Source organism: Mchenga conophoros, linkage group LG5, assembly GCF_057382185.1.
Source record: "Mchenga conophoros isolate Kocher_MC1m ecotype Shallow Benthic linkage group LG5, M_conophoros_male_GT1.1, whole genome shotgun sequence".
NCBI classification, from domain to species: domain Eukaryota; kingdom Metazoa; phylum Chordata; class Actinopteri; order Cichliformes; family Cichlidae; genus Mchenga; species Mchenga conophoros.
Genome location: NC_140530.1, coordinates 8,865,585 through 9,009,763, shown reverse-complemented (window position 1 = coordinate 9,009,763; position 144,179 = coordinate 8,865,585). Strand labels below are relative to the sequence as shown.

At 42.7% G+C, this 144,179-nt stretch overlaps 3 protein-coding genes across 8 annotated transcripts; 1 reads left to right on the top strand and 2 right to left on the bottom strand.

Moving 5' to 3' along the window:
• Window positions 1-31,128: 31,128 nt before the first annotated feature.
• Window positions 31,129-50,056, bottom strand: rybpb (RING1 and YY1 binding protein b). Its single transcript, XM_085273051.1, has 5 exons — window positions 49,879-50,056; window positions 49,142-49,267; window positions 34,975-35,280; window positions 34,788-34,886; window positions 31,129-34,455 (listed from the first exon to the last, which is right to left on the bottom strand). The coding sequence occupies exons 1-5, from the start codon at window positions 49,902-49,904 to the stop codon at window positions 34,206-34,208; spliced, it is 807 nt and encodes a 268-aa protein (XP_085129177.1). The 5' UTR covers window positions 49,905-50,056; the 3' UTR covers window positions 31,129-34,205.
• A 28,007-nt stretch (window positions 50,057-78,063) lies between these two features.
• shq1 (SHQ1, H/ACA ribonucleoprotein assembly factor) lies at window positions 78,064-126,759 on the bottom strand. Of its 6 annotated transcripts, none has more exons than XM_085273046.1 (13): window positions 126,616-126,734; window positions 124,347-124,513; window positions 124,148-124,212; window positions 118,040-118,168; window positions 117,763-117,923; window positions 117,576-117,688; window positions 117,390-117,487; window positions 110,924-111,081; window positions 110,744-110,830; window positions 110,372-110,425; window positions 97,332-97,455; window positions 89,226-89,346; window positions 78,064-79,277 (listed from the first exon to the last, which is right to left on the bottom strand). In XM_085273046.1, the coding sequence occupies exons 2-13, from the start codon at window positions 124,487-124,489 to the stop codon at window positions 78,638-78,640; spliced, it is 1,893 nt and encodes a 630-aa protein (XP_085129172.1). In that variant the 5' UTR covers window positions 124,490-124,513; window positions 126,616-126,734; the 3' UTR covers window positions 78,064-78,637. The 6 variants fall into 6 exon arrangements, with proteins under 6 accessions (XP_085129172.1, XP_085129171.1, XP_085129173.1 ...); XM_085273045.1 differs by lacking the exon at window positions 126,616-126,734 and adding an exon at window positions 125,415-125,483; XM_085273047.1 differs by lacking the exon at window positions 126,616-126,734 and adding an exon at window positions 125,415-125,463 and having other exon boundaries at window positions 124,347-124,508.
• gxylt2 (glucoside xylosyltransferase 2) lies at window positions 126,401-143,450 on the top strand. Its single transcript, XM_085273050.1, has 7 exons — window positions 126,401-126,847; window positions 134,697-134,895; window positions 135,877-136,008; window positions 138,904-139,155; window positions 139,484-139,607; window positions 140,426-140,598; window positions 142,257-143,450. Exons 1-7 carry the CDS (start codon window positions 126,561-126,563, stop codon window positions 142,431-142,433), a joined length of 1,344 nt encoding a protein of 447 aa, XP_085129176.1. The 5' UTR covers window positions 126,401-126,560; the 3' UTR covers window positions 142,434-143,450.
• Window positions 143,451-144,179: the final 729 nt, after the last annotated feature.

Here is a 144,179-nt window from a genome sequence, read left to right as displayed (position 1 = left end):
GGAATTCAGTTCTGATTTAATCCGTCCTGTCCTCCCTGAATCACTCAAACGTGAAAGAAGTGGACATATAAGGATATTACAAAACAGTTTTTTTTCTAGTGAAAGAGATTAGCATTAATTTAACAGCTTCCACATTAATGTCAAATGTTGTGTTTTTCTTTGGATATTCCTGCATGATTTTCTTTGCATTGGCTCACCCTGCTGCCCCTGCTTTAGCATTCCATAATATTGTTCTTGGCTGATTCCCACCTCCTGGAAAGCAAAGCGGTGTTGATACTGAGAGAAATGACCAGAAGGCGGAACTAAGATCCCTCGCGCAGTTTGGTGCCGTGCCAGAAACCGGCGCACTGTGATATCCAACATCAAGGCCAGACATTTCACTGCGAGAGAGAGATGGGGGGGTAGGAGTGGTGGTGGGGGTGATGTGGAGCAGAGATTCCCTGCATCCTCTGGAGGCTTGAGTGTGTGTGTGGTGAGTACAGCACAAGATAAAGGAAAAGCTCGCTGTGAGACCTGATGTCCATCAGTAGTCAGCCTTTCCGTGCTGAAGACTTTATCAAAAGAAATGATTTTCCAAGTTTTTTTCCTCTTTTTTTTTTACTGCAGAGAATGTCTGTTTATGTAGCATAGTTGCTGCTAACAGACAAATGTATCTGGACTACCATTCCCAATGCTTAAACATAAGCTGTCTCCAGTATTGCCATCTTCCTTTTATACAGATTTATCGCACTGACAGAGAAAAAACAAAGAACTGACAGCCCTGCTCAATAATGTACATTTAAACCCTTAAAATGCTGGTAAGGAATTGTCTTTCAATCTTTTTTGTTTTTGTTTTTGTTTTGTGTGTACTGGGATCAACCGCCTGTTTCCCTCAGCTCTGACTTGATTGGAAATATTCCTCAGAGGTTTTGGTCTAAACTGTCATGACAGCATCACACAGTTGGTGCAGATGTGTCGGCTGCACATCCATGATGGGAATCTCATCACAAAAGTGCTTTATTGGAGGGAACTCGTTGTCATGTTCAAAACCCCAGTTTAAAAGGATCTGAGTTTTGTGACACACTATTCTGCTGGACGCAGCTGTCAGAGGATGGGTGCACTGGGGTTCATAAAGGGATGGTCACCAACAACACTCATGTAGACTGTGGTGTTTCCTCCTCACCATTGCTCTTCAATCAGCCTGAACCACTGACACAAAGCAGGATGGAGCCATGTTTTCATCTTATTTATACCACATTTTGATCACCCATACCTTCCAAACTAAGAAACTCAAGACTCATCAGACCAGGCGAGGTTTCTCCAATCTTCTGTTGTCCAATTTTGATGAGTCTGTGCAAACTGCAGCCAGTTTCCTGTGTGTATCTGACCGCACTGACACCGAGTCTTCTGCTGCTGTAGCCCTTCAAGGTGTTGCATGTGTGTGTGCAACACACAATTGCTCTTTCCGTACCTTGGTAGAACATCAGCTTGAAGCACAACTACCGCACAGTTGATATTTTCTCTGTGAATCCCAGAGATGAATATGCAAAATCCCAGTAAATCAGCATTTTCTGAAAATGCTGCCATGTCTACTGAGCAGATGAACACATCTATCTCATAAATTGGTCAGTAAGTGGATCTGAATACATATTCAATAGAATACCTTTGAAATACTCTCTAACCCAGCTGACTCTGAACAAAGGGACATGTTTGCAAAGCCTTTGTGTTGTTAGCTAGCACAGTGAACAGTGTGTTGAGATTTCTCAAGGACTCCTATTATCTGGCAGAGCTGTCAAATAAGAGGGCATCACTCTTTCCTCATACTCCATCTTGCACCTCGAGCACACCTCTGCGTGGGCAATGGACTACAGCTGTGAGTCACTCGAAATAGTTCTCTGGCTTCCCAGGATCCTGTGCCGCTTCATCTTTCCTGCCTCCAAGATATCTTCAGAGAGGCGTTGGCGTCAGCACGGCTAATTGAGCCAGGGATGTATCGTTAGAGAGTGCTAATGCTGCCCATAAATGGACTCTGTCCCGCCTCCAGGGGCAACAGAGGAAAAGAAAATTTAGAAGTTTGAGTAGTTCAACTATAGAAAGAAATGCTTTAAAAGAATTGGTTTCTAAGGTGGTTCTCTGAAGGGAAAATGTGAATCAAGCAGATGAGCTTAGCTGGCCTTGCACTAGCTGCAATAAAAGCACATATATTTGTCTTTAATGTTTATTTTGTGCAAGTATGAGCTTCCTAGGAGGCTGTCCTAATCCAGAAAAACACCCCATAGATCTTTGGTGCATTTTTTCTACTGGAATTTTTACAAAAAAGTCACAGGGAGCCAAATATAGTCAAGTGGGGAGTGTGGTGAGCTAAAGGCCATAGCAGTTGTTAGACAACATGTGCTATAGAGACTAACAGAAGAGCGGGCAGCGAAAAGCTCGAAAGAGTGTGTTTGAAAATTGTTCATGGCTCTGAAAGTTGTGCTCAAACTTAGGTGAATAACCATGTCACTGTTTCTGAATGAAACTGTATTTTTCTTCCAATTTGATCTTTCAAGTTGACACGAATACTTAAATTTAAAACCCTTGTGTGTTCTCCTCTTTCTAAGACATCATTTGTGGCAAAGTGACTGAGGTAAAGTCAGCATTGATCTATTAATGTACATATATTTTTATGTTAAAAATGGCCTCACACTGACATTAGCAACACTTTTATTGATTTTAAAGGCATTTTATTAAAATGAAATGTAATTTTGAGATAGCCCAGATTGATCCATGCATCAACTCTACTTTGAACATCTGCCCAGTGTCTGACTTCCTAACTCTTTTCTCAACGGCTGAGCCCCTCCACCGTGTTGAGGAAACCTATTTTGCTTGGTTAGTTCATTGCAATTGCATCTCATTCATTCTACCACTGCTTGGATCGCTAATTTGTAAATCAATACCATTGCTTTTGGGATTTGGGGAGTAAAAAGTCTAATTCTCTGTGTTTTCAGTGTGTGATCGCTACTTTTAGCTGATTCCTCAGGTTTATTTTTGCTTGCTTTCATGATGTCATCGTGGCATTCCTGGGGACGAGAGGGAGAAGTCTCTCTTCAGCCTGCCGCACACACCTGCATCCCATACGTCCACCCCGAGACATGATGGGAAGACAGAAAACTGAAGAGCCTTTTAAACATTTATGACAAAGTGACATGCCAGCACTCAGCTTCTTTGTGAAATTTCATCTGACATTACTCTCCAACTGATCCTTAAGCAACCTCTGTTGCACTGGCCTTTACTAGAGAGTGTAGTTCCCCCACCTGGCGCCAGCACTGCCACCGCAGATTAAACATTTGATTCGTTTCCACGCAGAAAAAAAGGAAAAAAGAACTTGAAACTCACAAAACTGCAAGGCACTTTGTTTAAATCATCTGCCAAATGGCAGCATGCAACCTTATAAGAGCAACCAGTGCACTGCATATTTACTTCCTAAAATATTTAATGTTTCCTTAATTGATTTGGTTTCACAGCTTGCCTCACAGCTCCAGTTCCAGATTGCCATTGCCTCCATATGCTGAGTTTGGGCATCTTGGCAACTGCAAGAGTTAACATGCATGAGATGAGTATATATGTGCGGCTGCTGCTTATAGTTTCTATGCATGCACGTGTGCATGTATATGCGTGTCCGTTTAAAATGCTGGTAGTGGTGGGTGCTCGGGCCGAGGAGCTGATTTCACCTCGGAGGCAGCTCAGCCAGTCAGAGAGGCAGAGAACAGGGACGAGCAGAAGGAGGGAGGTAGGGAGGAAGGCAGTGAGAGTGAAAAAAAGGAGTTTGACTCCAGGCAACAGATGCCCAATTAGCATATCCCCATAATTAGGATGATGTGGAAGGATGAAGATAAAGATGTAAGGGCACAGCTGTTGTTGTCCGTCTCAGGCAGCGTGGAGCCGTCTGAATATTCATGTGACATTTTTATGATTTTTCAATTTCTTGCTGCATATGATGAAAGTGCTCTGTTGTGTACCAATTACACAACCTTGGTGCTTATGTTCATTAAAAATGAAGGGGTGAGGAAGGTCTTATTAGCACAAAACTGAAAGTTGCCACCAGTCTTGTGTAGCGCTGTTCAAATTTTGGTATCAAGCCAATACCAAATAAATATTACTGATACCAGTGCTTTCAAATCCTAAAGGCAGCCTATGTAGGGGAGAGTAGCGTTTCATGATTTATGAGATGAATTATCACCAGTTTCCAAATTCTGAACGCATTTTAACGACCACTAAATCACTGCGATTTTTACTTTCCACAATAATCAGCTAACAGACCAAAACACACCTTTTCATGTATTTTAAAACTGTGTTTTTTAGAGACCTGAAGTATAAACGTGTCCGCCTCTAAAGCACGTTGGGTCAGCGTCTGTTGTTTAAATGTAATAGGCCTAATAGGATGTTGTTGTTGTCCTCTGAGTTCAGTATGTATTCCACTGATTGTGTTAAATTAATTCTTTAGTTTTTGGAAAAAAACAACATTTATAGCCTGTAGGCCTACTCTAGTATGAATTCAATACCAATACCAGCATTGGTTTCGATATTATTGATATTTAGATTGATTCGCCCACCTCTAGTGTTAAGTTGCTGTAACAGTGGTGTGCAGTAATCAAACACCAGAGACTCTGTTACCATAAAACAAGAAGACGATTCGCTTTTGTATCGTCGCACACAGCATACTGTACCCGCTCTACAGTTGCATGTTTGCATTTTCTACAGTGTGAATTCCCCCTGCATCAGTTTAATATGTGCAAATGTATGCAAATTTATACTGATGTGGCAGAGTTCAAAACATTTGTTATAATGCAGTTAAATGAAATTAGGCTCCAGAACAGCGAGCGGCTTCCTTTAGCAAACACAGAGGAGCAGAATGAAGAGTGAAAGGCGCCAACCACCAGCTCCAAATAGATGTCAGCTCAAGAGCAAAGAGTGGAGCGGTGCAGCTCTCCCTCGTCCGTCTTTGTCAGAAACTTCTGCTTCACTAACTCCATCCGGAGCCACTATTGGGCTTTTTTTCTGTGCCCTCGTGACGCAGTTTCGGAGGCCTGCTCCTTCAAACTCAAGATGAATTATTCAGATGGCTATCCTATAAATATCAGTCTGTTAAAAGGGGGAGATACCCATCAGAGGGTCTTAAGAGCGCCGCACGGACCGAAGAGACCCACTGTTTCATGTTGGAGGAAAGAAATTACAGTCTTTAATCTGTTGCAAGAGCTAATGTTTTTTTGAGAGCCTGCATTTAAAATTCAGTGCATTTAAGTTAGGAAATCTAAGGCTAAAACAGTAGAGGCTTTCCTCTGTTATTTTTAGAAAGGCCATAGTGTATTAATTCAGTGAATTTTAAAAGAGGACCGATGCAATGAAAAGCGTTACAAAGCTACAAAAAGCAGGCAACTTTTACACCACTCTATAAATACACCAGCGAATGTTAGCCCAAAGCTAACGATGGCATGTTGGCACGCTCAGTCTGATGCGTCTAACTTCATGAAGTTAAGCAGCTATGGTTTATGTTTGCCATGCTGGTTAGCTCAGCTCAGCGTGTTAGCATGCCGACACAATCCATGCTGAAGGGACCATGTGTGTACTAAATGTCATGCCTGCAGCCAGTTACTGAGGCAATACTCTACAGACCTCAAGAAGAACAATGAAAAGACTTTTTAACATTATTAATTTTAATAAACCTCATTTTTATGGCATCTATTAGTCCTGCAACATATTGACGACCTGTCCAGGATATACCCTGCTTCTCATCTTTTGAGAGTGACCCTGAATTGGATAAGTGAAAGATGGATGGATGGAAGTTATTATTAAACTTAATTTATCCCAACTGCAAACCTGAATAGGATAAGAAGATGGATGGATGGATGGGTTTATAGCACTATTAACAACAAGTTTACAATATGATTTGTAAGACAGTGAAAAGCAGATTACTTAGGGGGGTGGACTAAACACAGAGCAGAACATGAATGTCACACAGAACAGATCAAAAAGTGCCAAAAATATCACGACACATAGTGAAAGACAAAAGCAAGCAGCACTATACAATAAACAAGACAACTGAAAGATGGCAGCAGTGACATGTGAAAGACGTCACGTTTGATGAACTCACATAAAAAGCAAAGGAACTCGTTGATATTGTGAGGCACGAGATCAGTTTTAAACACAGGCTGCTTTGGTTCTATTAAAATAAAAGCTTTGCCATTTTGTCAGCTTTAAGGAATCCTCCTTGATATCACAAACTTTGGAATCTCTAGGAACTTTAAAATAAAGTGGACAGGGTTTGAACTGTGCTAATGTTCACTGGTGATAACGGCGAGGTGTTAGATTGTCCTCTCCTCCACCATCATCAAGTGATTAAATAAATGAATATCATGTGGGCGAACAAAGCTCCACGCAGCAAAATGAGAAGCTCTGCATATGTAAACGAAGGCAGGGTGGAAAGATTGAGACTGGGAACGTTTCTAAAGCAGGGAGGGTCCTGCTATGCTTGTTTGCTGCAAGCCCATTTCACAGAAGCCCCAAAGAGCGAGAAGGTGAAATGACACTTCCTCTACTGGTGGAAGAAAGGAAAGACAGGAGCCTGAAGGGCCTGCCACCAACACGCCTGCTCTGCATCCCTGCCCTGCAGAGTGGAGTGAATATTCAGGTCAGCTGGTGCCAAAGCAGAGACATGACTCCTAACGCGCTGCTCCATGACAGCCAGACAGACCCCTAGTTCCCCTCTGGAGACTCTTGAATATTCGCCCCCTGTTTGATATGATATTTTGATGATGAGTTATGGATCTAATCAGTGAGTTTAGGCAGCCTCAGAAATTGGTGCTGGAAAAGCTCACATGCCATCTGACGGCAGCTCCGGTTTAAAGCCAGAGTTCTGTCGACAGACTCATAAGTGGCGCATGATGATAATTAACACACCAATTAGACATCTGCTGTGTTTCCAAGGCTGTCTTGAGAATAATGTGTTTACAATGAAGAGGAGAGATCAAATGAGCTAAGAGGCGCGCATCACCCCCTCCTTAACGGCCAGCGTTGAACGAGAGGACGGTCTCGGGTGAGAAGGGTAGCCTGTGATCGTTGCGTAAGTGGAGACCCGGGGAGCTTGTCATATCTGATTAAGTGGAGGGAGACGCAGGGGCCAAGTGAGCTGGATGGAGCATCAAGCACCAGGAGCGACACATTACCACATGGTGTCACCGCTGATCACATCATATCATCGCTCCCCCTCCGCCCCTGACAACTCAATCAATGGCCTAATTGACTGGGACCAGGGCTGCTGTCACAACAGGTTCCAGCGCTCAGGGAATAGTCGGCCGCTGATTTATTCTTAGAGTCAGAAATGGTTTAAAGCCCCAGAACTCTTTTTTCTTTTGGTTTGTTTTGGGGAGTTTCTTAAAGGAAAAAACCCAATGTCAACCACAAGATGGCACAGTCGGACTACTCAAAAAAATACCAGGCTGCTCACTCTTTTCTTCAGAGGTGTTTCATAACCTTTGTTTTATCTCAGAGCGTAAAGTTCTTCATACATGAATCTCTGCAGAGTGAAGAGATGACACTTTAAAACCCGTAGATGTTTATAGGATCAGCAGATCTACACTGCAATCAGCAGTACAGGTCAGATCCATGCATCAGCTCAGTCTCAGAGCTTAGAAAAAACAATACCTGCAATCATTTTGTTAATATATCTAAATGTGTTGTTTACTGATGCTTAGACAGTCTGGCTCTGATTGCAGACTACGCCTAAGTGTGTGTTTTCCAGATCTCCTGCTGAGCAGTGCAGAAAGAGCCTGGATTTCCACTAGCTGGCAGTGGAACAGACACAAGGTATCTAATCGACTGAGCCCTTTCTTCGCATCCTCGCTTCCTCCTTAGAAGCTTGATGGGAAGAGACCTGCCAATGAAGTCGTGTTCAAGGAAAACCATCTGCCAGGTATTGTATTTGGGTGTGCAGACGTTCATCTCTTTAATAATGGCCAAATCGCAGACACAAAGGCGCTTACAGGCACCAGTGAATCACTGAACTGAAACCAGTTTTCCCAGTTTATATTTAAGCCTGATATAAATACAAGAATAATGGAAGCTTTTTTTCTACTTATGCTAAAAGATTATTACACATAAAAATCAGGACGAACATTTTCAGAACATTTCTTTGCCTTAATGACGGCACTTTTTGTACTCCTTGAAGCCTCCTTGAAAAACATTACAAAGTGCTGATAGAGAAAATCCAAGCTTCAGATTTTATCTGAAAGTTAGAGGAAAGAAAATAATTTTTGATGATATAAGGAACCATGAAATCGACTCATTTCTGTTCTGTTGTGTTGTTGTGCTTTCTGGGATCAAACCAATTATTATATAATTTTTATATAAGTTACAGTATGACAAGTTGGGACTGTGCAGGTTAGGTAAGAGATTGGGGGATAGTTACTGTAAAATGGCTTGTTAGGCATTAATAATTGATACTGTAGGGTACCTTTGACCTAGTTTTTGCCTTAACATACTGAATGTTCACAAGCTTTTGGTATTGACAAAACAGTGATTGGTTGTTGGTGTCGCATTCAGAGGCATAACATTAGACCTATGTGGGCGCTTATGTGGACTGGCCACTGGATAGCTATACTGGCTGCTGAGTTCTGGCACCTCAGAGGTCACCCTTTGAAGTTATTGCTTCAAGACCTGCCAGGAGAGGAAAATCCCAATAGAAATGTTGACTCTCCCAGCTGGGTTATGACCAGGTTGCCTCTTTAAACTTCATCCTAGCACTTACTATAGGATTTAGTTCAATTCAGTTTTATTCATATGGCACCAAATCACAGTCACCTCAAAGTGCTTTATTATAAGGTAAAGACCCTACAATTAACACAGAGAAAACTCCAACAATCAGATGACCCCCTATGAGCAAGCGCTTAGCAACAGTGGGAAGGAAAAACTCCCTTTTAACAGGAAGAAACCTCCGGCAAAACCAGTCTCGGGGAGGGGCGTCCATCTGCCGCCACCTGTTGAGGGGAGGCTGAGGGCAGGGAAACAAGACAAAAGACACATTGTGGAAAGTGTGGAAAAGCTGAAGAACGCATTTCTATGAGAATTTAGGTACGGCTATTGAGATAATAGTAACATATAAATATAGTAAGTATAATAAGTAATGACATGACTACATCGTCATTAGCACTATTATATCAACCCCTCCTGAGTATAAATCTATGGGAAAATCCCAACACAGAAATAAAGCAGCTGTGTGACACTGACATCCTTCCCCTTCCTTTTACTAAAAACGAATCTGTCTCATAATGTCTAAACCTGGAAGCATATCAGTGTCATTGTCTTGTTGCTCTGATGCAAGAGCGCACTTGAGGCTCAAAACACTTTAACGTGTGTGGCGGCAGGAAGGAGCAGGTGCAGGAGGACCTCAAAGAGATGCTGCTTTGATTGTGATTCTGTGCATGCAGTTTTAATGAGGTTATGTCTTCATGACTAGCAGTCATTGCAATGATCGATGATTAATGACTTTACAATGAAGTGAAAGTATAATACTGCAGAAACCACTGGATCGTCATTGCCTGTGATCATCAAGTGCTTTCTGCACGTTCCTGCAGATGAACATGGTTGTTTGAATTAATGCATTGAGGCAGTATCTGTGATTCAGATCCTTCATGCTGCCTGCTATCATAACATGTGCAGCTAGACTTGTCTGTCAGTGGTTATTAACTCACCAATAATCAATGAATCCTGGTTTGTTGCCTTCAGCGGTTTGTGGTCCTTCCTCAGAGTTACTGAATCTGTAGCATAACAGCAGCATGATCACTATGACGACTGGCAAAACCAGAGCATTAACTTCATTTCTTTAATGTTAACTGGTAATTATTTCCTACGCAGAGAGAGGATTCATCAAAACCTGACGTTAAATCAAAATCTGCCGCCGCTCAGCTGTAACACACAATGTCACAGCTCTAGAGCGGCCGTCGTCGGGTTGATTCTCAACTACGTCTAATCTTGAGCGGCTGGAGTTCACCCAGGAGAGAGCGTCCCACTTTGTCCTGATAAGAAAATGATGCTGGTACCTGTTGATAAGTAAACATTTAGCCAGTGTCTAACACAAAGAGCCCTGGGCTTTGATAAACAGCGTCTGTGGAGCATGGAGACGAGGAAAAAACTCACTACACAGACTTCACGTCTCTATTGAACGCTCATTGTATAGGAGCACCCGTAAATGTAAACAACATAAAGCATTATTGAGTGACTCTGGATTCACTAAGACAATACGGAGCGCATTAATGATTTTTGGTTAGGGTCTATTTGCTGTGGCTGGCTGGCTACCTCCCTGTTTCCACGGCAGCACATGAAGCAGCAGAGGTGCATAACGGCACAGCAGCCTGCTTTCACATTCATAGAAATCCTCGCCATTAATTCCTAAGAATGGAGGTGAGTTCCAATGCTGATGAAATATATGAGAGGAGCAGAGGCAATTTCTATCTTAAAGCCAACAGACACCTCCTTCACTTCATTCTGCCTTGGCTGGTTGGGGTGGTGTGGTGAGGTTTAGCGAGGTGATGTGGAGAGAGTGGGTTGATTTTTCCTTTTTTTTTTCTGCCTGTAGTCCCCCTGCATCTCAATCAGACTGTGAAAACATCAGTCTGACTGAGGCTGCGAGGGAACAGCGAGACGGGTGTAAACAACCAATGCGATTCATGACTGCTGCAAACAAAGCTGAGCCACAGCTTTTCCTCTCTCCTGTTATATTTGTTTTACACCTAAATTCCCTTTACAGTACATCCTCCCCCCTCCCCCCAAAAAGTGTGTCATACAAGCGTTGGCAAGTTGAAGCGAGAACATAAATGATTCACTGGCTCGCTGACTCCGAGGGGCCCACGATGCTCTGTGGGCGCTGCAGGAGAGACGCTCAATATGCAGCGCTGGTCGTGCCAGTTGGCAACGGGGAGCCGTCGGCTGGCACCGCTCGCAGCCCTTGTAGGTACTGACATCTTCAACAGGATTGTAGCATCCCATATGCCCCCCCTCCCCCCCTCATTCTTCCACCCCGTTCCTGAATCCAGACGACATCCTCACCGGAGCCTGAAATAAGACTGGGGCTCATACATATTGTGCTCTATCTCCTCTCAACATCTCATTATGCTCTCTGCTGCAGAGAAGAGGGCTTTTCACAGCTACACATAAGCCTCGGAAAATAATCAGGCAGCAGCTAAGGCACTTTTCAATCACCCCGGAACACGACAACCTCTCACTTGTGAATTAAATGTCTCAGCAGAAGCCCCTTTATTTTGCCCCCCCCCCCCCCCCCCCCGAGATTTCTAATCCCCCTCCTCCAACTCTTCTCATTCCTCTCCTTCTTCTTCTTCTCCTGCATCTTCTTCATTATCAGTCGGCGCAGCTGCAGCAGCGCAGGCAGCAGCTGTGGCGCTTGCTGCTGCCACCTCTGCTGCGTTCGCCGTCGCGACGATCAGAAGATCACAAGTCTCCGAAATCACTACCTAGAACTCAGATAAACATCAGAGTTTCGCAAGCAACTTTGCAGGCGCTGACAGGTGAAATCCCTGTAAACCCCACCAGCCAAAGCTGCAGATTACGTTATCTGTGAGGTGATAAGGGTGCTCTTCTTTTCAGCACATCAGGTGGTGTTTTTTCTTTTTTTTTTGAAGTGGTCTCTTCATGTGTCAGTCTGTGATAGCTGCTCCTGTAAACAATCTCAGCTTTCCGCACATTAAGCGTACAATCTTCTGCACTGTTAGCTTGTTCTTATTGTGACTGGGGAAATCTGGGATACTACTGTAAAGGAGGAAGACTTTAGGTGTTTGTAAGCATTTAATTTGACAGGTGTAAGAGCAGTAGCAGCAAAGACGTAGTTGCAAATGTAGACTGTCAGCAAAGGGTTCCCCCAGTTGGAGGAGGATTTGAGAGTTGAGCGCTTCATTATTCCATCTCTACCTCAAACACAAATGGCAAAGCTGTCAAACTGTGTTCTTCGGGGCTAAGCAATCCTGTGATGTGAATGCATTTTGGGGGAACTAGTTTGACCTCAGAGTGAATTTCTTTTCCTCTGCTGTGATGTTTGAATTCCAGCAGGAAAAAAAAGCAAAAAGACCTACCAAAGCCCAGGGACGCCCCGAGTGAATGAGTTCATGTTAGCCTAACTCTAGTTCCCTGGATCGCTCATTAGGAGCTTGGCTGAGCACTCAAGGTTTTGTTTGGATGGCTCCCAAATGGAAACACAAGTTTGGAGTCATGCCAAACTGTCAGCCCGGTGCATGAGCAGCAGCGTGAATGATGGTCGGCTGCTTGGGTAGAGCGGCCCTGAGGGGGCTGTCTGTGGAACAAAGTTTGTGTTCAAATGAGGAAAGCACTAATCACTCAGAGCAGCCCGATCGCACACAAACACTCATTCAAATGTGTCACAAACGCACAATAGGAGAACATAAGTGAGTTTGCAGATATTTTTGTTAAATGCCTGCCTCACACTTAAAGCATTCTCCTGACAGGTGCATAATAGATGATGCAGGTGTGTTTCAGCCAGGCAGTTGAAACTGAACTGCGGCAGATTTAAAAGGACAGTTCTGGTTTATTTCATGCAGTTATTGTGGTTCTATGCAAAGTTCCCTCTAAGCTGCGCGCGTGCACAATTGTGCACTGCTGGCACGGTGTCTGCGCACAGAAAATCTGTGTTGCGCACAAAAAAAAACCTAACCTGAATTGAAATTAAAATAAATACGTTAAATACATTACACTGTTTTGCAGTGTTAGTCAGTAAGTGACTGGCTGCTCCAGTATGGGATTGGAACGATGCCACCTTATCCCGTAGTCCAGCCAGTAATGCGATTCACATTCGTATATACGCAGCTGATCGACGTCGTTGACAGGCTATGACAGCGTCCTTATGTGTCGACACTGGTGTTTTAGCGAGCAAAGCGGCGTGGCTGATGTGGAGTGAAGCCACGTTAATGACAACGTGTCCAACCATTGGAGATGTGAGCAGGACAGACGGAACAATTGACGGAAAAAGTGTGGACTTTATACCACAATTTAAAAACTATAACAGTTTTTATACAGTTTTTATTGTATAAAAAAAAGTATACAATTTTCTACATAAAAAATACAATTTTAATTCAGTTTTATACAATTTAGTTTTTAAATTGTGTTGATAGGCCATGTAAAACCAGACTTATGATAAAAAATATCTGCAATGTTTTTTTTTTTCCTGAATACTATCGTTGTTTATATTTACTGCGGGAGAAACGGTAAAAACGGCGTTTTGTAAGGAAAACGCTCGAAAGTGCTCTCCGCTGAGCAAACCTCTGCCCCCCAGCCTTTCCTGTTGGTGGAAAAATGTACTATGTGGAGCAATCAAAAAATGACATGGCAACATGGCATTTAGTTGTTTAGGAAGAGGGAAGTTTTAGGAGTGACTGCGGTGTTTTGAGATGTGAGAGATTTGCGACATTTAGCACAAATCTTGTGTAGTTAGTGTAGTCAATAGTTTTGTTGTGTGTGTCAGAACAATGAGGCAACTGCTGAATGTTACAGGTGTTACAGGAGTGATGCATCTCCTGTTGTCAGGCCTGCAGGTATCAGGCTGTGTTCTCCTTTATCTCATCGTGGACAGAAATTATTTTTGGAGTGGCACAAATAATCTGTGCAGAACAGCTGATTGTTCTGTAAATAGTTTGAAATGTTTATTTAAAAAAACACCTTGGCTGCATTTTTAGGTAAACAGCTGCAAAAAACTTTGTTGTTTGCGAAACTCAGTTACTTTTTTGAAGAAGTAACTATATGATTACTTGCCCAACATTGGTCATTATTTACTGTATTTTGCAGACAGAGAGTTACAGACTCTCTCACAGACCACAGACTCATAATACAAGTCAGAGCAATAAATAAATAAATAAAGTTGTGTTTTCAAAATTGGAGTTCAAGTTATTTTTTACTTCCAATAGTGTTAACATGCTACACAGGTCATGAACAAGATTTTTTTTTAATTTTCATTGTAAGTGGGCTAAAGCGGTTAATTAAAAGTAGTCTAACATAAATGCTGTAATTTGATTACTTTAATAAACCATGTAACTTGGATGGATTCGATGCTGGCGTGACCACAGTGCACACGTCTGCTGTTGCTCACAGTGGTCCAAGGGACCGCTCAGGGAGTTGGTGTGTTCGCTCAGACACATGAAAAATTAGAGGGAACATTGGTTCTATGGATCATGCTAACTTTGCTCTGAGCTTCTCCAATCCAGAAAATAAGGAGTTGCACAAAGCAGCAAATATTGAGGCAACTGGTGTGAGCTCCAGCAGGTTTTCACAGATGTGTAAAAGCTTCTTTGTTTTCTAGCATGCTTTGGGTGTGCTGAGCATACCAGTTACATGTGGTGATACTTGTGTCTGGGTTAATTTGCAAAAACCGAACATGTATCTTATCGTCCAATCATGCAATCCAGACATTTACAGACACAAATCTTCACTCGTGCGCATCACTATGCAGAAAGGAAGCCGCAGTCTTAACTCACATATGAAAACAAACCACCAAACACAAGTGAAACCTCAGTGTGCAGTGATGTGTCAAAAAGTGATTTCCTGATATTAACACATCTATCTGTGGGAACCAATTGAAGATATATTTTCCCTTTAAAAAGAAAATTGGAGAGAATTCTAATGGTTTTGAGGCACAGCGAGTGGGTAACCAATGAAAACAGATCTGTGAAACTAAAGCTGCAGATAAGTTTGGGCAAGGAACCAGTCTTTGGGTACCAGAAACTTTCATATTCCTGTTTTTAGTCCACTTGTACTCCAAGTCCACTTGTAGCAGGCTCTGGCTACGTGCAGAAAAAAACTGTGTGGAGAACAAAAAAGGGGAAACAAAACCATCACAGCTGTCATGGTCTGCGGCTCGGTGTCTGAGGAGCGGTTGGGATGCCCACGCCTTCGGTGTGGCTGTCGTCTTCACACCTGCATCCCATCCCAGGCGATCATCAGGGGGACTATTGAAAATACTGAAAATAGTTGTGGATGATTACTAGACCTTTCTAATGTGACGTTGTTGTCCCTGGCTCTCTTTCTCTGTCTCTCCCTCCCGCTCTGTTCCTGTGCTACTGAGTGTAACTACCGCCCCTTTCCCCTCATCCCAGCGTAAAGCACAAGGCTCTCATGCAGAGTGAAGCGGAAAAAGGTGCGAGAGAGAGAGGGTGAGAGAAAGAAAACAAAACAAACCCACAGCTTGCAATGAGGAGTCGGCTCGCGTCGTTCACGTCAAAGACCCGGCTCTAAGAGCCGATTCGCTCGCGACGGACACATCACTACCGCCTGGAGTTCAGAGAAACCACCCGTCATCATCCTCTCCGTCTCCCTGGAATCCTCTCCCGCAGACACTCACCCCTCCCTCCTGTTCCCACGATCCGGTGTTCTGGGAATCCATCCTACCTGGAAAAACATCCTACCCAATGTTTCTGCGCAGATGCGGCGCATGTGCACAACACCAACGCCAAATTAACTACTTTTTCTCTCACCCATCCGGAATACTTCTTAACCTCTTAAGCCCCAACTCCCCCTGATACGGGGGCAAAAGGCAGGAGATCAGTTAGGCTTGGGGCTTAAGAGGTTAAGGTTATGGTTAGGGTTATGGTTAGGGGTAAGGTTGGGGGTAGGGTTAGGTTTAGTCGCAAGTCACCGTCAAATTATAATACGGGTAGGATGTTTTGTCAGAGTAGGATGGTTTCTCAGAATAGCTCTACCCCCGTTGTATGCTGTTATCTCCCTGCTCCCCGGTAATTCTCTCCCTTTTCTGCTGCAGCCTCCCACGGTCCTGATCACAGCGTCCCCGAATCCTTTATCTCCCGGTCTCTTCTTGTAACACTAAAATAGCGTGTTTTCTTTGGTTATTCCAGGTTACCTTTAGTTAAAAAATAAAGTTTATTTTGCGTGCATTCCTGCGTATTGTGTTTTGCTTCTGGGTCCAGCTTGCGTGTTAGAACTACGGTTCTTGACAACAATGGGTTCATAACATTGCCTTGAATCACATGAAAGTGTTGTCTCATTAGTCTGTAAACCACAAACACTTTTGGGTGGCGATGTTAAAGTTTAACAAGGACAAACCTTTGTTATTTCTATGGGCATGCTTATATGTGTCTACAGATTATGACCCATCCAGATAAAAGCAGTTGTATAAACTGGTAATTAATCTTGTACAGGAATCTGGCAGAAGTCCAGCACATCCGACAGATGCTCAATTGGATTGAGATCTGGGAAATTTGGAGGCAAAGTCAACACCTCGTTGCTGTGCTCCTGAAACCATTCCTGAACCATTTTTGCTTTGCGGCAGGGAGCATTATCCTGCTCAAAGAGGCCAAAGCCATCAGGGAATACTGTTTCCATGTAAGAGTCTTGTGGTCTGCAACAGTGCTTAGGTAGGTGCTATACGTCAAAGTAAGATCCACATGGATGACAGGATCTAAGGGTTCACAGCAGAACATTACCCAAAGCCTTCCACTGTCCCCCTCTGAGTTGCCTTCTCCCCATAGTGCATCCTAAAGCCAGGTGATCCCAAGGTAAGTGACGGACACACACACAGAGTACATGATGCAAAGAAAACACAATTCATTAAACCAGGCCACCTTCTTCCATTGCTCCATGTTTAAGTTTGGATGATGTGCCCATTGGAGGACACCAGTCATGGGCGCCCTGGCTGGTCTGCAGCCATGCAGTCCAAAACAAACTGTGATGCACTGACACCTTTCTATCAGAACCAGCATGAACTTTTTTGGCATGGGTCGGACCACGCAGGCCAGCCTTCACTCCCCATGTGCATCAGTGAGTCTTGTCAATATTAAATAACTTCTTTTTCTTACAGAGTCTGTTGAGAAAGAGTGGCCCGTTAAGGATTTCTGACATGAACTTCATTGTGCTCAATTTGATTGCAGCAACTATATATGTTAAAACCTAATAGAAGCTAACAATGTAAAGTGCTACTATTTAAATCACAGTGGAAACGTGCGTGTGCATAAGCAGCAGCTGGCTGTGGCTCCCAGGGTGCTGCTGCTACAAACTCTCAACAACTGCTCATTTAATGCGTGAAATCAAAATGGCACATTCACAGCAACGTGCTGTTTCTGTGAGTCCCTAATACTTACAGAGAGGTATTTTTACTATATTCAAAACACATAAAAATCCAAAAATAGAACATACAGTTTTGTTTGCAAGATCATGAAAAATCCCAGAGAAAAAAATGTTTATCCCACAAAATGTTCAGAATTCCTATGAAAGCGTAAGTCCAGGGCCCAGGCAGCTGTTCCACATTTATGAGATCTACAGGGAAATACTCATCAATATTTTGATGTTTATATATTATTTTTTATTTGAATGTTGGAATTGTTTCCAACAAACATCATAGCTGATATGAGTTTGGCTGATCTCAAGTTCAAGGTCATATTCTTGTTCGCCTCTGGTGTGTTTTCAGCATCACTGCTATTTTTAGGTCCCTCTGTATCATTCCATTTATGTCCCTTCGGACTCGTGCCTCTGCTGTATGAGGCAAAACACTTATCCTTCAACTTGAATTTCATTTTCAAGAAGTGGAAGAAGTGGCAGGGAGGCAAATCAGGCATGTGGTCCAGGTGGTGAGCAAAGAATTTTCAAAAGCCCCTGAGCTGGCACCTGAAAGGACTTTGCTGCGCACCACAGTTCACCCTGTTTTGGCTCAATGTTCTCTCCAGACTCCTCAGGACTCCCCAGAAGTCCACGAAATCAGTCTCACCCCGGGGGGAATAATTCTCTGTGAACAGCTAAATGAAGCCTGGAAAAATCAGACACTGGCTGCTCCTTAGCTGATGTGCTGCCTTTTGGGCTCGGAACCAGTGGCTTCTTTAAAACAACTGGAGGCCCAGCTCTCCAGCTTGAAACAGAAACACCCTTGTGACGCAGAAACAGTGAGCATGCTGGACTTTGCCTGGATATGCCTGAGAAGATTACCTTGAATTGGAGATGAGAAATTTGAAACTGTGTTTTTCGAGATGTGCTCCCAGAACTTTCTGATCAGACCTCAATTAAGCATCACTTTTAGCATACATTTGATTCAGATAATATTCCCAGTTTAAAGCAACTCCTTCTGGCCACATTCCTAATTTCCTGCAGATAAATTCTGCACTCTTAAGCTAACATGTAGTTTTCATTTTTGTGATACTGAACATTTTCCACATGGCCGTCCCCACTCTTCGTGTATATGGCAACAAACTTGTGGGGGTGAACTCCCTATAAGCTCTCCTGGAGCACTCTGGTGTTTGGAAACCTGTCCGCATGTGACCTTTTACTGCAGGTAGGAATAAAAATGTCCCTTTATTTGTGGAAAACCTAGATGCTCCACCAGAAATGAGTTTCTTTTTCCATACTGTTTTGCATTGGCCCGTGTGTTTCTGTCTATCATATTTCATTACAGAAGCCTGCTTGGATCAGCTCTCCGTCATCCTGGCTCCAATTCACCCCCCCCCCTCTCTCCCATGAATTCACTGGGCTGTGCAACTGCAGTTATTAGGAGCACAGATTAAATGGATGGCGCATCCCACGCTGTTTGATCCTATTAATAATTAAGCAGGGCGAATATTATACAGTTCGCATACTTAAAACATAGAGTTCAGTGAGTAGGTCAAGAATGATTACACACTGCAGGCTGACAGGCAGCGAGAAACCATTTGTTCAGCACTAATTAGCCTAAATGATAAAGTAATATAGCCCCATTAAGGGAGAGAAGATCGAGCATCCAGGAGAAGGGGAAAAAAGCACAGGAACCCACAACAGCCCGTGCAGCTTAAGGGTTTATTTGCTTAAATCTGAGCGTACTCCACTCAGATGCATACATAGTTTGTCATGTGATCTTAGGAAGAAAAACAAACCCTACAGTCAAATCCAAATAAAACTCACAGCGGTCATGTTTAATGTATTTCCCGCCTCAGTATCATGTCTAAACGGTGTCAGAGAGCAGCGAGCAGGCCCTGAGGGCGAGCTGTGACATATCAGAAGCTGAATTTCTGACCTCCAGGTGAAGCGTCTCTACCAGCCTCCCAAAGCTCCGGGGTTCATCAATAATTTACTGCACCGCCGGTCATGTTAACACTATCCTTAAGCGTGCTCATTATGTGCTCTCCCTCTCTCTCTCTCTCCCTCTCTCTCGCTCTCTCTCTCTCTCACACACACACACACACACACACACACACACACACACACACACACACACACACACACACACTTTCAATATGTGCGCGCAGACGCTTATGGATACGCACATATAAATATCGGTCTGAGGTTATAAAATGATCCTCATTATCTTGTATCATCTTGACAAACCGCAGATAATAACAAACAGGCCGATCGCTCTTGTGAGCGTTTACAGTGAAGCTTGCGGGGTGTGTGTCCCTGTGCGTGTGTGTGGTGGTGGTATATTGAATACTCCCTCATGTGCACAGTTGCCTGCAATGAGCATTTCTGTTTAGCTCTTGGCATTAAACAGCAAGAAAATATGTAGCAGCTGTAAAAAAAAGGGGGGGGGGGATGTCCACCCGTGGACAGGCTGAAGGGGAAAACACAAGAGGGAAAGTTCTTCAGCGGAGATTTACTGTCCCACTTTATGAGCATCGGGCTGCCGCTCAATAAATCCTTTATCGTCCACTTTTTATTGTGAGATTTGATCTCAGCAGACAAAAAAAGTCTGACTTTGTTCTCTTTGTTCTGCTACTGCGTCGTTCGCGCCCGTACTGGCGCACGATCGTACATGGCAGCCCACTCTGATCGTGTCGGTGTGGTTAACACTCACGGCTGAGCGATGCTCACTCATGCGGTGAGCAATCACGGCTGAAGCTGGAGCTTCCCCGTGGACCCCCGTGAGCGCACGACTTAACGCCTGGACTCCGGTGCGCGGCACGGTGTGTCACTGATTGAGACATGTTCACGGGCTTTGTCATAACAACGTCAATAGAATTACACCACGGAGCTCTTTAGTCAGACGTCTGCCCATAAATAGACATCTCGGGGATGAGCTATCATCACTGCTCAGCCACAATTGCACAGCGCTGTTTGCAATGAGAGATCCGTTCCCTCAGAATGAAGGTCGATGTCACGTTGATTGATGAACGCCAAATAAGTGTTTCCCTCTATTGTTTACAGCTGTAAAGGTTAAACAGGGACAGCTGAGGTTTATGTCTCACAATGCACTTTTTTATATCAGCTGGTTCGTGTGAGCCTGGTAACAATGGCAGTGATTATATGTGTGATCTTTACAGCTTATCTTTATTGGGAATCTGCTTATCACAACATTGATCCTCAATGACAGAAAGAAGGGCTGATTTCAATGGTTTAAACACACTGATGTGACCTTTAAGTACCATATAAAGCTTGTCTAACAAGCTGCTGGTCACAATAGCCACCTCACATGAAGAATCCACTGCTCCTCCACCTTTTATTATTATTATTTTTATCATAAAACATTAAAAGATTGGCAGTGGGAGAGGGGAAAGTAGTACATGTTTTAGCTTGTTTTGGTCTGGCCCTCTTATGGAGGTGGGTGGGTTGGCTGTGGGCAGGCTTTAATGTGTACAAAGTGTTGAGTTTTTCATAGGTTTAGACCTAGACTGGTACCCGAGTGTCTGCTAAATGAGTGCACGTTATCAAATAAAAATGGGTTTCACGTCACAAGTGAGTTCCTCGCTTTCAGTATATACTTACACCTGCCAGATGCTGCGAGGGTAGAGGAAAATATGGTCACATCCCAGCTGCTAATAAGTAATATCCTGTTTAATAAAAGTCTGCTGTAGTATGAACAAACTCAGTAGTGGGTTTATGAATAACTAATCTGGGAACCCATCTGCAAGTCTGCTGATGCTCCTCTGGGCACAATGGCTGATATTGGTGCTTCTGGAGTAGCCAGCTGATATCAACACTTTCAAACCATCATTGTTATGAATTTAGGTACTTTTTGAAAAGCCATTTTATATAGCCATTATATATAACCTGTGATTATGGATGTGATCTCCAAGTGTCATCCTTTTTTGCTCTTTACCTGCATCAGAGTCCATCTGCAAGTAAGCCACCCTTTAGTGCCTTTGGGTGCCTATTTGAATCATCATCTATGCTCACGTTAATTGCAAAAGATTCCCAACACATGAATACATTCACCTTGCTAGTACTTCCACAGCATTTGGGTCCTCTTCATTGCACAAATCTAACATGGAGCTGTAAACATTCCCCCGAGAATTTGGTCTATATTAACACGACAGCATCAGACAGTGCGGCAGATTTGTTAGCTTCATCCAGATTGTGAATCTCCCGTTCCACCACATCCACTGAGGAGTGAAGGCAAAAAAAAAAACTATTATTAACCGATGATTTGAGCTTTGTGACAGAGCAGGTTATCCTACAGCCACCATTAGAAGATGGTGCATGGTGGGCATAAAGGGATGGAGATGTAACAACATTCAGATAGTTTGTAACAATTAAATCCCCCATACCACCAGGAGCAGCCTGGACTGTTGATACAAGGCTGGATGTGTTGTTTTGTCCACTTCTGCCTTTTCAGTCTTTTATCATCTAATTCTGGTTAGTCTGTGTGAACTGCAGCCTCAGTTTCCTTGCCTTAGCTGACAGCACTGGCACCAGGTGAGGTCTTCCGCTGCTGCAGCACATCTGCTTCAATGTTCTGTGTGTTGTGTGCTCAGAGATGCTCTTCTGCATACTCTGCTTGTAAAAAGCGGTTATTTGAGTTACTGTTGCCTTCCTGTAAGCTTGAAGCAGTATGGCTATTATCCTGTTGATCTCTGACATCAACAAGGCACTTTCACTCAGAGAACTGCTGCTCACAGGAAATTTTCACTTCTTTGAACCATTCTCCGGATACTGTAGAGATGATTGTATGGGGAAAATCTCAGTAGATCAGTAGTTTCTGAAATACTCAGACCAACCTGACTGGCACCAACAACCATGGCACATTCCTTAAACTTTAAGTTTAGTTTATGTGAAATAGAACAAAAATCCAACTTTTAATGTGGCTTTTTAAAATACTAGTTTATTTCCCATCCCTGCTTTATTTAGAAACTACTACACTTATTGCACTTAAAGAGGAGAGAAGTGCCAGGCTGGCTGGTGCTACCTGCTGAAATATCCCCCCAAAAAAGGAAAGAAAAATCAATTTCAACAACAGAAGGAACACAACAGAAGTCTGCAAATGTTTTTGTTACCTAACAGTATTCCTGGGGTGTTTGTATTTCATAACTGTGAGCAAGCATACAGCTAAGATGCTTCAGTATCAGGCACAACAGCGGTTACTTGACAAACACGCTGTGGCAACACCCAAAGCATCCACTCAGAAGTTAGCGTCGCCCTCAGAGGCAGGGCAGCGGTGTCCACTTCACGATATCTTTACACAAATTTTACCGGGAGATTTGAAACTTTTGAAGACTCCACTGTGTCAGCAGTGAATCATTCGTTTCTTCATCACTAACATAGATCTCTTTTGTTTGACTGTAAGTGGTGGATCTGCTGTGGCACTTCTGGACAGCTGGACCTCGCTGATAAGGAAGGCGCGGACGGCGTAAATGATAGGGAACCTTTCCTTTCAGCATTGGAAAAAAGCCTAAAAACAGCAAGGTGAGCTGCTTTATCATTTTTATTTATTTCTTTTTTGGTTTAGTTTTGCTTTGACAAAAAGGGGTCAGTGCTGCCCTTTCACAAGGGTACACCCTGCAGTGTTGAAAACGCACACGCTGACTGGTTATCCACGTGCATGCAAATTTGCATGAACAGGGCTCTGCCCACAGAGCGACCATCATTTTTACCACCACTTGTTGCCAAGGTTTCCGTAGCCTCCGTCAATAAATGTCACATCTTGCCAATCTGCCAGCAAACCCAGACTGGACCTGCGCGAGGACTGTTTAACGTTTTCTAAAGTACTGGGAGAAGTGAACAAGTGGAGCTGAGATTAGAACCAGTAGTAAAGCTCAACTTTCAAAGTGTCACAAATGAGAAGTCCCTGAAGTGTTCAAAACAGTTGGTTCAGCTGGAAACAATGAACCACAGGTGAAAGAGTGAGGGCGGGATAGAAAGTCTAAGAGTAAAACCAAAACAATACATAGAAAAACACTAATGTTCGATTTAAATCAGCAAGAAATAACAGACACGAGTAGACTAACACTGAATATGATGACAGAGGCAGGTGAACGCAGAATACAGTGGAAGAAAAAGAACACAGACTAAGAACAAGGAGGTGCGGCACATTTTATAGGAACTTAGCTAAAGCTCTCATTTGACTCTGCATTGCTGCGTTAGCCATCCGGATACATCTGAAAATGTCTAAAAATGCTCTGTCGTTTTCAATTGTTTTCATCCACGCTGAAAACTCTACGTTCCTGTACTGCGCATGCATGAAACGTAAGACCATTCGACCTGCGTCATTTCCAGCTGCCGTTTATTTACTTTCCGGCTCTTTGAAACGTCGCGGCAAAATGTTAAGGAAAAGCGCCGAGTTTATTTGGAGCTATCTGGAGCATTTACAAATGGATATTAATCTTTAATAGCGCCATCAAAATTGAGAGTAAACAAAACAGCTGCTGTACAATGCCGTAAATCCCCACTTCCACTTCAGCTATGAAAATAACGCATTTAGAGTCTGGTTTATCTTTAGGGTCTTTGTAGCTAATTATCCATTTGTAACACATGTAGCGAGGACATTTTGGACGTGCATCCACAGGCAGCTGTAGCTGATCGCTGTCTGCTAGGCTACAGTGTTATTACTTGAAAAATAACACAAGTTTCTGTGCAGTACAGACCATCCAAGGCGTCTCTGCTCCAGTTTCGGTGAGTGAAATTCAAGTACTGTATTAGCTTGTAAGTTTTTACTAAAAACAGGCATCCATACAGTTTATATATGCAGCGTGTTTACTAATCTTGTTGGCCTAAATGTGATAACCGTACATCTAGTGTGACTTCTGGTTTAAGAAATGCCAACATGTCACTGTCGATGCTTTAAATTGTGGAGTCCTGAATCTAGTAGCTCATGCCAGAGTGATTATGTCCATCTTTTATATACAGTTTATGGGTGCTTTGTCAGCTGTTCCTCAGATGATTTTGTTCAACACAGGAAATATTGATTTGTTCGTTCAGCTTGGTTGAAAGATGAAAGTGCAGCAAAGATCAGAACTGCGCGTTTTTCTCTTTCTTAGTGTTGCCTGACAAAAATGCACCAGCACAAGCTTTGACAGCTGTTGGTGCTGGTTACCATCTTCCTGGAAATATTGTAGTTTGAATTTTCCCGTGTAATGCACAACTAGAACCGTACCACACCTGATTCTTGAAATTTTTCAATATCACTTCAGTGGTGTACAGCTAGAGTAGCGTAGTGAGTAAGAAGTGGGTTGAATGAGTCATTCAAATTTTCCTCTTCCCGACTGCGGCTCAATAAGAATAAACAGCAGTGCACTGAAGTCGTCGATGATGTTGCACAGTTATTTACATCGTCTATTTTCCTGAGTATTTCCGGCGCGTGAGCGCAGAAACCACTGTAAACATCTCAGATTCTGTGGTGTGAGAGGAAACATGGCTCGCTTCACCTTCTGGTTCACACATTGCCAGTGTTCTGCACCAGGCGTCTTGATTTCCTTTTCACATAAAAGTGGTTTGCTTATCTGCAGATGTTTAACCCTTCCTCAACATATGGATCTAGTCACAGTATAGCAGTTTGAGCTGGCAGCCGGTTTAAGTCTGCTTGGACCTTGACCTGAATGGAAACAGTTTGAAAGAAGGTCTTTGATCTGAAGCAAAGAAGAAAGAAAGAAAGAAAGAAAGAAAGAAAGAAAGAAAGAAAGAAAGAAAGAAAGAAAGAAAGAAAGAAAGACAGAGGGGGATAAATAAGAGCCAAAAAATTAAGACCTAGATTTCTCCACCTCATATTTCTTCTTTTGCTTTCCAGAGAATACACAAATGGATTATTAATATCCTGTCTGCTCTGTTTGGATACATTTTGCAATATGTGAGGGAAAAATCTTCTGAAGCAACATCAAAATAAAGCACATCCCATGTTCACTTTTTGCCCTTGCTGCTTGGGAAGTGACCTCAGAGCAATGTTTTTATTAAATACTCCATTTATCCCTCAAGGGAGTCTTGTTTCCTAAGCATCGCTGGAGCAGGTAGGTTAAGACTCAAGGCTCAAGGATAGATGAGCACATGTAGCTCGTGTATATATAGCTTTTTGGTATTGGAAAGAATACCAAAAATCTATCCTGCCTTGGCTGAAGAACTGACACTCTAATCACATTTTATGTCATGAAATTTACTGTCATGAAAAGGCTGAAAAAATCAGGTCATGAAGGAGGTACTAAAAAAATATCAGGTCATAAAAAGCTATCTAGCTACTTCTCCTGGTGCATCCAGCTTCCAGTCTGGCCTTAAACACCCTCTGTACTTTTATATTTTGGGTTATAGTTACGGTTGGATTAGGTTATCCTGAACCACGCACCTTATTTATGTTGCCATGGTCTCCCAGGAGACCTTCCATCATTAACTGAGCTCTTCTCCACTCTGTGTAGTAATAAATGCCACTACTGCATAAACAAATTTCTGATAAACAATGCCTGAGATACAGGTGGAGAAAACAGCTCAGTATGAATGATAGCTCATGGGAAGATCAAAGAGAGAAGTTGTTTTTGTGGCTCTGTGGAAAAAGGTCCAAAAAACCCTAAAAGAAGAAACACCCTTGTTAGTCCAGACTGCATATTTCAAAAATGAGGTTTTCTGTTAAGAAAATCTTTCTAATGGAGTATTTTCATACAAACTGGAAACATAGAAACTAGTGAGGAAGAAACAGCTCTCTTTAGGCACTGGGGCTCGAGGATGATTTTACATACAAAGGTTATAATATTCAGAATTTAAGTGGTCTTGATTAAAGGGACAGGAGCACATGAAAACTGTGATTCTCAAATCTGCTAATGTCACGTTACTCTACGATGCCTCTCGATGATTTATGGTATTTGTTGCTGCATGCAGTAACTGGCTCTATTTGTCTGTGGGTGCCATTACACTTACCAGCTGCTAATTTCATTGTTCATTTGAACTGCCTGCAGCTGAAACATGTCTATTATAATGAGGTGTCCAATTATTAAAAAACAAAGAAAGTAAAAAATTTAAATTTAAAAAAAGAATGAGAGGGTGTTAGTATCATCATGTTGTTCTTAACGATTTCTTAGATAACACTTTATTATATAATCATTTTAAACATTGCCTAATAACACTGGAGTAATAGCAGGACAGCGAGCAGAAGAAATCAGTGGTTGCCTGGTGACTGTATTGCATTTTTTCACTTTAGGCAAAACTGTTGCAAATAGCAGTAGCAACCAAGTGATCGCTCCGAGGTTGAGCATGCAAAACCGTCAGCCTCTGAACAACCACTTTCAACCACAGACTGAGGGAGTCGGTAAATAACTGCCATGTGAATTATAAGTGCAGACAGATTGCCACCATGTTGCACTCAAACTGAGCCATTCAACACTAACGAGGGCAACTCATCTGCAACGCTTCACTTTGCTCAACTGGTTGTGTTCTAGTTATATTCCCATAAACATCACGATTTCAGAGCATTTATGTCATGTGGCAGGTTAATCGCAGTTTTTCAGCAACTACATCGCTACATGTGAGATGCCAACGTGATCCCATTTAATTGTAAGCTGATAGCTGATTGGCTCTGGCTAACTGCTGTCTTCACACACCGAAGACTGTTCGGAGACGATAACTGACTGCATGGTTCCAGACCTGGGCCCCATCTTTGAAGCAACCATTTCAAAGGCAATGAGATCGTAAGTTCACGGGAAACAGTTGCAATCATTTTTTCCATATTGCAGTCTCCAACCATTGTTTTCACCAGTGTGACTGCAGCATAATGCAGATCAGTAAGCCCTCAAACAGAACATTCAATTTGACCCCAGGACAGCAGTAGAAACACTAGAGATTTTTTGTATTATATGAAAACAAACTATTGTAATAAAAAATGAAATTTCATGAAGAGAAAATTAAGTTTTTGAATGTAACTTTTTTTTTTAAACAAAGAAATATTAAGGAACCCAAAAAATTGTAATAACAAAATAATAAGAGATTTTGGACAAACATTGCTCTGCATTACCCAGAGGGAATGAGCCATGTTCCCTTCATGGGTAATCTCATCACCAAAGTGAATCTACCCTTAAAACAAACGTGAGCTATTCACTTCAGCTGACTTTCTTATCTGTACAGATCACCAGCAGTGACAGAGGAAAGCAGTCGTGGGCTGGAGCTTTTAAATGCTACATTAGACGCCTGCTAACCTGCCCCTGGAGGGAGATGGAGATTGAAAGCTGTTGTCAGTATGAGGGCTCCCTCAAGTCATGTGTCGCTACACAGTGGGAGCTGCTTCCTCTCTTACAAACACACGCTCCCTGCGACATCTCAATCAATAGTAGCCAACTCTGATCCATATACACGTCCCATTATCTGGCAGAGAGCGCAACTAAAGACATGGACTAAGAAGCACCTGTAAACACAGGGCAGTTTTTTTTTTTTTTTTTAAAGGTGTGTATTACTTTATGCAGTATTCTGTTAGCACACTCTGCCCTGCATTTGCGACATGCAGGTACCCACACGTCAGCAGGAATCCCTGTCCAAACAATGAAACAATGCAGTCATGTGAGCAGGTAAGTTCATCCCATAGAAACTGTTTGACATCTCTGAACAGTGTCTACATATAAATATTGATATAGTCAAACAAACAATACACAGTAGTCAAATTCTCAATACATAAAACAGAGCTGATGTACGTCACGAAAAAAGAAGCAGCAATATCCCCGAATAACATCTCCAAACCTCTGAAATTAGAATCAGACCAGATAGCAACATTGGCAGCGAACGAGGCTGACATCTGCAGTTATCTATGGGTCACATCTGGCCATGACTGTCAGCGCTGGCTCAGAGTCTGGATGCCTCAACTCTGCCACAGATCTACATAATGTAGGCCAGATGTCAGGGGTGTTATGGCATTTAGGGTGATATCAGGCCTATGTAGCATTTGCCATAAAACCCACATTTGGCAGCATCATAACTGAGCTGTAGTTTCCAAAAATAACAGACTGTCAGGAAGACCCTCTGCAATCCAGTTCATCAACTGATATTGGTTTCGAGTAGAGGGCCAAAGATAATTCACAGACCAGCACGTGTCAATCATGGCCTGCATGAGAGATAAAGGCATGAACGTTCCTCTTCAACTCGGTCTAAACTAAGCTGTCCTGGTAAAGTAAAATAACTAAAACTCATCCTCGTTTCAGTTTAAATGCATTTGTCTGGTCGAACCTCAGCACTGGATAATAACTGTCCTGGGGCAGGCCCACAGGTCATGCTGGGAGGGTCAACAAATGAACCCACATGCTCAGGTGTAGTCCTCCAAATGTCCACCGTTAAGATTAGGCGTTGAGATCCTGTGGTTAGTGGTTAGGATAAGCTGTCAGGTTGGAGTTAGTTTCTAAAGTCTCTGTTTAAGGTTAGGCCTTAAAAAACGGTGCTTAGAGAAGATGACCAGGCTGGATGCCCATAGTCCCCTGTTGCCAGATCCTGAAATTGTTCTGTAGGCTATAACTGATAGTAACGCTCCCAGGAGATCCCGAGACAGCTGCACAAATGTCTACGCTGTTTTTGAAAGACTTTTTGGCTGTTTAGATCAATCAAGTGGAAATGCCATGTGGCTGTGCCGTTACGAAGAAGTGTGACAACCATGAGATGTTCTGTGTCATACTGACTGCTTGGAATTTGTTGTACACCTGCTCAAAATCAGCCACCAGCTCCTTATCTTTTCTCCACGTTTAGCAGCAAGTTTTCCTCAGCAAGACTGTTCTTTCCCGGGAGCTCTCACCGCTGTTTGCAATCCAGTTGCAAAAATCACTGTGATGTTCTCGCTATGTCTGTGGATGCGGTGATTGGTGTGCAGCATGAACAGGAGGGGACTGAGCACACAACACTGGGGAGCTCCAGTTTTGAGCACCACAGTGGGGGAGGTGTGACTGCCAACTGTCACACCAGGAAGTGTGGCACTCAGTTTGCCAATTAGTTTCTTCAGGGAGATTCTATTGAATGTTGGGCTCAAATCACTGTATTCAGAAATAGGTGTTATTTTCAAAGCGCGGGACTATAGATTTGAGGGCAGCGGGAGTTGGATCCTCTGCGGATCGATTGTTTATAAATGCAAAGCGATGAGGGTCCAGGCTGGCTGGGATGCCAGTCAAAACAACTCATCCGAATTGAGGTGATTGCCACAGTGCAGTATTCATTTAGACAAGACACTGCAGACTTTCCAGGTATAGGGATAATGGTGACTGCCTGGAAGCAGGTGAGATGCCGGCAATAGCATCAGCTAGCTGATCGGCACATGTTTTTAGTACACAGCCAGAGATGTTTTCATGCCCAGCAGGTTTGCTCATATTCACACTCAGCGGGATTCTTCTCACATCCACTGCAGATACTGATCATGCCAAGATCCAAAGAGCTCTCTAAGGCCCTCAGAAAAGGCTGCAAATGCCCATGAGATTTTATAAGATCTCAGAATATTTTGAAATAAATAACTTTAAGGAACTACTAGAGGTCAAGATTTCACAAGCGTGACCGTTTTCAGGACTGGTTGGTTGCCGCAACAAATTTAGCCCAATCGCAGACTATAAAAAGAAGTCTGCAACAATCCCAGAATCTCATTAGAGCATCTGCAGATAACTCCTACAGCTGATCTTGGTGGTGATTCATCTACAGTCACAAAGATATTTTTACAGAGTTCAACCACATGAGAGGTGCGCTTAAAAAAGAAAACACAGAAAAGAAACTGAGAAAAAAAACAGATTTGAAGTGAAAACAGCGGTGCATGCTTGAAAATCGTCAGACATATCGCAACTGGTAGGGAGGCACCTACAAGTTACTGCTGTGAACTGGGGCAGAGTTACAAGCTTCTGAAGCCAAGGGTGTATTTTATTTTTCAAATATCACATCATTTGATGTTTTTGACAAAGCAGTAGGTGCGATCAAAACGTTTTAGGATCATCTTCATAAAAATCAAGAACCTAGACTGAAATATATCGGCCCGGTCTCACAGTCAGGGTCACCTTCATGGGCACGTCCAGACGAATTCCAGCACCGCTGCTATTTTTAGGTCTTTTCCTGGAAGAACCGTTTTACCACCACAAACTGCAAACTTGTACAGAGAGGGAATATAAGGTGTGTGCTTAAAACCCACTCGAGTTTCATGTGGAGTTCATGGAAGCGCTGGTCTCCAGTTACGCATGAGCAGTTTTCAGTTTCCAAGCCAGAAGGCAGCACCATCACGTGAGGATGGAGACCAGGAGAATATTTGCGTGTATGTGTTGTATGAAATCATCCCTCAGGCCAAGACTATCAAGCAGATTTCTGCTGTAATGTCCTGAAGCATTTAAGGAAGAACATGGGGTGCGCGTCATTGAGGCAGTGTGTGAGTGCATTGGAGTTTCTTGGCCACACCACTGCTACGTTCGCTCTCCTCCTGCTGGACTTGCCAGATTTGCCTCCCTGCAACTTTGTCTGCTTCTTGAAGATAAAAGGAAGCTGGAGGATTCTGAGGCAACGGAGGCGACACAGTGCAGAGGAACAAGTTAACAAGGAAGACGCTGGCTTTCCACAGGCACATCTAAAGATAGCACCAGCACTGAAAACGATGATCTTTAATGGCAGACTGGCCAATGTTTAAGTTTGGTATGGTTAATGACTTTTAGGCTTTTCTCACATTTAAAAATGTGTTCAAAGAGCCAACATTTTTTTTTTGTCCTTTCTCAAGAAATTCCAATCAACTCGATATTGCCACTCTTCAGAGTTTGTAGAGTGATTTGTTCCCGTCACGTGAACAAACTAAGATCTGCTGACGTTTGCTCAAACGTGCATGAAAGGGTTTTTTTTTTAATGTCCAGTAAGTAAAAAAACTGAATAATCACTAGATCAGTAAGTAATGTAATGAAATCTGATTACTGACTTAAGGAAAAGCAATGTCGTGCATTTGCTGTAACATAAGCACTGCAACGTGACTACAATGCTTTGTAACCCCGAACACTATACAAAGGACACAGAACAGCCAGAAAATAGATAACTTTAACAATTTTATTTGTGAAAAACTACAAGCAAAATTCATAAATAGACATTTCTATTTGAAGCAGAGGAAAATGATCGGGTTAGCCTATAAGCGCAAAGTCGTGCACATGCCAGAAACATGTATTAGTTCAACATTATAAGCTAGACAAGGAGCTGTGATCTGCTGAAAATGCTGAGTACATTTCCACACCAGGAACATAATGTGACCATTTCACAAGGGAAAACAATGACACATCAGCTATAAGTTTAAAAAAAAAGAAAAGAAAGAAAGAAAAGAAGAAAAAAAAAACTAAAACTGGATTAAACAAAGAATGGATTATTGTTCTCTCCCTACTTTTTTTTTTTTTAATTTTTCTTTTAAACAGAGCAATAACTTTAAAAGCATTGTACAAGACATCGTTATAGGAAGAAATGAGTTTGTATAATACACGTAAGTGGAATTCACGGTTAAGCTTATACAGTCAGTAAACAAGCATTCTATATTTGGGTCTGACAAACAAAGCTAAAAAATGTAACCATCTTTACACAGTAAATTAAGGTTACTGGTCGCACACAAGAACAGAACTGCTTGCGCGGGAAGGAAACAGGAAACAAACAAAAAAAAAGACTTCAGCTCCAATGCCAGTATTCATAGTGTTTGCTTTTGCACCTTTTTAAAATTCTATATACAAGCAATAATTCATATACTCAGCAAATGGCCCATTTGTCAATAATTTAACCATGAATCCTTTCTGTTGGGAGTACTCAGTCAAAGTGAATGTGGTTGCAGATAAGGCAGGTGAAAAGATGGCTTTTTAGGCCCATTTCTAACCGATTGCATTACAAAGCAGGGTTTCATTCTCTGTAAAAATTGGACAAAACATTTCCCCTCTGACCAGCAGTCCCACTTTTTTTTTTAAAGTTCTATTCACATTGCTTTTCCTCACTTTGAACACTGATTCCATATTTGAATGCAATAAAGTACATAATTACATATTAACCATCGCTCAGAAGCAGAAAAAAATAAACACATCTCCTGGACTGACAACACACATGATTATCATCCCTACGTGTGACTCTGGAAAGCGTTTGAGTGTACACAGATCAAATCCTGCCCCTCACTTCCTAGGAGGGTTTTTTAGTTTTGGGGTGGAGGGGGGGTAAAGGAGGGGACGGTTACCTCTCGTAACCTGGCTTTTAGTTGCTCTGGGAGCGGCTCAGTTTGTGAGCTGGGGCCTCCGTTAGGGGAGCTGCATGTACAATGGTAGTCCAGCAGAGCGAAGAGGGGCTCGCTAAGGCCAAAGTCTTAAGACCCAGAGCTCTTCCCACGCCCACACTGCTTCTCACTGTGTGCACGACGAGGCAACATCCACCACTGCGTGTGGAGCTGTGGTTTTCCCTCGACTCCGCTCACAGCATGATGACCTCTGCCCCAATTTAGCCACGCACAAAGATGAGTGGACAATAAGAACACCATTTACATGGATTATATTAGTCTTTATTTAAACTGTTATTCATCTCACACATTAGATAATTGCATTTCAAATTGTTATTCATCTGTCTATGTATCATGTCATTATGAAATTCCTTTGGTCCTTCAATAAATAAAACTAAGATATCATATACACATTTATTCTTTATACAATTTCATACAGTTAAAAGGAAATTATGTTGGTCTAGTATCAGCTAAGGTGAACGTGAATTAAAACCCTTAAATAAGCCTTGCTGCATTAAAATTGAAAGAACAATTGTCTTCTATTTAACTACTGCAATATTGTTTTGCCTTCAATGACAGGAGTCTTAAATTAATACAAATAAAAACAAGTCAATTGAATTGTCAGTCTTTGTAAATTGTTCTCGTCTCTGCACTCTGTTTTCTGGGTGGACTTCAGGACCACAAAAAAAGAAAAGAAAGAAGGTGGAGGAGGAAAAATAAAATAAAATCGACTCACAACAGCTTGACACAACAGGTCTATTTTTACAGCTCGATATGGTTTTACCAAGTGGAACTGCTTTTAACCATCATTCAGTCACAACAGAAAATGCTCTGGCTCCTCACCAGCTGAGAGGACAGCTCTGTCTGCAGCCAGAAAACTCAATATTTAAGTACCAAATGCAGAAAAATATTGACAGCTTTTAGTGTTTTACACAACAGCCTACACTGTACAGTTAAAGACATAAGATACTGTATAAGAGATCTGCTATAGCATACTAAATCATAGACAATCTAGTTGAAAAAGTCAGGTGTCTGAACTTTAGGTGACCTTCTTCTGATGCACAATGACCTGTACAGAAAAAGTAGACGGACCTGGAGGTCCCGACAGTGTTCAGCGAGACAGTGTTGTTGAGAAAAGTGAATGAGAATTTGATTCATCAGCACTTTGTCACATTGAGCGAATGGGCAATCCCAGATCTGCAAAACCGCTTCACAGTGTATCTAGCACCAGTGTGTGTATGTGTGTGAGTGTATATGTGTGTTGTATCTGACGTGTGTGTGTGTTGTCCTATTGTTTTCAGACTGTAGTAAAAACACTGAAGGAACGATCGATCTGCAGAGCTACACAGCAAAGCTTCAACATAAAAAGGAGAATATCAAAGTATACAGGTGCAACAGGTAATAAATAAAGGTAATAATAGTTTTAAAGTTATTAAAAAAAGTGGTGGTTATTGTGCCCAGCGGAGAATTCTTCTTTACAAAAACAAAACAAAACAAACAAACAAAAAAAAGTTGACTTGGCCTCACATCCACGTACAAATATAAAACAATACATACAAGTGTCTGGATGCTACTGGGGAGGGGGCTGAGGGGAAGGAATGAGGGTGTTATTCCGTGTAGGCCACCTCTCCTCGCCTGTGCCACAGGTGTAACCACGAGGGATATTCGCCAAGCGGGGGGCGCTTGTTTTCCGTAAAAGATGGCACCTCACTGTTCCTCTTAGCATCCAGGGGAGATCGTGGAATGAAGGCGGGTCGGCGATGGGAAAAGGTGAAATCCCTCCCCCTGTGGGATCCATAGTGTCCAGAAACATGGGGAAAGGGGGGAGCGGTGCAAGGGTGGGTCATAGGTGGTGGAGGATGGCAGCGGGACCTCAGAACGATTCGTCATGCCCCACAGAGAGATCCCCTTTTGGGGTGGAGGCGCGTGACGAGCCCTTGTCCATGCTCTCGGAACCGGAGCTCTGGTGCTGCTGTTCGGAGCCCGCGCTGGATGTGACGGTGGATGAAGATGTGGAGGAGGAGCGGGTCTTCTCCTTAAAGTCTGTTATGATCACCGTGACGTTCCCTACGGTGATAGCCAACTGCTGGGCAGTACTCCGGTCAATGTTCTTCAGTTTGGGCCTGAGGAGAAGAGAAGGAGAAAAACTAAATATTAGTAGTCACAATTGCCAACTACAACATGTGCATCTCAGCAACAACAATGGGAGGCTTCCAGCACTGTGGGGGTGGTTACACTAAATTGCTCAATTCATCGGGTGACACATGCACAGTCAGAACAAGTGCATCAAAAGTAAGAGTGGGCGTTTAGTGTAAAAGATCATTTGTGAATCAGCTGAGCTTTCCCACTAACCTTGTGCTAGATGAGTTTCTCTGACCAGAACTACTGCATAGTCATACAAGTTAAACCACGTGCTCTGTGAAACACATGCAGAGCAGGGGAGTGGGCTACGCACCTGGAAATGTGAGAGTTCTTGTTGGTCTTGGTTGCTGATTTGCCAGACTGTATGCTGTGTTTGTCACTGGGTGAACTCTGATGGCTGTCAGATTTGGGTCTGGAGGAAAACAAACGCACACAAGTGAGGATTGATATCAGCACCACTGCAGGCATGCAGAAACATGCGCTGTGATTCGTACGCTGACCTGGTCTTTTTGCTGCTGGGCTTCTTCGTCAGAGCTGGGCTGATCTCCTTCTCTCTGTCGGGTTTGTCTTTGATTGGCTGCTCCTTGTCGCTCTTTTCCTTCTCAGGAGTGTCTCCCTCTGGCCTCACTCTCTCTGGACGTTCGACCTGTGGGCGTCCTTCTCCGTTGGCTCGCTCTCCTTCACCCTCCGGGCGCTCCTTGTCTATGCGCTCGCTCCTCTCTCTCCGCTCCTTCTTGGGTGGGGGAGGCATCGGGTATTGCTGAGCCACCTGCTGGGCAACCAGCTGGGAGTTGATCCGGGGTTTCCTGTGGAGGAGATCCAAGGCACAAACATGGATTAGCCTTGTAGTAGAGCTGTGAACTGACTTTGGCCACAGACCAACGTGGTCATGCTACAGCTGACGAAGAGAAGCGACTGAACGTGGAGGTCAGCGGGGGGGAAGGCTTGTTGCTCCCAGCTGCTGCACAGGCAGGTTTGTGCAGCCGCTTCCTGGCGGAGCAGCTCTATTTTAGGACTAATCTCATTAGCTCACGGTCATAATAAAATGAATGCACAGGATCACAAGGTGGGACATTTGCAGCACGTCACTTAGGTCCTCTAATCTGATTACTGTAGGGTTGGCCCAATTTGTCACAGATTGAGATTCAGCTGGACGTGGTATTGCTGCTCCCTCTCAGTGAGCTCACCAGCAACCACAGAGCCCTTTTTTTATAACTCATTTGAAAACACAAATAATCACAAACCGCAATCTGACTGAGCATTCTTATTCAGCAGAGACAATAAACGCAAGGAAGATAAATGTCACAAGCAACTTCTAATTAACCAGAGAGGGAGGTTCACATAAAACAATTTGTTCCTGAAAACATCTTTTCTGTGGTCTCACGCCACAGAACTGCTGAATAGGGAAGTTGTGAGGTAACCCAAAGTCGGAGGGACTGAGCCAAAACACACACCTGCTGCATGATGAACATCAGCTGACAGCATCTGGGGGAGGGGGGGGGGGGGGCACTCGGGGGAGAGGGAAAGATGCCTGTAGTCTTCCAGAGACTCAGCAGAGACCAAACCGCAGCCAGCAACATGGATAATCACAAGCCAGCACTGGGCAAGCGTGGTGAGGAGTAAACCACAAGTACGATCACACACACACAAACATGCACTCGAAAAGCTTAGCGTGCAAACAAACAGCCGGGCACAGCTTAATGGCTGCTCAGGGGCCCTTTCAACAGGAACAAGTTCTACTAGTTAGATGTGTATACCCAACCTTTCCAAAACCATTTCTAATCTTGGCAGGAAGTTTCTTTCTTTCTTTCTTTCTTCTTTTTTTGCAACAATACTCCAGCAGAGCAGAAGGCAGCCCTCATCCCTTGACCTCTGACTGCTTTAGTAAACCTGTGGTCACGGAGTGAGGCTTGAAAGTTGTAGAAACTCTGCTGGTCCAAGTATCAGTCCAGACAAACAAGGGTTACTGCTGGAAAATGAAGCTGTAGTGTGTCAGACTGTTTTAAGTGGCTTGCAGTAGAGAGTGGTTTTCAGACAGCAGCTTAAGTGGCAGGGCTCAGTGTTTCAATTTAGCAACATCATATTGCCACTCCTGTTACTCTTGTTTCTGCACTTAAATCCTCGCACATCTTTCACAATTGAATCTCCGCTCTCCAAGTCTCCCAACCTTTTAGTGGCCCGCTGCTTATAAACTCAGAGCTGTGTCCATCTTTTCTCTTTTTTTTCTGCTGATTCGCTCCCAATCCTCAACTGCTCCATCAAGCTCGTTTATTCTCCTCCTGCTGTGAACTATTACAGAGTGAGAAGGAGAGGGTGGGGACCCGCAGCTGATCAGAAGACAATCAATTGGGGTATAATAGAGCATCATGTTGTAATGCTTGCACTACATTTCAATCAATACAGCAGCTGTGCTGAATGCTGATGAGCCCTGGGCTGTTGATCCAGGATCCATTAGCTGCTGTGGTTCTCTGGAGCCCGTTTTCTTTCCCCTCCTACCTGCTGCCCCTGTGTGTGGCCTCGTTTTGGGAGTGTTCTGTGGGTGAAAATTAAAGCTGGGAGAAATCTCATCTTTATAATTGCCAACCCTATCCTATTCCCATCAAAGAGATCCCAATTCCACTTTAATTTGGAGTAATTACTTCCTGTGCTGAGTATGAGAGGTCCTAATTGGAAAAGCCAAACTAAACTCAGCAAAGCTTTTAAATACAAAGTGATGAATTTAGTAACTACAGTAATGGACTGGATGTTGTGTGTCACATCTCCAAGGAGATAAAGCGTAATGTTCGATGACATTAACATGAATTCCTGACATAGGATTTTCCTTGTCCTGTCTCGATGGTTCTCTCTATGGGAATTCAACAGATCTCTGGACCTCATTCAGTATCATCATCATGCTGGAAATATGCACAGCTAACAAAATATGAGAACGTATTGAAGGTTTTAAATCTACTTCTTTAACCCACCGCCACGAGTAAACAGACAGGATCCAACAGGGCCAGATATCATTCTTTGTGGCAGCCAGTGCTGTGAGTCAAGGAGGTGGTGAATGAGTGAGTGACTGATAAGCCCATTGCAGAATTGATGCCCTGGTCAGAGCTTGAGATTTGTGTCGACAGCACTGGTGGCAGCAGAAGCCGTCCTGCTGGTTAGCCGGTGATTCAGTGCCAGCTGTAAGTCAGCCATGAGCTGTTGCTGGCATGACAGAGCCACTGCTCTCTTTACCCCATTATTTATTCACTGACCATACATCGTGACTTTGCACACTGCTGCTCTGTGGCTCATTAACACGCCGCTCTGCATGACACTACGGTGTGTGCTACTGGATTTCATGAAATAATAGAGGCCCTGAAAAAGTCTCCTGCTTAAAAACCATTACGGTTCATTACTGAATTATTCCACATTGTTGAACATGGGAGTGTACTAATTAAACTACAACACCGCTAAAATTACTTTTACAAGTGAATATCCAAATCAAATAAGAAGCATCTATATAGCACAAAGGAAAATGGATACTGGGAGTAGGACCAAAAGTAAACCCCAGGGTCCAATTGCAGAAATTGCTCCAACCTCCCACTGCTGCCAATATATTCCTGGTAAAGTGTGTGTGTGTGTGTGTGTGTGTGTGTGTGTGTGTGTGTGTGTGTGTGTGTGTGTGTGTGTGTGTGTGTGTGTGCGTAGGTGTCAAGTGTGTAAAGCCTGCTGTTGAATCATTTCCCACTGTGAGGGCTTACAGCATATTACCTCCCCTTCACACAACAATAGGCTGTGATTGACAGCTCCTCCCATGCTTGCCTCCAAATTCCACAGACCGGGGGGGAGGGAGGAATGGGGAGCCTCCCTCTACGGGATGCCCTGAAATAACTATCATCATGCTTAAAAGCTCCTAATTCAGTCAGACTGACACCCATAGTTAGACTGCTCCACTCAGCCTGAACTGTCACAGAGGCAGACACACCTCTGCTCAGCTGGTGCTCTCACTGGTCAGAAGCAGCCGATACTTGCCAGCCAGGAGCAAAAGCTGAGGCTGCTATTTCAGAGGCAACTCTTTCTACAGAAACTAAAAACAATGAGCCTGAGCACTTCACAGAGAGAGACTAATGAAGAGAGGGAATGAGCGATGGAGAGTGCGATATACAGACGGACACAGAGAGTGAGAGAGAGAAGGAGGAAAGCCCTCATTAACACAGCTCTTTTATTTGAAGTGCTGTGGAGGACAAGCAATTATTTCCTGCCAAACTGAGTGAAAGCAGCGGCAGACAGCTGAGCGAAGAGGAGAGAGAGAGTGAGACAACTAAGAGACAACAGAGTTCTTTGGCCAAGGCCAGCCCGCTAAAGAGCCAGGCTATTAAACGTCACCCACTCCCTCATTCAGATATCAGCGCAGCAACAATGGGGGCTTCATTTCTTCAGTGATCTACAAAGTTGTTCTGCAACTTGAATCCTGCATACATTCATGGCCAACCTGAGTTTCTCCACTCACAGCTGAAAGACTAGAGAGCCTCAGCCTGGAGCACATGTTTCAGATCCTGCATCTGAGAATGTCACGGGCTTTTAACATCTCGATCAATGGAAATCACACCTTATTTTTAAGTAATCGATTGTCCCACTCTGTTAACCTCATTATTCTAAATGATTCACAAACACAATTAAGAGGCTGATATTTGCTACACGTTAAATCATATTATTCTAGTTATTTTATACATAAATGATAATAGACCCAGAACTAACAAGATGTCGAATGCACATCTTTATGTGCTTTTATAAAAATAAAAACTACATCAACTGGTTATCCCAGCACTATAACCACAGAGTAATAACCAACAGGCTTCATGTCCTGAGCAACAAATTCCAATAATCATCCTGTGACATCACCTTCACGTTTTGATGGGAGAGGAGGCTTCGAACTAGTATGGTTTGAGGATAGCTGCTGCAGCCAAAGCATATTCAAATATGCAAATTACAGGATGTTCACACTCAAAGTAGATGAGTTAGTATACAGGTTTCTGATGATATGACTGTAGCATGCAAATTGCTTGCAAAGTTTTATTCATTAGTTTATTTATTTTTTTTAGACAACCCCTTTTAACAAAATGCAGCCACACTGACAGGAAAAAAAATAATCTTGTGCTCCTCCCAAAATGAAAAGTAACACAATCATCCTGCAAGGCTCCATCCATTTTATTCTTGTGAAAATGAGAAGGACAACTGTCTGACTAATAACAGCTTATGACAGCATACTGCCAAGTAATCAACCCCAAGACCTGGAAATTATAGCCCTACTGATGCTCTACATGCACACATATTTCTCAGCAGTTCCTTTATGCTTGGATCTTTCTGTAGACTCAGTGTTTGCCACCCCTGACTAGAGTAAGCACAGGCCAAGAGGTGACAGTGCTGCCATGAATGTGGTTACTATAAGATGGTGATTTGTCTGCACAGTTTCTCAGTCTGTTGTTTAATGCTCGTCAGTCTCTCTAGACTTTCTATGACAAGCAGCTCATGGGACCTGCCTACTAAACTGTTTGGTCTAACTGCTAATAAGATTTTCTCTGAAATGATGCGTAAAGTGGTATCTTCATGTCTAAGGTGATAAGGTGAAAAAAAGTCATAATTCCTGTGGATTGCATGTTATTCATCTATAGCACATCCCACCATTATATTTAAGGAAAGTTAAAGCAAATTCAAACATAAAATCTATCAGCAAGATTTTTTTTATTTTAATGAACTGTCACTTTGTTTGGCTGGAAAGAATTTACTTTAACTAGCAAATAATTCCTTCAGGCAAAAAAGAAAAAAAAAAAACATTTACAAAAATGTGTAATAAATAAGTAAAAGTACAGGGCGACAGCTTCAGATGTCAGAACAAAACCCAAAGACGTTCACTGCTTAGCACTTATTAAAGTCACCTCATGCTTTATAGTGTTCTTGTTCCGCACAGCTGCCCCCATTGAGCACTGCATGGTACCACATGAACCAGAACCCAACCTGCTACAGGTTAAGACGGGAACTGCAACTCACAGCAAATCTTTCAGAGGTTCTGAAGCAGTGACGTTTTCAGTAACCAGACGGAGACCGACTGAAGAGGCAGCTGACTAAACACTGATCAGAAAATCTATGCAATCACTAAAAATGGCATTTTCAGTCTAAATAATCACAAGATCTGTCACCAATTGCAAAATATGTAGTTTTCCTTAGTTGCTGTAGTAAATCCAACTGTTGGATCACGCATCCCTGGAAGGCTATTCCAGTGAAGTTTCACAAAGAACGTGACTTTTGACCTTACAGATTTATCAAAAACATGACAGTATCATTTATCAGCAGAAACTGGAAGTGGGCGGCACCTCCCTGCCTGCGAGTACAAGTGAACCTTGGTGCCAAGAACACCTCTCTCAAGGCGTTTCTGAGATATTGCATTGACAAGAATGATCAGCAACCTGAAAAATAATGCCTTCGGCTCACGACACTCTTGCATAAATATGTGAAAGTGGGACACTGAATATAATTTGATTCCTTTTAATATAGCTTCATAGCCCACCATGGTAAAGAATGTGTGAGAAACACTGGCCTTAACTGACCCAAATACAGTACGTACCTTATTTAATGTGAATTTAAATTGAGAAATTACATATACAAATTCCACTGAAGTGCAGAGCTTAGGCTCCCAGTGATGAAATTTTGCACCTGAAGAGACTGGAGCAGTGCTGTCACCTCCAGCCATCCATGGGTAAAGTAATGTGTGTAAGTGAGTGTGCTGCAGAGGCCGAAGCACCTCAAGAAGAGCCTGGGGCTATAGCACTTCTCAAATCATTCTCACTGCCCACCAGAAGCATTAAGCATTCAGCCCTTCATCTGCTCCTTCCACTCAGGATTTTGAGGGCTTAATGTTCGAATCACTTCTTCACTTCTTGTCTCTACCACAAACATCTTAAGAAAAAGCAAGCAGCCAGAAATAGTATTTTTCCCCAGTGGTAGCTACCATATAATGCCATATCATGTCAGTTAAACTACAGGCTGCAAACAATCACAAGGAACTCTGATTCAACAACCCACTTGTTTTTCAGTCAGCTTTGACTTGACTCTAGCTTGTGTGTGTGTACACAAGCAAGTGTTCAGATTTGAACATGACTGAATACAGTGAATACCTGTTTTTATTCAGTTTACTTAAAACTACTTTTCAGTTCAACTACTTTTAAATTTCACACTTTGTGTTGGCACATAAAGCATAACTAGTTTTGTTTGATTATATTAGAAAAATAAACACAGAGAAGACAATAAAAAGGGAGGAATAAAACGTTCCTGCAGAACACTGTGATAACTGTTAATAACATGAACACACAAAGAACTGCCCAACATTATTTAGCTAGCGCAATGATATTTTACAGCCTGCAGCTACAATCTGAAATTACACGAAGAGCAGTAGATATGAAATGTTAATTATTGATAGTTAAGCTGGAACATACAGACTTTGCAAACAAATTCTACACAACCCATTAATCTAAATTTTAAAAGCCTCTGATTCACAACTAGGAGATAAATTAGCACAAAGGCCCAATTAGACATGCATTAAGAATAAGGCTGCCTGTTTTTGGCAAAAAAACATAAATGGTATGATATAGCACAATTTTTCATAAACTTAAAATTCAGGCAGTTACTGATGTTTAAACAATTCTCTAAATATAATTAAAATGAAAAGTAAATGAATGGATTATGGTTGCAGAGAGCTTTAGTCCTGGATTAGCAGGTCTTTTTGACAGTAAAGAGCATCTCCTAAGGGCAACTGCCTATCCCACCCAATCTGCTTCTGTTATGGGGAGTCTTGAGGGTAAAGACAGGAATGATGAGAATCCCAGGCTACAAAAGGCTTGTGTTCCTCAGGAGACCTGCACTGTAGCCATGGGGCAAGAGAAAGAGATGAGCCGGCAGCCAACTGCTGCGCACCGCTTAAACTGGACTGCATGAGAGACCCTGAGCGATCCAGACACAAAGACAGCTGCAGGCAGCTACAAATCCTTCCTCGGGTTCAGCTACAAAACCCTGAGAGTTTTACTTCCTCTAGACTCATCTTGTTAACTTTCAGTCAGCCTGACTCAAGCTGTAAATAGAGTACGTTTAGGCTTTTAAGTAGGGGGCAAAGTACACCTCTGTGAAGGAAAGGCATGCACTTGATTTATAACAAGGAAAAAATCAAAAGAGCTTTGCAGAAGAAGAAAATCTGTTACTTGGAAAATCAGAGCAACAGATCAGCGTTTTTTTTCTAGTTTCTTTTAAATTTAATCTATAGCTTAAATTAAAATCAGATTTCTCACCTTACTGAAAACTTTAAAAGTGTCCTGTATTTTCTTTTGCTATAAATACCTGAAGATTTGCTGTTTTCTGTGTATATACACACATATATATGTGTACACACAGTGAAACAAAGAATGCTTTTATTGTGGGTCTGGTCTCAGTTTCAGAACCACAGACATTACCCCCCTAGTTTCTATGAATTAAAAAAATAATCTACTCATGGTCCTCTGTGGATTTGCCACTGTGTTTCTATCAAATTTTATTAGGTGTTCTATATAGACATTGGGTTTCTTGAAAGCACTGACACCTTCATCCTCATACAACAATAGAACAACAAGAAATGACATTCTGAGAAGAATTCACTGAAATCACTCCAAGATGTCTCAACTTTTCTCCAACAAGTGTTTTGCACCATGCTGACTGCTGTGGGCATGGCATTTCTGCTTCTCCCAACAGCCCAAAGAGAGTCTGTATACCTTTATGTGTGTTTTAAAAGATAATATAATGGACAAATTTAAAGCACAGAAGTCTAATATGTGCAAATAATGCTTTATCTTCACTTTAACTAGCCTTTCCATGACTGACCTTTCAGGCTATGAACAGCGAGGCATCAAGCAGACTGACAGCAAGACATTGCAAAAGCACTGAGCACATATGAGCTTCCTCCATCAGCAGCACTGTCACATTACCCTGTATCACTCATTTGTTTTCCTCTCCACCACCTCTCAATCATTCTCTCTTTGCTCTTTTCCCCACTTCCTCGTCACTTTCTCCTCGTCCATTATCCCCCTCCCATCCTCTATAAATCCTGCAGCCTTTAACTACGTCTCTTCCTCACCTCACCTCTCTTCTGTTGCTTTGCCACGACTGTTACCCGTCAACTGGATCACTGTATCATTACTGCTGTCCTATCATATTCTTACCCATTCACTTTAGAGAAAACACAGCCTGGTTTGGAATTTCCTGAGGAAAAAAAAAATCACTGCGCTGCCAAAGGGGACACAACACCTTCACAGCAGGCTTGTGTTCTCCTTGTGTTCTACAAAGGGAACAACAGTTATCAAGCAAACAAAAACAAGATGTGAGGGAAACCCGACATCAAGAGGGCAAAGGTTCTGCCAAGCACGGCAGCCAGGACTCTTTCTGCAGGATTTATTATGCACTATAACCCGTGGCTTGGCAAGACCAAACAATCAACAAGATCAAACCACTAGTAAGGCAGTCGATTCCTAATTCGCTCTCAAACTCGTAAAATTTTGCTGTTCTCTTCCCATGGATGAATAGTGGTGCTAGTGGAAATGGAATAGGCTGTCCAGTCTTTCCCTCCCTGGGAAATGATGCGCTTCACTCTACTTTATCCCCCGGAGACTCTTGGCTCAGTGAGCACATCCCCCTTACAGCCAAACCCCCTCTCTCTTAATACACACACATAAATGTCCAGACATAACGCTCCCCTTCTGTCCCTTTACTGGTCCATTTCTCTCCTGTCCTCTCCTTCTCCTTACTTACACTTAACAACTCCCCCTCTCTTTGTCCTCACATGCTTTCATTCCTGTATTTTCAGAGGACTCCTCGCTCCCTCACTGTCACAGTCATTTGCGTGCCTCGTCTTTTTCCTGAATGGGAGGAGCCCCTGGATTCAACAGCTCTCTCAACATTTCTCCGTTTTGTCAGATTGCCAAATTGGCTATTGTATTTAATCACTCACACTGCCAAATCCCATGAAGTAATTAAGAACTTTTAAATCCGGCAATTAACATGTAAAGATTAGGGCTACCCGCTCATGCTCAGGGCTTTGGTGCAGATGCTGATAATGCTGGATAAGCAAAAGCAGTTTCCTCTGAGTGGGGGCTGCAGTGGGGGCTTGTGCGAGGGAGTGCGGATATAAATTGAGCGCCCTCTTATGTAATTCCATTATTCCAGACAATCTGCCTTAATGTGACAGTGCGAAAATCCACGCTTTATAATAACCATTTCGTCATAGCATAAGACAGACAAAACACACACAGAGACACATGCAAACGCACTGACATAATTATACTATGTGTGTATAACATATACATATACAAACACTGATGGACTTTCCTCATTTTTTAACCCTATATTAAGATTTTAGAGCTAGATATCATTTATATTCCAGCCACTCTGAATCTCCTTGAGGACAATAACTGAGAACATTTGACTTAAATGCAGCATGTTTGCAACAGTCATAAGACACAAGACGAGGTAACATGAAATGCAGCTGACTGGAGAGAATTAGCTTGTTTTCACTTAGAGCCTCACTTGTAAATGTGTGTGTGGGGGTGTGTCATATTTTTAGCTAAATCAAATTAAAAGAAAACAGGAGTGTTCAAAAGAGTTTACATTTTAGGCTAAATACCTGGCTACTAGACTCAAAGATATGTTTTACTTGGAACGCATCACAAAGGATGAAATTTTTAATTACAGTGCTATACTTTCTTTACTTTCATGCTTTAACTTGTCCATCTGCAGTCGCTGCGTTTTAACTAGACTTAGCCCAAGTTGAATATTTTCTTTTAAAATGATTCATTAGAGTTTGAGAATTAACTTGTAAGACCTTTGAAAACTACTTTTAAAGGTTCAGGTTCTGCCGCCTTGCTTGAGTCTACGCATCAAATAAGCTGCACATTTGCATTTAAGCTTTTTTAAACCAAAACGCAGTACTGCATTTTGCTTACGTGTCAGAGACACCCATTTATCCTGTTTTATACAAAGCAGAGATGAAAGCTGCTTGAAATGGTTGACTACAGAGTGGAGATAACAGCGCAGCAGTCAGAGACTGAGGTACCTCAAGACTTCCTGTGATCTCCACCATCAATCAACTTTAGAGGGCTCCTAATGGTTTCTCTCTAGGCCCCGGGGCTGCCAGAGGTTCATACCAAACACAACCACAAAGCAAACTGATGCACAGCAACACAGTGTCACATTCACACAGTGATCAGGTTCAGATGCCAGAAACATTTAAATATGATAGCGGCCACCACAAGGGATGCTAATGCAAGACCTACTCCAATTACCAAAGGAGCGGGCACTGAATGCAGAGGCTGAACACCCGGGCTGTTTGGACTTGTAGATTAGCAGAAGGTCAGGTGCAAAAGCAGGGGTGCTTTTTGTTTAAGAGTCAAGAGTGGCAGAGGGTACATTTAGCCTACTTGGGTATCATGTTTCAACACTGAGCTGAACTGGGTCAACAGGTTCGAGTACTCGACTGGGGAAGACGGGGCCTCTCCCTGCATGCTGATGCCACAGTCTTGCTCTTGTTAATGCACATTTTTGTCTCCATTAGCATGAATCACAGGTGAATATCTCACAGCTAACTACGTTTCCTTTCGCTGTCAGGGGACAAAGTGTGATTCAGGTCACCATCTCCAAATCTGCAAGACCCATGTCACTTGTGTGTCTCCCATCAACACCAGAGGGGTGTATAACGAAACATGATTGACACGGCCAGGATTTTTTGTATTAGCCGGTTCAACGAAACCGTAAAACCACATGTGCAATAACATGTATCACAACAGTGACTAATAACTTTGTTAACCCAGGCACTCTTCTTCACTGTCTGTGGGTGCTCACATTAATGGGGCTGTCTTATGCGTCATTTACTCGTCCACAGAAGTAACACAAAATGGATCAACTATGCGTATTGAACAGATTTATAATGAATAGCCTACACCCCCCCCCCCAAAAAAAATGGAAAAAGCCAAGCCAACACTGGTACTGCAAGTAAGGAAAGAAGGCAACAGAGCAGAAAAAAATATTAATACGTAAATATATTTATATCTTCACTCAGTGCACTGTCAGTGCTGGATTTTAATTTGTGATTTGACAGCTGCACATTAGAGCTCTGACACTTTCAAACTGACACATTTAAACATCAGTGCATTCAGCTCTAACACGGTCTTATAGCTGAATGTTAAGAGATGTAGAAATCACTAAGGTTTTTTTTTTTTTGCCAGATCGTAGCTAAATAATTTAAAGTGATTTATAAATCCTGCTGATAAATAGCCTATAAACAAACTGATTAATTTCTAATCTGTGTTTTATGAGCTGTAATTCCTGCAGTGTAAAATGGACTTGGCAGCAAATTAAAAATCTACGTAAACACATATATTATCTCTGAATTTTACACTGAAACTCTGAATATAACCTGCATTGGACCAGGTTGCATGCTCAGCATAAGTTGCTATGGTGATCTAAGCAGGCAAAAGGAGAAACACGTGCATGACACTGAAAACTCCCAACATCGATACTGCTTTGTAGTACAGCCCTCTGGTGTCTGGCTTCGTGCACACTGTGAGGATAGGATGCATCAAATTCAACAGAATGAATTTTTCTGATACTGGATTCCCAGACCCCCCAGACTCAATACGTAACTAGGAAATAGATACTTTGTTAGCTGGTTACTACCTGTTGTACCCAAACATATTCAATAACAGAGAGTTTTGTGACTGACCAGATGTTGATGGCCAGGACACAGAAAAGGAACTCTATATCGTGGAAGGAGTGAAAAGAACCAGCTTATGCACAATCACCCTGCGCAGAACAAGCTTTTTCAAACTTGCTTTAAAACACAATCATGTCACACTGACTGAATAAATCAATACCCAGCTTCGCTCATCTTGTAGCAAACACAAACCGGCGATCCAAATCAAACTTCAGCAGCGAGGAGCTCTAATTAGCAAACACGTGTGTCCTCATGCATAAACACACATCCAAAGTAGAGCCCCAGATAAAAGCAGCAAGACAAACATCCACACACAGCCTTAAGTGTAAATCATTTAGCTGAGAGCATTTTGCTTCGTCCCGAGCTTTGCCGGAATACATCAAACAGTGAAGAAAAAGATGGCTAATTAGTACTCATTAGAATAAGAGGCAGCCCCACAACTACACAGCTGCATTAATCAAAGGTTAACTATTCAGATCAAACAGGAATGTGTGACAACCACACCGATGATGTCATGCGCTTTACCAAATAGAGAAAACTGGACTGTTGCCAAATCTTGGTAAATGGGGATGGAACAGGAAGGCTATGACACACTCGTCTCCGCTTCCTGCTTTCATACAGCGTGCTCAGCCTACATCATCAGCTGTGGTCTTAAACTACACGCTGCTGGGAAAAAAAAGATCAGGGGGGAGGGGAGACTTACAATTAAGATCGGGCTCAATCTTTTGGATTCTCAGCAAACCAGTCTAGTGTTTTCTCCCCATATGTGCCAGGAGTGTCAGACAAGCCGCTTATGGTAAACCACAGCTGTAAAGGTTAGAATGCGAGGGAACTTGTCAACAAACCCACAAATGACTCATCTGTCTCTCCATTACCACCATGCGACTGGTGACATTAGCACACAAACACAGGTCACGGCACACGCAACTTATCACCAAAAACATTCCCCAGAACAGAAAGAGTAGGCGTGAGTATACACAAAAACGAAAGGGAATCCCGTCAAGAAATTCAAGTTACACAATGATTTCATCTCAGTTTCCCATAAAACAATGCCTTCTGCTGACATCACAGATTTTATTCTGAGTTAAACTTAGGGGAAATGTCTGGAACAGTCACACAAACCCGTTACTATAAATGTTGACATTCATCTAGAGCAATATCTGAGAGCAGATTAAGGAGAAATAAAACAAGTTTGACTTCTGGTTAATAATTTACATGTTTTAGACTGACAAATATGATTTTCAAGACACAAGGCCATGCTTTGAAATCAGAGTGCCTTAAACTACTTGGCACAGGCAGTAAAAAAAAGTCTGTTAAGACTTTTGAAATGCCAAAAATTCATGTTTAGTTTGCATCCAAACGCCAATCATAACCACAAAAATAAACTTCCCATCAGTCTCAGGCTCAATAAATCCGACTGTATGAGTGTTAAATGACAATCTGCAATCCTACAGGTAGGTGAAAGGCGCGCAGACACATTCACCTTGTTTGACTCGATGGGGGGTTAACAAGGGAAAAAAAACAAAATACAGCTCCTTCGATGTTGTGGATGCATCGTAGCTGTACAGCTATCATCAAGGACGGTCCCTCTTCCCCACCCCACCCCCTTTGGCTAGTGAAGCACGCAGCCTACCTAGACTGATGCATTAAAAAAAAAAACGCGAAATACAATGTTTAGCACGCATAAGACGAGAAACTACAGCTAATCCAGACAGCAGCGGGATGTGTTTGCAAAGACTGTCCATCAACAAGTCCTCATTCACTCACGGACAAATAGGCTGTCGATCAAAGTTGTCATTCCCATAAATTGCGATGCAATGCTGCTGCAGCCAGGCAAGGCAAGGCAAGGGGGGGAGGAGGGGGAGACGAGACGCTCAGACGAGTGGGAGAGCGAGGGAGAACGAGAGCTACGTTACCTTGTGGATGTGCCCTTCCTCACATCGCAGATGCTGCATTTGAAAGCCTCGGCGGTGTTCCTGAAGGTACAGACGCTACAGTCCCAGTAGCCGTCATCAGCGGTTTGTTTGGCTTGTCTTTTTGGCCTTACAAACGACACAAATGTTAAGGTCAAGTTAGTTTCTGAAATACCACAGATATAATTCACGAATAAACAAGAAAGGGGATTGTGACAAACAGAGCGCGTTGTGTAATAAACGAGCTCCTCAGCAAAGCCCGGGGCATGGTGGTGTTGTCATTAATATTGGGTTCGAGTCCCGGCAGTTAGAGCTCCTTGGTTCATAAATCTCCACAGCGGCGGAGCGAGCGACTATCCACAACGTCCGATTGAATCGCCAGCTAGGCTAGCGGGCAGGCAAGCACTGCTAAAAATTTCGGCATCGAAGCTTAGCATGTCGGCTAACAAAACCAATATCAAATAATGCCCATTTCGACATTGACCCTGCAAAAGGCTTCGTCGAGACGCAAGAGCGTTTCAGGGAATGCCAGGCGTATCCTCGGAAAAAATTCCCTTTGTCTGTTAACTGACTGGGCTGTAAAGCAGCGAGTAGCCGCCATAGTGACTGCACTATTCTAGCTAGCTGTGGCATACCAACTGAAAAAGGGAGAAACGATCCCTGTGTGAGAGAAACGCATCCAAATATCGAGCTCAAAACGCGCAAAACAAGTCGAAATCGACAGCGAGCGGTCGCATTACCTGGTAGGGCTCTTTTTGTCACCCATGGTGAAGAACAGTCCTCGAAAATAAGAAGAAAAAGGGCCTCCTTTAATTGTCAGTGAGTGTAGTATGGTCCTGGTAGAGCCGCTGTTGAAGCTGTTGGCAGACAGGCTCCACTCAGTGCTGGCTCGAGGCACGGCACAGCGACTGACTGCACTTCAGCACGTGACCAGCAAACAGCCAATCACATCTTCCATGGGTTTAAAAGTCTGGCTTGGATATTTAGTAGCTATTTTAATAACTACTACAGATATTTGACAGACCGCTCCTTTACCCACACACATACATATCTACAGATTGCAGCGTTGCAGCGCTGATACAGCTTGCAACTCTTGTGATTAAACAAACATACACAGAACTTGTAAAGCGCATTAAAAGCGCTTCAGAAGTTAAATGAGGAAAGAAACAATACAGGGAAACAATAAAGAAACGGAAAGAAACGTTACACTGAAGCTATTCACAGAAAAAAACATATATATACACGACATAGGTTTGCCAAATAGACAAATGTGTGTTTTTTCTTTTTTCTTTTCTTTAATCATGTCAACAATTTGATATTTGCTCCATTTCAATCAGTTTTCACCTTCACCAGGACTGCTTGCTGTTATCTGAATGAAGAAGCCCAGGTACATGCAGGTGAATCTCCATGGGCACGCAAACATCATCACGTAATTAAGCCCTACACTTAAACTCTATAAAAAGTGTTTTCACATACATTATGTCCACTTAAATATGCACTGTTTGTCACAAAAAGCAATGCTCTTGCATTTAAAATACATCCACTGTGAATAGCCACATTTGATCATTCAGTCTCATGGACCGTATTACTCCTCATCAGAAAATGCCTAAGTGGGAAAGTTACTGTTTACTCATGCAGGCACAAGTAACTCTCTGGGTCTCCTGACTGATTCTAAACTATACAAAGACACAGAATCCTTATACAAGAGAAACTTTTATCCACTGTACCCTCCCGGCTCTAACAGGCTGCATCCTGGAATGTGCTGGAGCAAGCAGTGCACCTCTTGCGCGCCTCCACTCTGCCCAGGACAAGGCTCTCTGTGGGGGAGGCCAAGCGTGAATCATGTAGGCTCATTAGCTGCTCTCCACGACTCCAGGTCCTATTGTGAATCCCTTGCCTTTTCTGTTTGGAGTGAATATCCATTCCTCCACGTTAGTTTGCCCTCCGCCCAGTGATTACCTCTGCTTAGCTCATAGCATGCTGCTCTAATTGAGCTTCATCACGGTGGCCTACTGATAACTACAATTCAGTCAAAACAACATTACGCATTGCCTCGCTGCTTCTGTAATGAGTTCCTGGAAAAAAACTGGGGTTTTTTTGTTTGTTTGTTTTAACTTGCAAGTTATACACCGCTCACTCGCACAGAGTGTACTGAGTCGAGTTCATTTGTATTCACTGTATGATTCCTTGGAGCAACGTTTTTCTTTTTTTGGGGGGGAAAGACCACAACATTTGTGCAGGCCCAGCTAATTTATTGATACAACACAGATGAAGAGCATATTAAAGGAGGTGTTTAGGAACAGAACATCTGGCCTGAAGGTGAGAGAAGTGCTCTTATGATGCAGATTCTTCCCTCCCTACCTGAAGGAGATTAGGAATCTGGAGAACTGGTGCCAGAGGAACAACCTCCTTCTAAACGTCAGTAAGACAAAGGAGCTGATAGTGGACTTCAGCACTAAGCAGGAGAGGAACTACCAGACCCCCGTCATCAACGAGTGCCCAGTGGAGAGAGTGGACAGCTTCAAATACCTCGGAGTTCACATCACGCAGGACCTGTCATGGTCCTGTCACATCAACACCGTGGTGAAAAAGGCCCGACAGCGTCTCTACCACCTCAGACGCTTGAGAGACTTCCAACTGCCCTCCAAGGTGCTCAGGAACTTTTACTCGTGCACCATAGAGAGCATCCTGGCGGGAAACATCTTAACCTGGTTCGGGAACAGCACCATGCAGGACAGACGAGCTCTACAGAGGGTTGTGCGGTCAGCTGAGCGCACCATCCGCTCCGAGCTCCCTGACCTGCACTCAATCTACAGCAGGCGGTGCTGGACCAAGGCCAGGAAGATCGTGAAGGACCTCAGCCATCCCAACAACAGACTGTTCTCTCTGTTGAGGTCAGGAAAGCGATTCCGCTCCCTGAAGACCAACACAGAGAGACTGAGGAGGAGCTTCTTCCCGCAGGCGATACGGTCTCTCAATCACAATCACACCACCACACAGTACTGACCCACACATATGGTTCTTACACACACACTGGACTTTCTGGACTTTGGTTTTGCACAACACTGGTCACTATATTCTTCATTTCCAGTTAATACTTGTACAGCTGCTGTTATTGTGTATATATTTATTTATATTTAGATTTCTTCATACATTCTTATATAGTTCTATATTGTGTATTGTGTATTTTGTTGTACAGTTATTTTATTTTCAACTTTAATTTATATATTTTATCTTATTCTCCCAGTTAAATTTACCCTTCATTCTAATTTGTGTTGTACAGTTATTTCATTTTTAACCTTAATTTATATTTTATTCCTTCCTAGTTAAATTTACCCTTTTTAATTTTGCATATTTATTTCCTATCTTATTCATAGCCTTTCCTTTTTTTGTTTTCTTTAGGTCACGAGCAGTTGTCCAAGCATTTCACTACATATCGTACTGTGTATGACTGTGTACGTGACAAATAAAATTTGAATTTGAATTTGAATTTGAATTTCCCTCATCAACTGCAACCTTAAGCAAGGCGCTTGCATTACTCGCAGACGATTTCACAAAACAAACAGTTAGCCCTCATCCATTATTTATGAGAGGTGAGGAGCCGAGTTTGAACAGCATGGCATTAAGGTGGTGAAACAAATCAGGGGTGAGCTACGCAGAAAGAACTTTGAAGGCATTTTATGATGCCGAGGAGGATGACAGTCATGCCAATCACGCCGGTGCAAAACTGCAAGAAATCTAATTCCACCAGGCTCGAAGAAAGTGCGAATCGCTGTCAGATTGTTGGTTTGCCTGCAACTCAGAACTGTTGAGACTCGATCTGACTGCATCCCTCATCTCAAACAAGCACTTTGTTTGAAGCGTGAAGCAGCCTTGAATTCCAATAACTCCAGAGAGCTGCAGAGCGTCTGAGAGTAAAAGATTGGGGTTGTACTGCTTCTAGGCATGAATGTGTAAAATCTGAGTAATGTCGGGTGTTTGGAGGAATCACGGGTTCAGTCTCTGCAGCAGCCAACATGCTCATCAAAAATCATTGCTCTGTGACACAATACACAAAGACACATACACGCCCAAACCCCCAAACAACGATGTCCATATTGAAGAATTCCACACCTCTTTGTTTACCTCTAACACTAAGAGTTCTTGCCATGGCTGAAATCAATGTATTCTCTATGTAAAAAGGTGGAATGATAGGTTATGAAAAAGTCACTTGTAAGATTTGATGTTCTACTTTTTTGATGCAAATACTCATCCTTAAAGTGGACTGAATAGCCACGATAGAAAGATGAGGACATGGGATAGAGGGTTAACAGTGCAGTGACCTGTCCACGGTGTACCCGCTCTTTTACACTATAACAGCTTGGATAGGCTTGAGCCCTGCTAGGATCCTAAACTGGATAAATGGTTAAGAAAACGGATGGATGGATAATGGGCACATTTTTGGACCATCCAAAGGGCAAATGGACTGGTTCTTATATAGCACTTTTCCACCTGAGCACTCAAGAGTATTTTATACAACTCACTCATTCACCTCATTCACCCAAGCACTTTTTTCTACACCTAAGTGCTTTCTTTCTAACATTCACACGCATTCACACTCCAGCAAAAGCATCGGAGAGCAACTTGGGGTTCAGTATCTTCAAGGATGCTTTGGCATGCAGACTGGAGCAGCCAGGGAGCAAACCACCAACCTTCTGTTTAGTAGATGTCTCTTGTGCTGTTCACAGCAGTGTAAGAGGTTGTAAAAATGGAAAAAGAAAGAAACAGTTGTGTCAATTATGACCAAAAAAAAAGGAAAAAGCTCTGAATCCTGGCTCTTTTCTCACCTATCAGATAGCAGCCAACCGACTTGTTGAAAATGTGGATTTGAGTGTGGTTTAGAAGCTATTCATCCAACCAGCCATCACTCACGTGAAGCATACTGCCAAACACACTCATCCAGAAAACTCTAGTTTGCACAAACCTGCTGTTCTCGTTTGTCCTTTTTTTTCCCCTCGCCACAGTCGGACCTTAACCCGGTGTTGTGATTGCCTAGCTCTAATCTAATCATCATGCAACAGTTTTCCTTTAACCCTAAAGGTCTCTCCATGTTTGAAGTGAACTACTTTGTACAGTGTGTCATCCGACCGCATCTTAAGAAAAAGATGTTTATAGCTGTTCCAAATGGCTCACAGTCAAAAACAGGGTGAAAACCCTGCTGTCAGAGAGAGTGGTGAGACATGATATGCATTTAAACGGGGATAAAAGCATAAACTGTCAGAAGGTTTTTCTCCTCATAGGCATTCACAATATTCTGCCCATTTGGATATTTGAAAAGTGAAAAACGCTTCAGTTCAAACACCAAAACGGGGGTCAGGGATCTCAGATGTTCCGCTATCCAACAAACACAAGAGGAAAGCCTACGGGACACCAAATAGTAGCTGCTGTGGCCAGATACTGCATATAGAGAGAATAAAAAAACAAACTGGCATGGCTGCAGTAAAACATGTTGAAATCGAATGTAATCCACAGCTTTGCAAAGTGTGTTAGTGGTACCGTTAGGGTGAAGGTGAATGTGTACTATGATGTAATGGTTGGAGCTCTGCATGTCAATTCAAGGCTGGACAAGATATCAGTGCACGAGAGAAAAACAGAACAAGTTCTCACTTGTAAAAGAAATATTGGAGATGAAGTCCTGTTCACTGAATCCTTAGACTATCCTGCGTGTCACGGTGTATTTAAGCTGAAAGATTACACCTTTATTAACAGGACAAAAACAAATCAGATGTCTCCAGGAAACCTGCCCAAAGCTTGAGCAGCAGTAAAACACCATCGCACAACAACTGCAATTGCACTTAGTGAAAAATAAACCTTCTTTTGTCTCAAGCACTTCGGTTTGCATCGAGGATCAGAAACTCCTCTGCAATTTCACCACAGGAGCCCACTGTGCAATTTCAATATGCCACTGAACCGTTTATGTGTGGGCACACAGAAAGACGTGCACGCTGGTGAGCACAGCCACACAGGAAAACACACCAGAAATCAGTTTCTGAAAATCTCTGTATGGGCCATTTCACTCTGTTTACTCATTCCTTGAGAACATTTTGAAAGTGGGAGAAAAGATAAGATTGAGATAGAGGGACAAAGTGGGAGAAATGGCTGATAAAAAAAAAGGCCATGGGACTGCAGATTAAGGACACCTCTTCTCTTTCTCGCTTTGGCACTGTTCCATTCACATAGAGGAGAAAAGTGACTAATGATCATCTATCACAGAATTCCCTACTAACATTCCTTCAGTCATCCACACCTTGCATCCCTGAAGAGAACTTTATTTTACTCATAATTCAAGAAATTTTATCTAAAAGTTGTTCTCTGTTACCAGTGACTGCTGCCTGATCCACTCTCTGTGTGGGGGAGGGGCCCACATACACACATACGTGTTCAGCTATCGCAGGATGTTCACTTAAATGAAGTTCAAGCCTTTTGTCTTTTCTTTAAACCTAAACTAAACCTAATTCTAATTTCATAACATCAAATACAAGCTTTAGTAATGAGGTTCTTTACATAGCACTTCTGAGGGGGAAGGAAGTCACAAAGTGTTTTACAACAAATACCAGCCAATGCCAAAAAGCAGAGTGGAACCACACAAACTGAGCCAAATGACACAAAACATAAAAATTATACCCGTCTGACCGGGATGACTTTTAAGCTGCGTTAAGCCTTTTAAAAGAGGAAATTGAGCCAAGGGTGCAAAGAGTGAGTGGCCAGTTTTAGCATTTAAACGGGTCTTTGAAGAGGTGTGAAAATATAGGTTTAGAAAATACATATAGGTTTTTATTAGATTGTGCTTAATTGTTTTTATCCTTGGTTTCCTCTGCTAAAAGTCTCGATGCATGCTCAAGAGAAGGAAATCCCAGGAAATTGATTCTGGTAATCTGGACGTAGCGTTTCAAAGCAACTGAAGAAGAAAAAAGTCCAGTCTCAGTCCGACACTGAAGAAACCACTTAGCTGAGTGACGAAACTTTGCTCCCTGTGAACATCCAGATGACCAGAATCAACTTTCTAGTTCAGTCATGAAGTTTGGACGAGAGGCTCTTGAGAAACCTGCAGTTCACAATCTCCTGCACGATCGCACTTAGAAAAAGTACAAACATGCATGCAGTGAGTGTATGCTTCTGGCGGTATTCTTTTCAAAAAACTAACTTCACGTTTTTTGCACGTGATGCGTTTAGGGCGCACCTGTAAATTGTGGCTATACTAAATTAAGCAGACGTAAACTCTCCAAACAGGCTCTGCACTAGTACATAATCATTTAAGTGATTTAAAGCCTTCTTTCTGCTCCCCACCTCCCTTTAGTGCAGATTCCTTAATGGATATCACCACAAGTCCTCTTCCCACTTTGCCATAACAGCTTTTGGACTCCTGTTGTGTCTGTTCCATTTCCACTATGTTACCACGATTGCATGTAGTTGACCCATCACCTGCAGGCAGTTCCCAGGTGAGTCTTGTTTCTGCTTCTGTATTGTTCTCTCTTTAACTCGCCCCATTTATCAAAATTACCGGCAGCACGGCCGTTGTTATTACTGCTTTTACCCAGATCTGCCGTCTGGTTTTAAAGAGCGCTCGTGCGATGTTAAACAAATTTACTCTTGTAACAGGCGCATAACAGCCCTCCAACAGCTCTCTCAGCGCTCTTCAGTGTAATGCTTGCGTTTCTGCGAGCGCTTTCATGGACTACTAATAAAAAAGAAATAAATTTTGAAAAACACATACAGTGGAAGAACCTCTCCAACATCTTACACGCAAGTGGGGTGAATGAGCACACTAAAGAAAAGTTGAGACTCCTGCTCTCAAGCCAAAAAATTGATGTGTGAGCACATGGTGATAAATCATGTGGAATAAGCTTATCACAGATTTCTTTACAACATTAATCTTCAATCCTTCTGGTTAATGCTCTCTCTTTCTCATACATTCCCATGCACATACTCTCTCCCACCCCTCTCATGCATAGTTATGCACATACTCTGTCTCCCACAATTTCTGTTTATCTCTCTCACACACACACACACACACAGATGCATGCACACACCCAGACTTGCAGCCCTCTTCATTTCCATCTCCATGCCTGTGCTGAATGGTTGTAGTCTGTGCCCGCTCTTGTGGTTTTTGTGCTTGTTTGTGTGTGTTTATGTGTGCTGATTGTCAGATGGTCAAGCCCCGGCGGGGCTGTGTGGGTTGTGTGGAAGACTCTTGGTTGGGAGGGGCTGGGGAAAAAGGGGAGTGAGAGGGGAGCTGCGGTTGAGGACACTGTTTCCCTCAGTGGTGGAATGTCTTCATGTTCCTGTTTGGAGAGGCTGCTCACAGCTCCCAGAAGTTGGCAGGAAACCACATGCTGCTTACACTGGGGCCGATAAGGAGGAGGAGGAGGAGGAGGAGGAGAAGGAGAGAAGAGGGGAGGAAGAGAAGAAGTGGGGTTGTGATGGGAAGGGAGGGAGGGAAGCAGGGGTGCTTTAGCAAACGTTCAGGAAGGTAGATTATCCCACGAAATGCTGGCAGAGCTTCAGCCTTTGTGTGTGTGTGTGTGTGTGTGTGTGTGTGTGTGTGTGTGTGTGTGTGTGTGTGTGTGTGTGTGTAGAGGAGAGAATGAGAGTGTGACAAAAAAAAAAGCTCCAGCTCCTTCAGCTCACTCAGCAGTGGAGAGTTTCAATGAATCCGGGGCAGTCTCCACAAAGGGCTGCAGAACAAAAGGCCTGCAAGCTGAGAATGTGCAGCGTGGAGGCACGGCCCAATCTCACGCTTTGTTAACTCTCAAACATAACACTGAATAAAGACTAAGACAGTCACACCTCACTTGTCAATTACCTGCCTGTTGATTAAAAATCTGACAGCTCAACACCTCAGACTGGAGGACACGGCGTCTGGCGGCTGCGCTGCATCCCCTTGAAAGCTTTTTATGAGTTTTACAACGTTGCGTTCATGTCTCAGTCTTCTGATAACTAAAGGCTGAAAAAGATTTGTGCTTAACTTGCAGACATTATCTTTCATAAAGAAGTTATCTATTAAAGAATAACTATGCCCCCCGTCCTTTTGCCTTGACGTGTCTGCTGTAACTTCATCTTGCTTGCCTCAGAGTGTGCAATCAGAGCTGCAGTGGGTACTTTCTGATTGGCTGTTTTGTTCCAGCAGTTTGAAATGCTCACCGGGGAAATTTCACCTGTGTGCTAGTTTTTGGTTAAAGAAATGCTTTTCTAAATGTGTAAAAGCAACATGGAAATTATCATTGAGGATAAAGCTTCTAAATTATTACACTATTTTAACCTTCTCCTCACATTTGTTTTTCAAATTAGATTGAAAGAAAAAATACTGAATATAAACTTAAAAATTAGTAATGTATTGGGCTTCTGCAAGAAAATAAAGGTATATATTAAATATTATTATTCTGTTTTACTAATGTATTTATTTGACAAGTGACATGTTAACTCGCAGTCTGTGTTTTGTCATTTTAAAGATATTTTAAGTATTTAGAATAACAGATTATTACTGTGTGCATATAGTTTTATTTGCTGTGTGTTTTTTTCAGTAGCTAATTCTTAGTGTCCCCGGGGACTGCAGTCCTTGCATGTTAAATATGTTGGAAGGATGAGCGTTAATGCTGCAGCTGCCTTTGGGGACAATTTTAATTACTTTCTGTAATTTTCCCTGGTGAATCCAGTCTTAAACAATAATAACACGTCTTGCTTTATTGATTCTTTGTATTTTGTATATAAACCTGAATCAGCACAGGAGCTGGTGAAGTACCTAGAAGCAGGAGCTAGATATCTGAGGAATTTTCATTCATCCATCCATCCATCCATCCATCCATCCATCCATCCATCCATCCATCCATCCATATGTCCATCCATCCATCCATTCATCCAAATTCCAATCAAATTCAGAGTCAAAGAAGTTTTTGAGCTTTGGGCAAGAGGCTAGGAACTCCCTGGGCAGGTCACCAGTTAATTACAGAGATTCAGACAATCACTGATGCCTGCAGCACAGCAAGCTCACTGTGGCCAATTTAGAATTACCAGTTAACCTCACATGCACGTCTTTGGGAGAACATGCAAACTCTACACAGAAACAACCAAGCTGGCCGGCAGATTTGAACCAGGAAGTTTCCTGCTGTGAGGCGACGGCGCCAATCACTGCTCCACCGCGCTGCCTCACAAACTATGCCCGTAAAAAAAAATACAGACTTTAAACCTGAAATGTGCCACCACACACTCAGGATTGAAAGCCAAATGCCATTCAGCAGTCTATTAAAAGTAAATCAAATGAAAAAGACTTCATAATTGTCATGCAAAAAGATGGCGACAATTGACAAATGACTGATCGGATAAAAAGGTCTTCATGGGTCATTTCTTCTAGCTTTGCTGTGCAGCCTTTGAGAAAGTAGATGGAGCAAGAAAAATTGCAGAGACATGACTGAGTCCACTCTCTGACCAAGCTTATCAGAGTGTACGACCCTTTATACCCCTACAATACAAGCACATGGGTTGAGCCCTACATGTTCAACCACGGGCTATGGTAATTCCCACAAGTGTGCACATACGCATGATCCAAGGGATTATAAATCACAGGCGCCTGGGAAAGGTTTCAGCTGACTATGGCTGGTGTTTATGGTTTTCTATGACTGACTCCAGCTGTTTGGAAGCGCACAGTGCTCTGGGAGGTGAAGTCAATTTGGCAGATTAGTGTATTGACAGATGGTGAGCCATCCATCCAGCAATCAATATGTTTTATTTTAATCCCTTCAATTGTTTTCTCAAGAATCTGGACACTGAACATCTGTCTCATCAGCCTCCTATTGGATGTTTACAGTACCTGCATCCTCCTGTTACACCTCTTCCATCTCTCTCACCTTTTTTCATCTTTGATTTTCTTTCCTCACCTCTTTGGAACGACTTTTCAGCCACTTTTCCACGCAAAAGCAACACTCTCTCCAGAGTGCAATGGGATACGCTCCCCCTTCGTCAAGTAGGGCAGCCAAATCGAGCAATGAGACAAGACATCCATCACTATGTTATAGGGTGGAGTAAATGACCTTGATGCAGTCTTCACACTCAATTTCAGATACCCTTGGGCTCCATTATGGGGAGATTTAAGCAGGAAAAGCGTGGCCGGCCTTCACATTTGATTCTTATGATACTGGATGTGATAAGTGTGCGATGCAGCGAAAGAGAGAAAGAGCAATATAGGAGGCACAGAAGGTGGGGAGGGTAAGGATTGTAAGGTGGAAAGGGTGAGTCAGCAGGTGATGAAAGGAGCAGAAAATTAAGATGGAGTAACAGGACTCCAGGAGATGAGAGGAGGAGATGGTTGAAAATAGCTGCGAGAGCGAGCAGGTAGGAAGGTGGCTGTGAACGGAGGAGGATAAATTGCTTTTCAAGGACTTTCTAACCCCCCTGAATAAGAGCGCTACCTCAAAAACCAACAGTACTCCACGTGGAGTAGACACAAGATCTCAAGAGTGATACATCACAGTGGAAGCACATGAGTGATTTCAACTGTGAGTGTAAAAGCCCGGCGCTCTCTTTCTCTGTTTCCGCACTAGCTGGTGGAGAAGAAAGCCAGCCTATGAAAGGGTAAGTATAGTCACACCCCTCCCCCTCTCAGCTGTCTTTACTGCTGGTGGGAGGTGGTGCTGCTGGTGGGGGTATATGCACAGATGAGCGCTCTCCAATGAAAACATGTTATCATGCCACGCAGGAATTCGGTGACATGGTCTCCATTTTGATGGCGCAAACAAAAAAAATCAATAGGGAGCACCCGCTGAGTTTTGATGTAAAATGATTTGGACCGTGCTTTCCCTATAGTTTCACTTTTTGTCCTTTGATTGACTGCATGTTCCTCCATCCCTTCCTACCAGTCAGGAGCAATGAGCCGCTTTAGTGCGGCAGCCGTGCACGCCGCTCCCCTGAGACTTCATTTGAAAAACACCACCTGCAGCTTTGAGTGGCATCATTAACAAAGGTCAGATGTGCTCACTGTGAAATTATACACACATGAATTTCTCATTGACTTGTTAATACACCTGATTTCCTTGCCCAGGGTGACAGTTTGCCCTTTGCTGTCTGCCAGGGGGGAGAGGTAGTCGAGAGTGCACCACGTGGCTACTGTGGATTTGATTCAATTAAAAGGCTGCTGATAACACTCTGCGCTTGAGTTAATCGTGCATGTAAATAAAACTAACGGCATTAACAAGCCAAGTGGCAAAAACAAATCAATATAGAGAAGATTGTAGTGCTTCAATCCCCATCGGAGGTTGCGTGTTCTTATCCGCCCTTTAGGAATTGGCTCTGCCTTGTCAGACTAATATTAGCTGTAGATTAAAATAACTAATAACTATCTTACAGTAATGTTTGATGTGAACTGATACACGTTTCTTTATGTGTGCACACTCATTAAATAAATGATACGATTTTACCAAATCCAGGCTAAAACAAACCTGTTCACTGCCGTGCAGCAGACCTCTTCAACTACTTCAACGACTCAATTGTTTGCCTACTATAAGCTATTCTGAATCGCTTGCCGGTGTATTTATTGGTAATACTAATAAAAAACTACAAGATAATACACATTTTAGGAGTTTTAGCTCAACAATCTCTTTGACAACAACAGTAGAAGCACTTTAAATCAGTTTCAGAGAACTGATCAAGACAGAAATACTGGGCCACCTACACTTGACGTCTACAAGATCTTCTCAGCCGTGGATACCCGTGCTGTGAAGTCCACAGTTTTATGTGCTGATTTTAATGAGGCAGTTTGGAACAAACTTGAGTCAGCAGAGCATTGGCTTCTTTTACAGTCTGTAACTTTACGTGGTCTGCCTTCTTATCTGAGTTCCTAAATGTTTCTACTTTGTAATAATACAACTTCCAGCGGATTGTCGAATAACTGACTTTTTACAACAAATTTCATCCTATTACACTACCACGCTCGAATTCAAAGCTCTAAAGATCGATTCAATCTTTCACAAATGTTCATAAAGTCACATTTCATGGCTAGGTGCTTGATTTTCTACACTTGTGGCTATGGGACTGAGAGAAACTGAATTAAAAGATAACAAGGTGTGGTGTTTACCAGTATATTTGTCCATGTAGCATGTGTTCACTACGTTCTAAACAAGTAAGGCTCATTGTTCAGTTACTCTGTGGGATCCACATGCCTACACGTCTCCCGTTGGCATAAACCTCCTGTGACCAAGGAAGTTATGACTGGATGAAGCCTCACTGAAGAACTGGGCAGCTCAGCTTCGATTCGCTGTTCTTTCTCGAGTTATTGCTTCATGTTGTCAACGTCCAGTGTTGACAACTTGCAGTAGACTTGAGAAGTCTGAACACCCTTTAAAAAAGCTAAACTGTAAGGCCAAAAACCAAAACTGGTAACTCGGTTTCTGAGGCAGCTTCTTGACATTTTGACTCCTGAAATCACACAAGAAATGACTCGGTGAGAGGAAGCTTTGCGTTATTGGCTTTGTCACAGATTTACGTCAAACCTAAATAACTTTTCTTCTGTTCTTCTTCTGTTTGTTTTGTTTTTATTAGAGAAGTTCATTTTGGGGGGAAGAAAATGAGAAATGTTAAATTTACAGGCTCAGAGTAGCAAGCTAGCTAACCAGTACCACCACATTGCAACAAGACTTCTGGTTATATGGAAGCCTTTGGGAAAACAGCCCTTGGCGCCCTTGTACTGTGACCGCTGTAGACATTTTCCTAATAAGTTTATGGCTTTGACTGCTTGCTCCAGGTCATAATGAAGAAAAAATGACATACATTTTGTAAATTATGGTCCTTGGTAGAGTCAGAGAGGAGAGTTATTCAGAGTATGCTTATTGCTGACGACTAGCATCAGTCACAAGAGGTGTCCTCTGTTTCAAAGTAGTTCCCACTTTTTTCTTTTTATACCTTCTTTTAAACCTTCTGTGTCTTAATCGTAGCTTAACATTTGGCTACGGACAAAAAGCCAGTGATGAATTTCAGTGGTTTTCCACTCAACAATCAAACACAATCAATGCCAGCCTCATATTGATGATAGAGATAAGGTGATAGAATCTATCTTATGGGACCTTCACAGTCTAGAAAACCTCCATCATCCAGATCAAAGACTGGACTACAAGGATTCCCACACAGAATAGATTCTCGAGTTTTGTTTCAAGGGGAAAGACATCCATAAGCTTTTTGCACATTTCTGTACATAGCACAAAACATATAGCTTATCACCAGAGAGGTCATTGTGGTAATTCCACATACAGTATGTGTGCATCCCTCTAATGGTCTCACATAACACGAACAATTTGTGGTCATAACATTGTGTGAAGGGCTGTCGCGATGTGAAATGCACCATTAAGATTCAAGCAGCTGTGTCAGATCAGACTTTTACGCTGCCCGCTGCTTTCGTGTACGAGAAGGTTGCAGCTTGTCCTTGTCCACTGAAGCGAGTGTTAGCACAGTGGAAACAGGCCCAGGGCATGCTGCGTGTGCTCCACTCATCCATGTGACTTTAACACATAAAATCCTCCACGGTGCTTCTACTTTTCTGCCCTGTGAGTAAGTGTAAAGCGTGGAGGCTCATGTGGCTGAGATGTAATCGCAGTCTCACGGTGGAACGAGATCTCTGCGTTATCGCCGCGAAGCTTGTGCCGAGCACACGAAGCGTGGCTCGTCCCGCAGACGACACAATCGTCATTTGGATGCAAAGTACGCAATGACATGAGGAAAAATCATTTGATCATTTGAAAGCACAGATATATATACTGCCTTACTGATGTAAGTTAAATCAGACATCTCCTAGCAACTACTCTGAAGGCATCCACCAGTAGGGCTTTATGTCAGGTTAGAGTTCATTAGGGTGAAGATTACGATCTGGCAGGATGACTTTCTTATCAACAAATCCATTGTAAGCTCTGTCAAATAGGAGAGCTGCATGTGTTACAGCACAGAAAGAGAGGTACGGACACTATGCTCCCACTTTCTAAAACTGAATGATGCAACTGGGATGAGGTTTTAGATTCTGTGCTTCTGACATCCTTCCTGTCCAGAGGATGAAATAAAATGAGGTTGATCCTTTGACTTTTACTCCAGTGTTACAAATGGGTCAAAGCTTTCACTTAACTTAACTTTCACTTGATCTACTGAGCTACGGTCAGCCTGTTCTCACTACAAACCTGTCACACACTGATGCCTGGTTAGGATTCACAATGTAATACAATAATACAATGTTAACAGTGTAAGCTAAAGTGCACTGCTGCTGTTGTCACTGTCACAGAATTTTGACAATCAAGGAAATGGCAAAGATGCTTGTCGCAGATGAGAGATGTTCAACTTATAACACGTGGTTAAAGGTGTGAGGTAGTGCTCTTTTTTGTTTTTGCCCGAGCCTAAAACAAGTACTTGTTGAGCCTAACCGTGTGCTTCTGATGCCTAAACAGTAACAGACAAGTCAAAAGTAAAAATGGAAGTAGAATGGACGCGTAAAAATAGCAGCGGGAGTTCATGTTGTTGTTCTATCTGCACTGACATCTCTGTTGGTATTTGACATCTTCAAAAAGTGACGCTAAAGGTTTACTAACCTGAAAGAAATAAGTATAATAAAACGTGAAAAAAGGGGGTTATGAAGCGTTCTCACAGATAAGTGAGAATGTGTTGTTCTGGTTGATGGTTTGCCACACGTAAGATCAGCTTTGCATTGTGTTTAGTGCAAGTTAGCAAACAAACAGGTGGTGAACACACTGCAGTGACACTGTGGCATGCTCAGTGTATCGCAGTGCCTACAAACCGCTCTAGATGGCTATTGGCTTGTTTAAACATGTCCTTTGCTGTACTTGGTTGCCTCTGACAAGCTCCTGTTGGTGCCCTGAAAGCCTTTAATCATGTACCAAGTTTCAGCTAAACAACTTCATCTAAACATAAAATCAAAGTGATGGATGGGTGAAGAAACCATCCGTTCAAAGTCTGCAGAGAGTGTTATGTTTTACTGCACGCTGCTGACACGGTTGAGTCATAATTTTAAAATGTCCAAGTCATAAAGGAAACAGCTTTTCTCGATATTGTTGCTAAGTGATGCTGTCAGGAGAAATGAACCTCCAACACAGTGGCCACACGATATGCTCATAAAGAAGTGCCCACAAGCCAAGCAGCCTACCTGCTTTCTGATAATAATCGTGCTGAACAAACACTAACAAGCTGACACGAGTACAGCGCACTTTCTCCAACAGCCTCTAAATAGAAATCTCACAGTCTGAATGACGAAAAGACGTTTTTTCTTTTTCCACTCAAAACTGTCCAAAATCAGGGTCTGTTCTCAGTTAGAGGCTGTCACGATGCCTTCTGTCACAATCCTGAAACCTCCAGCATACTGGATAAATTTGTCAAGACGTACGTTTCCAAGAACGATCGTGCTAGCAGTAGATTCCCCACTATATGTTGTTCTCCACCTTTCTCCTTCCTTCCCTCAGATAAATACTGAGAATCATCCACTCCCGTGTTTATTCACCGCAGCCTCTTGACCCTTCAGAGTGAAGGAATGCTTCTGGTCGAGTTCAACGCTGAGCACTTATTGAACTCCCCCGCATGTACAGAGAGGAACGTCACACAGGTCTTAAGATCCAAAATGGTGTGGATGGGAGAAATTTCGGTTTTAGTAACACTTAAAGGGTATCGTCCTCTGAGAAACACCTTTGGTGCAAGCAAGCCAGGCTAGCTGTTCCAGCCCTCCTGGCTCTAACGCTGAAAAGCAATAAAAACAAGCGTGTGTCAAACCATTCCTCACCCATTAAATGAGGATAAGTATGTTGACAAGGTAATATTAGCTCATCAGTAGGTCATTCATCAGCTTAATGATTTCATTTGCATAAGTCATTATGTTGTGGTGATTTTGCTGGTTTTTACTGCCATGGAGTTGGCAGCGCACGGTGCCTTTACTTCTGCTCAATAGCAGAAAAGGTCGCCCTGCCGCACTACGCATTTGCATGGATGAGAGAGAGCAGCGGTTTGCTCTAAATAATCAGCATTTGTCGTTAGTTCCACTTGGGGAAGTGACATATTATCTCATATTTGTGGGCTCTTGAGGGAGGTCCTGTTGTCTTCTGATAAGATTCACAGCAGAGTATGCAGTATGTCCTGATATTACCCCCAGGCTCGGGAGAGGTGTGTGAATGAAAGTGCATGGTTTGTTGGCATCCTAGTAAATCCACGAGTGACGCTAACATCCCACAATACGTGAAGGCTGGAGTCTCCTGAGCTGACAGCGGGGATGAATGGTGGGCGGGTGCCTCATTGATTTTTCTGTTGGTAAGATTAGTGCAGGTTAGCGTTACACACGAGGGCTGGGGTGCATTAAAAAAGGCATATACTTTTAGTTTGAATCCTGCACGCCCATCAGCCTTCCTCTCTGTTCACTGACATCAGAGGCTGGTTGGACCAGGCTGCAAGTAGATGGATTACCAAAAATATACTTTTGAAGTCTTTTGATCAAATAGTGAATGCTAATGTTAGAAAATGTGGGTTGAATTCTCATGTGTCTCATTTAAAATGAGATCCTTTGGGCATGATGCGTTCTCTCTGGCCTTTGCAAAGAGTAAATGTAACAAAATAGGTTAAACAAACATAGACATGATCTCATCCACTGTATATGTTGTATGTATATATATATATATGTTGGATGTAACACTGCATAAAATAATACATTCCCTTAACCACATTACATTTTTTCTAATCCAAGTAAGTAAACAAATAATCAATTCAGTTGCCACATTATGGTTACAACTATGAAAGAAATGAGAAATTAGACAATTAAAAAGGGGAAAAAACTTTAAACATGTCAAGTGTCAACTTTGTCCAGGAAAGAGATAACAGCATTATACTGCTAACACAATACTGGTTAATTGCAAACATCTGCACAGACAGCATGCTAACACAAAGCAGCTTTGAGTGAAGATAAAGCAGAGTGTATGCTGACCGCAGCACGGCAGCCAGAGCCTGAACTTCAACAGGTAACAAAGGCAGTCAGGTTTGCAACACTGTTGCCTCCATTTCTTCTGTAAATGTTTCTCCAGTAGAATCGTACTGTTGATTGTTTCCTTGGGCTGATTTGTTTACTTTGTGTTGTTGTTGTTGGCTTTGTGTTCAAACTGAAACACTTACAGAAAAATCTATGTGTGTCCTCATTACGATAAAAAATTTTAACTTATTTTTAAACTATGAAGCTCAGGGTTTATATTGCCAATTGGTAATTATGTCACAGTGCATTTCAGGTCATATTAGGCAATAAAGTAATATAACAAGTAGTGTAATAAATTACTTTCCCATGGAGTATATAGGCAATAAATACTTATTTTGGGTAATAACCCCAGTGCTGGTTGTCATGTCACCCACTGGCCATGGTGTTTATTGAACTCTCAAGTGATAACATTTGGATACGAGTAGCAAGCTGGCTGAACAAGTCGCATCCTGTTTGGGTGCAAAACAGATATTATCACAGCTACTTAGGACACTACACTTTTACTTAGCAGTGTTCAGACCTTTCATTTTATGACCTTCATTTAGCAAATGGTCATTGAAAAGCCGATGAGCACCAGCCAGTAAAATCATATATGGGGAAAAGTTCTAACTCTGTCTTGCATGGATGTTGCTTTATGGTGGTTGTGAATAATTAGGTCGTGGAGTTCTTCCTTACTAGACCTACGCTGAGCCCTAGTAAGTAGTTTTTTTCTAAACAGGAATGGTGGTGTGTTTAACACGCTTCGCATGTTGAATCTAAACAGCTTGCGCTTCCTGGTCGTCAATGCCCTGTTAATATGCCATGGTTTCTATAGATGTTATGGATGACTGGGTAACGCAAAGCCACTTGCACCATCTCAATGAACCCCACTGTTAACCTGGAAGACTGTATACTGTTTTCAAATGGGACATGAAACTTTTGGTCTGGTTCTTACTGAAAACTAATGTTCGCTGCATTTGCTTTCTCATTCACTCTTTTGCCATGATAATAAAAATGGAGTAAAAACAAGGGGGTAAACTAGATTGTGCAGCTGCTGTGGAAATTTCAGTTAGAATTTGGTTTACACAAAATATGATGTTGCTTTTGAAGCAGAATTCTGGCATGTGAGGCAGTGCATCTGTATGACATTCATTATGCTTCAAAAGCGTACGTTTGTATGTAGTCTCATCAAAGACATGCATGTTTTGTAGCTGCTCCACATGCCCACATTTGAACGTGGTGCAAAGAGCTCAACATCACAGATAGGTGTGCAGTGGTTCAAAGAGGAGACCCCAAACACAACACACCAGAGGGAGATTAAATACAAAATCAAAAACTTTATTGGCCAAAGGCACAATCAAACACAGTCGGCGAGGCAAACGTGGCAGCCAAAGAGGCAAAAACCAGAAACTGTCCAAAAGTCCAGATTAGCAAAACGCATCAAAAAGTTATCGTCAGAAGAGAGTGAGGAACAAACTGAGGGTATAAACTAGGAAAATAACAAGGACTCAAACTGAGTTAGTGACTGGATAACTTGATTGCAACAAGTTTGATTTCCAGAGACAACTGACAGAGATACATAATGAACAGTAAAAGGCAAATAAACTGAAAATACTGACTGACTAATAAAAAAAGAAAAGAAAAAATGGTGGGAAAGGCAGAAAGATGAGAATAAAAAACAAACAGTATATAGAGGTATTAGAAAAAGTGCATGGTTGTGTGGTAGCATTAACATATGGGCCAAAACATGTTACTATATCTATATCTGCATTCATTACTTATAGAAGAAGAAGGTGTAGCTGGTGAATCCATTTCTCTGAGCATTTCTCTGAGCTCTGTAAACCCCACAGTTTAATGAGAAGTGAAGACGAGCCATCGGAGGTACAACCATAAACTCTGCCCCCACAAACATCTGGAACATTCAACTGGAAACTTGGAAACTGGAAACCAGGTCAGTGTGACACAAAACCGGTTTTCTTCACAGGTTTAAGGTCTGCAGTGATGAAGAAGAGTAAAGAACAGTCTTCAAGCAGCACTGGGAACAGTCTAGAGGTGCGAGAGAAGATGATCTTAAAAGGGAAACACCGAGCAACGTTGGACAAGTTGAAATCAGGGAGGTTTTGAGTCTTTCAGAACCTTATGATGACACCGTTTATGGATATTTGATACCAGTCCATCCATGTGTGCAAGAAGCCAATGGGAAGTCAGCCAGACTTGGTCATGCATGGGCTTGAGCTTTACGGCCCAAATTTGCAAAGCGTGTTGAACATCTAGGCGCCTCGTGTAGGAAGCTTTGTAAACTCTAGGGTATGTGCCCACGAGCAAGCCATTTGAATGAATTAGAAATTACAGCATAATTGGTTTCTGCTTCTCTTTAATACGTCCATGGAGGCAAAGCAGTCATTCGAACACTTTCAGCCATTCCTCGTGCTGCTGCTCCTCGGGGGTGCAGGCGAAAGGTGACAAAATGTGAAGAATCAAACACACGAGCTTTTCAGAGAAGCTCAACTACTGGTTACTTTTTCACTTCAACAGGCGCACACAATCTCAACATTAATTCCAACGTTGGAAAGAAATGAGGGCAATTTCAGCTGGAGCATGTAGTTAAAGATTTCCAACATGATAGCGATTGTTTTATACTATCACCTTAGCTTTTATATTCTTTGTTAGAAATTCTTAAAATAAAGACGGAGATAATTCTTCATTTCAAACTCCCACAAAACCAATGCAAAACACTCAGCTGCTATCAGATCAAATCTTTCAGCACACTTTCAGAGAGATCAAAGTCCCCACTCAGCACACACACAGGTACTCTATAATCATCCCACGCCATTTGGACTAGCTAAAGGTCATTTACAGCAGACACTCTGCCGGGGTGCAAAGGTCAACAGCCTCCTAGTGTACAAGTAAATGGATCCAAGTAAATGGAGCCTTTATCTTTTTTTAAGTGCTGAATCACTCAGCCTGTAGGTCATTTTAACCACATTATCATTTCTTATCTGATCAGACGCTGTTCCCAGAGTTGACACAGCATTAACGTGCAACACGCATATTCTGTAGCTCAACCGCAGGACAGTCCAGCAAGCTGCCACTCACACAAGTGTAGAAATCTCGTCAGGGCCAAAGCGCCACAGTCTGCAAACCTAATGACACTTTAGTGATGCTCTGCTCTTTGTTAACATGCTTTCTGAAATGTTTTAGCCTCAAATCAAATCGTTTGTGAGAAGCAGCAAAATTTCTCTCCAAGAAAAGTGCAGGCAAGAATGTCTTTTTTAAAGCGTGCAACCCCGACAGTGATTTCCCCCCCACCTAAGCCCCCACTTTTTTTCCTACGTTGATGCCGCGTGTCAACTGGGAGGCACGGCTCGATACCACGACGATGTAATCTACACCTCTCCGTGCCAGAGAAACACGGCGGGCTGCCGATCCGTGACATGCTGACAGGATCGGCACAGCAGCACATGTGGGTATCTGCTTTCATGCGACACATCCCGGGGGAGGCCAAGTCATTGCGATAGCGGTGAAAGGAAGAGGTGCTGCACAACTGGGTGGGACTGCACATGCTTCGCCTGACATCAGTGTTACAGATATTTGGAACGAGAGCGAATTTAAGATGGGAGAGGATAAGTAAGGAGGCCATAGGCAGAGATGAAGTCCATCACATTTCAGCTATAGTGAGAAAAATGCAAGAGGGCCTACTTTTATGAGTGAATCGTGGTATTAGATACATGAGTGTTTTGAGACAATCATAGAAAACAAACATATACTACAAGTCTTTTCTGTTTCTCCTAATGGGCTGGATTTAAGTACATGAAATAATCCCCTGCACATTTAATATAATCAATATTAACAGGGGTCTTGTTCCGGAGTCTGCCGTGTTTATCTGCGTGAAACACTTTTGCAACCAATTGAATTGAGACCGCCAGTTTTTAATGAACAAAATATACTGTTAGAATGACTAAACTACGTAATGTGTTATGATGCGCTAACGGGGGAGCAGAGCCTGCAGACAGCTAAGGCATACAGCAGCAGACCGAGATGTTCTGTTTTTATGAGCCGGGAACAATGAAGGCTTCAGTTTATATTACTGACAAGCTCTTAGGGTAGTGTTTACCGCAAGTTATTAAAAGCGCAATAATTGAACACAGTGTTCATGATAATTAAAAATTGGAAACGGTAATGTTAACCCTCTGGGAAGGGACCTGCAACAGGAATTCAAGCAGTCCACGCAAAGCCAGTCTGACTGGTAATTCAGTAGAACTAAATCTATGCATTGATTTTACCACACAATTAATGTCGCCATAGGAAACAGCTGTATTATACTGTGAAATATCAATCACTAATCTTCACTAGTTAATAGAGCATGGCTAATATAAGATTTGTAAGGCTGTTACAGATGTTTAGTGATTTAACACATTTCTCTAACAATGGTTATGTGTAGTTATATAAAAAAATCTTGAGGTTGATGCAAGACTACCTATACTTTTGTCTGCAATGTTTTGTAAGAAGAAACTTATCCTGATGATAAAACAATAATTTGACTGACCAAGAAACCTATACGAATGCTGAATTTTCAAGGTATGCTTTAGCTATTGATCCATCCAGGGTACACGCTGGAAAGGTCGCCAGTCCGTAGTTGAACCTGGAAAAAAACTTTGTTTATTAGTTATTAGACTAACATGGATAGCCTACAAGACACACAAAGCTTAAATGAGCATGACTGAGCATGAAGCAGAAGCCTAAAGAAAAAGCAACTTCACAAAAACATTTTAATTAAAGCGAACATATGCTACATCATTGCAGTGGAGATAAGCATCTTGTTTTAACTACCGTTACTGACTCAGGCTTTGTAAGTCTGGAGTTTTATCCTGTGGTTTGGTTGCTTTTCACAAAGAGAAAAATCCAAGTGAACACCAAGCAAACCAAAGTGCGTCACTACAAACCATGTGAGAATGCCCAGTCCACTCATTGGCCAGTCTTGGGCTGGAACAAAAAATATAAATAGGAAGAAGGCACTGTGTTCTGGACTACTGAAGAACATGGAGAACATTTACGCTTATTTCACGGCTCGTTGCTAGTCTGTACTGACCTTTGCACATCTACGGTACCCTGCAGCATCCCAGAATACAAAGCATATGTGTTTAAACCAGGAAGGTGTTTATCTCGAACTTGCAATGCGTACCAGAGTGGAAAATGAGTTTGATTTAAACGGACTAAACATAGCCGGCGTGAAAACACCCTTAGTCTCTCTTTCGCTATGGTCTCTTTTTCTGTGACGGTCCATTTCACTGTGTAACTTTCAGCAGTGAAGCAAGTAGATGTCATATGACTTGACTTGAGAGTCTCTGCTGACATCCACACCCACCTGCCATGGAGCCTATGGCAAAAGCTGACAGTGTATCGTGCTTGCTGTGTGGATTCTGGGAGGTCGGCCAGCTCATTCCTGTTTGCTATTTTATTCCTGCTCAAATGGATCATTTGTCACACGTCACAGTTTGGGTCAAATTCATGTGCGGGTAATGTCACTTGGCTTTAGCGAGTTTTTTTTCTTGTCTTGCATCTGTGTGATGTCAATAGGAGGCGCTGTCCTTAACGCAGTGATTACACAACGTGAACTGTCAGTCCAGAAGCCCCTCCCACCACGAAGTGGGATGGGTTTAGAGAGAGAACTCCTAATTTAAGCCCCGTCCACCGCGCAGTGGGAGGGACTTAAAGAGAAGTCAAAGCAGCTTCACACTGCAGGCGAAAGCGCATCAAATTCGACTTTTTTGACCCTGTGCGACCTATATCCGATCATGCTATGACAGTGTGAACAGCGCAAATCTGGTATTTTCAAATCCGATCTGGGTCACTTTCGTATGTGGTACCGAATCTGATACATATCTGATGTTTTAGAAAGCGACTGCTGTTTGAACGGTCATGTCGCATTAAATCCGTCTTTTACGTCACTGACACAAGACAGACGCCAATTATCAGCGCCCGAGAAGACATTGCGAACGCTTCCTGGCCATCCAGTGTAGATTTTAGTGAAACTGTTGGGAAGACAACGTTGGAGGAATGTGAACATTTTATTTGTACTGTATAATCTGCAGATTGTGACAGAAATCTGTAACTATCCTTTGAAGCACCGCTCCTCTAAAACAGCAATAAGGATCATTATTAGGCCATATGCAAAGAACAAAATAACTTTATAACTTAAAGCAAAATTGGGAAACGTGAAGTCCGAAACAAGTCTTTATATTAAGGGCCATCAGTCAAACAATAGTGTTTGGTCTGGATCTAAACAGAGCGCGTTGTGTGTGACGTCTTCTTTTGTGCATGCAGGCCGCTTTGAGGGTTCACACTAGAGTGCGTTTGCTGTCACATTTTATTTGTAGAGTGAACAAAAAAAATCAGATTTTGATCAATATTAAATATTCAATTATTCTGAACTGTGAATCATTCATTTTTCAGGCCAAACAGTCTATGCACGTGTTCGCTTGGTGCATGCTAGCAGAGGCACTGGAACCAACGGGGAATTTCTTTTTAAAAAAAGTACCTGAGAGTGTTTCTGTGTTTACATGTAAGCAGAAGCTTTTATCTGTGTCAAGATGTTGTTGCAGGCAATAGCAGGGGAGCTTGTCTCGGAGTACAATCATGAGAAATCTTTGTTCCTCGTCTGTTTGTCAGCGTTCTTATATCCGTGAGGCATTGTTAGCTCGCTCCGCTCTAAAGCGGGACGGGGAAGAAACACGGACATCACAGAGAGGCCAAAGGGCACGTCCTGTGAACAGAGCAAACACCGTCTTGTGGAAGGGGTTTCGATGGTGGGGGTGGGGTTCAGCTCAGAAGTTCTTTTTACCTCATCTCGGGAAGGAAATATCAAAGACCCTCCACCTGTGATCGTTCAATCGACAGCGTATGAAGTGATACACCTGGCTTATTCTGATTTCACATCACTTCTTCGTTTCGGGGAGTCACGAAAGACTTGCTCAACTCCATGAAAGCCGAACCGAGGAGGGGGTCGAAGGCGAACGCATACAGCAGACAAAGCGGGAGAAGACCAGAAAGCAACAGTGTTGGTTTGTTGTTTCCAGCTCCCCTAGCACTTAGACTTTCCCTCAGGCACAGTCTCTCGCTGAAATATTAATCGTGTTTGACAGCTGTTTTAGCTCCGAAAACAAACACAAGACCGAAGCTTGTTTTTTTTGGAAAGCGCAGAGACATATGCACGAGCGTGGACTGGCTCAGATAAGGAACAACTGTTGTGGACAAAAGAAGGAGCAGGCTTGAGACAGCACAATGTGGAAGCAGCCTCATTAGGAATGTGCTGTTGTTTACAAGTGTGAAATTATGACAAGCTGTACTGTCTCTCAGCTGTCATGTCCTTGGGGGGAGCATTGTAATGCAATAAGCGGAGGAGTCGAGCGTTTATGTTCGCGTATCAGCGGGTCGGAGTCGAGCCTCGTGCCTGGCTACTCTTCCAGATAACTCTCCTCTACCTTAACACCTTAACAACATCCCTGCAACCCCAACGCACTTAACAAGGTGGTACAACGATGAGAGGCTTTCTCGCTCTCTCTCACACACACACATACACAAACACGGCTCTGGCGTGGTAGAGGCAATTTGCAGCATTAAGCTGCCTGATAGCACATGTCCACTGAGAGTTAGGGAGTGATTTAACGGACATTGCTCACACCAATTAGAGTGAATCAGCCAGGCAACGCTACTGACGACAAGTGGATGCCGGCGCTGTCAACACACAGCCACACACACACGTACGCTCCCACACACTGCGGAAAGGGGGGTGTTTCAATGTTTCTTTTGTGATTAAGAGCATGAAAATAGCCCATTTAGATAATCCCTCCCTGTCAGCACTGTCAGCCTGAGAGACACATCCCATGCACTCATTCCCTCATTACCATACGCCAGTCATTTTAAGAGGACCGAGCACAAAGCGGGAAGACTCAGCCGAAGGGGAAATGCTTCTCTTGCGGTAGTGTCCGACCGCCGTTCCCGTTCTCGTCGCCTGCCAAGCCTCGGAGCGACACCAGTCAGTATGGAAGGCCACAAACGGGAGAGCTGCGGTGGGCCGGGCGAGACAGAAAGGAGACGGTACACAAAAGGGGTTTCTATTTGCACGCCCACTGGAGGAGTCATACCCTGAGGAGCACCTGATTCATTTCTTCTAGAGGGCTATTAATCTTTTCAAGCACCAGAATCGCTTTGCCTCTCAGGAGCAGGAGTGGAGATTGAGTTTTCTATTACAATCAACCAGAGGCAGTGTGTCACGGGGAGAGGGGGGCCAGTGACAACACTGTCCTTGGCGCTGCCTTTCCCACATAAAACAAAAAGCAGGGAAGGAATCCCTACCACATTAGTGAGATTATTTTTATATCTGTATTCACAGTAAGGCCAAGCAGGGTCACTGACGACCAGCTGCTCTAGAGCTTCTTTATATAAAATGCCACATGGTTAGTTTAATCTTCACAGATTAAACTGCAAATTAATTCACGTGTTAGCTCTAGTCTTCTACAGAGGGCACCTAGGGTTCTCACACTTACTGTTAGCCTTTGCGTCACTTTTCATGAAATGTCAAGGCATGATGTCAGTGTGAGCAGGAACTAAGGTACACGATGGTGCATTTAAGTTCCACATATATCGGAGTTAAGCTCCAAACCTACCTTTGCGACTTCATCCTTAAGGGGTATTCTGGAGAAGAACTTTCAATTTCCTTTCTTGCTCTTGGAAAGATCAGTCCAACATCATATCTGCCCACTAAATATAACGCTACCCCAAATATAACGCCAGGAGATGGTTAAGCATAAAGACTAGAAGCAGGGAGAACAACTACTAAGCTGATGAGTGTGTCAAAAAGGCAGGCATGTTTTTAAGTTAAAGTTAAGACAGGCACTTGATTACTGGGAAGAAAGTCCATGAGCTTGGGAACAGGAGATCAGATGGAGGTTTTGGGAAGCTCCATCTGTACCTGCCCCTGCTGAAGGCTGCAGCAAGAAGACACTGATATTTGCCCCTGCTACATGAGTTTTGCAATCAGAAAATACTTCCTAGTCTAGGCCTCACCCCTGACACCTCCAGCTAAGTGAATCCAGGCAGCCGGCTCCAGAAGATGATGGATTTAACACCAGAGTGTTGTTATTCCCAAGTTCCAACACCTGAGGTATCTGGAACGTGATGTTATCTGCCATCCGTCTTAGACTACGTGAAGGACGAGTCATTCCCAATGATTGCACAGGAAGGGTGTACTCGAGTAAGACATTCAATCTTTTCATTGATGGCTCAATGAACGCAATCACTGGATGGGAAGCACTAGACAGGTCAGTGTGACCCTCTAAAGCTCAGAAACAGAGTGAATAAACAGAAATAGCAACCTCTTCCTTCAAGACTACATCTGTGCGTTAGAATCAGCTCCCACTCCCATTTACTGCTCATGTTCATGTTGGGATAATAATTTAAAGCCTAGCAGGTCTGGACTGTGAACAGATGATTTTTTTTTTACTTAAAAAGATAAGTCGAGTGATAAGGGCATGAGAAATGGTGCTTGTGCAAGATCCTCTTACTTAAACTTATACTACTAGCTTTAATAGAGTTACCTTCACTATTAGTCATCGGATGTTACTAATTGGCTCTACACAGACCATCCTAATTAGTCTTGCAGGTTTTTTTTAGAGCCCTGCAAGTCAAAGGGCCACACTTACTACACTGGTAAGTGGCTGATTCATCAAATTCAAGTCAAAATAAAGCACACGTGTCACATTAATTATTGCCTTGTTTAATTAATCAGATCCGTTCACTTAACCGCGGCCTAGCCTCTTGAAAAATGTCTGTCGGCCGAGAGTATTAATTGCAAAAAGAACCAACTGAAGTTGCGAGCTCAGCCGCAGGTCTCTCAGTCAGGCTCCAGAACGGCGGCACTAATGGAGGAATACGGGGGCCACTTTAAGATGAAAAATGGCAACAGAGCCCCGTGTCACTTAATCAATATGAAAAAGCCAGTGGGGAGAAGGAAACCACCGCCTGCAGGGGCCACGCAGTCCCAGGTCTCATGTCCCCAGAATGATATGGGGTGTTTAAAATGGGCCCAATTTCACACCGTAACTCATCTCAGTCGCAGTGATGATGGCGCTCGTCCCCAAGGGGGTGGTTGCGAGGGAGGCGATGCCGTCTTGGGAGGTGCTTAACAACAGCATCCATCTCTGTAACATAATACTACAGACAGCTCCAACCAAAGGAGCCACCAGCACCGGTGGCTCTAGAGTTGCCTCCAATCACACTGGATGAGATTCCTCATGAAATCGCCTCGGGCAACGCTGCAGCTGTGCCACATCAGTCACTCTGCTCAGTTATAATCCGAAAGGATCACAAAGCCTGATGAATTCTGCTAACGTGGGTCATTCCTGCATTTTTTCTTCCGCAATTAAATTAATCAAGTCCCACTCGAGGGAAATTTATTTCCACACAAAGAGCGCTAAAGCAGAGAGGACACCGCATGCGGACATCTTCAGGGCTAAGAGTCCGGAGCGTCAGTTAGTCTCCGCTGGCCCTCTGCCCCTCTATCTTGCAGCTCCCTCTGGCCCCAGGGTGCTGTTATCTCTCAAACAAACAGCTCCTGTGCCGCAGCCCTGCTCACAGACCTCATCTATCTGCATGACATGTGCTTCCCTGTTTGTTTTGTCTCGCCTGTTAGACGCGGCCGATGATATTGAGCTGTGTCGACGGCACTCTTCCGTTCACACCAGATGAATCAATCACTCCGGCGTGCTCCGCTGCCCTGTTTAGTGCAGGCAGAGTCTTTTCCACTTCAATCAATGCCGAGGGTTTAGGAAGAGGTTAGCGCTTTTCCTGCTATTTGTTAGGAAAAGAAAAGATCTCAAAAAGCAGCTCTGGCTGACTGACACACACACACACACACACACACACAAAGTTTGTCAGTTTCCTGCAGTGTTTTGTTTATTCAAGCCCGACAGGAATATGCAGATTGACTGTGTAAATATGTAAATATACATGGTTAATAGAGACCACTGTTAGCAGATGTCAGCGCACTGAATTGAGCTCGCAGACGCTGTTAAATTCCATGAATAATTAAAAAGAAGCAGAAATTATTCATATAAAATCACACACTATGTTCAGAGAGCACGAATGTATTTGTATAGCAAGTGTGCCACTTGGATAGTAGACAGATAACAGGCCAAAAACAAAAAAACAAACAAAATAAAAAGTAGGTTCGGCTGCCTGCAACTATCCTAATAAAACAAGATTATTTTGCACGTTTGCAGCGTTTGCAGAAGAATTGAGACTTTGCAGTTTTATCATTAACAAAAAACAAACACTGTACAAAAATATTCCTTTAAGAGGGTTAAGACCCTAAAATTACACGACAAAAACAACACGCAGTAATTTCAAAAACAGAAAAGAAATCCTTAAAAGCAAAAACACTTCCTGAAATCATCTGACAAGGAGTTTAAAATGAAATCCTGGAACTTTCAAATTCCTTTCCATCAGCTGATAGAGTCCCCTTCAAGATCATCGGGATCTTGCTGTGTTTGGACAATGAGCAGAGGGTTTCTACAAGGACTCGGCTCTAACAAAGTCCCGCCGCTGCTCCTCCCAGACGTGCCTTCAGTCTCTGTCGCAGCGCTGCTCGGCTGTCTCGCTCCTTTGTGGCTGGAGTCTGGAGAGATTCTCAGCTCCTCCGCCACCCGTTCTCCCAGCACCTGAATCAGCTGTCTGAAGCCTTCTGAGGCTGAGGGAAGGGCATCCTCTCTCCTTTTTTCTGCTGAAAAGCTCGTGGGTGCCTGGGGGGTGGGAGAGACGGAGGCGGAGGGTTGGGGTTCTGGAGGGTTGTCCTTGAACATCTCTCCTCCTCCTCCCTCCTTGGATTCGGTGCAGTCTTCTTCAGCCTCAGATTCCTCGCTCTCACTAGACGACTCGCTGCTGCTGTCACTGGAAGTGCTGCTGCTGTCAGAAGAGCTGCTGCTGTCGTCGCTGGATACGGGAGCCCTCTTGGAAGCTTGCTGCTCCTCTTCGACCGCCACGATCCTCGCAGCGTCCTCTAACTCGTCGATTTCCAGCTCCAAGTCGGTTTTTTGCAGGGTTGCTTTTTCCAACGTTGCTGCCAAGTCTGCCACCTTCTTGGACCTGTGAAGATGAGGAAAAAAAGTAATTAGGAAGGCAGAAAGTTTCAACTCAATACGACACTTACACACAGGGAAGGGAACGGAAAAAAGAGAGAGATCCAACTACCACTTCATCAGTGGTACCTGGGAGAGAGAGCGGCATGACAACTGACTGATCGACTGGCTCTGCGTACTAAAGACATAGCCACAGGATAACCATCTACAAATCTAATACCCATTAACCAAAGCCCATTCTCATATGAATGCTAAGTAGACCGCGATTTGCAGAGGCGACGGGGGCTCAATGAAATATGGAAATATGGATGTTTAATAATGTAGGAAGATGAGCGCTGCTGATACACGAGCCTTGGGATCTTCTCCTCCCTCCCCCAACTGCTGCGCTCTCTGCAAGAGGTGATAAGAGACCGAGAGGGATTACAGAGGGAGGCAGACCCCTCCTATTCCTCCTTCTCTACCTCAGTCCGTGCATGCAAAAAAATCACATGCACACTTCCACCTATAAATATGAAATGGCTAAGTCAACCGCTGCGTATGGCACGATTAGTCGAGATGAGGTCAATATATCCTGAGTGTTTCGATGCTGGAGAGGAAAAGGAAAAAACAACAACAAAAAACCCCCCGAAACATCCAATAATAATGCTGCAGCTGGAACAAACCAGAATAAACACGAGCGCTTTGTGCATTGTGCGGAAGCAAATCAGCCCTAAGAGGCTAAAGACGGTGGAGTTGTGCTCCCAGTCACACTGCAATACAGTCAATAAAAGCGTGGATAGAGAGAGCGCGCAGGCTGAGGCCCAAACAGCTAAATGTCGCCAAAGATTAAGATGAAGAGAATGCCCTCATAAAGCAGTACATTTAACAGAGTTCCCATCCCGCCACTTTAGTTTTATAGTTGCGACTGCTTGAAGAAAGACGCGTTTTTATTGCTGATGAATGTCCTCCTACAAGGCCCCGTTTGTGTAAAGGCATACGATTGTGTGGAGGCCCCAGCCTGCACATTATTCACGCTGGGAAAGCATGCCATGCTGCCAAAAACTTAAGTGGTTGCCATTGGGCTCCCCGGTGCAGTTAGGGCGTGTGTGCCCCCATCCCCTGTCCCTCCTCTCATTGCCATGGTGATTACGAGCTGACCTCTGCGGGTTACTGCGATTCAGACTATGTCCATTCAGGGTGGGAGAAACCATGTGTGTGTATGTTTAGAGGGGCTACTCTTTTTCTCACACACGGCTGCTGTTGCTCTCTCTGGCCCAATTAACCCACTGCTGAGCACCAGGATGGCTCCTCATTACCGTGCACTCCTAATGAGCTCCCCATTCTGGTGAGTAAAGTGTTTATGGAAGCATGTAGGGGCTTTGCATTCATTTAGGACCTCAGGTGGAACTATGTTAACAGATCTCATAGTTGTGCTGTAGCATGAGGACACCCGTTCTCGGCACCACGACAGCCAGAAGAGAATCAACTGCAGATTGGTGGGATAAGTGATCCACTTGTTCTCAGCTGCACCTTCCCAGTCCACACTTAGGTAACGTTTAAACTGATTGTTTAAAAACAGAAGTTGTTCTAATTTCAATGGAGTGAAAATCATGGTGGACAGACTCTGAGGGCTGTGATCATTGGTGGATTTCTTGCAGAAGCCCATCCCAGAGTCATTAATGTCAGTGGCTCCAACTTTGAGCCCAGCAATTATGCCCAGCTGGTGCCAGCATGTTGGCAAATGTCAAAGTTCAGGAACATTCGAGTGGGGTTTTCGCCAGGTGACAGTCTGGTTGAACATTTCAGCTCGTCTCAATTCAATTCAATTCAATTCAATTTTATTTATATAGCGCCAAATCACAACAAAAGTCGCCTCAAGGCGTCTCACGGTCATCTCTGCAATACCTCGCAAAAATCAGTTTGCCAACGTATGCTGAGAGACTCTTCTCATAAACAGAACTTGGCTGCTTAAGAATAGAAGTGGTGTTGGCAATAAGTGTCATTTCAGATCCACAAATCACAAATAAACACAGCCACACCACCCCACATCTCTGTGAGAAGGCACCACATTGCCAGATGTGTCTCAGCTCCACCCACCAGACAGACACACGGACCCACAGCTCTGCCACAGAGAGCAGAGAGACAAGACGGCAGATGTAATGCCATCGTTTTGTTTTTGTGTAGTCTCAACTCGCCTCATCTTCACAGCACCGAGGAGCCGCAGGCAAACTATCAGAAGGGTCTTTTTAGTTCATTAATAAAAGTCCCCGGAATTTCAAGATCCAGGTGCAATTAAAAAAAAAATCGCTTAAGGAAACCATGGATGACCACCTGTCGTCTTGGAGTTAGCATGTGTAGTTGGAGTTTACAGACATCCACACACAGCCTCGCGTTCACCCTCCGATGATGATGAAATCCGTCACTCAGACCTAAAACACTTGTGGATGCGGATATTGCAACTCGAGCGCAAGACAGCTGCGTGATGATCTTCACTGTCAAGAAAGCTGCATGAAAAGAAAACCCCAGCTAGGAAGTGATCCTACTAAACAAATGTCACCTGTAACATATTAAATGCTTCAGTACCCATTTTAACAAACTTTCAAGGCTGATTGGGTCTAACTCACTAAAGCTGCCATCTACAGACACAGACACGTAGAAAAGTGACGAGCTAGGAGCCAACATGCCAAACTTTAACTGTATTCTTCTGCTGTAACTAATAAATTACTTCAAATGTGAAGCGTCTGACTGAAGTCTGGTTAATGCAATTGAAGATGATTTTCCAGTTTGGGCAGTAGCACATAAACGCACCACACGAGAAGAGCTTCTAAATACATGCAAGCGTTTAGAAAATTGAAAAAAAAATCAAGACGAGCACCAGAAACTGTTTGTTGTGGGCACTGCTCACTCTAAGTATACGCTGTCTGAAGCTGTCACTTATGTGTGAACACAGACAACCACTGCATTCTTTGGAAAGCCGAGTTTAAAAGTAACTGTTTTTGTTTTAAACAATCACAAATAACTTAATGTAACCTCATATAATTATGATGATGATGATGGAGCCTGTTCAGGGTCCCAGGTTCTGCAAAACCCACGTGAGCGCTTCCTGTAGTGAGACTGTGGCAGAGAAGCCTCCTGCAGCACAGCCACTTCAAAGACTGCCCTGTATTCTCTTTCCCCCGTGGGAAGTCATTATTGCGTTAGCGTTGGAGAGGCGCGCTTGTTTTCTCTCCCCTCCCTTGCTCTGTGGTGGGAGAAGCTCGGCCTGCAGTGAACACAAAGGCCCTGTCCAGGAGGGGGGAGGGATAATGTTGTACACAATCCAGTCATTACTATACTGCTGTTGTGGCTTGCCTTCATTAAACTGAGGAGGGGCGCCTTTTTTCAAGGTTGGAAAACTTCTGGCGAGACAAAGACGCCTCCATCTGCCAAAGTCTTTAGATGAGAACGTGAAGGGAGAGAGAGTGTGTGTGTGTGTCTGTGCGTTGTCTGTGAAAGAGCCGAGCTAAATTACAATCTGACATTTCTTTCATCAGGCTTGTGTTCAGTGAAAGAGCAGCTCATTCAGCGTGTCTGTGCTCTTGAAAACATCTCAGATAAAGCTTGTCCTCAGACGCAGAAATCTGTGTACGGTAATATAAGCACCAGATTTCCTCAGAGTAACTCGCAAACGCATCATTCACCGGCTGAAGGGGGGGATAAAAGCCGACGCTGGGAGACGCGATCCGTCAGTGTGACTGAATGCTGAAACGGTCCGAGGCGCTGTAGCCTCTCCCGTTCCAGAAACGAGAAACACAGATGTATTTATCCGGGGAACCAGTGTTTGAGACCCCAATTACAGCTGCCTGAGGACCCTTGAAACACTGGTAGATGGTTCACACAATTGAGACAGGTGTGGAGGAACTTTTTCTAATTTTTATTTTTGCCTTTTTCTTTCTCTTTGGTCATATAATGGCTTAAAATGCTTATGAAGACAACATATTTACTGCAAGGATGTGAGAAGAGCAGAGCAACAGATGCTGACATCATAAAAAGGTTCCACCGAATTGTATCAACTGGGAACAGAAAATTTCAACCCTAAACACTGGTTGCAACTGCCTGGTAACTATTCCACTGCATTTCATGGCTGGTTGGCGAGTGGTTGCTTGCTTGTGGTTGCTATGTCAAATTGCTTGCAAACAGGTATAAGTTGCTGCCCTGAAAACCCTTTTGTGATTGCCACAGTTGCCCATAGTTGGTAGGAAAGTCACCAACGTTTCTGCAAAAACCAGAAAAAGAGACTGTTTGCCTTCAAAGTAAAAGTTGCACCTTCTGAAACATGTTGGTGTCAGTGGTAAGACAGAACTTTGACTTGCGGTCTCCGTTTCTGGTTTGTGTCTTTCAGATGTTACTCATCAAGAGTCATGCTGGCATCTTCCATGCAAATTACAGCCAACTGTAGCAATCTGCTAACAACTAAAGCAATCACAAGGAGGACAATAGGAATGCTTGCCAGGAATGTGAAAGTATTGATGGTTGGTGTCACAGAGGAGGCAATTTCACCAAGTGTGAGTCAGCAACCACTCAACAGCTGGTCAGGGTATACGCATTTTTCCTCTAACCGACCGTGGTTGCGAGGGTTGGTCTCCATGTCACAGTCTGAGACCAAACATCAGTCGATTAGTGGGAGAGCCCCCAGCGTCCGAGCCCGAAGGTGGTGCATCACATCCCTCAGGTCACGAGTGTGATCAGAAGCATGCTTGTAGTTTCTTTTCCAACATCAATGAAGATTCTGTGCAAATAATCCATTTACATCATGTTCCCAAAACTGAAATTCATATTGGAAAATCATTGGTTTGACACATTCGTGATAGGTGGGAAAGATTCTATCCTGTTCTAAATCCAGCTGGAAAATTATTTCCTGTTCTGACCACTTGGTCAAGAGCACAGGAAGGGATTTAAAAAAAACGAAAAAACGAAAAAACAAAAAACGCAGGATCGTTGGGAGTGGTGTAGTACTGCACAAAGACTCCATCTTGAAAGGGAGATCAGCCAATGATGAAACTATTTTGTGAAGGTTTTGGGGGTTGTCATTAGGGATGGCAATCGAGAACCAGTTCCCAGTAGTTGAATTCCTTGGAGTTGTTGGCCTGCTAACCTATCAATCCAGCTTATTGGCTCCACTTGTACTACTATCAGCTGATTTCATCTGATATGGACATTACATCTATTTTTATTCCACAAGAAGATGACAGCACAATGGTAAAGTAGAAACTGCATCCAGGAACAGGATGCAGAAACAATACACTACTAAAGAAACTTCAGCTCTTTGCAAGCACCTGGATGGACAGCGTGCTAACGCTAAGCTAGCCAAGACCCAAGAGTGACATCAAAGTGGACTGAATGCTGACCAAATCCAGCAGCCAGAGCCTGAACTTCAACAGGTAACAAACTGAGTAACAGTCAGGCTGCAGCCTCCATTTCTGCCTGTTCATGTTTCTAAAGTCGAAATCGCCCTGACGATCACTTTAAATAGTCTTTGTGCTGGTTTGCATCTTTGCTTGTACTGTTGGCTTTGTGTCCAGGATACTAAAGGAAAGATCGTGTGTCCTCACTTGGGTAGGGATTTGTGTTGGTGTGTCGGACTGTAGCCTCATGTTAAATGGTGTTAAATATTACTTTTTTTGAGTAATGACACCAAAACTGATCACAACGAAAAGGTTAAATAGCATCAACATGCACAAACATTAGACCACACAGGATGTAATTAATTTGTCTGTGATCTACTGCTTAGAGATGGTGGTGACTCTTAAAGCGGAACCAGTTAGAATCCATAAGGATTCTCACTGGGTTGTCATGTTCCCAAATCTCAAGAATTAATCTATCACAAGATGCAGATTTAGAAAAAGCATTCTCTTACTCTTTCTTAGTCCTTTGTGGATTTGGTGGCAGATAAAAAGAAGCGTCTCAAGTGACAAGTTTCTATTCCTACATCATCACTTAGGTTTAAAAGGAGGATTTTTTAAAAAAGCTCCAAGTATTGCAGGCTTTAGTTTGGTCTGAGCTCAAAGAAGTTAAAGACCTCAGGATTGACTTTGAAACTTTTTGTCAGAATGTTCCAGTTGGATTTACTCTCTACTTTTGGGATTATGGGATCTTTACTACAAATGCTCAGCTCTTTACTTTTTCTCTGCTTTTACTGTCTCCTCACTTACCATCTGACTTGTGTAATCACAAAAAACGTTCAAGTCCTCTACTTCTCCAGCCTGTCTGCTTCATATCCCACTGCTAACATCTCTTTCTAGTATCTCACAATGTGACACAATTCAGTGTTAGACATCCTTTTCTGATACGCCTGTAGAAAAAAAAAATACAATAATCAATTGAATTAACTGGAGTGAACACTCCACACGAGGGTTTAGGAAATTATGCAAACACAGTACTCTGTGTTTATGATGAGCTGTGTGTTCAAGACAAAAATCTGGAGTGGACTCCTGCTGAGAGGAAATCTGTACTACTTATCCCTGTTAGCTGGGAGACATTGGTGTCTTTGTTCTGCCCGGTGGGGCCTCTAAGGATCTCGTTCAGTGATGCGGCTAACGGCAGATAGAGCAGCTCCATTATCTGTTTCAAAGCTTTCAGGACAGCTGTTTGACAGTTGTGTGGTGCTGTCTGCTGGAAGTCCCTTCCCAACAAACATTTGGGTGTCAGATCAGCTGGGAGATTGACACGTGAGCTGTGTTAATGTGAACAGAAAAGCTTTGAGCACAAGTGAAACAAAAACATCTGTAAGGGCCAAAGGCTGAAGGGGAAACCTGGGTAGTATTTGACTTGTGTGTTACAATAACACAGAGTTACGCTGAGGTAAAAACCACCAGTCGTCCTAGGCAGCGTGGGGAGAAAGTGTTGACACTGAGCACAAGGGCACTTTCAAGGTGTTTGACCCACACGCCTCAGCTGACACACTGACCCCACGCTTGACCTCCTTGCCCTGAGACACTTGCAGTTGTTAGAGCTCCAGAAACTCCCCCACCCCACCCGCGGGGGAGCTTTTGTCAGAGCTGCTGACAAATCTCCCCGACGGCTGCCGCCGAGGACACAACGCTGAGGTTGAACAAGGTGAGGGAGGCAGGGCGAGGGAGGCATTGCGAGCGCGTAGAGCCAGCGAGGGGCTGCTCCGCTGTCTAAAAACAAAAGACTGGTCTGAGGAAAGAGAATGCCTACAACTTTATTTTTCGACAGTTGCCCGTTGTTGCTTTTCATGCTTTTCTGTGATGCACTCTCTTTTCTACAGTTGAAAACAACACCCATTGTGTCTCTGAGGACTGCTCACTTCACACCTACCATTCACAATTATTTGAGTCTGTCCATTCAGCTGCTGTGGTGCGAGGCTCGGCCCATCCTTAAGCCGCTTCTTGTCAATTTTCCAGTTTTTGCAGCAATGTGTCAATGTCCATTTCACACATCTCAGAGGCAATTCACACATTTGCGCCACAAAAGAAAAAGACTAAATTTTCTTGCTAATCACTTCATCCTCTCCTCAGACTAACCCTGAAGCGCTTGTATTCTGTATTCTCCGCGTTTTTCTTTTTTTTTGTCCTGCTATAGACTATAATTGACCCAATTAATAAGGGTGGGTGGGTGGCTGCGAGAGAAACCTGTGTGGTAAAAGGAAGCTGCGGCCCTTCTGATTCTCTGAGGTACTGTAACACAACAACAGGCTTATAAAGCTTCGTGTGCGCTGGCTGCCGTGGATCTGTGTTGGCCTGTCTCCAAGCTTTTTGATAAAGGCAGGCAAAACAAAGAGAAAGAAAGTGAGGCGACTCGCTTATTTCCCCCCTCTTTTTTTTCCTGTGCAGTCCAGCAACTCTGCGGGGGTTTTGGCAGCTGAAGACCTTCAAAAGCATACAGTGAAACTAATGGACTGGAGAGGCTGCTGCTCCATTTGAAATAATACTGTCTGCTAACAATTCAGAGATAATTAGGATTGGACGGATGTGTGAGGGCGGATTAAAAACCATACCCAACAAAAGGATGTTTGTGTGTGTTTGTGTGAAATGGTGACCGCTCCAGTGAGGGGAAAAAAAATATAGCCCAAAACAAAACAAAAAAAGTTCCTCATTAATGAAACAACGGGAAGCGCAATTTGCTTTGAGGTTGCACGCTTGATCTCAGCGCAAAGGGGTTCTGCTCCGAGTGTCTGAGAGCGTAGAGGAGAGCGCCTGCCCCGTGGCTTAAATCATGATGAAGTCTTTACGAGGTTGTAAATCTGAGACCGATGTCTCAGCAGTCAGATGAACTTTAGGAGTAGAAACGCATGTGGGACACAGTGAGGAGATTAAATAAATCAACCACCCCCCCTGCAGCCAGCAAACATCCATTAATCGCCGTGTCCATCACGTATAGCTGATCGCATATGCTCCGGCAGCAGCAGCGGAGAGGGAGCGACAGGATACGGGGATTGCACCGGGGGGTGGGGGGTATATAGATTGCATCTCATCTAACCGCCTGGGCTCCCAGAGACGACTCACTTAGCGGAGGATGACAAATCCTGCGCGGGGGAATATCTCGCACTGTGGGAAAACAATGCCTACACGATCTGTCATCAAACCTGTCAGATGATACAAAGGGGGCCGCCACAACAAACCGCATGTATGATAGAGGAGGTTGGTCTGTGGAAATCACCGCTGCCGCCTCGCTCTCCTGCGCTGCTGCTTTGCATTCTGACTGCAGGCTCCTTTTAATATTACACTGCAAACATGGGAACATAGTTTCATAAACCGCGAGAGAAGACTGTATGAGGTTTCTATTGAGTGTGAGCCAGCGCGCTCATACATAAAGAACGACAACAACAAAAATCTGTTCACGCTTGGTTGCTCTCTCAAGTGGCAGGAGGTGATAGAAGTGCTTCTACTGTCTTTTTCACATCATGACAAAAATAAATAAATACTGTACACTTTTATTTAGACAAGAGAAATGTAATGATTCAATCACAGGTCAGTGCTAAGAGATCACGGGGCCAATCAGTTTAATGATCGATGAAGGGTGTAGTGGCAGCCAGCACGTTTGGCCAAGCTGACATTTAGTTAAGTAGAGCAGGGAGGGAAGGGAGGAGGAGCAGTGCTCCGGTGTGCCTCGGAAGAGACTGATCGACTTTCTCTGTGAGTTGACAAGAGCTTCAGAAGCTCCGTGCGCTTACAGACTAAGATCGAGTGCGCGTCTTCTCTCTGCTCTGTGTCTCAAACAGCCCTGAACCCGACTCCTTATTCCTCCCACCCTTTACGAACGCAGCATCCGCTGCATTTTCTATTTCTTTAAAAGAGCAGCATTCAAGACTTGTGCTGGAAAAATGCAGAAATGAGAATGCGAGGAAGGGAGGTAGAGACCGCTAAATCCCTGCAGACCTTTTATCGTGTCTGCATCTGGGCACTGAGCCTACAACATCAGGCGTGCATTTTTCAACTGGGCTTTTTCCAGACGAGCACACCACTTTGCTGAACCTTGGCCAGGAGTAAAACTGAGCTCATTACTCTGTAATGTGCTCGCAGGCTCGCATTTAAAATGTGACTAATTGTTAAATATGAACTAGGCGGGGGGAGGGGAGGAGGAGGAGAGAGCCATCAGACCTGTGGCATTTGGGAAGAAAGTGCAGATCTGGCATCTTTGGGCTTGCAGTTCTAGGAAAAGGTCGCATCCGCCATAGATTGGAGAAGCCCACGCAGACGCGCATGAGCTCCTAAAGGTTTCGTACAGAGTGAATCCGCTGAGTGCAGCTGGCTCTTTTAACACCCACTGATGGTACTTTGACCACATAAACTGCATCTTTCGCAGGCTTGGTCGTGCAATTGGCCCTGCTGTGACAAAATGACACTGAAGCATCGCGGGAGGGGGCAGTCTGAATGGCACAGTGCATGGCTCTGAAGGCAATTCTATCTAGATTGAGGCCTCTGAGGTGTCTGCATGTGTGTGTGAATGGATTTGTGTGTGCTGGTGGACTTACTTGACTCTCTGGATCCAGATGCAGTAGTCTGTGATATACAGATCGTTCAATATGTATGCCGGCTCGTTCTCTCTGAAGACTCTGTGAATATCCAGCAGGCATTTGAGGACGCAGGCTTTCCCTGGGCACGGCAACACAGCCGGGGTAGGCAAATGGAAAAACAGTGTTATTCGTGCTCACTATTAAGGATGACAATGCACTCCAGCTGCTGGCAGATGCAGCATGTGTCTTAAGGCTTGCAGTTATTGTTCCATACATAAAAGCCAAGATACAGGATCAGAGGGAAATCCCAGCGAGCAGCAGAGTAATTTCATCCATATGGGTTTTTTGTTTTTTAGGAAAAAGAAGTGGTTCATCTGAGACAAAGATGACAACTCTATTTCTGGAGTCTGTCAAATTAATAGTGTTTCTGCTCAAACTCTGTCAAACACTGCTTTGCCTTGATTTATCAAAAATAGCTCTGAATGTTTCTGATGATTTTCCACTTGACATAAATCTTAAGCCTGCCTGTTCTGCTACTGCGCTGCATCCTTATCTGTATCCATTTTGCTTCTGATTTGATGTTACATCAATTAATTAGACGTAGCATGTAAAAGCTGAATTTTTTAGAAATCTGCATCTTGTTGATTTTTCCCCCCTTTTTTCCTCCACAGCGCTCGAAAAACTATTTCTTTCCAAGAAATCCTGCCTGGTCCTAAAGGAGGAGGATCACTTTCTCAAAGTCTTTCTTTGGCAGTTGGCAGTACATTTGGTTTAATTTACATTTCTAACCTTAAAAATGCTATAACTTCCAAAACTGACATTTCTCATACTGAAAACTACAACAAGCCCGAGGGCCTGGGGGGAGGCGGGGTTGCAGGGGGAGACACTGGAGTCGCGTCTATGCAGCTCTTCATGCACACAGCAGATGTGGTCGTTCATTTCCTTCTAATCCTGTTTGTTTCTTATTTTTCTCTCCTAATTTCTTTCATAAAAATCTGTCTTTGCAAAACTTTAGAAATGTCACTGAAAAACAGATATGACACTAAAGCTTATGCTTAATTAGATTTTAAAATTAGGCACAAAAATAATTTATTTGCACTAATGACTTGTGGTGCTTTCATTAACACTGAGCGGCAACAACATTAAAGTTGCAGTGATGCCAGTAGATTCCAGATGCAAGTCCGTAATCCCAGCTATGGTGGTCGTTATTGCACAAACAACTCTAAACGCCGTTCATCTGTAATGAGTGTAGGCTGCCAGTGCGCTGTTTATCTCAGCTGGTGTCCACGTCTATTTACTCTGTAAAAGGAGTCCAATATGCATCGATAAATCAGTGAAGCTCGCTCCTGTCTGATGAAAGGTGAGTTGGTGAGAATGAATGAACTGTTGTTTTTGCCCGTGTTAGCCGCTGTAAGCAGAACTGTCTTAAAAGTGGACCTAATATTGTTGGACTCTGATGCTTAGTGCTAATAAGCTCTCATATGTTCTCGTTATTTGAGGGGGGGAAAAAAAATCTCATCAGCTGGCATAATGTTAGCTTATAACCAGCTGTTATTGTTATTTGGCCACTGTCAACTGTCCGGAGATGGAGGGTCGCACGTCCAGTCTGCTGACAATAACTGTCACAATACTGTTAATAAACAACAATGTTTATGTATGTTTTTGTACAGTTAGAGCTCTGACTTCAGTTTAGGAGATGAAGCTCGATGTGAGGAAGAGCATGATGTTTTATCCAGATGCCGGTCGTGTTGGCCCTTTTGCCTTTGTGAAGGGGAGCCCTAATCAGATGATATAACAAAAGGCATGTTTTCAGTCTAAAGGTGAAGAGACAAATTAAAACACGTCTCCACAGCATGTGAATGGCTCCTAACTTTCTTCTTTTCCACCTTTGATGTATTACGGATGTGACCGGTCTCTAGCCACATATATAAAAGTCCATCTTGGTCACTGTTCATGAATCCAGGGCAACATGCCGGCTTCACAAACTCTGCATTTTTAATGGTTTAATGTGGTCAGACACCGCAACACACAGTAAAAAAGTTTAATATTGTGGCTGTTCTCTGTGCGTAAATATACTGATTTTTATATTCTTGGTTTATTTTGGGAGGAGACAGAAGAGGAGGTGACTGGATTGAGGTACCCACAAACAATAAGCCAATCAGCAACAAGGAGAGAGATTTAAGTGATTGATTTAATGTTGGAGAGAAGGACTGTGTGTCATTATGACTGCAGAGTTCATCCCAAGAGGCTGCTTTGGAAAAATGTTTGCTCTCATCTATCAAAGCAAGAGCACAGAAGATGTATGTTTACAGCCACCAGAAATATCCACCAGGAAGCCACCAGAGCTGTGTAAGCTGCAAAGTCCCAATATGCAGTTGATGTCTAAGAATAGCAGCACCTCATAGCTCTTTATTTGCCTTCATACACTTAACTGTATAACTATTGCCACAACACATTAAACGTGTTATTTAAATTTAATATAAACTTTTTAAGTGTTCATTTGTTAATGTTAAGCCAATAGGATACCATGTGCTTTATTTAATGCAAATGATAAAACATACAGATGGTGACAGAAAATGTCTACTGTCAAACTATCTACTAAAGAATCTGTACGTTCAGTCCTTATTGACATTTTTGACAGTGTGTTTTGAAATTGTTTTAGAAAAACCGTTTCCTCTTTCAACACCCCAACTGCATCACACACAGAACCACAGTGGTTCATCTGGACGTAGAGTTTTCAGTGGGAGAAACGTTTCGTCACTCTAACAAGTGACTTCTTCAGTCTCAGCTGACTGCAGGTTTCCCCAACCTTACAAACAGTCCATTGCATAATGACTGAAACTAGCACCACTGAAGGAACAATGGGATGTGAGGTCAGTTCCTTGATTCCTTCCTTATTTTGCAAATTGCCATGGCCGTTGATTAACAACCACTGATCAAAGACCATGAGTACCATCCACAGTGAGCTGATAGAAAAAGACGTACCTTTAGGCCCCCTCCTCGATTCAGAGACGGTCTTTCCCTTTTCACGTAAATGGCCTCCTTGACTCCCCGCTCAAACCAGCGTTCCTCCCTGTCCAGGATGTGTCCAGACGTTGTTTGGTTTCCCCAATGTATAAGTCATGGCAATCCTCCTGGCACTTAACAGTACCTACATTGCTCTGTTTGTGTCAAGGGATCATTGGCATGGACCATTTTTGGCGGAGTGTGTTTTGGCGTTTGAAAGCCACGCAGTCTTTGGAGAAAATGCGTCTCAACTGTTCCGATACTCCTGACACATAGGGAATCACTAAGGGTTTTCGCTTAGGCAGCAGTTGTCCTTCTCTCCTGGATCCTGACCTCACAGCCCATTGTTTATTCAGTGGACTGGTTTCAGTCATTGTGCAAAGATACTGTTTATAAGGTTGGGGAAACCTGCAGTCAGCTGAGACTGAAGAAGTTGCACGGACGAGTGACGAAATGTTTCTCCCACTGAAAACGTCCAGATGAACAGAACCAAATTTTTGGATTTAATTACCTGCATGATTGAGCATGCATCAAGACGATACACTGAATACGTGTGTTATTCTGAAAGGAATTTTCTCCTGAAGCACATAGCTAGTGCTGCAGCACTTATCCTTCAATCAGGCATATAAATAGCCATATGATGTGGCCAACAATCCGCTGAGGGCAAGAGAAAATGCTCCTCTCCACCTCCAGAGAGCTTGTTGGCGTTGTCCAGAGACATTCCAGACCAATCAAAATAAACAGCGTACTCACAGCGAGGAAAACCTTGAGCAAACATTTGGTCCTCATTTAAAGCATGGCATTGTATACAGGGAACTGTGGCCTAAGGAAAAAACATAAAATAATTTTTTTTTTTTCTTTGCTCCAATCAAGGCTTGGATTGTGTGAAGCAAAAAAAAAAAAAAAAAAAGGTCTTGCTTCCAAGATTTGATTTTTTTTTTCCCCAGAGAGAAGCTTTCTAAGTTGTTTGGAGAAAACTGGAGCAAAGGTTGAGTTTAACATACTGATTGTTGGTGAAGGGTTTAGCACAAGTGAGCGAGGCATTTCAATTAGGTATCATTGGGTTATCCAATGAGTGGGGAGGGGGACGCATTCAAAACGTAGAGCAGTAATTCCTTCATGGCTGCAGACTGGGCAGGCATGCAGTGTGGTGGTGGGTGTGAAGTGGACCAAAAACAAAAGCCTGCTGTGTTTTCTAGACACTGCAGCAGCAAAGTAATCTTTTTTTTTTTTTAAACAGTTTTTATGTTTTTTACATAAACACTTAATGATGTATGTGAGAAACACAACCTCAGCCATCTTTGTCACAGCCTTTTCTGATGAGGAATTTAAAGTATTCTTATTTTCAAATATCTTGAAGGACACTGACAGCCCACAGCATTTTTTTTTAATTTATTGCTTAAAACATGTTGAGTAAAACTTCACAAAGACCAGTAAAACCACTGCATGATAACCTAAAAATGGTCCTCGCCACCTTGTCTTCAACTAAAAACAAAGCAGCTTCATATCTAAAGGAAAATGAGTGCAATTTCAGCACCATGTCTCAGTTTTGTTTTGTTTTTTTGCATTATAAAGAAGCACTAATGTCAAAAGTCAGTGGCAAATTGGTGCAGCACCTTAGCTTAACCACCTTACTCTGGTGTCGTATGGCAGCTACAGAGGATGTCATAGCCAGTACGAAAGTTGAAAAACTAGACTGTGTCGAAAGACTCAGACCTGTGGCTTGGAACAAACACTCATTACATTAAACATTTTAACTTTGCAACACAATGGTTCCCAGTGTATTTTCCGCTGGGAAAGTCCAACAAGTATTCCCTCCTTCTCAGCAATTTTCACACTAAAAAGCCATCCAGTGGTCCCTTATGCAGGTGGATATTTTACTGTGCTGTGAAAAAGTAAAATGACTTAACAAGGGAGGTAATTACTTGCTCCCTAAATAGAGCCAGGTAGATTTGGACATAGGTTTCCCTTTATACAGTCAGAGGAAAAAAATCATTTTAACACTTGCTTAAGTTTTTTGGGTTTGAACAGTGAGAGACAGAACAATAACAAAAAAATCCTGAAAAACGCATTTCAGAAAGTTATAAATTAAGTCACATTTTCATGAAAGAAATTGCACCAACTGTTGTCACCTTCTCACCCAGCTGCTTGGTGATGGTCTTGTAGCCCATTCCAGCCTTGTGTAGGTCCACAATCTTGTCCCTCATATCCTTGGAAAACTCTTTGGTCTTGGCCATGGTGGAGAAATTAATTGCTCCAATGGGCAGCATTCTTTTATACGCATAACAAGTTGTGAAGGCTCCCAATCGCAGCTCGTTGCCTGTATAAGATAGACCTGGGGGCTAGAAGTCCTACTGATTGATGAAAATGCGAATTCATTTATAACTTTCTGAAATGCATTTTTCTGGATTTTTTTGTTATTGTTCTGTCTCTCAATGTTCAAATAAACCAACCATTAAAATGATAGAATGACCATTTCTTTGTCAGTGGGCAAACTTACAGAATCAGCAGGGGTTCAAATAATTTTTCCCTGAATCAAGTCAACATTTAAACACTGCATTTGTAATTACTCAGGGAATCTTTGTCAAATATGAAAATTTGTTTAATTATATGAAAAATGCAAGTGTGACAAGATAAATAAATAAATAATAATAATAATGATGAGGAAGGGGGTAAATACTTTCTCTGTTTGACAGACCTGCCATCATGAATAACTTGGGGGAAAAGGAAATCTACTAAAGGTTCTTTAGCTCATATCAATAACATTTAAATTATATCTTTTTTGCTTTTAACTTTTCAGAGTAAGAGCAGAGGCAACAGGAAAAGCAGCAAAAGCAGCCGGAAGCATTCTGCCTTTGTCAGATTTACCACTAATGATGATATGCTTGAAAGGCTTCATCCTGTGGCAGGTCTAATGTGCTGGGACAATTCATCCCTGATGGCACTTTTCCTCCCACCCCCACAGACACATGTGGATATCCACTTCTTGTGGCTACGTCCACACTACGCTCCGTGTCCACACTGGCGTTTTCAGTCGGTTTTACAGAGTTGTGCGTCCACATTGAAACATCCGTGCGCAAAAGCGAGTGAGAATTAAAGAATTTGAAGAAAAGCTATCTGGAGCATGTACAAACGGATATTCATCAAAATTGAGAGCAATCAAAACAACTGCTGTATAATGCACTCCGCTATCTTTGTTTATTTGGTCACATGACTGCATCACATGACTAAAATGCGTCATCGTTTTAGCAAGTCTGCGTTTTCGAGTGTCCGCACTGCAATGGAACAGCTCCGTTTTGAAATGTATTCGTTTTTGAGAGCGTTTTCAAAACGCTGCGTGTTTCCTTGGGGAAAACGCCGTCTCAGTGTGGACGGGAGGCCAAAACGGAGAGAAAACAATGCGTTGGTGTGGACATAGCCTGAATCTCATCCAATAAAATATCACCCTGGCCTGAATGTAAAATTTCATTACTCAGACCAGAGCGCCTTACTCGACCTAAAACTTGACTTCCACAAATGTAAAACTTTCCCAAGAAATTCCAAAGAAACGTTGGCTGTAAAGGTGCTGTTGTGAATGAACAACACAGGAACATGGCGGACCTTTATCGAAGGACACATCTGACATTTCCTGTACCGCCCTTTCTGTTTGATCACGACAGCAGCACGACAGTGGTGCCCACCTCGACACTTCCTAACTCCGACTGGCTTTCTGCTCTTCTATACCTGCCCGGTGGCTCTTTAGTTACAGCCTCTTAGGAAGCAGGTGGAGGAGCTCCTTGAGAATGCTCACCAAACTGCCAGAAGGTTGTTTAAATATTTACCCCTGGATAACACTTCCTCTGAGGCCTTAATCTGCTCGCTGCCATTAATGGGTTTGTTTTGCTAATATGAATATTTGCTTGTACAGACAGTTAAATGAAGTACCTCGAAAATGGAACATGCATTTCCATTCGCCTTATCCTGACAAATTAATTAGTGTCTAAAGTAATGCTGGGAGGAAAGGCAGCCTCACACATGCAACAGAACGAATTACTGTAGTGTTACAGTTGATTAAGGAGAAGCCCTTTTACTTATTCTTCATAATTCTTGTAAATAATGAAGGTTATGAGCCGGGAGGGAACATTATTGCATATTAAAAAATTAAGTCCCATCCCTCCCCCCTCTAAATTTAAACAAATAAACAGACGCTTTGGCTTCTTATTATGCACAGAGTGGAGTTGGAATAAGATGTTCTTTCAGGTGTAAGGAGATGGAACAATTTCCAGGTTTGGGCTCAACAAGAGAAATCTCTGCCCTGAGGTAAAAGACAGAAAGGAAAGAGCGAGTCTAACTGCTGTTTCCCTGGCTCTCCTGATCAACTCATCTTCCTACTTAATGAGGCGAGGAAATGCTAATCTGGGGCTTAAAAGGCCTTTAATTTTCTGTCGTTTGCTAGTGTTAAAATCATCACAAGCTGGATAATCTTAGCCCTCACACATCCTGAGTATGTTTACACTGCTGACTCTCAGCTGTCTGCGGGGGCTTTTGATTTAAAGATTACGTGCAGCTTTGAGATATCAAAGTCAACAGTCCGTTTTCCTCTAATCCACATTTCGCTCCCTGAGGGGGTGGGAGCCCGGCCACTCTCGCTCTCTCGCGTAGCTGGAGGAATATCATTTTCAAACACTCGCTGCTGTCTTCTCATGGGCTACTTTCCATCAGTGGCAGGCTGCTTCTGCTAAACAATACTCCATGCAAAGCACGCTGGCTATCAGGCTGCCTTTTCAGCAGCACGCACTCTCGATCGAGCAGCATCCTACAGGCTACGGACGCGCAGCAGACTCTGACTGCACACGCTAAAATCCATTTACATATGAAAGCGCTGCTCTGCAGAAACCACGGGGTGGGCAGAATCAATTAACACTAATTAGCCAAGATCCCGTGTTCACAGTGGAAAGAAATTAGAGTTGATTTAGCTTCTAGTTTTAACTCAAAACCACAAAACCCACAAAGAACACTGCAGATCATGTGGCAGATGTCAAAGGGTCACTACCAGTCTGCAGAGGTAATAATGGTCTTTATGAGCTTTTGTGCATATGTGTGCGTGTTGCCGGTGTAGGTCTGGTAAGCGTGTCTCACCTGAATGCAGAATTTTAGCCGTGTCATGAATCGCAAGAGAGACCAACGAAAAGTGTCTGTAGAGCGGGTAGCACAAAACCCTCCGTCCAAATGACACCAGGACCTCTTGCAGGGAGCTGTATGTCTGCAGGAAAGAGAACAAGACATTTGTAAGAGTATCCTGCACAGAGCCAGAGCACAGAAAGGGAAACAAAGATGCAATTGGCTGAAAGGGCTTGAGGTTTTTCCATCCCCTCTTATTCTTAGACTGAACACTGGCCCTTGTTGGTGAGAACTGCAGTTGATGGTTCTGTAATTACTCCTAACAACTACTCATTTATAGAGCTGGCAAAATAGAGGCTTGCAACTCTTAAACACCTCCACAGCCCTGGACTGTTAATTGCTGCCTCTCTTTAATCACTGCTATCACTCTCTGATGTTCTCTGCACTAATGGACATGGCCTGGAGACAGAACGAGAGATTTTTATCCCCCCCCCCACCCTCAAATTCCCTCGTTTTTTTCTTTGTGGCTTGTTAAGGATGTATTGCAAGCTTGCAAGTGCATGTCATTGGGGATCATGCTTTCCCTTGGGCTTGTTTAGCAAGAGTGTAAATAAGGTCTGCTGCAGCCGCGGGGGGGGGGGGACTCACAGTCACACCAGCACAGTCGACTGAGGACAAATAAACAGGCAGCAGATGGGGGGTGGGGAGGTGGGATAAGGTGGCAGGGAAAGAGGAATGTTTGGCATAAGCGAGGAAAGAGAGAGCGAGTCAAGTCAGAGCATTAAAAAAAGATAGCAGACAGCAGAATGGAGTGAGGCAGCAGAGCTGTATCAGCAGTGACACACAGATAGACAGGCAGTCAGAGATGGAGAGGAATCCATTGTAGAGCAGAACAGAGCGAGGAGACTGAGTGAGGTGGCCCCTCAATGGGAGCTGACAGCTCTACTGACTGACTGACGAGCAGCAAAGGGCTGTCGTGCAGGTGAAGACTGTTCTGTGCTTCCCTGTCAGCACAACAGGGAAACTACTTCCTCTCAAACCATGGTCTAGGTCTAGGCTCCCAAACGCCTCCAAGAACCCCCACAAGACTTGTTTAGAACTGCATTTTGATCACAAGTGGTAATCATGTGTGCGTGCCTGAAGCCTAATGAGGACGCTCTGGGATCCCGTCACTCACTAAACAGTCAAATGCCCTCTGGGACCCTTTAACCACATGTGCAGTGTCGTGTGTCCCTAGCGTTAATGAAGGATCGTATATTCAAGTGCATCATCTGTTTTGGCAGATGTAGGATAGAAGCATGTTGCCCTAAGTGCGAGACAACTGGCAAGAACAACCCACAGGCCCTATGCGCAATAACAATGACTGAGCAGCTCTCGGGGTGTGTAGCAGCAACTGTCAGTCGAGGTTTAAGCTTGATTTATAGCTGTGTGTGAAGGGATAACAGTGGAGCAGATGTGCACCTCCTCAAAAATGTGACTTTATCTCTGTAGTGTTGGACAACTGAGATAACATCCTTCCACTCTGTAACTTTAAAATAAAGTTGCATTTTTCTTCCCTCCATTGGCAATGTAAGTGACAATTTAGGAGTTCTGATTGTTGATTAGTGGTGGAAAAATTTTAAGAGCTCAAAAGAAAATAATCCAAAGAGCAGCTGGACGATATGAGGAAAATCTAATATGATGATATTTTTTTGGCTATATCGCGATACACGAAATATATCACAATATGTTTAAATAACCTCCCAATCTGGTCGTGCGTGCGTGCGTGCGTGTATATATATATATATATATACACACACACACACACACACACACACTCAGCACAGTGTGCCAGGTAGAAATTTTCCAGTTGGGAGGGGGTGATTAATGATGCATTAATGTGGGAGAAAATAAAACCTCACAGTGAATTACATGGAGACAGCTTAATACTAGAGATGGCAGATACCACTTTTTTATGTCCGATACCGATACCATAAATTTGGATATCTGCCGATACCGATATGAATCCGATATAGTTTTTTTAATCAACAAAACTGTTTTTTAAATATCTTGCTGCATTTTGTATAAGTTCATACTCAAGTTTAAAACAACAACTACACTAAAGCTATTCTGTTATACAGTGGGGCAAAAAAGTATTTAGTCAGCCACCGATTGTGCAAGTTCCCCCACCTAAAATGATGACAGAGGTCAGTAATTTGCACCAGAGGTACACTTCAACTGTGAGAGACAGAATGTGAAAAAAAATCCATGAATCCACATGGTAGGATTTGTAAAGAATTTATTCGTAAATCAGGGTGGAAAATAAGTATTTGGTCAATAACAAAAATACAACCCAATACTTTGTAACATAACCTTTGTTGGCAATAACAGAGGTCAAACGTTTACTATAGGTCTTTACCAGGTTTGCACACACAGTAGCTGGTATTTTGGCCCATTCCTCCATGCAGATCTTCTCGAGAGCAGTGATGTTTTGGGGCTGTCGCCGAGCAACACGGACTTTCAACTCCCGCCACAGATTTTCTATGGGGTTGAGGTCTGGAGACTGGCTAGGCCACTCCAGGACTTTCAAATGCTTCTTACGGAGCCACTCCTTTGTTGCCCGGGCGGTGTGTTTTAATGATAATGATAATGATAATAATAATAATAATGATAATGATAATAATGATAATAATGGTAATGATAATGATAATGGATACTTTATTGATCCCCATGGGGAAATTACTTGTTTTTCTCTGCATTTGACCCATTCACTCAGTGAAGCAGTGGGCAGCCCACTAAGCAGGCGCCCGGGGAGCAGTGTGTAGGGACGGTACCTTGCTCAGGGGTACCTCAGGGTAGCCGTTAAGTGGATTCGAACCGCCGACCTTCCGATCATGGGGCGACCACTTTACCTACTGAGCTATCATTGTCATGTTGGAAGACCCAGCCTCGTTTCATCTTCAAAGTTCTCACTGATGGAAGGAGGTTCTGGCTCAAAATCTCACGATACATGGCCCCATTCATTCTGTCCTTAACACGGATCAGTCGTCCTGTCCCCTTGGCAGAAAAACAGCCCCATAGCATGATGTTTCCACCCCCATGCTTCACAGTAGGTATGGTGTTCTTGGGATGCAACTCAGTATTCTTCTTCCTCCAAACACGATGAGTTGAGTTTATACCAAAAAGTTCTACTTTGGTTTCATCTGACCACATGACATTCTCCCAATCCTCTGCTGTATCATCCATGTGCTCTCTGGCAAACTTCAGACGGGCCTGGACATGCACTGGCTTCAGCAGCGGAACACGTCTGGCACTGCGGGATTTGATTCCCTGCCGTTGTAGTGTGTTACTGATGGTGACCTTTGTTACTTTGGTCCCAGCTCTCTGCAGGTCATTCACCAGGTCCCCCCGTGTGGTTCTGGGATCTTTGCTCACCGTTCTCATGATCATTTTGACCCCACGGGATGAGATCTTGCGTGGAGCCCCAGATCGAGGGAGATTATCAGTGGTCTTGTATGTTTTCCATTTTCTGATGATTGCTCCCACAGTTGATTTTTTCACACCAAGCTGCTTGCCTATTGTAGATTCACTCTTCCCAGTCTGGTGCAGGTCTACAATACTTTTCCTGGTGTCCTTCGAAAGCTCTTTGGTCTTGGCCATGGCGGAGTTTGGAGTCTGACTGTTTGAGGCTGTGGACAGGTGTCTTTTATACAGATGATGAGTTCAAACAGGTGCCATTCATACAGGTAACGAGTGGGGGACAGAAAAGCTTCTTACAGAAGACGTTACAGGTCTGTGAGAGCCAGAGATTTTCCTTGTTTGAGGTGACCAAATACTTATTTTCCACCCTAATTTACGAATAAATTCTTTACAAATCCTACCATGTGAATTCATGGATTTTTTTTTCACATTCTGTCTCTCACAGTTGAAGTGTACCTCTGGTGCAAATTACTGACCTCTGTCATCAGTTTAAGTGGGGGAACTTGCACAATCGGTGGCTGACTAAATACTTTTTTGCCCCACTGTACCTGTATGCAAAAAAAAAAAATTTCATAGTTCAGCAATACTGATCAATCTAATAAACTTAAACCTGCACCATCCTCCCTATTCTGGTATTTTAAAGAGTACTTAGCGTAAATATTAAGCAACCTAACTAATAGGGTTCCAACTCCCAGCAACAACAAAAATAAATAAATAAAAAATAGGGAACCACCCCTCACGCTCCACCTCATGATGCTTAATCGACGTAATCAACCTTAATTTGATGCAGTGTGAAAAAAAAAAATGCACAGAAATCAATTCTTTTTCAAGAAATATTAAATAGATTCAACATCTTTCTTCAACAAAATTGCAGACTGCACAGATGGTACCTTCCCAAAGGAAAAAGTACTATAGCTTACTAGGGTATATTAGACTTAATAGTTACTATATATAATTATTTATTAAAAGCTAGACATTTTAAATGAGAATAAGAAAGAAAAGTATGTCTTTGTGCCCCCTTTTCCCTGTTCATGCCCTATCGGCCCCCCTGGCTAAACTTTGGTAGATCCGCCCCTGCACAGTTACCAGCCGTCAGCTACGTAGAAAAAGATCCTCGAGTAGAAAGTAATATTAAATAAATTCTAACAACAGCTTATCAAGCTTACCGTGCTGCTGTTGTTCAGCCGCTGGTTTCCTCTTTCTGGTGCAAAGTGGGCCAAAAACAAACCAGAGAGACGGACTCGCGACAGAAAAGCCGATCAGCTGATCATTAAGCAGTTTCATGATTGAAGTAGCAGCCAGAAGAGGCAGTCGCTCCATATATCGTTTGGTAAGCTTAACGCAGGAATGCTTTACAAACATTCAGAGATGGACTTACACACTGGCTTTACTTCTCTCGGGATAACTTTGTCGGAGATGAAATGCCGGGTTGCTAGCGAAGCTATCCAGACCACCGACAGGTCCCGCATGCCACAGCCGCTCTATCACGTGATGCATACTGCTCCGACTGCTAACGTTCTGAGGTGAGTTACGGCGTGTTGCAAGTTTTGTGAGGTGCTTTCGTGATATTTAATGGATCGGATTACATTTTTTATTTTTCTCCGATATCCGATCCAGTAATTTAGGTCAGTATCGGACCGATACCGATACGTAATATCGGATCGGTCCATCTCTACTTAATATTGCCATGGCAATTTATACTCGATGGTTACGGTAAAGCCATTTTGACCATCATATGTGGAAAAACCTGTGATACATCGAGTATTTTTGATATATCGCCCACCTCTAATCCAAAGTACAAACCAACTACAATTTAGAGTGGACTTCAACAACGTTTCAGCAAGAAACAGAGTCCCGTCTTTAAATCTAGTCATGTGTCCTGTTAATGGTGGACAGAAACTAAAATATGCTATTCACTTTGCCCTGAGGGGTGTACTGTGAGGTCAGATTAAGTTTTTTGTGAGCTACGCTGAGTCTTTTAATAGAATGGCTCTCTATTCATCTGGTTAAATCACCACGGTGAGGATATAACCAGGTCGGGACCAGGTTATGTTCTGAGTTTTAGTTAAAACCGTCTTAAAAGTATCCCGTTGTCACTGATTCTTTTATTTACAGCAGGTTTTAAGTGTGTTACAGATTATCTGCAGGGGGAATGTGTTTTATATGTGCAAGCTGTTAAGCCATATCTTACTAAAAAATACTGAGTGAAGTGTCACATTGTTGTGGGACAGCATAAACGTACTCTAATCTGCTGGAACTGCAGTGTATTTTTCCATTATACTTTTTACATTCTTTAGAGATTTTCAATCACCATTTTCTTATCATTGTCATATGATCATACATCATCATAACTTGTCTGAGTGGGCTGCAATTATAGGGACCATTTTTATATAGAGGAAGAGTTATTTTTTTATGTGAGTGCACACAGAGCCAGAACCAAGGAGCCAGACTTAACATTGATAGCCACTGTTGTGGTACCATTTATCTCCACCTGGGGTTTTAGGATTTGTCAAACCAGCTAATGCAAAGAAAACCTGGCTGTGTAGAACTTATATTATATACCTCTTTGGTGTTGTTGTTTTGTTCTCAAATGTAATGACAAACTTTTAAATTTACTCTCTGTGGCAACAATAAGAAGTGGCTTGTGGGTATTTAGTAAGGCTGGATATTACCACCGATTTCTAAAACTCAATTCTGATTCACAAGGTCCCGATTTGATTCGTTTCAGTTTTGACTCAGACAGTCAGAAATATAATAATTCTGATCATTTCTCACTACATATCCATATTTTTATATCTATGTATAAAAACAAAGCTGACACTGTGAGACTTCATCAGAGGTGTGAGCATCACAGCAGATGTCTTTGTGTCAAAGTAACTGAGGATAAAACATGAAGGAGATTTTCCTGGCCTGGCTTTTTATAGCAGATAACCACCTTAAAAATATTCTGCAGTAGATCAAAAACCATGAATCAACATTACCTGATGCTGCTGAAATGGAGCAGAGCAAAGTTACAAAGGTTTATTAGAGACACAGCCAAGTGTTTTGTAATTTGGCAGAATTTTAAAAAGTTTAAATTTCTTCAGTATTGAACAGCAGAAATTGTTCTCTTTTAAGGAGTAATTTTGTAAAAAAACAAAATGGTGCGGCCAACATAGCTGCACACAACGGTAGACTGGTGCGTAATAAGCAAATAATGCAGAAAACAGATTTTTGATTAGAAACTGCTCTTGACGTACAGAGAGAGCTGTGCAGGAAGTGTGATTTTATCATGGTGGAAACAAAACAGCAAAAGTAAGAGGGAACTAATGAAGATGTTTCTCGAATGTGAAGCGCAGTTTTGATTTTCTTTTGCTGCTGGTTCAGTCAATTTTGGTTGGAGAGAGACAACCTTTCAGCCCTGACGGCATGTCCATGTACATGCCGTGGGGCTTTTTGTGTCCATTTTTATGTCTTTTTGTGAGTTTAACCTGAGATTCTGGTGTTTCTGGCAAAATACATTTGTAAAAAAAATCGATATCACTTTACGGGGGATAGGTTAATTGAAAAATCTAAATTGCCCATAGGTGTGAATGTGGGTGTACCCCCGCCTCTCGCCCTATGACAGCTGGGATAGGCTCCAGCACCCCCCCGTGACCCTGAAAAGGACAAACGGAAGTGAATGGATGGATGGATGGATATCGCTTTATTCAAACCAAAATGCCAAACAAAGCTAACACAATAACAACTGTTGGTAATCTAACTAATAATTTACCAGTCTCGACAAACATTTATTCAATCTACTTCAAACTTGGCTCATGTGTTGCTGAGTGAGAGTGGGCATTTCCCCTAGAGTGTCTTTCTGAGGGCACTGACTGATGAAGCTCTCGCCCCCATATAACAACGTTTAAACCCAACCCTACTTTGAGCCATACAAAGTTTGAAACAACACACCTAAACGGATGCAAAAAAAAAAAAAAAAAAATTCCAACTTTTTCCAAAAACTTGATCGCTGTGATGATCTAAAAATTCAAACTGGTTCTTGTAAAGTCAACGGAACAGGTTTCCATTTTACTTTTTTTTTTGTCTCTAGTTTCCTGTGGCGAGTGACTTCAGTCACTGTTATTTGGAAGAACTGTTGCAAGAAAGCTGCAACCCGCAATCTTCTCGTTATGCACAACAGCCATGTTTTAAACAGGAACAGTCTCAGAAACAGCAGTGCATCCTTCTAGACGTCCCCTTTGGAACACAGTAATGTTATGAGTATCTGCATTTAAAGCATATCTGCAGCTGCAAAGACACTGGTTAGTGTCTCCTTGAACGGGCTCTACTAGTAAAATAGTTGCTGGTTGTTAATAAGAAGCCAGTTCAAGGTTTGTGTTAGCGATGTTGTAATAATGTTGTAATAAACAAATGAACTTCAGCACGGCCCACATCTAAGCCAAACAACCACGATTTGCCGCCTGTTTGCAGTCACACTAATGTTAAGTGCGCTGAAAAAAAAGAGTAAGTAGACTTCCCTTTTCCGTGGAATGATCTCTGCCATCTCAGCACAATGGTTTCTTTGCATTTCAGTGAATGAATAAACCTATCACTGAAACTGCAAAGGAATAGTCTCACGTTGAGTAATGAGATGAGGTGAAACAAGGTAGCTGCATGCAGCAATATAAGTATGTCCACAGTCTCTCTGTGTCATTGTTAAGCGCCTTCCTTCACGTGGCACTGGTGTCTAATCTAAAGCTAGTTCAACACACAGACAAGAAACTGGTCCTATAATCATGGGAGGGATATGTACTAGCAGTTTATTAATATGACCTGAAATGCTTTTTGACTTTCATTTCTTAAAATTTCAAAAAAGCGGGTCACTTATGAAAAGGTGTCAAAGCCAAACTAGCTGTGCCTTCCCCATTTCCTCTTCCTCTTGGCTGCCTTCAGCCACATCCAGTAGCACAGTTTCCAGCAGCACCTACCAAGCCTCAACCAATCCGGTATTGAAATCTCGTTTCAGATGATCCACATGCTTGATTCAGCAAAGATCTCACACCAAATGCCGTTCCTGAAACAACCTCCCCTATTTATCCAGGCACTAGGAGTACACTAACTTGTGTGCACCCATAACTATACCTTCAAAATGACTCCTCACAGAAGAGGCTTTTTGGTCACTTCCACCTCTTCCCATTTGACAATATATTGCACAACAAAATACTTGATCTTGTTCCAAGAAGCGGCGTTAATGTGTAATCTGGATAACAGTGCTGAGTAAAATGTGAAAGCTCTGAAGCAAGCATATCTGTTTCAGGTCAGGATTTACTCAGCAAATCTATGCACACTTCTCAGTGAACCGGTTCCTTTAAACAAGCCAAATGAGTCAAAACCATTTTGCATTTCTCTAATGACTTTATCAGTCTGATCAAGAATCAGTGGTTAACAGAGTATTGTACTATATCATACTTGTGAAGTCTAAACTGCACACAGACAAAGACATCTAGAATTTGCACAATTTCACAGAAATACTTTATATGATAATGTAGCCCAGAAAGCAACATAACTAACTGTGGTGTAACTGCATGACGCAAAATACAGCAAATGGAATTTCTGCCCAAACATGGCCGAGCTGGGTTGTCAGGGACCATGCACCAAGGTTATTATCGTTAACGAAAACTAACGAAATACCGAAAACTAGAAGTGAAAAAACATTTTCGTTAACGGAAATAAAAATAAAATTAAAAAAAAGCAAAACTAACTAAAACTGTAATGAGTGTTCACAAAACTAACTAAAATTAACTGAATTTATAGCAAAAATGTGTTTAGTTTTCATTGATGTGTGCGTGTCATACAATAGAGTGAAAATGAAGTTTAGTTTCCAGATTTTTTTTCTTGCCGTGTCTCATTATGCCAGCAGGTGGCAGTACGTTAGTCGAGTCGTCTGTGTCGCTGCTCCGACCACGCGCAGAATCATGTCAGGAAAAGTCGGGAGAAAGCGCCAGAGTCCAATTTGGGATTACTTTGAATATGACTGTGTTTTGGATAAAGCAAGTGTCTTGTAGTGGAAAGAGACAAATTATGAGGGACATTTCTAAAGGGAAAAAAATCCCACAAACCTTAAAGTGCACTTGAAAAGCTCACACAAGAAGGCTAACCTAGCTTACCTTGAGAAGGTAAGGGAGCACACTCAACCCTCATCCCCAGAAACAGACGCTAACAAGGCAGCGTGATGCATCCCGAGACAACAGGATGGGGACATCTACATAACTGTGTGAGTCAATTGCCTTCAAAAAGTTTATCAATTCACTTGAACCAAAATTACAAACACCTGGTGCTGCAAGAGTTAATAGTCTCATTGGGGCCAAGATATACATTTTATAGTTGCCTGGTATCAATGGTTGTTCATCTGCCTTTATTTATTTATTTGTTTAAAGAACCCATAGGTGGGAATGTGAGTTGTCTGTCTCTGCGTGTTAGCCCTGCGACAGACAGGCGACCTGTGCAGGGTGCAGGGTATGGTAGCTGGAATAGCAACATACCAAGGATAAGCAGAAGAGAATGACTGATATGATGAAACTGGGATTTTGTTACACTTAATTATTGCAAACAACTAAAACTATAACTGAAACTAATCAAAACTAAACTGAAACTAAGGATTTTCAAAAAAAATACAAACTAAACTAGCAAACAATTGGTAAAAACTAATTAAAACTGATATAAAATTGAAAATCTGAAGTCAAAACTAAATAAAAATAAAAACTAATGAAAATTGCAAAGCTATTAAAACCCTGCCATGCACTCACTGCTGTTTTGCGGTGTCAATGTGAAGAGCAAACTTGTCAGAAAACAACAGACTGGATGGAGATTTTCAATTTAGACAACTTAGACTCCTGTGTCTGATGCTGTTCAAACACCCTCTGTACACTAAAGCGATGGTCTCATGGCAGGTTGTGAGAGCAGACAGTAGAAGACAGATCACACACACTCAGAATTTCAGCTGGGAGCGCCTGTTGCTGCTGTAGTAAATGCCTCTGGTTTGACAGATAGATGGAGCCTGGGCCCGCTCGGTTTACTTCAGTGCAAATATCAGTAACGGAAAAGGCAAAAAAAAAGAAGAAGAAGAAAAGAAAAATCAGCCAGGGTATCAATATATTTACACAAAGTGAAACTTTATATGCAACAGACTCGCAGATGCATTTGACATTCCCCTCAAGAGTCTAATTACTTTTTACCACATCCAGCCTACCCGCCAGACAGTAGCTGCTGCGGAGCTACAAGCCTGAGAGGATAACAAGAGGAGCTAAACTTTTATATTTATTTATGGCGTTCTTAGTTATATCCAAATTGTGTTGTTTCAACAACAGCCTGTGGTTCAATACAGGCACAGCATTTTATTTATTTATTTAATCGTTTTACAAAGACTGCAGAAAATGCCAGACAAGGTTGGCCTGTCACTTCTTTTTTCTTAACACTTGACTTTCCAGGAGGAGGGTTTGCAAGAAAACTTCAATGCCATTATTAACTTACCATAGCGTTACCATAGCGACCAGAGAGCATTATGGGGCAGAGAGGAGGATGTTACTCTCAATGTGGTTGGTGCATTTCAGGAGGACTCTGCTGATAAAAGTTACCAGCGGTCCCCAACCTTTATTGTGCCATGGACCGGTTACACAGTGAATTCACGTTTATTATTATATTTACAAATACCACAGTTTTTGTCTTGGTCGTATCATTTTATTTTGCTGTATTTATCCACGACACCTTAAAGGACCGGTCTGTGAAAATATTGTCTGACATTAAACCGGTCCATGGCCCAATGCAGGTTGGGGACCGCTGGTCAAAGACACAGCTACAAATAGCAGCTGAAATAGGGCTGTGCGATATGACCAAAATCTCATATCCCGATATAAGACATCTATCGTCCCGATAACGATATAAATCACAAAAATGTAACGTTTTCTGTAAATTCTGTGAATCTCGGGCAGCTCGACTTGCGGGAAGTGTTTCCAGGTGCGTGTCATGTACCTGGAGTCGAGTGTTTTAACCGATGCATGAAACAATACATTTTAAGACATAAGTTGTAAAGGCCGCCGTTTTCTTTGTGAGTATTTATTACACGGCGTGCTGCGGGGAAAAGCCTGTTCTAGCGTTTGAGTCTAAGGTTTATTTTTTAGCACCTGGCGGCTCTTTTTTACTTCTCATCCGTAAATAATCTGCTCTTTCACGTGATTCAGTTTATTTTGAAAAGTCTCAACAGGATCTTGAGCTTTATTGTGAAAGGTTTACATGGAACATAAACAAGCGGACACGCGATGGTGTTACCGTCGTTGTTGCTAATGACAACGCATAAAAACAGGCGCTTGTCCGTCCGTAGTGTGGTTATATTAAATATAAGAGAAAGAGAGAACTTTAAGAAATTAATATAGTCACTACAGTGACCATCAGAACGATGAAAAAATATTGCTGTGAATAGTTTATTTTGCGACACCACGAAACAAACGATAGCGTAAAATGAAACGATAGACGTTTTTATATCGTCATCCAATATATATATATCGTTATATCGAACAGCCCTAACCTGAAATACAGTTGTGCCATGATTTCTGCCGCTTTGTTCTTGGACTGTGGGCTTACTTGAGTTTTAAAGTAGAATGGGAGTCAGAGCCTTTAGCTTTCAGGCCCCTCTTCTGGTTCTGCTAGTGTGTCTTCCTGTTAAAAGGGAGTTTTTCCTTTCCACTGTCGCCAAGTGCTTGCTCATTTTAGGTGGTCTGATGATTGGGGTTTTCTCTGTATTATTGTCAGGTCTTTACTTACAACATACAGCACCTTGAAGCAACTGTTACTGCTACAGACAGTCGTTGTGTAACAAATGCATGCGGTGCTTCTCGAGGGTGTGGGTAGCATAGAGGCGCAGCGGTTAGCACAACAAAAAAATACTGGGGTTGAGTCCAGCGGTCGGTTGAAGGTTGCACCGCATACATCTCAAAACCAATCGTTCTGTCTGTGAACACGACAGCTCAAAAGGTTTTGAATGAACTCTGATGCAACTTTGTAGGGGTGCAGAGTGGAGTCATGTTAGCAACCCAACAAAATTTAGCTTACAGCAACCGAGGTCTCCAAGGTCAACTTCATGATTTATTGGTGGGAAATTGACAAAAGGCCTTATAAATCAGAAGTGTGGTGTGGTATCGTCAACATATAGAGCGTGACCTCTGACCTCTCCTTCAAGGTCAAGGTGTGATCTGAAGGTCAAAGTGATAATAACGCTACATAGAGCTATATAAAGCTATTCCTACTGCCATTGTTTGCATTGAGAGCATATAGAGAATGATATACGGGGATTCTACATATCACATTAACCTTTGAGCTCATTTTCAACGTTTCACATCTGCCAACTTCATCAAATATATGAAATGGGTTTCAACAGGCTAAATAAGAAAAGCCCTGCTCTGGTTTTTACTGCACTGCAAACTTCTTAAAGTGCATTTAAAGAAAACAAACAAACAAAGAAAATAAAATGAATACATACAAAATAAATACTGTTCCCTCAAAAATGAATACAGGCCAGAGAGTGAGTTGTCTTGGTGAAGGTTTGCGCTCTTGAAGTGCTTCTTGCTGCGTTATAATTCACTCACCTCCAGCCAGCACAGAGTCCCACTGAGTTTTCTGATAGTCCACGGTGTTTCCACCTCCAGGGAAGAAGAGAGAAACTTGTCATCGGTGCAATAACAGACAGGAAACGCTACAAGAACATCCACTGAAATAAAGTGAAAGCACCACAGCGAAGCAGATGCTCAGAGTTCTGTAAAGAGCAGGCTACGAACCAATGGAAATAAAGTGGGGGGAGGCTCCACATTATAATACCGAGTGGAATTAAAATATTCACCTATGACAGATTTTGTTTTCATAGCTGAGATTTAATTCAACATTAAGGCTGTATCAAATATTTACCACATGGTTTAACAAGGCAATCAGATTTGTTCCTCTCGCCTTGCTGCAGCAGCTACCTTTAGTGAAGTGACACAGGGAGACCTGGACTGAGCTTTAGGATCTGCTGGTAATCTCTTAAGGCTCTGAACAAAATGGAAGGCGGTCTAAAGGATGTGAGGATAGAGGGCTTTGTTATCCAAGGATAAGTGCTGCTCAGGAGGAGTTTCCTCTTCACACATATCTACACACACACTCACATTGTGTTCCCCCTCCGTCGAGCGCACTTCGTAGGTGTAAGCCAGCAGGATGTCCACGAGGCTTAGCCACGCTTGGTAACGAGACGCCTTGTCCAGCAGGTAGGAGCGGTTGGTGAATTTCCTCAGCTGCTCTTTCTCATCATCAGTGAACGGTACAGCTGCACGAGACCAAAGATTAGACAGTCAAAACACACGAAGCAGTCTAGTTTTTAATGCGCAGACAAAAAGAATCCAGCTGTGGGTGTGAGAAGAGGTCACAGTGGTTAGGCTCCTTCTCACAGGTAAGCTCCCTGCAACGTACTGTCAGTAAATGACTTTACAAACAGTCAGACACATCATTTAAGAAAGCTCCTCGGCCACAAGTCAAAGACGCAAATTAACGATTTTTCACATCAAATACATACTGAAACCAGCACGCATCGAGGTGAGGCACATAGTCTCACTGCAGGGATAAACAGCTTAATAAAAATAGGTTTAGTGCAGTAAGTCTTTAAGATTATGTCCACACTAAGCCGGATAAATATGAGCTGCGTGCCATTTTGCTAACCTCGTGTTGTAGTCGTGTTGAACACACAAAAGAGAGCCTTTGAATTACAATGAGACGTGAGGTAGGGTTAAATATGGACAGATTTGTGACCAATCCTGACGCATTTTAAGAGAAAATAAAATACACACACTACCGCACGTCCGTGATAGACATAGCACGTCGCCGAAATACTGGAGATTACAGTCCAGCTGTGTGTGAGAATATGTCAATGAAAACTAAAACACCCGTCTTATTTATTCTTATTCAGATGATGCTGGATTAGATTTCCATTTTTATTAACCAAAAAAAAATAAAAATAAAAATCACAGTGTAGTGTGCCACTCAATAAGATCGGACAGCAAGAGCAAATGATAGTCTTAACAAGCAGGAACCATTGTCCACCTCCTCAAATCCCAGAATCCACACAACAAAACGACTGCATCAAATGGATTTTCCTCTCCCTGTCTTACTACATCCACTGTGTCAGGGCAAGAAAAGTCATAGTCTTCCTACCGCAAACTGATATACAGTTATGTCTCGTTGCATAAACGCTGTGCGCACAATTATAAGGCAAGTAAGCATTTTGACTATATCATCAGTTTCAATGTGTAGCTTCCAAATCCTAACAATATAAACAGCAGTGGCTCGTGGTGTGAATTGGTCAGCTCTAGTTCATGTCCAAGACTGAAACCTTCCCACCACTGACCAAGTTAAGTTAAAATATCAAGACTGCGCCAAGAAATATCTGAAGACAGATTTTTGTAAAGGGTTTTATGGACTGAAGAAATGAGAATCATTCTTGAAAGGCCAGATCAGTATCAGTAACAGGCACAGAGCTCCGCCAGATGCCAGCAAGGTGGAGGTAGGGTACTGGTACATCTTGGTGTCATTAAAATCGACCTTTTGGATTAAAGATTGCCTCAAAATCAGCTCACAAACTACTGCCAGTTTTTAGAAGACACCGTCTTCAAGCAGGTGCAGGAAAAGATCTGAATCTGTCAAGAAGAGAGTGGTTTTTATGGAGGACAATGCTCCATCGCAAAAAGATGAAAGAATAATGACACAGTCCCCTGCCTCACCTCACCTAAAATCCTATCGAGAACTGACAGGCTTTATGAATGGAAGGCTGATGACTGGAAAAAAACAGAAAAAAAAGGGGTGCTATACTGGTCACAGATGTTGTTTTAAATGTTTATTTGTAAATTTAGAGTTTAGAGTCAACGCGGGCGTTCACACCAACCACGTTTTTCACAGTAAAATAACTATTTTACCTCAAGCACATGGCTAGACGCTGCTCCGGGTCGATCTCTTTCTCTCCGAACGCATTTCTCCACTTCCACAAATGTGGTCCCAACTCTACCAGCAAGAGCTCAGACTGACATCCTGAAATATGCACGAAAGCTTCGACTCCTGGATCAAACGGTGAAATTCTCCATGCTGCTGCTTTCTTGCGACAAATAAATGAATCCAGAATCTCCATTTCTTCCTTTTTTCCTTCGGAAACATCAGGACCAGCTCACGATGGCTTGATGTCGACTTCATTTTTTTCTCATGCATTTTCTGAGGATACATTTTTCGCAAAATTGCAATGCTATATGACAATTTCACATCCAACATATCCAAAATCTGATGTCCTTTCTTTGTGGAATGTAGTTGTAAAATGTAATTTAGTTGCACAATAATTCTAAACACCAATAACTGCCCAACATTCACGTACACACAGATATTCTCTACAAAAGCCAAAACTTAAATAATCAGGTTTGACTTTATGTAACGTTTTGGGTTGATCGCGAGCGCTGTAGTTGCTGATAATCAAATTAATCCCCCAAAATATGACATGCCTAATAACTGTGCACAGGTTATACAAGAGAAAAAGAATCTGTCATCTGTGACGGTGTCTTCGGATGAAACCCAGACTGAAGGTTTGCACGCTGTTTTCTCACACACACATTTTGACTGTTGCCCAGTCCATGGCTGTGGCGTGATTGTTGATTAGATTCTGTGTTGAAAAGCAGAAGCAAAATAGGACAAATAGGCCCATATTAAATAAGCTAAATTAGCAGAGCTGATGTTATTAGTACTGTGCGTGTTTCAAAGTGGCTTTGCATTAAGAAAAATTGGAGCTCTGTAACATGAAAATATCTCCAAACCTCAGCTTCCTTTCTCTCTGCAAATTCGCTAACTGTTGTCTTTTGAAAGAGACATCTGCTTAATGGGGATCTGTGGCAAGCCTAATGGGGCGACACAAACAGACTTCAATCCCATTTTAAGCGATCTGCGATCATTCAGTATTGAAAGGCATGCTGAATGTCTGCGGCAACATGCTGTAACTCCAACTCCCCCCACCAAGCAGCTTATTAAACAGCTGAAAGCAATCCCTCTCTCTGCATGAGAAAAAGAGAGTCCCTGCTCCGAGCCCTTGGTGTGCAAGGTGTGTGCTGGCTGGAGCAAATGCACACACACAAACACATTTGATATACACAGACACACACAAACACACACAGACACACACGCACAGGCAGCGCTTCAGAGTGATCTCCTTGGCTGCAGTGGGAACTTGGCTGTGCTGCGAAGGAGATTCCTGCTGCATTACGTCAGGTTTCAGCTCCCTGCAGACACTACCCGAGTCCCTCGTCAGTGTAGCTGCAGAGGGAGAGCTCAGACACAAAGATCTGCGTGCATGTGCGCTTTTAACGTAACCGTACAGGCACCGAGATAAGGGGAGAAGCTATAAATATGAAACACCAAAGTGACTCACTAGCTTAAGTAACAGCTATCTAAGTGAATGCGCATCTGTGTCGCTCAAACACATGCGTGCGTGCAAATGCAAGGATGCGTGAGCACTTGAGGAAAAACAAAGCAGCCTCTCTCTCCTTCAGCACAGACCCAGCAGCTTCATGCTGCTGATATATTTTCTATTAACTCCGCGTACCCGATTTACCCACCGCCACGTTCATTCATCTCCACTACGGAGCCAGTCGATTCTAGTGGGTATTAGCACACAGCCTATGAGGGCCTCTGCTGATTGCAAATTAATTTCTGACCTAAATCCTCCTGTTGGAACGGAAGCCTGGCTCGTCACTGCTCTCTACAGGTCCAGATGGCCGGATGGCATGGAGCAAATATGCCTGGTCAAAATACTGCTGAGGGCTGGAAAATGCTCAGAATCACACAAATGCTAGAGGTCAAAGTTTGACCGTGCATACGAGAGTCGGTTAATTTTGCGCACTCACACTGCGATGATGTCAAAGATCGAATCAAAGGGACATTTAATGATCAGTCTGTTCAGACGTGAGCAGTGTTGCGGCCTAAATCAGCAGAAGACCATCTAAGCTGGTCACAGGTCCGGTTTCTACATCTAGCCATAACAAAGACACAAAGAGTGTCAGGTAGAGAGAGAGGCCAAGCTGTCAGGAGCATTTAAGCTGGACCAGTGCGTTAATACGGGCCTCCAGTGGACAGCTGTGGCCTGTCAGCACGCTGGCCCTGACACTGGAGAGCACAAAGGGGCCGGTTTTCTTGTTTTCTACTTCATTAGCACTTGGGTCCACATCCATCTGTCAGGTGACATATATATATATCAGGCTTAGCAGAAGCGAGGGGGGGGTGTCTAGTAAACCCAGATAGAGGAATTGGAGATCTCCGTTTGAAAAATATGGCAAACAGTTAAAATCATGAGCACGCTTTCAAGATTTGACGGCAAGCTGCTTAAATCTCCTGACTGACGCCATTCTTCACACTCGGCTGAGGCTAATGCTATTCGAGCTGTCAATCAAGCCATTAAGTTTAATTTGGCCCATTTATCTACGCCCAGGCTCCCGACTGAGCCACTCTGTCTTAGAATGCAGAATGAGGAGAGGGAGCCGGCGGAGCTACAGTGAACCGTAATGTTCGTCAGAGGCTAAACTCCAAGATGAGGCTAATGGCTTTTGCCGCGCTGACTGATGGCTGCTCGTCAGCGCTGGTAAAAGCACGGCCGGCAGCACTCCCTCCAGCAACGCTGCTATCTGTTTAATCTAAATCCTCCCTTAAGCGTACAACATCCATTCACTGCACACAGGCTGTAGCTGTGAGCCGCAGTGAAAGGTCTGGAATTAGCAGACTGTTAGTGAGGCTGGATGGCACAATTACACGGTCTCTCAGAGTGCTAGGGTTCACAAGCTATCACTCCCGTGGAAGTGGCTGAACAAAGAGAGGAAACCGGGACCCCTCCGGACAACAAGCAACTCTTCTCAAACCAAATTCATAGACTATTAATGTAAGCAGACGGGAAATGTTTAGAAAGGAGAAAAAAAATGATAGTTTAAATTAGTCAGCAGGCAGCAGACGGACTTTCCCTAATCTCTCCATCCAAGTTCAATCCTTCATAATGACAAGTGTCTTTCCTGTTCAAGTGCCCCGCGGCACTTTTAGCAGGGAGCACAAGCTGAGGTCTGTCCTTCTGTTAGAAGGGCCCGCTGCAGAGACTTGTGCGTCCTTTAGGATTTCATATACTGTCAGTGTCTGACAAGCTCAGCAGTAACACTCTTTTTCGCCCTGATTCAATCCGCAGAAGTACTGGGGAGACGATTTAAAATACAGTGAATGGGAAAATGATCAGTGAGAGGTTAAACTTATATAATAAACAATGCACGATTGCTCTCTTTATTTTTGAAATGTCATGCCACCTCCTGGTAGCATTCAGTAATTACTTTGCTGCTGTTCCAATAGCTTGATGAATGATCCGCATTCAGGTCACAGAATGTGTGTGACATTGTTTTAAGTAATTGGACATAAAGGATGCAGACTGAGGGCGGTAAAGCATGCACTGCATATGTAAAAATGCAGATGTGAGTTGCTCATGATTACCTTGCAAACACATTGCAGCACACTAAACTACTACAAAACATTGGGTATCAGGTCTGAGTGTTTCTAGATCAGTGATGGAAAGTAACTGAAAACATTAACATGATACTTTCAGTACTTATTTAAAATGCACATGCAGGTTCAGTTTTAAAGTACTCAGATTTTACTATGCAGAGTATTTCAGTTTAATGTTTTTTTACCTTTCCACTCTACTACATCTCCTAGAGCAGGGGTCTCACACTGAGATTCAAACCAGTCTGTGACCTTTAGTCAACATACCTATGGTATCAGTTTCAAACTCCTATGTTCCTCGTTCTTGAGTTATCGCATTCACAAACTTATGCGTCCGCCCGCTCTGCAGGGTGATGACAATACCCCATCAGCATCGTATGGCTGAGTGATAGAAACTGTTAAAACTCCACCTCTGTTCCTTGCCTTAAGATATCTCAAGTATTAAATATATAGTTAAACTTCCGTACAGTGACAAAACTGGGACTTTTACTGGTTTATTTTCCAACTTCGTTTCCTTTCACACCATGTAAAAATGAAATTTGTGACTTTGGACCAATCACAGAAAAATGTCCAATGTGGGCCAATCACAACAGATCTGCAGGATTTGTTAGTGGGATTATTGATCCTGATCCAACTAAAAACTCTGGTTTTGTCATATTTTACAATAAATCTAACATTAAAAAGACAAATGTAAACAAATCTGTGTGGCAGGACTTTCTCTACAGTAGACAAAAAACACTGTGTGTCATCCAGCTACAATCCTGAAACGCTGCTGACACATCGTTATGTATCAGTAAGAACATTTTAACATTTTCCATAACAGTATCATGCCATGTTCTCAAGAGCAAGTCATCTTTCTTTAATACTTTTAAGTGCATTTAGTGAGTAATGCACGTGTTCCTTTACTTTAGTTTGATTCAAAGGCAGGAGATTTACTTGCTGACATGAGTACTTTGTCACCCAATGCTTCTTATTACAGCACGTTTATCTTATTAATTTATGTCTCCTTTTTAGAAACAGCCAAAGCAGAGACTTATCTCAACAACAGTAATTAAACAGATTTAGATGATGACATAAACTCACCAGATTCGCCCTCTTGCTCTGAAGAAGGGCTCAGCTTTGTCCACCATGGCCTAAACTTCAGCAGCCCCTTTATCTCACCATCCTCAAACCAATCAGCCCTGCAATTACACGCAGCTATAACTGAGTAAAAACAGAAGAGGATTAAAGATGCTTTACCTGAGAGGTTTTTAGCCTTGTTAAACTTACAGGTAATGGTCAGTAGAGAAGGCTGATGCTTCTGCCTCCAGCCGAGCCTGCCTCCTCTCTGCTGCTGATGTTCCTTCTGGGTTCTTGATGTCGATCACGTCACTGAGCTCTTTCTGAAGAACATTTACAGCACGGGTGAGTTAAAGTCCAAATCTGTAACGCACCTTCATCTATCCATGGATCTTACCTGCAGTCGGGCAAATACTCCACACCTCTGATTGCCAAAGCCGTATTTCTGCAGGGCTCTCAGCTCTTCCTCAGACTTCTCCGTGTAAATCTCCTGCTCAACTTGCCAATCAAAGTCTTCTTCATCTTCGTCTTCATTATCTCCCACCCTTTCACTGCACTCTTTAGAAATGATAAAAAGCCACCACATTGTAGATTGTATGCCATCTTTTCCACCCGTGTGCACAAACTGAACACTGTCTGGACAAGCGAGGTAAGCAAATGAATAAATGACTTACCAGTACTCACTTCTTCCACCAATGGTTTGGCTGAACGGGAGCCCTTTGGGGCGAGGAGACTTGTTAGCATCTGAAGACCTTCGAAGTGCTCTCCCGGTGTCTCCTTAGGGACCCAAAGAGTGAAAAGACCTATAGCAACATAGCACGTGTAAGAGATCACATGTTTAATGTATTGTGTGTGTCTTTGTCATGAAATGTACTTGAAAATGAAGGCGGGAAGCAGCAATAACACCCCCCAGGAGCCAGAGGCAGACAGAAATAGATCTGAGAGGACTGCACCATCCATGATGCAAGAGGACTGGAGACCTAAGACCACACATCTCTGCGATATCTGTGCACCCATCCCACCAGGAGAAGGAGGGAGGACCTAAAAGGGCGCCAAGAGGTGTTAGTCCCAGAGGCAATGTGCAGCCGACTCCATTAGGGGCCTCCCTCCCTGGTGTGAACAGAGATCAGGGTCCAAGGGCTCCAGGTACCCAAGAACCACCCAATACCCAAAACGCAAAGATGCACCTGCACATACATTGACCTCACGACCCTCCTGGCGAGCAGAGACCCCCCCCCCAGCATCTGGCAGAGTGTGTGAAAGGGGTAGGAAATACGTAGCTTGTTTCAGCTGCTTGAACCGCCGCTGTAGGAAAAAGCACCTACTGTGGGGTATGTACTTGTTAGCATGCCTGAAATACTCACTGAGTAGGGCTCCACAGTCGCAGCAAGCAGACTGTTTTTCCCACCCTGCAGTGGAAAGGCAGCCACTGCCCACACAGTCCAATGTCTCCATACTTTAGATCACAAGAAGTACACAACATCTAAACAGCCTCCAGCCAGACACAAAAACTGTTTTCCAACCGACACTACTCCCTACCCAGGCTGAGAGAGACTGTTCTGTACCTTAATTCAATGTTTTTTTAAGATTTTTCAAAACCTGCAGTTTCCTTTGGGGAAAAAAATAAATCATAATAAGGAATGATTAAAATTGTAGCTATGATTAGCTGACCCGCAAAGCTAGATAATTAGCATTCCTCAAATGAGTATTTACTTGCTTTCCTGCATTTCATAACATTTTAGACTGAGTGTGTGCGACTGCTGATGAGCCAAACAAAGCTGCTTTTAGACTTCACACTGCGCTGGGGTAACTTTTAGATGAGAATTTAGATCACAGACATTTTAAAAGAGACACCACAATAAATATCAGAGAAGATCTTAAGTCCTACATAACAACATGACAAATACCTGATACCATACAGCATCAAATCCAACTCAAATCATGGATTACTGAAGTCAATGATTCCATGCATGTTTCTACAACAAACCATTGCTGATCAACCAGGCCATCTGTCCGCACCGTGCCTCATACTCCAGGAGCTGCTTCACAGAACCGCTATTAAAACTAAATAGGCAACACATGATTGATGATTTGAACGGCTTGGCAACGACGCAGAGATAATCTGATGGTTGCCTAAAGACCTCATAAACTTTCAATACACCCAAGCGTTAGGGCTTTGAAGTGCTTTACAATGGGAGATGACTAATTGCTCGAGTTGCAGGCCTTGCAGAATGGAGAGCCCGGAAGAGGGATCTTAATGATTGCTCATTATAAGTCTAAACAAGGACACTCATTAGCGGAGCTTTATTAGCAGATGTTACAGGCTTATTTGGACGCTGCGTGTTAACTGGAGCCATGCTGACAGACAGGCAACGAGGTGTCAGAGTCCATAAGGCAGATGTCTGCGTAAAGACGGCTTCATTATGACTGATTATGGGCAAGGGAACGTCAAAGACAGACCACAGCGATGGGAAGTAGTCAACATCACACTCATAAGCATTATGATTTGCTCATTAAAGAATTAAAGAAAATCCCACATGAGCTGTCACAGTCAGTGCAACAGAGCTTCCTGCACTCTGTAATCATTATGACATTAAACATGGCTCCAGCATCCATTTAAATGGGATAAAATAACATGACCAGCTAAGGCTAATTTACCATTTATCGAATGACTGAAGCATAAAGGGGAGATGCCCCCGAGGTACAATCGGTGACTGCTACTGGAACTGTGACAGTGCAACATCATCACCAACATCATGTGAAGCAAACACAGCAATAATTTTGTCACAATATGCCATGAAGTCCAAATACAATCAAACATAAACAAAATTGGTTTTCTAAAGTATGAAAAAAATGTTATTTTTGATATCCACTTAACACCCTTCTTCACCCAATCTGGAGTCATTAAAAGGAGATGCAGAGAGGAGAAGGTCAGAGCCTATCCCAGCTGTCACAGCACAAGATGTGAGGTCTGTCTGCTCAGTCATCACAAGGCTAACACAGCGAGGCGGACTCATGGCCACACCTACAGCCACTTTAGACTCACCGACTAAACTAGCATGCATGTCTTTGGGCTGTGGGAGGAAGACTCCACACAGCAAAGTCCCCAGAGAGCCAGCAGGTTTAAAGCAAGAACATTTATACTGTGAATCTCATTTTTTCCACCTAAAAAGATTAACAAGGTAACGTGTGCTGAACACAGAGGTTCGGTTTAAAATCTACAGGAAGTGCCACATTGTCACAGAATCACATGTTCTAAAAGTGATCTAGATCTCAGCTGACAGGAAAAATTGCATATTCATAACGTGTTTAAATGAGGCTTTCTGAGCTCTAATGCATGAAACACCACTGCTCAAGCAATAAAACCAAAACAACATTTTCCTGGGAACATTAAGACAATCACTCCCACGTTTTCCATGTTAAATTAGAACTGTGTCTGTGATTATATGTTGAATCCAGCCTCTTCTTCTGCTCAAATTTCTGAGTTATCCTTAAAAAACAATCACACTAAAGGGGTAAAGCAAATACATGACAGAAGGGTCAAACAATGTGTCAAAACCCCTTAAGTGCGCTCACATTCTGAAGCAGAAACAAAGAAATCACATCCTGAATTAACTACAGACGTCGTGTTACCAACTATGTCTCCAATAAAAAAATCGTAAGACCACTACTTCTGTGTCAAGCTGACCTTGCTGAATGAAAAGCTCCATACTGCCTTATTCTGTCTCCATGTTATCTTTCAGATACATCACACATTTTCTAAAAGTTATCTTTTGTACACGACGTTCTGAATGTATTCTGTGACCATGGCAGACAGATAGCTTGTGTCTACAAATATTCTACGGCTACAATCCCTCTTTGTCAGAAACATGCAGACTGCTGTCATGCTGTCTGTACTTTTGTCTGACCCCTTTGCAAAGGTAAACAAAACTCACACAGACAACCAGGATGTGTGCACCTCAATTTATTTCAGATTTCCACAAGTCTTGATTAGGGTCTAAGGCTCTGTAAGGCCAGTAAATGCAAAGAAAGCATGGCTGTAGTAAACTATGTACATACATAATACAGTCTACAACCTTAGCATTTACCAAAAGTACCACTTGTAAGTTGTGTTCACATAGACACCTCAAACAGACATTTCATAGCATGCTGCTGCCACATTTTTGCTTTGATATTTCATTCCCCATGGTGAATATCTTAAAGGTTCAGTAAGTTTTTCTTGGTTTTTTTTAATACATTGATTCGTGCATTATTACATCTTCCAGCAAACTGATGCCTTTTAATAAACTTAGAAAGAATCCATAAAGCTAACGTGCTGCCCAAACTAGGGCTGGGCCATATTATACCGTTCACGGTAATACCGGTATAATGTTAGGCAACGATAGGGAAATGAAATATCGCGATAGAATGGGAGTAAAACGCGCATGCGCGGTGCCTTTGTTTTCATACGCACATGGCCGATTGTTGAGTGAAACAGATGATCCAGAATTGGTTTGTAAAAATGGTGCAACTTCCGTGATGTGGAACTGGTTTGGTGTTTGTCCGTCAGATACACAACAAAGCACATTTTTTTGCAGAACATGCAAGCGGCCGTTGTTATTGTCATATTTGTCGGACTAAGATGCTCTTAAATCTGGGAGTAATCTGGGTCCTAAACTCCGTATCCTTCAGGTCAAACAACACTGCAGCATCACTTAGAGTTAAAAACTGTCTAAATTCTTTCATCTTTAATAAAACGATCAGCATTGCTGCTTTACCAGGTGTAACTATAAAGTTTAACTTCCAGGCATCCATGAAAACAAAAGTTATTACATTTAACGGAGTTAGAAGTTAGCAGGAAGCTAGCGGAAGTTAGCTCGCTAGTTTCGCTAGTTACCTAAACATGATAAAGCATGTTCTGACTGAGAGATTTCTGAAAAAGTTCAAACGTACAGCTCTGCTATCACTTCCAACATAAATGAAGACAGGAAACTAAACAGCAGTGATGTTTGTAGGGTTACTGAAGTTGGGCTAGCTGGTATATAATGATGTGCTACGTGATCGCTAGCGACACAGCTATGTTAGCATAACATAAACGGTGAAGCTGGAGGACGAACACTAACACTTTTCCACTTATAAAAGTTAACGTGAAGGTTCTTCATGGTTAGAGACAAATGCAATCGCATGGCAGGATGCTGTAAACGGACCAAACTTCAGTCAGGAGAACAACTGAGATAATCCATCCACAATACGAGGTTAGTCATTAATATACTGCAACAACATGGGAATAGAGCAGCTGCCAGAGAATTCAACATTAATGAATCAATGGTACAGAAGTGGAGGAAGCAAGAATAATGAGTTTAATAAAGTTTGATTTATCTGACTGCTTTGTTTCGCTTAATGTGCCTTATAATCCCGTGCACCTTATGGTCCGAAAAATGCGTACTGCACACACTGCAGTTTAATGTTGCAAAGCACCTCTTTTTAACTTCAGTGGATATTATACATGGTTATGCTCAGGATATGTCAGCCCATTTCTACTGGAAATGCCTTTTGGTTAAACTTTCAGCAAGGAATTTGCATTTGCACTGTTAAATTTTTATAAAGCTTTAATGTACATAAAAACCAGCTTCTTGTTTATGTGAAAATAAATGGAAGGTTGTCTTTTTGCACTAGTAATGTTGTGGAGTTGTATTTTGTCTCGCATCAATTATATCGTCGGTTATATCGTTATCGCAAATTTTCAAATATATATCGTGATAAATATTTTTGGCCATATCGCCCTGCTCTAGCCCCAACATCTCGCATACAGTGGGCAGGATGGACACCGCCGTTCCATTTAATCGCATTTTATGTATGTAGCTATACACCGGCCACAATCATAGTATGACTCAGAAGTTATTTGTGATCTTTAAATGAAAAGTATCCATTTCAAGCTATACATGACCATTTAACATCTATCTGTGCATATTTTCATCATCTCTTTCTCATCATGTCTCTCTCATTCATCTCTACCACAGCCTCTTCCTCCTCACCTCAAGCCTCATGTCCTGAACGGAAGTCGGGCTGAAACACATAAAACCGTGCTTATGTATTTCCAATATTACTGCAGTTTTTTTTTTTGTTTTTTTATTGTCAGCAGATAGACGTGCGACCCTCCTGTCTCCAGACAGCTGACAACAAGCCAGCTAAACAACAACAGCTGGTTATGAGCTAACATTATCCCAGCTAAACTTGGAAAGCAGTTAATTGGTCACAAATAAAATCTGCAGCCTGACAAAGCACCCAAACATACAGCCAGGCTCCTACAAAAAGAAAAACAGGGCCATATAACAAGTGAATATGTGCAACGGGACAGTGACAGGTTCTCCCAAGTACTTGAAACACTCTGTGTATCCCTCCACACAGGGACACTGTGTTTCATACCAGAGGTCTTGTGTCTGAATCGTCATTCAGTCTACGAATCCTCCTCGCAGCTCCTATTCAGTTTCTGGATTATTGGAAATTATGGTATAATTCAGTGGTTAATATCAGCAGGTTAGATGTTTGATACTGAAAAGAAATGTTGCATGTTTTTTTTTTAACAAGAAGCTTTTTTTTTTTAAACAATGGAAAAGACAACAGTTGCTTTTTCCCCCTCTTGCCTCATCGAGTGCTGATATTTTATTCATTGCAGAGTGAGAGACATTCACAAGCAGGAACTTTACAAAGGGGGAGGTGGTCCTCTGGTACCCAATTAAAGCAGCTAAAACACCCAAGCAAGCTTTTGATTTGCCTCATACTGTTAATGCCGTGCGACCTACCTTTATCTATGTCGAACTTTGCCTTTTCCCTTCCATCCTCTATAATTCTTCCAGGAAGAGTTAGCCTGAAAATCAAATATTGCGTCCCTTTTAAGTTCAACATTGCGATTAAAAAAACAAACAAACACTCTGAATATTAATTTAGGCGCGGTGTAGGTGGTGCCATTTGAAACAATTAACTGTACATTGCTTAACTCACCTCAGAAAGTAGGGCTTTGCAAAAAACTTTAAATCTGTTCCATCAATGTAAAGGTCAAAGTCTGACGTTCTGGTGTAGGGCACACGGATGCTGAGGATCAGGTGGTCAGGCTCTTGGCTCAGGTCAAACGCAGGCGTTATCATCTTGAATGATGATGTAATACTGCTCTGCAGCATAAATTACAGAAATGACATAAGCGTCAATTTCACTGTATAGGAATGCATGCCCGACCGTGTTAACACGGGGCAGCTGATTATAGCATGCCACCTGGTGGATAACTCTATTAAATGTTGCTGACCACGTGACCAGACCACGTACGTCCCACTGACGGTGAAAACTGTCAACACAGGTCACGTCAAACATAACGGGCAGCTTCTTGTATCTTTAGTAACTTACAAAAGGGGTCTTTATGGTGGCTTAATGCTAGCTTTTAAGTCCTCCTTCATGTTTTCGGTCGCCTAGACGCAGTATCACACCAAACTACGTTAAAGAAATCTGGACATTTAAACTGGTACTGCTTTTTGGCAAACACGTGAGATCTCTACATTTTGCCTTATCATGTTCTTGAAGCTGGAATGAAAAACTTGTCGCCGGTGTGACAGCTGAAATTCATTTCTTAATCATCTGTAAGCAATTCATTAACGTGACATTACCGCAGTCCAAGAGCGAAATTATGAATTGGGTATGTACATACAGTGTATAAACAATAAACATTTTTTTATTCAAAAACTTGTTGTTTATTAGCTTTCTAACTGCCCGAATTTAACCTCACACCATAACAATTACGCGACATTAAGTGGTAGTCAAAGAGGCGAGTGCGGTGTTGATAATCTTTATGCCAAACAATTTTGACAAATTTTTAAACGAAGTTCCGCTCGTGGTTAGCATGCTACTAGCCTGTATAGCAAGCTAACACATGTCTGGGGCTGCTGTAGCACGCAGCAGTACTAGCCGCTACAACACGACTTTTAATCTGCTGTATTTATTGAAAATTGACTTGCAAATACGTTCAAGTAAATCGCTGATACAACGCATGTTGAAAAAAAGTTAACACGCAGCCACACTCACCCCAAATACTGTGACTTATCCCAAAAAGCAGTGCTGGCAGCTCTTTGATGTGGCGTCCATCTTTTACCGTAATACAGAGTTGAAAACGGCAGTTAAAAAGTGCTGATTTTAAAAAATCATTACTGTCAACAGTTGAAATGAAAAATCTAAGGTTTTATCAGAAGATGACATAATAATCAATTTACTTAAAATCATTTATAACTTATAACTTATATATTAGTAGATATATGCTGAAATTGGGGACAATGAGGACATTTAGCCACTCTTGATACTTTAATTAATATTATTATTTCAAATATTAAAATAAATAATAATAATAAGCAGTTACATTATTATTAAGTGACGCACATGTTTATCTATTTTTCATTCCCTTAATTTTGGACATGATGAAAGCCTCCACTGTAGGTGGTGTGACACAAAGAGAAACACTCCCTTGTCAATGCAAACTTGTAAGTATTCTAGCAGATCATTTTTGTTTGTCCTCTTCTATCCCCAGTCATCTGAAGCACTTTTAGCTAAGCGTGGTTTTAAATACAGGATCTGTGAAACCCAAAGTCAGAGCTGATTTAACTTTCATTAATGGTTTTACATTAAATGTCTATGTAAAATAAATACATAAATAACGAACACAAAGACAAGGATTCTGCCGATCATACACAAGAAAGAGAGCAGCACGAATCTTTAAATTGAATATTTAACCCTCAGTTCTAGTGTAGCACAGCGAGTTAAATTCGCTGAAAATTCGCATCCCCTGAATGAAATTACTCCCATGGCCAAATCAGCAGCTAGTCTGACACCATCGTTAATCTATTGCATTCATTAAGATTTAAGCATAAGCATTAGCATTGCCTTAGGAAGGTAAGCTGTGGCGTAATAAAACAGACAAACATTTCAGATACTTTCGGTCTGGTCGAACTATCGTGTGGCGCTATTACTTCAATCATTACGGCAAGGCTGGGGAAGCCACGCCTCCGCCGTATAATCCTCTATGGACGATGAGAAGCAGCACTCCGCTCTCCATCATCATCTGCGGAAAAATGCGAGCGGGGAGCGGTAAGAAAATGTCAGCTCGCGCTGCCCTCCCTCCGCCGCAGACATGAGCGCAGTCCCGACCGCCTCTTCCAACCGCAACAAGTTGCTCTCACCATGCGGATCCACTGCAAAGTAGTTGTGATCGCCGTGTGTTTTGGAGTTTTCTTACTTTTGTACTTTTTGGGGGGCAACGCCGCGGATGATCCGCTGTTGAAAGAAGTTGGAGAGGAGCCGGAGGAGGACAGCAGCTCTTCCCAGTCGCCCTCCCAGCTCGAGCACAACGTTGTTGCAAAGTTTCGGAGGAAATCGCCCGCAGGAGTCGGCGTGCGTCCGGAAGAGCCTCTTAAGGGACGAAAACAGGGGAGACCAATTAGTAGAGGGGCCAGCGTGAATGCAAAGAGGTGAGGAGTGAGGGGGGTGGGGGGTGTTTCCGTTTAAGAGCCGATTTCCTCAAGGCTCTCCCTAAATGAACGTCTCCGCTTTCTCATCCCCATCTTTCCTAGCCTCTGGGAAGTTTCAAAGTGAGGGTGTCGGGTTATAATCGTGCTTTGAGTGAGCCTTATCCTCATCTATCAAACTGCCTACGTTGTGCTCAAGGACGCAGGCTTCACAAAAGCCAGATCTTTTAAGGGACACCCCATCATGCATCTGCTGGGCTGCTTTTCGCTGTTGCAAACATGAGTTTCTCAAGTATGTGGCTGAAATATGGCCAGAGAGCTTGACTGATGTGGTTAGGTGGAAGTGTTGTCAGTATTTGCAAAGAGGAGATCAAACACAAAGCACAACAGGGTGATGAATTGTCACGGGAGCTCAACATCTCGATCATTTGTGCCTTATTATGTGTGAAAGCAGGGCATGGTCTCAGTCCTCTGTTGGTGTTAAAGGGGGTAAAAGGTCACCTTGAAAGACACAAAGTGCACTTCATAAAGGCTGCTACTGTGTACGGAGCAGCTCGGGCTCCCATTTGGTTTCACTTGAACATGAGTCAGACATTATGGGAAGTAGTCTGCTAGAACTATTTACAGAAAAGCTTATCGGGTGTGATTTTTATTTTTGTTCGTTACAAAGAAGCTGCCACAAAGACAGATGACCTGAATAAATCAGCACCGTGGCAGTATCTCAGATATCGGCAGCTGCTATTTGTGTTTAAGATTGAGGGCATTTTGTCTTCCAGCTTTCTAATTTCAGCCTTGCATTTCCTCCTGTCTTGCATGCCAGCTGTGCCATAATGGCCACTATGTGGCCGTGGAGATTACCCACGCTGGCAGGCTGCTGTAATATGTATTCCACTCCATAGCCGTACTCAAGGTTGGGGACACTGTTCGGCAGATAAACGCCATCAAGGCGTTACGCCGTGAAAGGACCTTTGCGTCTCTGCAGAAACCACGCTCCTCCATGTGTGCTGCACGCTGATAAGGAAGATGGGGTGGAAGGGGTCACCGGTGGCCATTAAACAAACACGAACAGGTTGGAAAATGCTCAAGACTGACTGCTGCGATTAGGGGAAGAGCACTGAGCATCTTTGCCAGAACCTCTAAAAAAACAACTTTGTTTTGTCTCATTGCTCAAGCTGAGAGTATCAGACCAGAGGACTGGGAACAATTGGGAGTCGTTTTCAGGTCTGCAGACACACTTTGCAGACTGTAAAGCTCTGATAGTGAATCATAACGACACAAACGGAGAGTTGAGTTAACACTCTCTTTTATTACAACTGTCTGTTCAATCCATGCTTCATAACTTGTATCTCTCCCTTTGTTTGCGAGTCTGAACCGCTGAACAGATTTCCTGTGCAGCTTTCTTATTAGACAAACATGCCTTTTTTTTTTCCTAATCATATAATTTCCTCTTGACACATCACACCGTTTCCTGTGGCCAAAAATAGCGAAGAACGTCCTCTATGTCGCCCCAACCCACACGTACTGGAGGCTATAATGCGTTGTTGTCTTTATCACTTCAAACGCCCAACGCTTGCGAGGTCCACACACCCTTTTTTTTTTTACGATTTTTTAAACAGAGCGTGATTGGTTAATGTGCTCCCCACCCTCAGCTTAATTAAAAACAGAATTAGGGTTTAGGTCCAGGCTCTGTGACTTACGATCCTTACCTGTAACTTTCCCGTTCCGTCACTCTGACGTCTTCATTACCGTCAGCGTGTGTTCCAGATGCTTTGTTGCACTGCGTTAAAGCGTGAATCTGCAGGGTGAGACTGGTGTTGATACTCTGTGTCGAAACAAATCCCCTGCCCTGTCACTTCAGATATAGCTAAGCAGCATTCTTCCCAGTAAAGAAGTCACTGCCTCGCGGTGGCATTATGCATAGCTATAAAAATGTCATCTTGCATGACTGAGCACTCACTCAGCTCGGAGTGGTTTTTGAAATCTCCCTGCTTGCCTGTGCAGCCGACGTGGCTGGAGAGGGTGCTTGTGTGAGCCTCATCGGAGGGAGTTTTGCTTCTCTTTTAGTTTGGCTAACTCACTTTTAAATTGCCAGTAAATGAGTCATTCTGAGGCAGAAAGATAGCGTGGGGCTGGGTAAAATCCCTCATCTGTAAAGAGCTGGGTTTGAAAGTCATAGCTTTGAACTTGACAGCAACAACAAAAATAAAGATAATAAATGATTAATAATAGAAGCATTTACTGAGCACTAAGCTGATTCATTGATCAGCCAAGCTGCAAAAACTTTGATCTACTGGGATGAGTAGGACTCTGATGCCAGATGTTTGCTTTGTATTCGTTTCTGGCAGCTTGACATTATAGGGAAAAAAATCTTTTATACCTTTACACAACTCAATAAAGCTATTTGAAGATGTCACTTTGGGCTCAGGGAGGTGGTGATTGGTGTATTCAACTCATTTTTGGAAGTTTTCGTGTGCACATTCCAGCTTTCACAGAAAGTCCTTTATCTTTTAACGTCAACCCCGCATTTGCATTTATTTTCATGACTGACTACGCTGTTAATCGCATTTACACATGCCAAAGTTAGAAAAATGGATTTTTGTGGTAGTTCCCACTTTCACTTCATTTCCAAAGTGTCTTTGAGCTGCAGGGGTGTATGATACACAGGCAGTCATGGCATAGGAACTTACCATGCTGGTGTTTGATGGTTGATATCACTGTAAAAGAGGTGTTTGCGTGGTGCTTTTTTGGTTCTTATATACCACTGGTTTCTCTTACTGGTAAAAGTTAAATAAACATTTCATATATGCTTAAAGATCTGGGATGTTCTGATATGAGATGGAGATACCTGCTGTAAAGATCTCACCAAACACTCATTTGCTAAACTCTCCACTAACATCCATCAGCCGTATCACTCTGCTGAAGGAAGCAGCAGCATACCCATGACATATCTATCACTACCACCTCATCTCCTGAAGCTATAGGCCAGGGACAAGATGTGTATTTCCAACGTTTAGTGCAGTGTGGAAAATCTCACCATTAGACGTCCATAGATTACAGAGCGTAGTCGTAGCTACAGTAGGATCACCATTACTCTTTAGTGAGCCCTTTTAGTCTGGAGGAGGTAAAAGGAGTCGAGGAGTCAGCGAAGCTCGCTTCTGTGCACTGACAGATATACTGATGTTGAGGATATCCTCAACGTTTTCTGTCAGTAAGCGCTGGTGTTTTTGTCAGTGTTAGCTGCTGTTAGCTGGCGTTAGTGGGTCTAACATTGCTGGACTTGGAAACTTCAAGAACTCACACAGTATGAGAATGTAATCAAACAGTTGTAATCAAGCTGTTTTTGTTATTTAGCCGACTTAACGTCAGCTGCTCGGAGATGGAACGGTCACATGTCCAATCTGCTGACAATAACTGTCGTTTTCGTGTGTTAGAGCCCCGACTTCAGTTCAGGAGATGAGGCTTGAGGTGAGGAGGAAGAGCGTGACGTTTTATCCAGATGCCAGCCATGTTGTTTCTGTCCTTTGCATTTTGATTTTCAGATGATAAACCATTGGTATGATCCTTCGTATCTTGAGTCTGAAGGTGCAGGCTTGCATTAAAACTTGCCTCCATGCACACAAACGCCTACAAGTTCTGCTCTCTTCCGCCTTTGGTGTTCTACGCATTTGACCTGCATGTAGGCGCGTATATAAAACATGATTAGGCAGAATGGCAGTGTACTTTTAGTACCAGTCCAAAGCAGAGATAAATGGAGAGGGTTGTGTCATGGAGTGCATTTGGCATAAAATCTTAGCTATATCAAACACGTGGTTCATAAAATATGAAGAAGAAGATTCAGTATGGCATGAAATAAGCAACTTACTGTTTACAGACATCAATCCGAGGATCCCAAGTCCTTTTTCAACCACCTTTTGCAACCATCTTGCCATTTTGGTTATTAGACATTTGTGAGGTGGCTTCAGTTTTGATTTGCATTTGCAATTTAACTTTAGAGAACTTGGTCAAGGTTTGTGGTGGACACAGAAAAGAGGATATGATGATGGCAGCAGTGCGTGCGTGCCGCTCTCTGTTCGGGTTTCTTTGCATCGGCCTCTCTGATGAATCTCTTACTGGGTTTTAGAGTTTGTGAAAGTGAATATCTCCGGCCTGAGTCAGCGCGTTTTGGTCGTTTAAGAACTGCGCTGACACGTTGCATGTTTATTTTAGCACGTTCGGCTCAGCATGCTGATGAATGCAAATGTTCTGAGAGGGCAGCTGAAATGAACACATAAAACCAGATTCTTGTGGCAGCTGCGTCAGTGATTGTTCATGAGTGGTCACATGCGATCTGAGGTTTTCTTCTGTTTTCTCTTGTGCCCCAGCTGAATAACATTCAAGCAAAGAATCCAGCGGATCAGCCCCGAGAAGTAGCTCTGGCACTCTCTGTCGTATAGTCTCAACTTTAATCAGCTGAATTCTGTTTAACCACTTGAGACGGGCTTCTTCAAACCAATGCGAACACATCGGTCAGAAGTCCACCAAACAGGGTTACATTCGGATTAATTAAATGTCTTCAAGGTGTTCTCTGGGACATCGCTTGTACATTTTTCTTTTATCTCTAGAGGCGCTGCCTTTTTCCTCTCCTTGCGTGCTTTGAAAGGGTCGGTGGTGGTGCTTTTGTAGGCGAAGGGTTCCTCTTGTGCCTGCTATGCAGCCGATAAGGAATTCAAGTCCTTTTGTACCTCGTCTGTGCTTTTTGACTGCTTCCAGATGTGAGGAGCGGTGCCATGACACAAACCATTATGTGAGCAGCCCATGCTTAATGTGGCAAACACATTATTAACGTATTTTTTATGTGGGGTTTTTTTTGTCTTGTCATTCAGGTTTATGCAAAAAAGCCTTTATTTATTTTGCATGACTAAGTGCAACGCGATTGCATCCTTGCAGGGGATAGGGATTGCATTTTTCTGTGGGGAAATGGGTTGTGTGTTCAACAACCTTGACAGAACATCAGCCCCTGAAGCGTGGCGGACAGATTTCTCAGCACCTTCTCGTTCATCCTAATCTGCAGTTCATCATTGTCCCGCACCCATGCAGAAAACGAAGTGTCACGCTTGAGGACTGCCCCGCAACCCACCTGTCGAGTTTCACTCTTCTCCCTTCCTATCCATTTTATGCTAGGCTCCCGCTTGTTTCAGACGCAGAGGAAATGCAGGTCTTCTACAACTGTCTTCTCCATTTTGCCTTCCCCAGCTCTCCTCCTCAAAGAAAAAAACAAGCAAAAAAAGCTATATGTTGAAACAAAAGGTTCTTTGTTCTTTTATTCGTGCCAGACTTTTTCCTCTTTGGCTAGGTCAACATTCATGTTGAAGGTATTGTTATCACAAGCGGCCCCATGTAGTGCTTACACAAAAGAAAAATAGATGATGTTGACCTTAACTTTAGGCTGCCCCATTACATAAATGTTTCCCTATCATAGAGCAGGCTAGGCCGCGCTGCTCTGCAGAGAGAGCGCTTAAACCCGATAAAGAACCCCCTTCCCTTTGAACATGGAAGAGCAAAGTCCAGTCGCAGAGGTAGTCGTGTGTGAAGGTGTTTGTTAAATGATATACTGAGGCGCACATGTAACATGACTGAGAAAAATAGTTGACCTTTCATTTCGATAGGAGGATGGCTGCTTGTTATTTTTTTTAAATTCTTCACTTCCTCCTGTTGTCATCCATATAAATCCCAAATGATGTTTTTGTTGTTGAAGTAAGAAGCCGGTACTATTAATACTGACATCCATACAAGTGGCAAAAAGAGCTTAAGGCTGAATGCATTTGTTTTTTAACAGATATAATTATTCCCAGTATCACCCAGACGGTTTGCACCGACTTTAAAAAGATAACAGCAGGAATAGAAACAAAACACGCTGTAATGAAGGGAAAGTGGAATCACAACCTTTTACTCAATACGCTTGCATCATTCACCTGAACCTAACCTTGCTTAAACGTTATATGGTGTGATGTTATTGCTTAGCTTCTTTTTTAAAGCTTTGATTATTGATTCAGTTCAGTTTGTGGGTATTAATTCATGCACAGCTCTCTTAAAGTCTAGGTCTGTCAGGTTGAGCTCTGGACTTTAACTGGGACATTGCAACACTTTGATTCTTTTCTTTTTCAGCCAGTTGTAGATTTGCTGCTGTGCTTGGGGTCACCGGCCTACTGCATGACCCAATTTCAGTCAAGCTTTAGCTGTCAGATAGTTGGCCTCACATTTGCCTTGATTTGTTCAGTCTTTTGATAAATGTGCTAACATGTTAACCAAGGCCTTTAGTGTCTGAATTTGGGTTTTTTTTGTTGGGGTTTTTTGTATTTTCTCTGAGCCTGGGATGAATTTGCTGAAGTGTGGACTCCTGGAAAGGTTGTGCCATTGTTTTAACACACATCTGAATGTTTGCTCCCAGCAAATTGTCAAAACTTGTGCTTTTATAGAGGCGCTCACCGCGCTATGTATTTGATTAGCAGCACCTGCTAATCAAATGTAAACAACTCCTATGTAAGCAGTGAGGGTATACTTAGTTTTCTTTATAACAGGACTACACAGTACATCTTTTGAAAACGCTGTTTTTCACTTGACTGTGGGTCTCTCAAGTTGTTTTTTTTTGGTGTGGTTTGTGTGCAGCTAGCTTGGTAGCCATTGAGTCTGGTAGAAAATAAACGGTAATATCTTTAGTAAAAACCTTTCGCTGACTAAATAAATGACAGAATGAATCTAAAAATCTCAAATTGGGTTGATATTTTACATATGCAGTGTTTTGTTGTTGTTGTTTTTTTTAAATTTGTTTTAAAGTCGGGTTTTGCAAATCTTCTTTGTGAAATATTAGAAAACCACTCTGTTGTTAACAGACCCTATTGTGCCCTGAATATTTAGACATTTTAAAAAATGCTTTTTTCTATAACATAAAGGACATTTTTAAATGCCCAGTGTGGCTAAATCAAACTGCTGAAGCAGCCTTCATGCTAAACACTGGAGCTAAGTGGCGGTGACGCTAAAGCTCGAGGTTAGCATTTTATTTCTGGCATTTGCATATTTCATTGAAAATTTAACATTTTTACTTTAATTTATACAGCACCAAATCACAACAACGTTTGCTTTAAGGCATAAATGTGAATATTATCTTGCTGAACAAAAACCTAGCATCAAATTGTCTTGGTGATGAACTATGTTCTAGCAGTACAATTACATAGGGTTTATAAGGTTAAAAAAACGTAGAATTATCTTAATAATTATTATCTGTTTATTCACTTATGGGCTTCCCCACCAAGTAAAAAGTAAAAAGTGTCATGCTTAAGTATAATATTATTTTGGGGTATTTTCATAAATGGTGTTCATGGGGATATATGTGTAGTTATAACCAAAAGCCATCAGTTTATGTTGGCTTACAAGAAATATAAATATAGGTGTCAGCTTTCCAAAGACCATATGGGTTGGAGCTCTTGTGGAAGTCTGAAATTATGGCGTCCGTTTCAGTAATTTCATTTTTCTGTGTATGTTTTGGTTCCACTGTGCTGTGGTCCATCTGTTGAGCACAAATTGCTCTTCACAGGCTCTGCAGCTTGCAGGCCAATTTGCTGGCGATGAGTGAGGGGAACAAGGTTTGTGATTGTCAGCACATACACCCCCACCCCACCCAAACGTGTGGCCTTGGCCCATTGAAATCTAAAACGGACAGCTAGGTGGAGGAAAAACTCGACATCCGGCACATCTTTTGTTGCAATTACTGCCAGCTTTTGATCTCGATATAGTAATTTCATTATACTGAGGTGTTATTGTTTTTCTTTTATACAGGACTGCCAGTGCTTCATCTTCTACATTTACTCTTTTCTAGTAAACCACGGAGTAATGTAGCCCGACCTGTAACCAGGCGCACCAAGGCGGAGGACGTCATGCATTTGGCCGTGGTGGCTTGTGGGAACCGTCTGAACGAGACCCTCACCATGGTAAAGTCAGCCCTCCTGTTCAGCTTAAAGAAGATCAAGTTTCACATTTTTGCTGAGGACCCCTTGGCCCTGCAGTTTAAAGAAAGGGTAAGAACCCTGTAATGTGTTTTGAGCCAAAAACCTGTATTTTCAATGCACCTTGCTGTCTGCTTTGCTGTTCAGGATCTTACTCTGATTTTTGAGCTACCACAGCACATGTTAAACACTCCTTTCTTTGTAATAGATGACACCGAGATCACAGCAGTTGTAACTCGGAGCCTCTCTTAGACTCACTCTTGTACCCTTTTATCTCAAGGCCGGGGCGTAATATATCACCGAGACACGCTGCGTTATTCCGCCTCCCCCCGCCTCAAAGTCACCTTTACGGAGGTGCGTTGGCGTGACTTTGATTAGTTCCACTGATACTGTAACTAACAGCCTTTTAACATTGCTTCAATTGATGGGCCACAAATATCAGCAGAAGTACCTTTAAACATCTTTAAATCTTAATCCTAAAAGCCCCGTGAGCCAGCGTTCCTGTGTGCGGTGAATCACTGCCATGTGTTGAAAATTCCCATGAGGGGGGAGTCGTGGTAGCTGAGGCCTGTAATAATGTGACACATATGCCAGAAAGGAGCCACAGGAAAGGTTAGTCTCACCTCCCTTGATCTCTTATGCTCCTCCTGCTTGTGGCGCTCTCTCTGTCTCTCTCGCTCTTCCCAGGGCCAAACTGTTGAACTGGTGATTATGGAGAGATTTAACGCCTAACTGGTCAGATAACGCGAGCTTCAGCAAACCTCGCCATGCTTTAAGATGGTGCCTTCCCTTGTTTAGATTATTGCGTTTTAATAAAATAGCAGCTGGTTGCTGCACGCGTACCAAAAAGAGCCAATCAGCAGCCGGAGACGTGACTTCATTGTTTGAAATGGCCACCTGCACAAGCTGATAAGTCTGTGAAAAAAGCAAAAGGGAGATTAGCTTTCAGTCTAATTGTTGTTTATCCTGACTCTTTCTCACGCAGCCTGCCTTACTCAAAGTCAGTTAGACGCTTTTTTTGGCGTAACACACCGCATGTTGCTTTACTTTCAGCTGAACCAGTGGCCTCGCTCTGTCGCAGCCAAGTTCCAGTACAGAATCTACTCCATCTCCTTCTCGGTGGGAAACGCTGACGAGTGGAAGAAGCTCTTCAAGCCCTGCGCTGCTCAGAGACTCTTCCTCCCCGTAAGCCTGCCACACTTATCTCACCTAATATCCCCACCATGCTTAATGTCATTAGCCGGTGTTAAGAAAAAATGTTAATCCATCTCTTTTCTACTTAAACAATCTTATTACCCTCTTCACTGGATGATTACAGCTAGATACTGGCTTGTTTATTGATGATTTCATACCTTCTCAGCAGCAATTATGTAACAAATAAGAATTCCCCAGAGAACAAATCCAGTAATTCCATCAAGTGAGGCTCATGCCGCCTATTGATTTCCTTTTTCTGACACGGTTCATTGCAGTAACAGTCAGCGTTCTTACCATGTAATGAACATGTGGCAGATCAATAGGTGTTTTTTTTTTTGTCTTGCTGCAAGGCAATCAATAGACATTCACTATTCACTTTATTAGGAACACCTACTGAGCACCTTTCTATTGCCTCGTCAATAATCTGAATTAAATAGAACATGCCTCTTGATTCAGTGTTATCACATATTTCCATATATGTTACAGTTAATGCTGTAGAACTCCCTCATTACTAGAGTCAGACTGTATGGACATAACCGCATCATGTCTCCTGTATTTTGGGAGGTTTGGGGGGGGTTAAGGCGTAACTTGCCATATCTGGACTTCACCCACCAACACTGTATAATCCTCTAGTAGGGTTTGCTGGAACACACAGCAAACTGTACTATTTGTCAATTAATTCTGCTCAAATGTACAGTGGCCCTGAGAGGTCAAATGCATTAAAACAAATAGAAAAGGCTGCAAAAAAGGACTCAAAAGCACAGTGGAAGTTCAATATAAAAACCTCACAATTGAAGCAATTTTGGCATACGAAGGATGGCACTGTGACATGCTTAGAATAAGCAGGGGACTCACTGATGTTGTTGGGGAGAAAAAGATGAAGTTTTTTAGCATCTTTCTCTTTATGGACATTTTCTTAAGTTGCAGTCCGTTTGACCGCTCAGGGTCGCCGTGCAAAAAGGTTCAAAAGGCAGCAACATAAAAAACATTGTGGAGAGCTCTGGTTCAAGTCTAACCACAACTACAGCATCTTCTTTAAGCACGTGTCAGTCAAAGCAGCTACATATCTTTACCAGTTTCATCCAGGCTGGAGAAACTGATCAGGAAGGCTAGCTCTGTGGTCGGCATGAAGCTGGACACTCTGGTGACAGTGGCAGAGAAAAGGACATTAAAGAAACTGATGGACATTATGGACAATGCCAGACATCCTCTGCACACGGCCATAAACAACCAGAAGAGTCTGTTCAGTGACAGGTTGCTTCTCCCAAAGACAAGAACTAACAGACTTAAAAACTCCTTTGTCCCACACGCCATCAGACTGTTTAACTCCTCCCTGGAGGGGAGAGGGAGGGGAAACAGGAGGACAAAGGAGGGAACAACTAAGCTGTAGTGCCTCTTCACCTCACTGTGCAATACCTTGTGCAATACTTTTGTAAATAGTCAACGGTGCAATAGACTCAATACTCGAAATGTGCAATTCACTTGTATTTTTATTTTTATTCCTATTTATTCTATATTTTATTTATATTGTCTCTGTATTTATATATATATATATATGTGTGTGTGTGTGTGTGTGTATTATATATATATATATATATATATATATATATATATATATATATATAAAATATTCTGTAACTCTGTAACTTCTGTCGGTGCTGTGCTTTTTTGGAAATCGAATTTCCCAGAGGAACCCACCCGAGGGATTAATAAAGTTCTATCTAATCTAATCTAATCTAAAATGGATGAGGTATTTAAAGGAAAAAAAATATTTACAGGTTCTGTGTTTTGTTTCATTTATCCTTCCATGTAAACTCTAGTTTGTACAGATTGGATTGGTGCTGGTTTAATTGTTTTTCCAAGTAACGTTGCTTGACTTCGCAACATTCCTGTAGCAGTGTAATGAAACCCAGATTTCCTCTTGAAGAACTAAAACTTGTGCACTGCATCCTCCACTTTGTTCTTTAGCGTTCTTCCTCTGCATCTTCCTGTCAGCTGAGCCAGGAAAAAATAAAGCAGTAGTCTGTTTTGCTGCTACAGAGCAGATACTACAGTATGTTTTGAAGGAAATAGCTATCTTCACGTGTTGGTTGGGATAGTTGGGGTTCATTAATACTGACATTCATTTATATGTGCTGTGCCGTCTGATGATACTGCCTAAGAGAAGCCTGTATAATGTAAACAGAAGTGGTCCTAGCACAGAACCCTGTGGTACTCCATAGTTAACTTCAGTGTTTGAAGAGGACTCTCCATTTACATAAACAAATTGGAGACTATTAGATATACATGATACAAACCACTGCACCGGAGTACCTGTAAGGACCCGAAGTCTTTTTGCAACCGCTCTAACAGTAATTTTCCTCCAGCCCAACTGGACAAACGAACAAACTGTATTATTGTAGGGTCTGTAACTTAAAATATAAAGTGCTTTGAGGCAACTGCTGTTAGCATTTGGTACTATATAAATAAAATTTAATTGAATTTGGGGGTTAATTTTCCCTGTATTCTTTTTTAGTACATATTGATAATGTGTGGCATAAACCAGCGGTCCTCAACCCCTGGGCCATGGACTGGTACTGGTCCATGAGTCGTTTGGTACTGGGCCGCGAGAGTTGAGGCTCAGGTGTGACATTTATGGTTTTCAGGGTTTTTATCAGTTTTTATTGTAATTTTCCGTCGTTTTTATCGTTAACTCGGTTTCCCTGGGTCTTTTCCCGTCTGTTATGAATAAATCTTTTTTTCGGTTTTATTTTGTTGTATTTATCCGCGACACCTTAAAGGCCGGTCCGTGAAAATATTGTCGAACATAAACTGGTCCGTTGGTGCAAAAAAGGTTGGGGACCGCTGGCATAAATATTGTATTTACGTCTAAAATTGTACTTCCAGGTCATCTTGAAGGACGTGGACTCTTTACTCTATGTGGACACTGATGTGCTGTTTCTGCGCCCTATGGATGATATCTGGAATCTACTGAAGTCCTTCAACAGGACGCAGCTGGCAGCGATGGCCCCAGAGCACGAGGTACCCAAGATTGGCTGGTACAGCCGGTTTGCCCGCCACCCTTTCTACGGAGTCACGGGCGTCAACTCTGGTGTCATGCTGATGAATCTCACACGGATCCGCAGCACGCTGTTCAAAGTAAGGTCAAAACAGTACTATTTCCCCACACTCTGATCGGTAGAAAGCTAAAGTGGGCTGCAATTTCCTATTTGCATTCTGAAGGGCTGTTTCCTTGAGCTCAAGTGACAGGCAGAGTGCTATGAGTGGGCTGTGATTAAAGCTTTCCAGATTACCATGACAGCATCACAGACTTCTGCCCTCAGAACTCAATTTAACAGCTCTAATACTGGCAGCAGATTGCACATGGAAGCGGGAATGTAAATGTGCTCCGCCTTTGATGATTTTTTTATTTATTTTTTTTAATGCTCCTCTTAAGCTGTTCTTTTTATTAATCCTTGTATTTCAGAACAGTATGATCCCTACTGGCCTGTCTTGGGAGGATCTTCTTCATCCACTCTACCAGAAATACAAGAACCATATCACCTGGGGAGATCAGGACCTCCTCAATATCATCTTCCACTACAACCCAGGTACAAGCTCCTTTTTCAAGTGTGTGTGTGTGTTTGTCTGTATACATAAGAAATGCATTAATTGCACTATGTTACGTTATGTTTAAGGCCTAATCCAAACTGCTTATCCATGCATATGAGTGCACTTTGAAATACCAGTCTGCAGACAGCCCAAACAACAGCTTCTCACCATCAACATGTTTCCAAAAATTGCATCTTATTTTCACTTTTGCTAAAGTCTGCTTCATGAATCTGGCTGTGTAAACACCAAGGCTGTGGCTGCAGGCGAAAGCAGACTGAGATCCAGCTGCAGCCGCCAGATGTAGGCATCAAATGCTCAGAGCCGTCAGCAGAGCTGGCATCATTCGCATTTGCTCAGAGCCAAATGGAGTGTCTTGTTTTTGTATATTAAGCGCTTTGTGTTCTCTGCTGTCTGAGTATATTCATATATTCATGTTGGTCCATCAGCGTTTTTCTGATCTGTGTTTTTCTTGGTGAGGAAACTTTTTCTCCTGGTAGTAGCGTACATACCAATCAAGGACCTCATGTTCTTTAAGCTAATGCACCACTATTGAGGGTTCAGAACAAATAAGTTAATCAATATTTGTGTTTCTTTTTCTATTGATTTTTATCATGCAATTCAATGATCAGCTCCTCTATTACAGCAGAAGCAGGTTTTTTGTTCTTTGTGCTGACATTAAAACGATCTATTTTCCCAACTCTGTTTATTCTATAATCTTCTGGTATGTCTGGATGCATATTTAGTTTTCCCTTCAAGAAACACATTGATGCAATTACCTGATTAAGAAATAAACCATTTCATCGTTTCCCCCCTCCAGAGCGTCTATTCATCTTTCCATGCCAGTGGAACTACAGACCTGACCACTGTATGTACGGTAGTAACTGCAAAGGGGCTGAAGAGGAAGGCGTGTCCATCCTCCATGGCAACCGTGGCGTATATCATGATGACAAGCAGCCAGCGTTTAAAGTAGTCTATGATGCAATCCATGATGTGAGTATCCCAGGAGGATCTGAAAGTTATGTGTGACTTATGCTTCTGAGGGAAATCTTAAATTACATTTATCCCTACGCCACAACCTCTTACGTAACGTTATCAGTTCAGTTTTATTTACATAGTGCCAAATCGCAACAGAAGTTGCCTCAAGGTGCTTTATATTATACAGTAAACACCCTACAATAATACAAAGAAAACCAGAAAAATAAAAAACAACAATCAACAACAATGACCCCCTGTGAGCAAGAGCTTTAGCAACAGTGGGAAGAAAAAACTCCCTTTTAACAGGAAGACACCTCCAGCAGAATTTGGCTAAGGAAGGAGCGGCCATCTGCCGCGCCCGGTTGGGGTGAGGGGAGGAATGGAATAAAGACACACTGTGGAAGAGAGCCAGAGATGATTAATAACTAATAAATAACTGATAACTAATAAAAAAATTTTTTAGCAGTCTTGTAGGACTGGGACATGTTGGTGTTTTGAAGGAACCTGACGTGCACCTCCTGAGAAATGTAGCTACACATCAGGTTGCAGCATACCACAATGGTTTGAATAGCATGGAAGGTTGTGGTGTGGGGATTAAAAGGAGTTTCCAGTTCCTACATTAGTTAGGATGTTGATTTCACACATATAAATCAAGCTTTACTGACTCAGTATGGCAGTGATGCACAGTGCCCTCTGTTGGAACACTATGTCCAGTAGTAACTGGACATAGTGAATCGCAGGGCTAACACATAGACACAGACAACCATTCGCACTCACATTTACACCTTTGGGCAATTTACACTTTCCAATTAACCTATCCCCACTAACTACATGTCTTTGGACTGTGGGAGGAAGCCAGAGTACCAGGAAAGAACCCATGCAAACTCCACCCCGGCCTGATGGTGGAATTGAACTCAGGACCTTCTTGCTGTGAGGCAACGGTGCTAACCACATGATCCGTCAATATGTGCAGGCAATCAGCTGACCTCATTTTTGGGGCACATAATGTTGCTGAATCTGATCTGAAGCAATGACAGGTCATAGCACTTCCACCACAGGCTCATGTGGGTAGTTGTTGGAAAATACCTCAAATTCATTGGAGCAAAACACACATTCAGGTAGATGCACTTGCTCAGTACAAATTTCCATTGTGCTGCAATAAGGCCTGAAAGCTGTAGCATAGCTTGGCGTCATGATCGGAGGAATACTTGCTTAGCTCTGATAAAGCTGCTAAAATACAGAATGGAAGTCATGCAAATGAAAATGTGTCCCAACAAGCTGCTAAAGGAGCAATTCTACATATAAGTGTGTGTAGACCTGTTTCTGTAGCAGCATTGTTTAGCTCAGAAAAAAAGAACAGCTATGACTATTTATTTTGTGATTTCAAATTCTCTCCCCTTGCACTCATGAAACAATCTGGGTCAGTTTAAAATTAGAATTTGTTTTCTCCGGCAGCAGAGTCGGTTCCCCCCCTGCTCTGCTGAGATAAGCCTCTTAAAGACGAGCAGGGTCGTAATTTATGATTAATACCGAGGCCCGCCCCACCCCTGCCAACCGAATGTGTAAATATCATTTAGCCTATGATATGTTCTAGATCAAACAAAAAAAACCTGCGCAAACGCACAAAACTTTGGGTTTGGAACTGACATGGGCCGATGTCTCCGTCTCTGCAGTTTCCCTTTGAGGACAACATGTTCCAGTCGCTCTTCTACCCCATCCAGACCAAGTTCCTGGAGACGGTCAACACGCTCTGTGGTCGGATTCCCCAAGTCTTCCTCAAGCAGATCGAAAAGACAATGAGGAAGGTGTTTGAGGACAAAGTGGTCCGCCACGTCAGGCCACATAAATAACTGATGGAGAAAGTGGGTGTCCCTGTGGATTCTCAGATGAAACTGGTGGCTCTGCATTTGCAGTGTTCAGCGCATGACACTTTCTGGAATAAGGGTCTCATGAACATTATGAGCCTCTGGTAATTAGTAATCACCCTATGCATACAGTGCTGGTCAGTGACGTCGCCGAATAAGTTTGCCTTATAACCGTCTTTATTTTGACATCACAAGTGATGTAAAGTATAAGAATGTTGGAAAACTAGAAAGTATCAGCTCATCTCAAGTGTGTAAGACAAATTTAAGCCGTGTTTTTGTCAAGATTTGTACAAAGGTGTCTTGTCTTTTTTTACTTTTCTTCTCAAGCATTTGAAGTTCTCCTCCTAACCATTAGGGAGATGTGTATGTGCTACACAGAGTCAACTTTGGACAGCGTTACTACCTTGAAGTAGTAGATTTATAAACCACTCCTCTAAAATTGTGAATGTTTTATCAGCAAATAACTTGAAGTGTGAATCTGTGTAAATGAGTTTGTGGTCTGTTTTGCAGTTGCCAAATGCCGCTGACAGTATTACACACAGCACAGCAGAAGAAATGTAGACTTTTGTGTTGAATACTGAATGTCACAATGCACTTTGACATTAGGACTGGAAGGTTGTTGTTGTTGCACATATGTCTCCATTAGATACAACACGACTCGACTGAAATCAAAACCAAAAGTGCTAGATTTTGGAAAAAAAGGAAGAAAAAAAAAAAAGGTGTCAAACCACAGCAGATCATGTACCGTATGAATATTCATGTCTGACGTTTTCTTTCCTGGCAGAAGAAAATAAGTGCTGTAGATTTGTGTGTTTGAGAGTCTCCGAGCCTGTAATCTGATGTGTGGTGTACGTACCATGTGATCAATGATGAACGCATGGGCTGTATATTTTAAAGTTGCTTTTAAAGGGGTATAAAGCGCCAAATGTATCAAATCATTCAACCTGGAAACTGAATAGCTGTACACTCAGCGTGTGTTTCTTAATAAAACAATGCAATGTCCTGAGTTTACCTTAGCCTCATTTATGCTCATATAGTCTTGGTGAAAAGAACGTACCGCATCTGTCAGTTCTGAGGTTTTTACACATCACAACATCATAAAAGGAAAAAAAAGTATCTAATTCTGAGCAGGTCTTAAAGTAAGGACAGGAACATGTGACATATCACTCTGTGTTGTTTATTTAACAAAAATGAAGCCAAAAGGCAGAAGCCGTGTGTGGAAAAAATTGAGTAGCAGTAATAACTTCCTGTGCGACTCCGACATCGTTGTGGAGGACTTATGGCCCAGTTTTCATTACAGTGTTGCTTCAGTTCAGAGGTTTGCACACTTCTGTTAATTTCAGTACGTTTCAGGTCTGAACTTTGACTTGGCATTTAAAACACCTTGATTATTTTCTCTTTCAGCCATTCTCTGATCCTGTTCCAGGATCCAGTTTAGGCTAAGCTTCAGTTGTTGGAGATGGTCTTGACTCTGTAATACTTTGGTATGCAGAGGAGTTAACAGTCTGCTCAATGACTGGGACTTCAAAACAACCCCAAATCATCACCCCTCCAACACCATGCTTGAGAGCTGGTATTAGGTGCTTTGTTTGGGGTTTGCTGTACCTTGTGGTCAAAAACCTCCACTTTGGTCTCATCTGTCTAAGAGACAGTGTTCCAGAAGTCTTATAGTTTGTTCAGATACAATCTTCCAAACATCAGCTGTGCTGCCTTGTTTTTCTTTGGGGTTTT

Bases quoted from the DNA above. Each gene is read 5' to 3' on its own strand.
- shq1 (XM_085273044.1), bottom strand. From the start codon at position 124,522: ATGCTGCAGAGCAGTATTACATCATCATTCAAGATGATAACGCCTGCG. The intron at 111,082-117,389 runs GTGAGTTTATGT...GGTCTCGTGCAG, and splicing joins AGAGCAAGAGGGCGAATCTG to CTGTACCGTTCACTGATGAT. The intron at 97,456-110,371 runs GTGAGTGAATTA...TCTTTCCTGCAG, and splicing joins GGACTCTGTGCTGGCTGGAG to ACATACAGCTCCCTGCAAGA.
- gxylt2 (XM_085273050.1), top strand. From the start codon at position 126,561: ATGCGGATCCACTGCAAAGTAGTTGTGATCGCCGTGTGTTTTGGAGTT. The intron at 139,156-139,483 runs GTAAGGTCAAAA...CTTGTATTTCAG, and splicing joins TCCGCAGCACGCTGTTCAAA to AACAGTATGATCCCTACTGG. The intron at 139,608-140,425 runs GTACAAGCTCCT...TCCCCCCTCCAG, and splicing joins CATCTTCCACTACAACCCAG to AGCGTCTATTCATCTTTCCA.
- rybpb (XM_085273051.1), bottom strand. From the start codon at position 49,904: ATGGGTGACAAAAAGAGCCCTACCAG. The intron at 35,281-49,141 runs GTAACGTAGCTC...TCTCCTCCACAG, and splicing joins AGGAAGGGCACATCCACAAG to GAAACCCCGGATCAACTCCC. The intron at 34,887-34,974 runs GTCAGCGTACGA...GTTTTCCTCCAG, and splicing joins CCCAGCAGCAAAAAGACCAG to ACCCAAATCTGACAGCCATC.